The sequence below is a fragment of the Oncorhynchus clarkii genome, chromosome 15 (assembly GCF_045791955.1).
Source record: "Oncorhynchus clarkii lewisi isolate Uvic-CL-2024 chromosome 15, UVic_Ocla_1.0, whole genome shotgun sequence".
Taxonomy (NCBI): domain Eukaryota; kingdom Metazoa; phylum Chordata; class Actinopteri; order Salmoniformes; family Salmonidae; genus Oncorhynchus; species Oncorhynchus clarkii.
Window position 1 is genome coordinate 8,089,350 of NC_092161.1, and position 136,488 is coordinate 8,225,837.

Below are 136,488 nucleotides of genomic sequence, written 5' to 3' on the forward strand. Positions count from 1 at the left end.
CCCACTGGTTGCCCTCTAGTTTACAGAGAGCTGGTAGTCCCATCCTCAACATGACAGCAGGACATATGCCCAGGTCGTGAGAAGAGCAGCAGGCCCAACCCCCACCATTACACCTGCTCCAAGCCCCATCCTGCAACCTAAGAGGAATGTATCAGATGCTCAACATGCTCTGCTGACACCTACTGTGATGGTCCAGGACTAAACCACACAAAAACAACACTAGACACTATGAAACACAAAGCTTTTACTATCTCTTCCTGGAATATACAAGGTCTGAGGTCATCTGCCTTTGGCCTAAAGAGCAGGAACCCAAACTTCATCAAATACATTGGAAATACAGACATTGTCATCCTACAAGAAACATGGTATAAAGGAGAAGGTCTGACTGGTTGGCCTCTATGTTACAGAGAGCTGGTAGTCCAATAAACCAAACTACCAGGTGTGAAACAGGAAAGAGACTCAGGGGGTATGCTAATTTGGTAGGGGGCTGACCTAACCCACTCTATTAAATTAGTCAAAACAGGAACATTTTACATCTGGCTAGTAATTAATGAGGAAATGATCTCAACAGAGAAACATGTCCTCATGTGTGCTACCTATATCCCCCTAATAGAATCCCCGTACTTTAATGAAGACAGCTTCTCCATCCTAGAGGGGGAGATCAATCATTTCCAGGCCTAAGGACATGTAGTAGTCTGTGGTGACCGAAATGCCAGAACTGGACAAGAACATGATCCCCTCAGCTCACAGGGGGACAAACACCTACCTGACGGTGACAGCATTCCCTCCCCCATACGTCCCCCATAGGCACAACTATGACAACATAACCAACAAAAACAGGTCACAACTCCTGCAGCTCTGTCGGACGCTGGGTATGTACATATTCAATGGTAGAGGACTCCTACGGTAGGTAAACCTATAGCTCTGTCGGACGCTGGGTATGTACATAGTCAATGTTTAGGCTTCCAGAGGACTCCTACGGTAGGTAAACCTGTAGCTCTGTTACATCCTGGGTATGTACATAGTCAATGTTTAGGCTTCCAGAGGACTCCTACGGTAGGTAAACCTGCAGCTCTGTCGGACGCTGGGTATGTACATAGTCAATGTTTAGGCTTCCAGAGGACTCCTACGGTAGGTAAACCTGTAGCTCTGTCGGACGCTGGGTATGTACATAGTCAATGTTTAGGCTTCCAGAGGACTCCTACGGTAGGTAAACCTGTAGCTCTGTCGGACGCTGGGTATGTACATAGTCAATGTTTAGGCTTCCAGAGGACTCCTACGGTAGGTAAACCTGCAGCTCTGTCGGACGCTGGGTATGTACATAGTCAATGTTTAGGCTTCGAGGGAACTTGTATGGTATTTTATCCTCATGTCTTCCCTCTCTTCTCTCCTCCTTTCTCTGAGGGGTTTATATATATTAAATAGGGATTCAGGCATTGTGTTAGTGATCCAATTGAGGAGAAACGAAGGGATCGTTGTACAATATCTCCTGTCATCAGATTTGATTAAAAAAAAACAATGGTTGAGCCCAGCCTCTGTTTCTGCCAGTTGACTACACTATAATAAAATATTACCTTTATTTAACTAGGCTAGCCAGTTAAGAACAAATTCTATTTTACAATGACGGCCTAGCCCAGCTAAACCCTAATGACGCTGGGCCAATTGTGCACCTCCCTACAGGGCTGCCGAATCACAGACACTTGTGATACAGCCTGGAATTGAACCAGAGTCTATAGTGACACGTCTAGCACTGAAATGCAGTGCCTTAGCCCGCTGCACCACTCAAGAGCTCACCTATCCAAACGTAAAAGTCTGAGTCTCATTGCTCCAGATTGTGCAATAAGCTGAGTGCACAAATTGGAAACTAGACTGATTACTTCTCAATAGAAAACCTGACATTTCACATTTACTTTCCCAATCCCTCTCTCGCTCTCTCTCTCTCTGCCCCTTTCTCTCCCTATCTCTGTCCCCATCTCTCTCTATCCTTCTCTGTCCCCATCTCTCTCTCTCTATCCTTCTCTGTCCCCATCTCTCTCTCTCTCTCTATCCTTCTCTGTCCCCATCTCTCTCTCTCTATCCTTCTCTGTCCCCATCTCTCTCTCTGTCCCTGTCCCTCTGTCTCTCTTTGTCTGTCTGTCTATGTCTGTCTCTCTCTCTCTCTCTGCCCCTCTGTGTCTCTCTCTGCCCCTCTGTCTCTCTCTCTAGCCCTCTGTGTCTCTCTCTGCCCCTCTGTCTCTCTCTCTGCCCCTCTGTGTGTATGTCTCTGCCCCTCTGTGTCTCTCTCTGCCCCTCTGTGTCTCTCTCTCTGCCCCTCTGTGTCTCTCTCTGCCCCTCTGTGTCTCTCTCTCTGCCCCTCTGTGTCTCTCTCTCTGCCCCTCTGTGTCTCTCTCTCTGCCCCTCTGTGTCTCTCTCTCTGCCCCTCTGTGTCTCTCTCTCTGCAACTCTGTGTCTCTCTCTCTGCCCCTCTGTGTCTCTCCCTCTGCCCCTCTGTGTCTCTCCCTCTGCCCCTCTGTGTCTCTCCCTCTGCCCCTATGTGTCTCTCCCTCTGCCCCTCTGTGTCTCTCTCTCTGCCCCTCTGTGTCCCTCTCTCTGCCCCTCTTTCTCTATCTCTCTCTCTCTCTGCCCCTCTCTCTCTGCCCCTCTGTCTCTCTCTGCCCCCCTCTCTATCTCTCTCTCTCCACCCCTCTGTGTCTCTCTCTGCCCCTCTGTGTCTCTCTCTGCCCCTCTGTGTCTCTCTCTGCCACTCTGTGTCTCTCTCTCTGCCCCTCTGTGTCTCTCTCTGCCCCTCTGTGTCTCTCTCTGCCCCCCTCTGTGTCTCTCTCTGCCCCCATTTGTGTCTCTCTCTGCCCCCCTCTTTGTCTCTCTCTGCCCCCCTATGTGTCTCTCTCTGCCCCTCTCTGTGTCTCTCTCTGCCCCCCTCTGTGTCTCTCTCTGCCCCCATCTGTGTCTCTCTCTGCCCCCCTCTGTGTCTCTCTCTCTCACTCGCTCTCTCACCTCCAACCACAACCCGTGAAACAGCGGGGTCTCATATGACAATCTGACAATATCAGGTCCAAGCAAAAATGCTAAAGTTTTTAAAAGCCTTTGTAGCTGGGTGTTAACAGCACTTTTCATTGCCAACTATAGCTGCAGGGTGGCGATTTGACTACTAATATCACAACAGGGATGGACACGAGTGAACATTTTGCTGAGCCTGAGTCCACATCACAGAACATCAGCCCTCCTACATTGAACACAACAGAGGTAGTATCCCAAACAGCACCCTATTCCCTGTGTAGTAGTACTACACAGGGAATAGGGTGCTGTTTGGGATACTACCTCTGCTGTTGACCAGCGCCCATAGAGAATACCTAGGGAATGGGTTCCATTTAAAACGAAGCAGGACACCCAGTTCTCGTTCCAGTTCTCTGCTGCCTGTGACTGGAACGAATTGCAAAAATCGCTGAAGTTGGAGACTTTTATCTCCCTCACCAACTTCAAACATCTGCTATCCGAGCAGCTAACAAATCGCTGCAGCTGTACATAGTCTATCGGTAAATAGCCCACCCAATTTTACCTACCTCATCCCCATACTGTTAATATTTATTTACTTTTCTGCTCTTTTGCACACCAGTATCTCTACCTGCACATGACCATCTGATCATTTATCACTCCAGTGTTAATCTGCAAAATTATAATTATTCACCTACCTTCTCATGCCTTTTGCACACAATGTACAGTGTATAGACTCTTTTTTTTCTACTGTGTTATTGACTTGTTAATTGTTTACTCCATGTGTAACACTGTGTTGTTGTCTGTTCACACTGCTATGCTTTATCTTGGCCAGGTCGCAGTTGTAAATGAGAACTTGTTCCCAACTGCCTACCTGGTTAAATCAAGGTGTTCTCAACTAGCCTACCTGGTTAAATCAAGGTGTTCTCAACTAGCCTACCTGGTTAAATCAAGGTGTTCTCAACTAGCCTACCTGGTTAAATCAAGGTGTTCTCAACTAGCCTACCTGGTTAAATCAAGGTGTTCTCAACTAGCCTACCTGGTTAAATCAAGGTGTTCTCAACTAGCCTACCTGGTTAAATCAAGGTGTTCTCAACTAGCCTACCTGGTTAAATAAAGGTGTTCTCAACTAGCCTACCTGGTTAAATCAAGGTGTTCTCAACTAGCCTACCTGGTTAAATAAAGGTGTTCTCAACTAGCCTACCTGGTTAAATCAAGGTGTTCTCAACTAGCCTACCTGGTTAAATAAAGGTGTTCTCAACTAGCCTACCTGGTTAAATCAAGGTGTTCTCAACTAGCCTACCTGGTTAAATAAAGGTGTTCTCAACTAGCCTACCTGGTTAAATAAAGGTGTTCTCAACTAGCCTACCTGGTTAAATAAAGGTGTTCTCAACTAGCCTACCTGGTTAAATCAAGGTGTTCTCAACTAGCCTACCTGGTTAAATCAAGGTGTTCTCAACTAGCCTACCTGGTTAAATAAAGGTGTTCTCAACTAGCCTACCTGGTTAAATCAAGGTGTTCTCAACTAGCCTACCTGGTTAAATAAAGGTGTTCTCAACTAGCCTACCTGGTTAAATCAAGGTGTTCTCAACTAGCCTACCTGGTTAAATAAAGGTGTTCTCAACTAGCCTACCTGGTTAAATCAAGGTGTTCTCAACTAGCCTACCTGGTTAAATAAAGGTGTTCTCAACTAGCCTACCTGGTTAAATAAAGGTGTTCTCAACTAGCCTACCTGGTTAAATAAAGGTGTTCTCAACTAGCCTACCTGGTTAAATCAAGGTGTTCTCAACTAGCCTACCTGGTTAAATCAAGGTGTTCTCAACTAGCCTACCTGGTTAAATAAAGGTGTTCTCAACTAGCCTACCTGGTTAAATAAAGGTGTTCTCAACTAGCCTACCTGGTTAAATAAAGGTGTTCTCAACTAGCCTACCTGGTTAAATAAAGGTGTTCTCAACTAGCCTACCTGGTTAAATAAAGGTGTTCTCAACTAGCCTAACTGGTTAAATAAAGGTGAAATAAATAAATAAAATAAAAATATGCTGTTTCAGAAGACCTTTGCTCTAAACAGACAGGATGTGGTTTTAAAGCCATGACAGATATATGCGCCTCAATCAATTTATTTAGCATTCTTAACATGAGTGACAATAACAATTCTAGCCTATGGAAAGAGGACTAGGTTTTACTCCCTCAGCATGAATGCTAGCCTATGGAAAGATGACTAGGTTTTACTCCCTCAGCATGAATGCTAGCCTATGGAAAGATGACTAGGTTTTACTCCCTCAGCATGAATGCTAGCCTATGGAAAGAGGACTAGGTTTTACTCCCTCAGCATGAATGCTAGCCTATGGAAAGATGACTAGGTTTTACTCCCTCAGCATGAATGCTAGCCTATGGAAAGATGACTAGGTTTTACTCCCTCAGCATGAATGCTAGCCTATGGAAAGACGACTAGGTTTTACTCCCTCAGCATAAATGCTAGCCTATGGAAAGATGACTAGGTTTTACTCCCTCAGCATGAATGCTAGCCTATGGAAAGAGGACTAGGTTTTACTCCCTCAGCATGAATGCTAGCCTATGGAAAGAGGACTAGGTTTTACTCCCTCAGCATGAATGCTAGCCTATGGAAAGAGGACTAGGTTTTACTCCCTCAGCATGAATGCTAGCCTATGGAAAGATGACTAGGTTTTACTCCCTCAGCATGAATGCTAGCCTATGGAAAGAGGACTAGGTTTTACTCCCTCAGCATGAATGCTAGCCTATGGAAAGATGACTAGGTTTTACTCCCTCAGCATGAATGCTAGCCTATGGAAAGAGGACTAGGTTTTACTCCCTCAGCATGAATGCTAGCCTATGGAAAGAGGACTAGGTTTTACTCCCTCAGCATGAATGCTAGCCTATGGAAAGAGGACTAGGTTTTACTCCCTCAGCATGAATGCTAGCCTATGGAAAGATGACTAGGTTTTACTCCCTCAGCATGAATGCTAGCCTATGGAAAGAGGACTAGGTTTTACTCCCTCAGCATGAATGCTAGCCTATGGAAAGACGACTAGGTTTTACTCCCTCAGCATGAATGCTAGCCTACGTCACATTAACACTTTTCCACAGGCAAAAAAAACAAACCAAAGCTATAATTTGCAGTTCTATGCAGATGGAATCTCCTCGGAGATTAGGCTTCCCATGGTGCACCACTTTCTCCTCCTATGTTCTTTATTGGAGCTAACGTACACAGTGGACGACAACTATCAGCCAACGTCATGTTCCTCATCTGGTATCTGTGGCGCTGTTCTCACCGTGTGTGTAAAATAAGCCAGGGAATATATCAAGCTCGGCGGTGAATCAACAGGACACAGAGAAAACTGTCATTATGGAACACAATGTTTGTGCACAAACCACATTTCCACCCAATACCCTTCAACATTTTGAATACTGACACTGGTTCAGTTGAAAGAAAGAGGGGATTCACAATGGACACAATAAAATAACAATATGCACACGAATACATACACACACGCTCTCTTTGCTGACAGGCAGGAGAGACAGGAGAGACGAGAAAGGATAAAAAGTCCTTAATTTACTCAAATGCAACAGCTGTCTGTACGTTCAAGGCGGCAGGAACCCTAGTGGTTAGAGATTTGGGTCAGTAACCGCAAGGTTGCTAGATTGAATCCTTGAGCTGACAAGGTAAAATTATTTGATGTTGTTCTGCCCCTGAACAAGGCAGTTGACCCCACTGTTCCTATGCTGTCATTATAAATAAGAATGTGTTCTTAACTGACTTGCCTAGTTAAATAAAATAAAAATGTCTGTACAGCAGGAATTGTCTGACACCCTGCCAAGCAGCTGCCCTGGTGGAAATGTTGGGAAATCCTAAAACCTAATATTGCATCCGTGGCAGAGCTTTCAGGGTCCACATGCTGTCGTTGGGATGCTGGTGTGATGAGGAGCAGGAAAAGGCAGGTCATTCCAGAGCATTGGGATTCAAGCTGTTAAACATCCTGGACAACTGGCCAGGTCCCAGAAGGTAAGACCCACAGTCAAATATTCTCTATTTTTCCTTCTACCTCTCTTGCTCTCTCTCAATCCTTCTCGCTCGCTCTCTCTCTCTCTCTCTCTTTCCCTCTCACTCGATCTCTCTCTGTTTCCCTCTCTTTCGCTCTCTCACTCTCGCTCGCTCTCTCACTCTTTCCATCTCGCTCTCTCTCTCTCTCTCTTACCCTCTCTCTCCCTCTGTCCCTCTCTCTCTCTCTCACTCTTTCCCTCTCACTCTCTCACTCTTTCCCTCTTGCTTTCTCACTCTTTCCCTCTCGCTCTCTCACTCTTTCCACTCGCTCTCTCACTCTTACCCTCTCGCTCTTTCACTCTTTCCCTCTCGCTCTCTCACTGTTTCCCTCTCACTCTCACTCTCTTTCCCTCTCGCTCTCTCACTCTCACTCTCTTTCCCTCTCACTCTCACTCTCTTTCCCTCTCACTCTCACTCTCTTTCTCTCTCACTCTTTCCCTCTCGCTCTCTCACTCTTACCCTCTCGCTCTCTCACTCTTTCCCTCTCGTTCTCTCACTCTTTCCCTCTTGCTTTCTCACTCTTTCCCTCTCGCTCTCTCACTGTTTCCCTCTCACTCTCACTCTCTTTCCCTCTCGCTCTCTCACTCTCACTCTCTTTCCCTCTCACTCTCACTCTCTTTCCCTCTCACTCTCACTCTCTTTCCCTCTCGCTCTCTCACTCTCACTCTCTTTCCCTCTTGCTTTCTCCCTCTCCTTCTCACTCACTCAGCATCATCAACGATCAGCCCACCCTCTTTTCTTGACATCAGTTTAGTAGGCACTGCAAGTAAGTAGCTTGCTTACAATTTGTTTTGATGAGTGATTGCAGACATAAATAGGGCTATGCTCCCCAAATAAAAAACATTTTGAGAACATGCCTCCTAAAAGGTCTGGCCCTGACACCCACTCTGCACCAGCAGGAGCACCGTGTTGGCCCTGACACCCACTCTGCACCAGCAGGTGCAACGTGTTGGCCCTGACACCCACTCTGCATCAGCGGGTGCACCGTGTCGGCCCTGACACCCACTCTGCATCAGCGGGTGCACCGTGTCGGCCCTGACACCCACTCTGCACCAGCAGGTGTACCGTGTTGGCCCTGACACCCACTCTGCACCAGCGGGTGCACCGTGTCGGCCCTGACACCCACTCTGCACCAGCAGGAGCACCGTGTTGGCCCTGACACCCACTCTGCACCAGCGGGTGCACCGTGTCGGCCCTGACACCCACTCTGCACCAGCGGGTGCACCGTGTCGGCCCTGACACCCACTCTGCACCAGCAGGAGCACCGTGTCGGCCCTGACACCCACTCTGCACCAGCAGGTGCACCGTGTTGGCCCTGACACCAACTCTGCACCAGCAGGTGCACCGTGTTGGCCCTGACACCCACTCTGCACCAGCAGATGCACCGTGTTGGCCCTGACACCCACTCTGCACCAGCAGGTGCACCGTGTCGGCCCTGACACCCACTCTGCACCAGCAGGTGCACCGTGTTGGCCCTGACACCCACTCTGCACCAGCAGGAGCACCGTGTTGGCCCTGACACCCACTCTGCACCAGCAAGTGCACCGTGTTGGCCCTGACACCCACTCTGCACCAGCAGGAGCACCGTGTTGGCCCTGACACCCACTCTGCACCAGCGGGTGCACCGTGTCGGCCCTGACACCCACTCTGCACCAGCAGGAGCACCGTGTTGGCCCTGACACCCACTCTGCACCAGCGGGTGCACCGTGTCGGCCCTGACACCCACTCTGCACCAGCGGGTGCACCGTGTCGGCCCTGACACCCACTCTGCACCAGCAGGTGCACCGTGTTGGCCCTGACACCCACTCTGCACCAGCAGGTGCACCGTGTTGGCCCTGACACCCACTCTGCACCAGCAGGTGCACCGTGTTGGCCCTGACACCCACTCTGCACCAGCAGGTGCACCGTGTTGGCCCTGACACCCACTCTGCACCAGCAGGTGCACCGTGTTGCTAATTTTCTCTTTATCCTCTCTATTCACCCTTCTTCAAAGAAAACTGAAACATCACCTGTTTTTTGTTAACTATCAAATCTCTATTCCGTTCCTTCTTTAAAGAGGTACATACTGTAACATGAATCCATGTTCAGACTGTGGAGTGGTTGGTTCTCATTTACTCTCCTTTCCATATGGTTTAGAACACCAAGTTTTGAATGTGAAAAATTTCAGGTGAGATTAATTTAATTTCTGTAGTTTTTCTTAATCATATACCCTTTTCTTTCACATTCATCACACCGTGACCTGTACTTTTAGGAATTGACAGAACTACGGGCTGGCTTACAATGAGCCCTGCTGTGTATTGTGGGTAGTCGTGCAACGGAGCTGATACGGAAGAGGACGTAATCCTGGAGATATTGCTCCATCTGCCGTTCATATAGTCTAGCTACACTTCTATTTGACGTAGTTTCATTACTAAACCAGAAGATGTTGCTCAAAACACAACAGAGCCAGTAGAGCCAAAATGGAGACCCTATGGTTTCAGAGCCAGTAGAACCAAAATGGAGACCCAATGGTTTCAGAGCCAGTAGAGCCAAAATGGAGACCCAATGGTTTCAGAGCCAGTAGAGCCAAAATGGAGACCCAATGGTTTCAGAGCCTGTAGAACCAAAATGGAGACCCAATGGTTTCAGAGCCAGTAGAACCAAAATGGAGACCCAATGGTTTCAGAGCCGGTAGAACCAAAATGGAGACCCAATGGTTTCAGAGCCAGTAGAGCCAAAATGGAGACCCAATGGTTTCAGAGCCAGTAGAACCAAGATGGAGTCCCAATGGTTTCAGAGCCAGTAGAACCAAAATGGAGACCCAATGGTTTCAGAGCCAGTAGAACCAAAATGGAGACCCAATGGTTTCAGAGCCAGTAGAACCAAAATGGAGACCCAATAGTTTCAGAGCCAGTAGAACCAAGATGGAGACCCAATGGTTTCAGAGCCAGTAGAACCAAAATGGAGACCCAATGGTTTCAGAGCCAGTAGAAACAAAATGGAGACCCAATGGTTTCAGAGCCAGTAGAACCAAAATGGAGACCCAATGGTTTCAGAGCCAGTAGAACCAAAATGGAGACCCTATGGTTTCATGGTTTCAACATCCTAGTTAACCTAGTTTAGATGTCAACATCCTACAGTTATTGCAGACAGAGTGAATGGGTCTTCTTGGTTTTTGTTTTTATCAAATCTCAGTATTGAAATGAAGAATGGAAAACCGTGTTTCACAGCGTGTTGTTTGCTGTGGTCCAGCGCCACCAGACCACCTTCATCCTGTCCCAGACTGCATCTATAGAGTCAAAAGCTGTGCGGACGGAGATGGAGAACTCATAGGTGTCCTTGTTGAACTCTTCGTTGTAGTAATCGATCACGAAGCGGACTTCGTTCCCACAGCGGGTCCACGATCCAGTCATGACGGTCCAATGGCAACTCATATCTGAAGACTGATACGAATAGAATAATTCAAAATATCTTTGTACGCTTCTCAAGGCACTGCTTCTATCATATCACGCTGGCCCTTTAATTCAGAATGTACTCTGCACATATAACTTCTTCGCACAAACATTTCAAAGTAGAGGACCACAAAGTTACTGACAGCAATTTTCTGATGCATTCGAGCCCTAGAGGAGAACTGCTTGGCTTTGCCCCTCAAAACGTTTCAGGGACGGACCGCGTGGACATTCCCTAACAAGAAAAGTAAAATGTCAGCCAGAACGAGTCAAAAAAATAATAGTTATTTCCTCCTCATTTCCTCATTCCTCATCAGTCTGTAACACGGTGAAAGCAGTGTTAGATCTGGAGGTCTGATGGGTTATTGAATGTTTGGAAAGGCTTCTAAAAAGTATTCTCCATCAATTATGCCTAACTTTAACATAATTAACTATTTTTTATTTATTTAACTAGGCAAGTCAGTTAAAGAACAAATTCTTATTTACAATGACACCCTAGGAACAGTGGGTTAACTGCATTGTTCAGGGGCAGAATTTACTGATTTTTACCTTGTCTGCTCTGGGATTTGATCTAGCAACCTTTTGGTTACCGGCCCAACGCTCTAACCTCTAGCCGACCCGTCACCCCTAACTATAACTAGCTATGACTATGAATAACTAAATCCAGGAATGTCTATTTTCCTACTCACCCGGCGTGGAGGGCCTCCCACTTCAGATTCTCCTGCCATGCTTGCTTGTTGTTGGTGTTGTGGATCTTGATAATGTTGGACATGTCTTGTTGACCCAGGTCATCTTCCCTTCAGTGCCACCTGGTGGTGGGGAAGTAAATTGTTTTCTTCTGTTTTAAGCCACAGTGCTGCACTGTGTTGGCTCCAGCTTCTTGAAAGCACCGACATACATGCCAACAGACTTCATGCCACCAGTCCAGTGAATGTTTCCAGCAACAACAACCAAAGCCACTCAGGTGACACATAGCAATTTTACATATAAATTTCATAGTCGTGACACGCTTCGTGTAAGAGATATTGAATATTGAAACCTAGAACAAAAACAATTATAACATTTCTACAAAAAGAAAAGTGTTGGATTCTTCCTCTATCCTCCTCTGATTGGTGATATTTCATTTTCCTAGTCATGGCACGCTCTGCGTAAGAGCTATATGAGAGATCACCGTGATGTCACAGACTTAACAGAAAACATTGCAGTCAGAACACATCGTAAGCAGTGTTCACGAAAGAGCTCTCCACCCTTCAATACAGCTTCTTAGTAGGTTTAACCCTTTGTAAATAGCATGACTGTAGTACGATGTAAGCCTATCTAACATCATCAATGTAGCCTTAACCTTTCCTGAGTCTTAACCTTTCCTGAGCCTTAACCTTTCCTGAGCCTTAACCTTTCCTGAGCCTTAACCTTTCCTGAGCCTTAACCTTTCCTGAGTCTTAACCTTTCCTGAGCCTTAACCTTTCCTGAGCCTTAACCTTTCCTGAGCCTTAACCTTTCCTGAGCCTTAACCTTTCCTGAGCATTCCAGAACGTCTGTTCCGAGGAGTAGACCCGGTTCTTATGGGTTCCAGCCCCTGGGAACACTATTCTTGTTCAACACTATTCTTTTGAACACTATTCTTGTTGAACACTGTTCTTGTTGAACACTATTCTTGTTGAACACTATTCTTGTTGAACACTATTCTCGTTGAACACTATTCTTGTTGAACACTGTTCTTGTTGAACACGGTTCTTGTTGAACACTATTCTTGTTGAACACTATTCTTGTTGAACACTGTTATTGTTGAACACTATTCTTGTTGAACACTATTCTTGTTGAACACTGTTCTTTTGAACACTGTTCTTGTTGAACACTGTTCTTGTTGAACACTATTATTGTTGAACACTGTTCTTGTTGAACACTATTCTTGTTGAACACTGTTCTTGTTGAACACTGTTCTTGTTGAACACTATTCTTGTTGAACACTATTCTTGCTGAACACTATTCTTGAACACTATTCTTGTTGAACACTATTCTTGTTGAACACTATTCTTGTTGAACACTGTTCTTGTTGAACACTATTCTTGTTGAACACTATTCTTGAACCCTATTCTTGTTGAACACTATTCTTGAACACTATTCTTGTTGAACACTATTCTTGTTGAACACTATTATTGTTGAACACTGTTCTTGTTGATCACTATTCTTGTAGATCATAAGCACTTTATCCCCTTACTGACCATGTTAGTGGAGTCGATGTCAGTCTGGCCCTGTGCAGCTGCTGTCTTCCTAGGACACTCCACAAACTCATAGGCCCAGGCCTGGCGCACCTGAGGCAGCAGCGTGCATCTCTTGTGCAGGGGCATCAGCAGTAGAGTGGTACATGGGGCACTCGGATGGTGGGGTCAACTACTGAGGCCATGGATTTGAGAAGTCAACGTTACAACACAGATCTAGGTAGGTCACAGTCAGGAAAAAGTCCTGCTTCAACGAGATAAGCTTCACAGAATAGAATGTGTTGTCGTCAGAGCGGAACATTGTTTCCTCAACCTGCCAGCTACATACAACACAGATCAGCCAACATCAATCTCCACACAAAATGCAAATGGTAAAAAAATACATATATTTACATTTTATTGTCACCAGGTAGGTGCAGTGAAATGTGTTGTTTTACAGGGTCAGCCACAGTAGTACAGCACCCCTGGGGTAAATTAGAGTTAACTTACGTGCCTTGCTCAAAGGGAACATCGACAGACTCCACTCCACACCTCTTCGGCTCAAGTATTCGAACCAGCAACCTTCCGGTTGCTTGCCCAATGCTCTAACCGCTAGGCTACATGCTACCCTTTAAATCTTTTTCCACTATAACTAGTAACAATAGTACATGGTAAACAAAGCTCAGGAAAAACAACAACGATAATATATACATACAAATAAATACATGGTTCTGGCTCAGTGGAGGCTGCTGAGGGGAGGACGACTCATAATAAGAGTTGGCACGGAGCCAATGGAATGGCATCAAACACATGTAAACCATGTATTTGATACCAATTAAATTCTGCTCCAGCCATTACAACGAGCCCATCCTCCCCAATGAAGGTGCCACCAACCTCCTGTGCTCCGGTGTTGTGCCAAAAAGCCCCCCCCCCCCGCCAGAATACCCTGCTAGAATGTCCTTCAAGCCAGTCAGAAACGAGTATTCAACAAGACTTAAAATATGTTTAATTAATTGGCGTTATTTGGGCATTTTACCATTACGCTGTCAAACATGAATTTATTGAGAGTGGTCACGAGTGTTTTGATGATACGTCATTACGTCATATGAGGACGGGAACCATCGAGAACATATTCAGTTTTTATGAAGGGCTTCTGTTTCTATGATCCAGAAACCCTCTGCAGTGGTCAGTAGTAAACACAGTGAACAGGTGTCGGGTCGCGCAACGCATACGTAATCTGGATGTGATTGCAACGTTAATTAGGGAAACAGTACCATAGCAGACCTGTAGGTGTCAATGTAACTCTATAGTGCAAATCAAACCAACGTTTATTGGTCTCGTACACAGTGTTGCAGATTTTAGCGCAGGTGCAGCGAAACGATTATATTTCTACCTTCAACAATGCAGCAATATCTAGCAATACAATAACAATATACACATTGTCCAAAAGACATATCAGAATGATCAATATCAGAACGAGCAATAAGAGTCCAGAATTTAAATATGTATATATGTATGTGAATGGTGTGTGTATAGTCAATATTGACAGTGCATGGATAGAAAAGGTGTGGACAGCAGTAGTTATATAGGATGAGCCTTGACTAGAATACAGTATATACATATGAAGTGGACAGCAGTAGTTATATAGGATGAACTAGAATACAGTATATACATATGAAGTGGACAGCAGTAGTTATGTAGGATGAACCATGACTAGAATACAGTATATACATATGAAGTGGACCATAGTAGTTATATAGGATGAACTAGAATACAGTATATCCATATGAAGTACACAACAGTAGTTATATAGGATGAGCCATGACTAGAATACAGTATATAAATATGAAGTGGACAGCAGGATGAACCATGACTAGAATACAGTATATACATATGAAGTGGACAGCAGTAGTTATATAGGATGAACCATGACTAGAATACAGTATATACATATGAAGTGGACAGCAGTAGTTATATAGGATGAACTATGACTATTAAGGTGCCCAGTGTTTAATGGCTCTACAGTATGCACAGAGGGCAGCAGTCTCCGAGGTGCAGGGTAGAGGACTTGGTGATAGCCAGTTATTAATAGTGACTAAGGTTCAGGGCAGAGTACAAAGGCAGAGGCTCACTAGTGATGTCTGTTTAACAGTCTGATGGACTGGAGATAGAAGCTGTTTATCAGTCTCTCGGTCAGAGTCTCTGTTTATTAGTCTCTCGGTCCTTGATCATCTTTGACATAGTTCTCCACAGAGCTACAGCCTTGTGCTAGGTAACTGCCGAAATAAAATAAACATTTGAGGGATACAAAGAATATTGAAAACAGGTGCTTTCACACAAATCAAATCAAATTGTATTAATAATAAATTAATATTAATATTAATAATTAATACATGTTATTGGTCACATACACATGGTTAGCAGATGATATTGTGAGTGTAGCGAAATGCTTGTGTTTCTAGATCCGACGGTGCAGCAATAACTAACAATTTCACAACCTTTTACACACAAATATAAGTAAAGGAATAGAATGAGAATATACAGTGCCTTGCGAAAGTATTCGGCCCCCTTGAACTTTGCGACCTTTTGCCACATTTCAGGCTTCAAAAATAAAGATATAAAACTGTATTTTTTTGTGAAGAATCAACAACAAGTGGGACACAATCATGAAGTGGAACGACATTTATTGGATATTTCAAACTTTTTTAACAAATCAAAAACTGAAAAATTGGGCGTGCAAAATTATTCAGCCCCTTTACTTTCAGTGCAGCAAACTCTCTCCAGAAGTTCAGTGAGGATCTCTGAATGATCCAATGTTGACCTAAATGACTAATGATGATAAATACAATCCACCTGTGTGTAATCAAGTCTCCGTATAAATGCACCTGCACTGTGATAGTCTCAGAGGTCCGTTAAAAGCGCAGAGAGCATCATGAAGAACAAGAAACACACCAGGCAGGTCCGAGATACTGTTGTGAAGAAGTTTAAAGCCGGATTTGGATACAAAAAGATTTCCCAAGCTTTAAACATCCCAAGGAGCACTGTGCAAGCGATAATATTGAAATGGAAGGAGTATCAGACCACTGCAAATCTACCAAGACCTGGCCGTCCCTCTAAACTTTCAGCTCATACAAGGAGAAGACTGATCAGAGATGCAGCCAAGAGGCCCATGATCACTCTGGATGAACTGCAGAGATCTACAGCTGAGGTGGGAGACTCTGTCCATAGGACAACAATCAGTCGTATATTGCACAAATCTGGCCTTTATGGAAGAGTGGCAAGAAGAAAGCCATTTCTTAAAGATATCCATAAAAAGTGTCGTTTAAAGTTTGCCACAAGCCACCTGGGAGACACACCAAACATGTGGAAGAAGGTGCTCTGGTCATATGAAACCAAAATTGAACTTTTTGGCAACAATGCAAAACGTTATGTTTGGCGTAAAAGCAACACAGCTCATCACCCTGAACACACCATCTCCACTGTCAAACATGGTGGTGGCAGCATCATGGTTTGGGCCTGCTTTTCTTCAGCAGGGACAGGGAAGATGGTTAAAATTGATGGGAAGATGGATGGAGCCAAATACAGGACCATTCTGGAAGAAAACCTGATGGAGTCTGCAAAAGACCTGAGACTGGGACGGAGATTTGTCTTCCAACAAGACATTGATCCAAAACATAAAGCAAAATCTACAATGGAATGGTTCAAAAAAAAAAATATCCAGGTGTTAGAATGGCCAAGTCAAAGTCCAGACCTGAATACAACCGAGAATCTGTGTAAAGAACTGAAAACTGCTGTTCACAAATGCTCTCCATCCATCCTCTCTGAGCTCGAGCTGTTTTGCAAGGAGGAATGGGAAAAAATGTCAGTCTCTCGATGTGCAAAACTGATAGAGACATACCCCCAAGCGACTTACAGCTGTAATCGCAGCAAAAAGTGACGCTACAAAGTATTAACTTAAGGGGGCTGAATAATTTTGCACGCCCAATTTTTCAGTTTTTGATTTGTTAAAAAAGTTTGAAATATCCAATAAATGTCGTTCCACTTCATGATTGTGTCCCACTTGTTGTTGATTCTTCACAAAAAAATACAGTTTTATATCTTTATGTTTGAAGCCTGAAATGTGGCAAAAGGTCGCAAAGTTCAAGGGGGCCGAATACTTTCGCAAGGCACTGTATACATATAAATATATGGATGAGCAATGACAGAGCGGCATAGGCAAGATGCAATAGATGGAATAAAATACAGTATATATATACATATGAGATGAGTAATGCAAGATATATAAACATTATTAAAGTGACTAGTGTTCCATTTATTAGTGGCCAATGATTTAAAGTCTGTATGTGGGTGTCACGCCCTGACCATAGTAAGCTGTTTCTTCTCTGTGTTGGTTGGGGCGTGATAGTGACTAGGGTGGGTTATCTAGGTGTTTTGTATGTCCATGTTGGCCTGATATGGTTCCCAATCAGAGACAGCTGTTTATCCATATCTTCCTCGTTATGGGTGAACATTGGACCCCATATCTTCCTCGTTATGGGTGAACATTGGACCCCATATCTTCCTCGTTATGGGTGAACATTGGACCCCATATCTTCCTCGTTATGGGTGAACATTGGACCCATATCTTCCTCGTTATGGGTGAACATTGGACCCATATCCTCCTCATTATGGGACAAAATTGGACCCCATATCCTCCTCGTTATGGGTGAACATTGGACCCCATATCTTCCTCGTTATGGGTGAACATTGGACCCATATCTTCCTCGTTATGGGTGAACATTGGACCCATATCCTCCTCATTATGGGAGAAAATTGGACCCCATATCCTCCTCGTTACATTCTGAACATTTTAATAAAAACAATGAATGTCAAATCATAAAAAGCACCATCACCAGTGCACTTCCTGGTTTCTACCAAATAATACTCATGGGGTTAATCATCATGTACAGGACTCAAATAATAAATACAGCTTGCAATAACATGGCTTTTATTTTAGTCTATCTGCGTGCTGTTAGAGAGGGTTTGTGAGGAGAGGACCGTGATCATGCAATGACCACACTGTCACAACCATAGACTGACTGTATGACCACAAACATAGACTGACCACACTGTCACAACCATAGACTGACTGTAATGACCACAACCATAGACTGACCACACTGTCACAACCATAGACTGGCTGTATGGCCACAACCATAGACTGACCACACTGTCACAACCATAGACTGGCTGTATGGCCACAACCATAGACTGGCCACACTGTCACAACCATAGACTGACTGTTTGACCACAACCATAGACTGACCATACTGTCACAACCATAGACTGACTGTATGATCACAACCATAGACTGACCACACTGTCACAACCATAGACAGACCACACTGTCACAACCATAGACTGACCACACTGTCACAACCATAGACTGACTGTATGACCACAACCATAGTCTGACTGTATGACCACAACCATAGACTGACCACACTGTCACAACCACAGACTGACTGTATGACCACAACCATAGACTGACTGTATGACCACATTACTGAGTGCTGATGTTCTGATATTGACTATTCCAACTCTACCATCGCTTCCTTCCCATAATCCTTCCTTCCCATAATCCTTCCTTTCCATAATCCTTCCTTTCCATAATCCTTCCTTCCCACAATCCTTCCTTCCCATAACCCTTCCTTCCCACAATCCTTCCTTCCTACAATCCTTCCATCCCACAATCCTTCCTTCCCATAATCCTTCCTTCCCATAATCCTTCCTTCCCATAATCCTTCCTTCCCACAATCCTTCCTTCCCATAATCCTTCCTTCCCATAATCCTTCCTTCCCACAATCCTTCCTTCCCACAATCATTCCTTCCCACAATCCTTCCTTCCCACAATCCTTCCTTCCCATAAACCTTCCTTCCCATAATCCTTCCTTCCCATAAACCTTCCTTCCCATAATCCTTCCTTTCCATAAACCTTCCTTCCCATAATCCTTCCTTCCGTAAACCATTTTTCCACCCATCCTTTCAGATCAGTGAACATTGAGGAGAGTTGATAATGAGATTATAAAATAACACGTCAGGGTTTCTACAAACACGTCAGGGTTTCTACAAACACGTCAGGGTTTCTACAAACACGTCAGGGTCTCTACAAACACGTCAGGGTCTCTACAAACACGTCAGGGTTTCTACAAACACGTCAGGGTTTCTACAAACACGTCAGGGTTTCTACAAACACGTCAGGGTTTCTACAGTTTAGTTAAACTGAAATGTACAGAGCTTCAATTAACGTTGCTCTATACTGGCAAACATTTAACTTAGAAACGGTTTATTACAATACCTTCTTATAATCCCCTCCACAAACATTGACATGTTATTTTCCTTTTCACAGTGAACACGGTTTGTTAATCACATTGAGGCGGGCTTATGAAATAGAAAACAAACACAAATTAAAAGTTGTAAGAAAAGATCGCTGTGCAATTTAAAAATGTGTTCAATTTTAAATTGTAAAAAACAAGACTGCAGAACATGACAAGGGACAAATGTGATGACTGGGGTATCCTCTTTAATTTCACAGACGATTAAAAATATGCTTCTTTGTGTTCACCATAGAAAATAAAAGTACAATCAAAAAAAAGTACACATTTAAATCAATAAATCAAAAGTTTTTTTGAAAAGTAAACTTTTCATTTTGAATGAGGACAATGCTAGTATTTGTTATTAAGTATCCTCACATAAAAACATTTGTCAAAACTACTTTGTTTTTTAAAAAGGCATTCAGTCAGTAAAATGCAAAATGTAGTATGACACACCTTTCCATAAGTAATAATCTTAAGTAATTACAAGAAATACATCTTTAATGTGTGTATGTGCACATTAAACTAAACTGCTCAGAGAAAAGGCAGGCATAATATACATGTTACTTGTAATCATGAAAACTTTTCCTCATAAATCTACTAAAAAGATACATCATGAATACCTCTTTTACCAAATAAATTATACCTCTTTTACCAAACAAATTATACCTCTTTTACCAAATAAATTATACCTCTTTTACCAAACAAATTATACCTCTTTTACCAAATAAATTATACCTCTTTTACCAAATAAATTATACCTCTTTTACCAAATAAATTATACCTCTTTTACCAAATAAATTATACCTCTTTTACCAAATAAATTATACCTCTTTTACCAAATAAATTATACATCTCCTTAAATATAATAAAAATACACGGAGTGTACAAAACATTAGGAGCACCTGTTCGTTCCATGACATGCTGACCAGGTGAAAGCTATGATTCCTTATTCGTGTCACTTGTTAAATCCACTATAGATGAAAGGGGAGGAAACCGGTTACAGAAGGATTGTTAAGTCTTGAGACATGGATTGTGTATTTGTGCCATTCAGAGGGTGAATGGGGCAAGACAAAATATTTCAGTGCCTTTCGAACGGGCTACAGTAGTAGGTGCCAGGCACACTGGATTGAGTCACTGGCATCAACATGGGCCAACATCCCTGTGGAACACTTTAGACACATTGTTGACTCCATGCCTCTGACAAAACTGAGGCTGTTCTAAGGGCAAAAGAGGATGAAACAACATATTAGGAAAGGTGTTCCTAATGTTTTGTACACTCAGTGTATGTAGATAAACATTGAAGACTTGCTCCAGTACATAACTGGTAATAAATTATATTTAATGCGGTTCAGAAGAAGTTCCTTACACCAAGATCATGGAACAAGGGGAGTGTTAGTAGCCATTGGTCGAGCTCAGAGGGGACAAACTCATCCAATGACATTGTCTCAGTGGCACCTCATCCAAACAAACTCCAAGTTCCATATTGATCTGATACCCGGTACATACAATTCATTCCAGCATGCACCAGTTGACTGTACATATACATTGGTATTGACAGTATGTGTGGAAAAAGAGAAAAACAACTTGTTACCACGATTATGGTATTTAAACTCTAATAAATTATTAAAAGTTTATTATTATATTTTAAATAAATAAATTATTAAGAGTTTATTATTAAATGATTATTAATGTTGAGGACAAACCCTAACCCTATCATCTGAACAAATAAAATCTGAGAGGAATATCAGAATCCAGCTGACAACTCCCACAATGCATTTCCCCATTGCTTCAACTCACACATTCTCAAAGTTTCCCTTTCGACATCTTTTTGGTCAGACAAGCAAGCAGCGTGACATATCCCATGGCATAATCAGCAAAGTGTACCCATATCAGTCCCATTTTCGATTAAAACAAAAATATCAACATGAATATTTAGAACTAAAATCCTCCTAAATCGAACCCGGCTGGACAAATGTAAGGAATCCATTTATGCTTTTCTACTTCAACTTTCCCCTTTCCCCTACTTCAACTTTCCCCAGAGAGTGACTGGCCCATAGGAGGCCTCACTCCATTTGAACAAGGGGTCTGTGTCTGTCGTTGAGCCAGGGGTCCGCCGGTCTGTATTCTTTGAGCTGGGGGTCTGTCTGTATTCTTTGAGCTGGGGGTCTGTCTGTATTCTTTGAGCCAGGGGTCTGTCTTCTTTGAGCCAGGGGTCTGTCTTCTTTGAGCCAGGGGTCTGTCTTCTTTGAGCCAGGGGTCTGTCTCTGTATCAGAGTGTCTCCCTGAGAGGTTTCTTTCAGTTGAACTCACTCGTCTTGGATATAGGTTTGATTGCACTAGATGTTCATCCAGCCAACTGACAGACAGTCAGTTCGGGTTTAAACAGGAAGATGCTACACCCTGCCCTTCCTCAGCAGACAGATAGCAGATTTTTAATGACACAATTACAACAATAGGTTTTTGCTGCATGGGTTATTTGAGTTGGTTGGGTTTTTTGGGTTGGTTAGGTTGATTGGGTTGGTTGGGCTATTTGGGTTGGTTGGGTTATTTGGGTTGGTTGGGTTAGTTAGGTTGATATGGTTGGTTGGGTTAGTTGGGTTAGTTAGGTTGATTGGGTTGGTTAGGTTGATTGGGTTGATTGGGTTAGTTAGGTTGATTGGGTTGATTGGGTTAGTTAGGTTGATTGGGTTGGTTGGGTTGTTTAGGTTAGGTTGGTTGGGTAAGTTAGGTTGGTTGGGTAAGTTAGGTTGGTTAGGTTTAGTTGGGTAAGTTAGGTTGGTTGGGTAAGTTAGGTTGGTTGGGTTGGTTGGGTAAGTTAGGTTGGTTGGGTTGGTTAGGTTGGTTGGGTAAGTTAGGTTGGTTGGCTAAGTTAGGTTGGTTGGGTAAGTTAGGTTGGTTGGGTTGGTTGGGTAAGTTAGGTTGGTTGGGTTGGTTAGGTTGGTTGGGTAAGTTAGGTTGGTTGGGTAAGTTAGGTTGGTTGGGTAAGTTAGGTTGGTTGGGTTGGTTAAGTTGGTTGGGTAAGTTAGGTTAGTTGGGTAAGTTAGGTTGGTTGGGTAAGTTAGGTTAGTTGGGTTAGGTTGATTGGGTTGGTTGGGTAAGTTAGGTTGGTTGTGTCCCAAAAAACTGTTTTTCAAAAACAGTTATTTTATTTGTACTCACCATTTGAACAATAATTAATTCCTCTGTGTTCAAAAGGGGCTTCAAGTTACTTTGGGGAGCACATGAGCATCACACCTTGAGTCTATGGTCTGGAACAAGCAGGAAACGTTTGACTTGGTGAAGTGTTGGGGAAAAACAGATACGTCATCCCAGGCATGCCGTTTTGTGATAAAATGCACAGAAAGTGTTGCTAACAGTTTCACCAACCACTGCCCCAGTTATTGACCCTTTGTCCACATCCAGCACAATGCTCCAATCTCAAAAGGGAAGCAAAAATGTGCTGCGTCAACTAGCATAAAATTCAGTCCGTGTGAGACTTGGCTTTTGGTGTGTGTTAGTTGACCCTGAAACAGTCAGGTACTAATCCAATTGTGCACTAAAAAAAAAGGGGGGACAGTGGTTCAATGGGTTTCCCCTGGTCATTCCATCAACCATCCCCTTTTTGCTTCTTAGTCAGTCTTTCCATTCTCTCGTGTCTCCACGTTGTGCCGTCGGGCCGAGCACATGACCTTGTAGCAGCCGCGGGCGATCTTGTGCATCCACATGACGTTCATGACATCCAGCGAGACGCTGGAGATGATCCAGGCGGCGCGGCCTTCCGGCGGGACGCGGTAGAAGGCTTCGGTGCCGTACACGGACCACATGCGGCTGTAGTAGAGGGGCATGACGGCGATGCGAACCAGGAAGAAGACCAGGGCCATTGCCATCCCGTTAGCGATGTTGGGCTTGGAGGACTTGGGGTAACCTAACACTTCAAAGAACCAGCTGGAAGACAGTCAGAACAACAACATAAAGAAAGACACAGTCAGAACAACAATGTAAAGGAAGACACAGTCAGAACAACAATGTAAAGAAACAGTCAGAACAACAACATAAAGAAAGACACAGTCAGAACAACAATGTAAAGGAAGACACAGTCAGAACAACAATGTAAAGGAAGACACAGTCAGAACAACAATGTAAAGACACAGTCAGAACAACAATGTAAAGACACAGTCAGAACAACAATGTAAAGGAAGACACAGTCAGAACAACAATGTAAAGGAAGACACAGTCAGAACAACAATGTACAGTACATCTTATACATACCGCTGGTTCACACACGGCGTGGAGAACTCTGCAAGCAGACGGAAGTTAGCAAAATAAGGCAACATCCCTTGTCCCTGAAAGAACAAGGTGAAAAAGAAAAACCCGAGAGAAACAATGAAACAGGAACGAAAGGGAGTCAAAATGCTTTCGTTTTGGTCGAACATCACATCAGTATGGTTCAAGTGAGGCCTTCACACCGTTTGTGCCCAGAAAGATTCATCCATCGTCAATAACAAAAGAACACAAGGCATGTGATCATTTTTTAATTTTTTTTTTTTAGGGGGGGGGGGGCGAGTTAAGATCTCACTTTTACCATACTGAACTTTTCAGCGCATAAACGTACATTTCAGGATCAATATTAAGGTACAAAATGGTAAATATATTTTCCAATGGCAATAAGAAGCGGGAAAAAGTGCCCTCAAACAGCCTTGGTATTACCTACCGTACGTGAGGGTTATAACTCTGCTACGGATATCTTGGTGAAGAGACATTTTGATCTGTCAGTGCTGAACCAAAACTGAGATTAAGGAGACATTTTCAAGACCTAAAATTAAATCATTGAAATCACTCTCTGAATGTAGGTCGGCTCTTCTTCTATTTTTCAGATCAAACAGAAAACGTCTCGTCCCTCTCGGGAGACTCAGCTAACTTCTGAAGGATTTATAGGTTCCATTTTAATCTGTTGTTCTATTTCATCTCCAGTAGACCCTAATAAACCCAGTCATATGATTCAGGGTCTATTTGAGATGAGAACAGCTATGAGAACAGCTACGAGAACAGCTATGAGACCAGCTATGAGACCAGCTATGAGAACAGCTACGAGAACAGCTACGAGAACAGCTACGAGAACAGCTATGAGAACAGCTACGAGAACAGCTACGAGAACAGCTACGAGAACAGCTACGAGAACAGCTACGAGAACAGCTACGAGAACAGCTACGAGAACAGCTACGAGAACAGCTACGAGACCAGCTATGAGAACAGCTACGAGAACAGCTACGAGAACAGCTACGAGACCAGCTATGAGAACAGCTACGAGAACAGCTACGAGAACAGCTACGAGACCAGCTATGAGAACAGCTACGAGAACAGCTATGAGAACAGCTACGAGAACAGCTATGAGAACAGCTATGAGACCAGCTATGAGACCAGCTATGAGAACAGCTATGAGGCTTCAGTACCCGAAAGACCACGTGAAGTTAAAAAGGGTGCCACTCATTGAAAAGTGTGAGTTTTGCCAGTGAAACAGCTCAATTAAAATGCCTTCACACAAACCGTGAATAGGATAGCACCACTGCTAACAACATAGTGTGCGCATACAGCCAGGATTTTACGAGTAGACATTCAGCCACTAGCCAAATGTGCAATGATTAGCCATGATTAGCCATGATTAGCCATGATTAGTCATGATTAGCCATGCTTAGCAATGATTAGCAATGATTAGCCATGATTAGCCATGATTAGCCATGCTTAGCCATGATTAGCCATGCTTCGCCATGCTTCGCCATGATTAGCCATGCTTAGCAATGATTAGCCATGCTTAGCCATGATTAGCCATGCTTAGCCATGATTAGCCATGATTAGCCATGCATACAGTGCATCCGGAAAGTATTCAGCCCCTTTGACTTTTCCCACATTTTGTTAAGTTGCATTCTAAAATGTATTAAATTGTTACATTTTTTTTTCTCCCATCAATCTACACACAATACCCCATAATGACAAAGCCGAAAACAAGGTTTTATAAATGTTTGCAAATGTATACAAAATAAAAAATAGACATACCTTATTTACATAAGTATTCAGACCCTTTGCTATGAGACTCGAAATTGAGCTCAGGTGCATCCTGTTTCCATTGTAAGTCCTTGAGATGTTTCTACAATTTGATTGGAGTCCACCTGTGGTAAATTCAATTGATTGGACATGATTTGGAAAGGCACCCACCTGTATATACTGTATAAGGTCACACAGTTGACAGTGCATGTCAGAAAGTGCATGTCAAAAGCCAAGCCATGGGGTCGAAGGAATTGTTCGTAGAGCTCCGAGACAGGATTGTGTCGAGCCACAGATCTGGGTGAAGTTACCAAAACAATTATGCAGTGTTGAAGGTCCCCAATAACAAAGTGGCCTCCATCATTCTTAAATGGAAGAAGTTTTGATTCACTAAGAGAGTCTTCCTAGAGCTGGCCGCCCGGCCAAACTGAACTTGGTCAGGGAGGCGACCAAGAACCCAATGGTCACTCTGACAGAGCTCCAGAGTTCCTCTGTGGAGATGGGAGAACCTTCCAGAAGGACAACCATCTCTGCAGCACTCCACCAATCAGGCATTTATGGTAGAGTGGCCAGACGGAAGCCACTCCTCAGTAAACGGCACATGACAGGCCACTTGGAGTTTGCCAAAAGGCACCTAAAGGACTCTCAGACCATGAGAAACAAGATTCTCTGCTCTGATGATACCAAGATTTAACATTTTGGCCTGAATGTCAAGTGTCACATTTAGGAGAAACCTGGCACCATCCCTATGGTGAAGCATGATGGTGGCAGCATCATGCTGTGGGAATGTTTTTCAGCGGCAGGTACTTGGAGAATAGTCAGGATCGAGGGAAAGATGAACGGAGCAAAGTACAGAGAGATTATTGATGAAAACCTGCTCCTGAGCGTTCAGGACCTCAGACTGGGGTGAATGTTCAACTTTCAGCAGGACAACAACCCTAAGCACACAGCCAAGACAACGCAGTAGTGGCTTACTGCGGGACAAGTCTCTGAATGTCCTTGACTGGTCCAGCCTGAGCCCGGACTTGAACCCGATCAAACATCTCTGGACAGACCTGAGAATAGCTGTGCAGCGACGCTCCCCATCCAACCTGACAGAGCTTGAGAGGATCTGCAGAGAAGAATGTGAGAAACTCCCCAAATACAGGTGTGCTGTACTGAGTAATGGGTCTGAATACTTTAAATGTGATACTTCAGTTTTTTTAAATTATCAATTTGCAGAAATTTCTAAAAACCTGTTTTTGGTTTGTCATTATGGGGTATTGTGTGTAGATTGATGACGATTTTATTTTTATTTAATCCATTTTAGAATAACGAGGTAATGTAACAGAATGTGATAAATGTCAAGGGGTCTGAATACTTTCCAAATGCACTGTATAAGAGCCATGCGGTTATAGGACGGTACTGTAGCAGACCTCTGGGCCATTAAAACCCTCACATGAGCAGCAGTTAAGGGTCTCTCTCTCTCTCATATGTTATTTATTTCAGGCCTAACACAGGCTACGATTATCCAAAAGGGGAAACTTACCTTTTAACAAAAGTTCATAAATGGCATGTACTCACTCTCAAGATATGGACGTGTCAGGACACAATGCATTTGCTTCAAGTCTATACCAGAGCGGATATGAACTTTCCCCAGCATCTCTATGCTAATACCTCTAGATACTGGTAAGTCCATATTGTTACTGGACAGATAGGTCAGTGTAGCAGACAAGACAGGAAGGATTCAGTCCAGACGAGTCAGCCCGTTTTACATCCTACAAAACCTCATTTGAATTTGGTCTGGTTTTTTTTTTGCTTGAATGTTTTGCTGGTAATTGTGGGCCTAAATTATTTTAAGAAATCATATTAGCAAAGGATAAAGATAGACAGACAGATTAGGGGGGGGGGGGGGGGGGAGAAAGTGTAACTATAGTTACAAGCAACAAAAAGAAGCAACAACAAAGTTGATAGTTTAGCATGAGTTCTTGAACTCAAACAGCAATCAAATATTAGTCTATGAATTCATTTGCTTGTTTAGCAAGCTATTTTACCACAAGTTCTGTAGTATAGCCTCATTGTTTTCCCACTGATCTAGTATGACATAATAACAGAACACAATCTACAGCTGGTTTAACTAACAATATGTCACCGAATTAACTACATGGGGCGGCAGGGTAGCCTAGTGGTTAGAGCGTTGGACTAGTAACCGGAAGGTTGCAAGTTCAAACCCCCGAGCTGACAAGGTACAATCTGCCGTTCTGCCCCTGAACAGGCAGTTAACCCACTGTTCCTAGACCAGTTAACCCACTGTTCCTAGACCAGTTAACCCACTGTTCCTAGACCAGTTAACCCACTGTTCCTAGACCAGTTAACCCACTGTTCCTAGACCAGTTAACCCACTGTTCCTAGACCAGTTAACCCCACTGTTCCTAGACCAGTGTTCCTAGACCAGTTAACCCACTGTTCCTAGACCAGTTAACCCACTGTTCCTAGACCAGTTAACCCCCTGTTCCTAGACCAGTTAACCCCCTGTTCCTAGACCAGTTAACCCACTGTTCCTAGACCAGTTAACCCCACTGTTCCTAGACCAGTGTTCCTAGACCAGTTAACCCACTGTTCCTAGACCAGTTAACCCCCTGTTCCTAGACCAGTTAACCCCCTGTTCCTAGACCAGTTAACCCACTGTTCCTAGACCAGTTAACCCACTGTTCCTAGACCAGTTAACCCACTGTTCCTAGACCAGTTAACCCACTGTTCCTAGACCAGTTAACCCAGGCCGTCATTGAAAATAAGAAAAAAAAACATATATACCAGCTTTGATACAATTCTTATTTTAAATCACACAAAAAAGTAAGTCAATCAATTAGTAAGCTATGAATTACATTGGATGATGGTTAATGAGGGTTTTATGTTGATTAAGTTCTTCATGTTGACTAAGCAGTCACGAATGTCCAGTGACAGTACGGCCTTAACCACCGTGTCCATCTGTCCTTCTGATCGCCTGTCAGTTGTAGCAGCAAGACAATTATAACCACATGGTCAATTATCTTACGAAGTAGGAAGTATTGCGTTCTTCAACAACACCATTCATTTTGCTCCGTTGCTTTACCATAATGGACTTTTCTGTCTCTAGAGAGAAAGGTTTTTTAAAAAGACATTTACATAGGAATGCATTGCACCTCCGATAGGGTAGCTTATGCAATGCATATACTGTACAGTATGGTACTTCAAGTGTATTCGTTTAATCCAGTCGGGTAGGAATACAATTCGCATACAATGCTAAGGGATAATTATTGTAAAAAGGTTTAAGGATTTGGGTTGGCCTGAATCAAGGCCTGATCTTTGCCTTACTGATGAGCCTAGTTGTTAGAGCGTTGGGCCAGTAACCAGCAGGTAGCCTAGTGGTTAGAGCGTTGGGCCAGTAACCAGCAGGTAGCCTAGTGGTTAGAGCGTTGGGCCAGTAACCGAAAGGTTGCTAGATCAAATCCCCGAACTGACAAGGTAAAAATCTGCCGTTCTTCCCCTGAACAAGGAAGTTAACCCACTGTTCCATGGTAGGCCGTCATTAAAAATAAGAATTTGGTCTTAACTGACTTGCCTAGTTAGATAAAAAGGTTAAAAACTTAAAACAGAGATGCTTGAAGTTAAGTAGGCGAGCCCTCACAGAGCTATTATGGGGCATTTCAGTTGTTTTCAAGGGCCTTTTGCCATAACAGACAAGTGAGAAGAAACTGTGGAAATAGTGGGGTGGAGAGTGTGAGAGAAAGGAGACAGAACAGTAGGAAGTAAGTTGCTTTGGCATGCACACACAGTACTGTTAAGACCTGGGAAAGCCAGGAGAAAATGGAGGCATGCACAGTTCAGCTCAGTCCAGCTCTAGATAAGGCTGAGTCAGTGAAAGAAAAGCAGGACATTTTAATGGGAAGGTGATGACGAAGGGAAAGGCAACGAGGGTGTCGGCCACTACCATCACTAAGCATTCCATGCAAAAAAACACCAACACTGTCACCATAGCCATAATCATGAGCTATAGAACCAGGTGACCAGGAAGACTACAGACCAAGGGTGAACAGCAGTGACCTGGATGACTGGGCTCAAAACCTGTTTCAGCATTATAACTAGTGGTTATAGTGGCTTTAACCAGCATACAACCTGTTTCAGCATTCTAACCAGCTGTTATAGTGGTTATAACCAGTATATAACCTGTTACAGCATTATAACTAGTGGTTATAGTGGTTATAACCAGTATACAACCTGTTTCAGCATTCTAACCAGTTGTTATAGTGGTTATAACCAGTTGTTATAGTGGTTATAACCAGTTGTTATAGTGGTTATAACCAGCTTCTGTGTCACTGTCCAGTCAAACGAGACAAGTTGCTTGACAAGACAGTGCTGATGAAGCATGGTCATACCTGATACTCAACGATATCAAACCTATCAAATGTTCCTTCAATCCAAACTAAATCGCTAACGATCATCCTAAACACGAAATAACACGTACCTCTCGTACCGTAACCACAACCCTTGTCATAACAAGAGACAGTCAACAAGCAACTCCCCCCAAAAAATGAACAACACAACATCTAATTTGTGTGAGTGAACACAGAATCCTAAATCCAAGTCTACAGTAGAGTTTGACCTCATACTAATGTAACTGATTTCCTGCTCTTCTTTTCAACAGCTGAGGACTAGCTAACGAGAGGCACTTAGAATAACATGTAAAACAGTAGGTTAACATCACATGTTCTCACTAGCAGAGACCTAGCGGAGCTAACAGTAGGTTAACATCACATGTTCTCATTAGCAGAGACCTAGCGGAGCTAACAGTAGGTTAACATCACATGTTCTCATTAGCAGAGATCTAGTGGAGCTAACAGTAGGTTAACATCACATGTTCTCTCTAGCAGAGTCCTAGCGGAGCTAACAGGAGCAAAGCTGTGTTAGTTAGTTAGCATTACTCACCCTCCCTGCCCTGCGTTCAGCATCACTCACCCTCCCTGCCCTGCGTTCAGCATCACTCACCTTCCCTGCGTTCAGTATCACACTCACCCTCCCTGCCCTGCATTCAGCATCACTCACCTTTCCTGCCCTGCGTTCAGCATCACTCACTCACTCACCCTCCCTGCCCTGTGTTCAGCATCACTCACCCTCCCTGCCCTGTGTTTAGCATCACTCACCTTCCCTGCCCTGCGTTCAGCATCACTCACCTTCGCTGCCAAGCGTTCAGCATCACTCACCTTCCCTGCCCTGCATTCAGTATCACTCACCCTCCCTACCCTGCATTCAGCATCACTCACCTTCCCTGCCCTGCGTTCAGCATCACTCACTCACCCTCCTTGCCCTGCGTTCAGCATCACACTCACCCTCCCTGCCCTGCGTTCAGCATCACACTCACCCTCCCTGCCCTGCGTTCAGCATCACATTCACCCTCCCTGCCCTGCGTTCAGCATCACACTCACCCTCCCTGCCCTGCGTTCAGCATCACACTCACCCTCCCTGCCCTGCATTCAGCATCACACTCACCCTCCCTGCCCTGCGTTCAGCATCACTCACACTCCCTCCCTGCGTTCAGCATCACTCACCCTCCCTGCCCTGCGTTCAGCATCACTCACCCTCCCTGTCTTGCGTTCAGCATCACACAGCGTGACACTCTCCCTCCCTTCATTCAGCATCACTCACCCTCCCTGCCCTGCGTTCAGCATCACTCACCCTCCCTGTCCTGCATTCAGCATCACTCACCCTCCGTGCGTTCAGCATCACTCACCCTCCATGCCCTGCATTCAGCATCACTCACCCTCCCTGCCCTGCGTTCAGCATCACTCACCCTCCCTGTGTTCAGCATCACTCACCCTCCCTGCCCTGCGTTCAGCATCACTCACCCTCCCTCTCTGCGTTCAGCATCACTCACCCTCCCTGCGTTCAGCATCACTTACCCTCCCTGCGTTCAGCATCACTCACCCTCCCTGCGTTCAGCATCACTCACCCTCCCTGCCCTGCGCTCAGCATCACTCATCCTCCCTGCGTTCAGCATCACTCACCCTCCCTGCGTTCAGCATCACTCACCCTCCCTGCCCTGCGTTCAGCTTTACTCACCCTCCCTGCCCTGCGTTCAGCATCACTCACCCTCCCTGCCCTGCGTTCAGCATCACTCACCCTCCCTGCCCTCACCGTCACACAGCTGTTCACCTTTAGCTGTATCTTTCCCATCATGCCTGCATGTTCTGCTATTGGACAATAGGGAACTCACCAGTACATAGTAGTAAGCATACAGTGCAGCCAGGTGATGCACTACAAAGAACTTGTCGCCTATCGCCTTCCAATAGTAAAATATTATCAGCAGATCTGGAACACAAAGGAAAAGAGCAACACGGGAGTTAACTGAGATCATGTTGCAGCAGGTGAACAAAATGCTGGGTTCAGAAATGAAACTAAAACAAAACATTTTTACAGTCAAAAAGGAAATAGCCGATGTTCCCGATGCCGATAACCAACGTCGCCGAAGTGTGGCTAAAGATGGTCGAGGATGGCCTGTAATGAACGAGGAACGGCGAAAGTTTATTCGTCACGTGCGCCGAATACAACAGGTGTAGACCTTACAGTGAAATGCTTACTTACATGCTCTAACCAATGGTGCGGGGAAAAAAAGAGAAAAGAAAGTGTGTGTGTGTGTGTGTGTGTATATGTGTGTGTGTGTGTGTGTAGGTAAGTAAAGAAATAAAACAACAGTAAAAATACATTTGAAAATAAGAGTAGCAAGGCCATATCCAGACACCGTTAGTCAGGCTGAATGAGGTAGTATGTACATGTAGGTATCGTTAAAGTGACTAAGCATGTAGTGAACAAGGAATAGTGAAAGACAGCCTGGTGGAACAGTGAAAGACAGCCTGTAGGAACGGTGAGAGACAGCCTGTAGGAACGGTGAAGGACAGCCTGTAGGAACGGTGAAGGACAGCCTGGTGGAACGGTGAAAGACAGCCTGTGACTGTCTGAATGGTGAAAGACAGCCTGGTGGAATGGTGAAAGACAGCATGTAGGAACGGTGAAAGACAACCTGTAGGAATGGTGAAAGACAGCCTGTAGGAACGGTGAAAGACAGCCTGTCAGAACGGTGAGAGACAGCCTGGTGGAACGGTGAAGGACAGCCTGTAGGAACAGTAAAGGACAGCCTGGTGGAACGGTGAAAGACAGCCTGTGACTGTCTGAATGGTGAAAGACAGCCTGGTGGAATGGTGAAAGACAGCATGTAGGAACGGTGAAAGACAACCTGTAGGAATGGTGAAAGACAGCCTGGTGGAACGGTGAAAGACAGCCTGTAGGAAAGGTGAAAGACAGCCTGTCAGAACGGTGAGAGACAGCCTGGTGGAACGGTGAAGGACAGCCTGTAGGAACGGTGAAGGACAGCCTGGTGGAACGGTGAAAGACAGCCTGTGACTGTCTGAATGGTGAAAGACAGCCTGGTGGAATGGTGAAAGACAGCATGTAGGAACGGTGAAAGACAACCTGTAGGAATGGTGAAAGACAGCCTGTAGGAACGGTGAAAGACAGCCTGTCAGAACGGTGAAAGACAGCCTGTCAGAACGGTGAGAGACAGCCTGGTGGAACGGTGAAAGACAGCCTGTAGGAAAGGTGAAAGACAGCCTGTCAGAACGGTGAGAGACAGCCTGGTGGAACGGTGAAAGACAGCCTGTGACTGTCTGAATGGTGAAAGACAGCCTGGTGGAATGGTGAAAGACAGCATGTAGGAACGGTGAAAGACAACCTGTAGGAATGGTGAAAGACAGCCTGGTGGAACGGTGAAAGACAGCATGTAGGAAAGGTGAAAGACAGCCTGTCAGAACGGTGAGAGACAGCCTGGTGGAACGGTGAAGGACAGCCTGTAGGAACAGTGAAGGACAGCCTGGTGGAACGGTGAAAGACAGCATGTGACTGTCTGAATGGTGAAAGACAGCCTGGTGGAATGGTGAAAGACAGCCTGTAGGAACGGTGAAAGACAGCCTGTCAGAACGGTGAGAGACAGCCTGGTGGAACGGTGAAAGACAGCCTGTAGGAAAGGTGAAAGACAGCCTGTCAGAACGGTGAGAGACAGCCTGGTGGAACGGTGAAGGACAGCCTGTAGGAACGGTGAAGGACAGCCTGGTGGAACGGTGAAAGACAGCCTGTGACTGTCTGAATGGTGAAAGACAGCCTGGTGGAATGGTGAAAGACAGCATGTAGGAACGGTGAAAGACAACCTGTAGGAATGGTGAAAGACAACCTGTAGGAATGGTGAAAGACAGCCTGTAGGAACGGTGAAAGACAGCCTGTCAGAACGGTGAGAGACAGCCTGGTGGAACGGTGAAGGACAGCCTGTAGGAACAGTAAAGGACAGCCTGGTGGAACGGTGAAAGACAGCCTGTGACTGTCTGAATGGTGAAAGACAGCCTGGTGGAATGGTGAAAGACAGCATGTAGGAACGGTGAAAGACAACCTGTAGGAATGGTGAAAGACAGCCTGGTGGAACGGTGAAAGACAGCCTGTAGGAAAGGTGAAAGACAGCCTGTCAGAACGGTGAGAGACAGCCTGGTGGAACGGTGAAGGACAGCCTGTAGGAACGGTGAAGGACAGCCTGGTGGAACGGTGAAAGACAGCCTGTGACTGTCTGAATGGTGAAAGACAGCCTGGTGGAATGGTGAAAGACAGCATGTAGGAACGGTGAAAGACAACCTGTAGGAATGGTGAAAGACAGCCTGTAGGAACGGTGAAAGACAGCCTGTCAGAACGGTGAAAGACAGCCTGTCAGAACGGTGAGAGACAGCCTGGTGGAACGGTGAAAGACAGCCTGTAGGAAAGGTGAAAGACAGCCTGTCAGAACGGTGAGAGACAGCCTGGTGGAACGGTGAAAGACAGCCTGTGACTGTCTGAATGGTGAAAGACAGCCTGGTGGAATGGTGAAAGACAGCATGTAGGAACGGTGAAAGACAACCTGTAGGAATGGTGAAAGACAGCCTGGTGGAACGGTGAAAGACAGCATGTAGGAAAGGTGAAAGACAGCCTGTCAGAACGGTGAGAGACAGCCTGGTGGAACGGTGAAGGACAGCCTGTAGGAACAGTGAAGGACAGCCTGGTGGAACGGTGAAAGACAGCATGTGACTGTCTGAATGGTGAAAGACAGCCTGGTGGAATGGTGAAAGACAGCCTGTAGGAACGGTGAAAGACAGCCTGTCAGAACGGTGAGAGACAGCCTGGTGGAACGGTGAAAGACAGCCTGTAGGAAAGGTGAAAGACAGCCTGTCAGAACGGTGAGAGACAGCCTGGTGGAACGGTGAAGGACAGCCTGTAGGAACGGTGAAGGACAGCCTGGTGGAACGGTGAAAGACAGCCTGTGACTGTCTGAATGGTGAAAGACAGCCTGGTGGAATGGTGAAAGACAGCATGTAGGAACGGTGAAAGACAACCTGTAGGAATGGTGAAAGACAGCCTGTAGGAACGGTGAAAGACAGCCTGTCAGAACGGTGAAAGACAGCCTGTCAGAACGGTGAGAGACAGCCTGGTGGAACGGTGAAAGACAGCCTGTAGGAAAGGTGAAAGACAGCCTGTCAGAACGGTGAGAGACAGCCTGGTGGAACGGTGAAAGACAGCCTGTGACTGTCTGAATGGTGAAAGACAGCCTGGTGGAATGGTGAAAGACAGCATGTAGGAACGGTGAAAGACAACCTGTAGGAATGGTGAAAGACAGCCTGGTGGAACGGTGAAAGACAGCCTGTAGGAAAGGTGAAAGACAGCCTGTCAGAACGGTGAGAGACAGCCTGGTGGAACGGTGAAGGACAGCCTGTAGGAACAGTGAAGGACAGCCTGGTGGAACGGTGAAAGACAGCATGTGACTGTCTGAATGGTGAAAGACAGCCTGGTGGAATGGTGAAAGACAGCCTGTAGGAACGGTGAAAGACAGCCTGTCAGAACGGTGAGAGACAGCCTGGTGGAACGGTGAAAGACAGCCTGTAGGAAAGGTGAAAGACAGCCTGTCAGAACGGTGAGAGACAGCCTGGTGGAACGGTGAAAGACAGCCTGTAGGAAAGGTGAAAGACAGCCTGTCGGAACGGTGAAAGACAGCCTGTCAGAACGGTGAAAGACAGCCTGTAGGAACGGTGAAAGTCAGCCTGTCAGAACGGTGAAAGACAGCCTGTCAGAACGGTGAAAGACAGCCTGTCAGAACGGTGAAAGACAGCCTGTAGGAACGGTGAAAGTCAGCCTGTAGGAACGGTGAAAGACAGCCTGGTGGAACGGTGAAAGACAGCCTGGTGGAACGGTGAAAGACAGCCTGTAGGAACGGTGAAAGACAGCATGTAGGAACGGTGAAAGACAGCATGTAGGAACGGTGAAAGAAAGCCTGTAGGAACGATGAAAGACAGCATGTAGGAACGGTGAAAGATAGCCTGTCAGAACAGTGAAAGACAGCCTGTAGGAACGGTGAAAGACAGCATGTAGGAACGGTGAAAGACAGCATGTAGGAACGGTGAAAGATAGCCTGTCAGAACAGTGAAAGACAGCCTGTAGGAACGGTGAAGGACAGCCTGTAGGAATGGTGAAAGACAGCCTGTAGGAACGGTGAAGGACAGCCTTTAGGAACGGTGAAGGACAGCCTGTAGGAATGGTGAAGGACAGCCTGTAGGAATGGTGAAAGACAGCCTGTAGGAATGGTGAAAGACAGCCTGTAGGAATGGTGAAAGACAGCCTGTAGGAATGGTGAAAGACAGCCTGTAGGAACGGTGAAAGACAGCCTGTAGGAATGGTGAAAGACAGCCTGTAGGAATGGTGAAAGATAGCCTGTAGGAACGGTGAAAGACAGCCTGTAGGAACGGTGAAAGACAGCCTGTAGGAACAGTGAAAGTGTGTATGCGACTAAAGTATGTCCGTGCCGATCTTACCAGATATGAGGTAGCCTGTTGTCATGCCAACATTTATCTTCACAAGTGTGGGATCTCCCCTGTTGGCAGAAAAAGACGGGATAAACGTTCAACACATCACAACACGGTTCTATATAACATACAGTAGCAGTATGTACACAACACCGTGCCTCCATCACACACTACGACAGAGCAACAGGGTCCTCACCAGACGGGGTCTTCATTGACGGCGTCGTCAAACAGCAGGATGTAGAGGCAAAAGAACCCCACAACCAGGGCATGAAGTGTGGACACCGTCCTAAAACACACAGAAACCTTGTCAAATCTGTGATGAAACACACACACACACACACACCTTGTCAAATCTGTGATAAAACACACACACACCTTGTCAAATCTGTGATGAAACATACACACACACCTTGTCAAATCTGTGATGAAACACACACACACCTTGTCAAATCTGTGATGAAACACACACACACCTTGTCAAATCTGTGATGAAACACACACACCTTGTCAAATCTGTGATAAAACACACACACACCTTGTCAAATCTGTGATGAAACACACACACACCTTGTCAAATCTGTGATGAAACACTTTTTAATAAGTGATGCAGATTAAGCGTTTCAGAGTGCAGGAGGGCGCAGGGTGAATTAACTCTCTGGTTTCACGGCCACCGGCAGGCAGATTCAGACCAATTAGAGAAGGAGATGAAACGCTGTTCAGGGGTCAGTCAGTCACTCAGATATCAGAGAATCAGGCAGTCAGACAGACAGCAGAGGGTCAGTCAGTCAGTCAGAGGAGAGTCAGGCAGTCAGTCAGAGGAGAGTCAGACAGTCAGAGGAGAGTCAGACAGTCAAAGGAGAATCAGACAGTCAGACAGACAGCAGAGGGTCAGTCAGTCAGAGGAGAATCAGTCAGTCAGAAGAGACTCAGGCAGTCAGAGGAGAGTCAGTCAGTCAGAGGAGAATCAGGCAGTCAGACAGACAGCAGAGGGTCAGTCAGTCAGAGGAGAATCAGTCAGTCAGTCAGAGGAGAGTCAGACAGTCAGAGGAGAATCAGTCAGTCAGTCAGACAGCAGAGTCAGTAAGTCAGTCAGATATCAGTCAGTCAGTCAGTCAGTCCGATATCAGTCAGTCAGTCAGTCAGATATCAGAGTCAGTCAGTCAGATATCAGTCAGTCGGTCAGACAGATATCAGAGTAAGTCAGTCAGACGGCAGAGTCAGTCAGACAGCACAGTCAGTCAGAGAGCACAGTCAGTCAGTCAGATGGCAGAGAGTCAGTCAGTCAGACAGCACAGTCAGTCAGATGGCAGAGAGTCAGTCAGTCAGATGGCAGAGAGTCAGTCAGTCAGTCAGACAGCACAGTCAGTCAGATGGCAGAGAGTCAGTCAGTCAGATGGCAGAGAGTCTGGCAGTCAGATAGCAGAGAGTCTGGCAGTCAGATGGCAGAGAGTCTGGCAGTCAGATGGCAGAGAGTCAGTCAGTCAGATAGCAGAGAGTCTGGCAGTCAGATGGCAGAGAGTCTGGCAGTCAGATGGCAGAGAGTCAGTCAGTCAGATAGCAGAGAGTCTGGCAGTCAGATGGCAGAGAGTCTGGCAGTCAGATAGCAGGGATTCTGGCAGTCAGATAGCTGGGATTCTGGCAGTCAGATAGCTGGGATTCTATCTTGCAACCTTTCGGTTACTAGACCAACGCTTTAACCACTAGGCTACCAGCCGCCCCAGATAAGGAGCCACATTGAGTAAATTACCTGTGTAATGACCTGTGAAAACATCTGGGTGACTTGAGGCATTGACAAATTAACAACAATAACACATTTATAGCAGACTGTCAAAACTGGCATGTATGTAGTGACACATGAAGGACGATCATATGATATCAGTGTTGCAGCCAGTAGCCAATGTTGTGTACCTTGAGTTCCATTCCACTTTCTGCTGGTCTGCTAGGCGTAGGAAGCCAGAACTGGCGCGGGGGGAGACCCAGGGACTGACCCGGTGGAAGAGCCACTGGAAGGAGAGGAAACTGGTGACCAAGATGACTAGGATCAGCTGGCTGAACAGGTCCATGGCTGCCCAACCCCACTGGAGAGAGAGAGGAAGAGAGGAGAGGAGAGGGGAGAGAGGAAGAGAGGAAGAGAGGAAGAGAGGAGAGGAGAGGAAAGAGGAAGAGAGGAGAGAGGAAGAGAGGAGAGGGGAAGAGAGGAGAGGGGAAGAGAGGAGAGGGGAAGAGAGGAGAGGGGAAGAGAGGAAGAGAGGAGAGGGGAAGAGAGGAAAGAGGAAGAGAGGAGAGAGAAGAGAGGAGAGGAAGAGAGGAGAGAGGAAGAGAGGAGAGAGGAAGAGGGGAGAGAGGAAGTGAGGAAGAGAGCAGAGAGGAAGAGAGGAGAGAGGAAGAGCGAGGAAGAGAGAGAGAGAGCAGAGAAGAGAGAGAAAGAGGAGAGAGGAAGAGATCAAGAGAGGAAGAGAGAAGAGAGGAAGAGCGAGGAAGAGAGAGAGCAGAGAAGAGAGAGAAAGAGGAGAGAGGAAGAGATCAAGAGAGGAAGAGAGGAGAGAGGAAGAGCGAGGAAGAGAGAGAAGAGAGAAGAGAGAGAAAGAGGAGAGAAAGAGAGAGGGAGAACGAGGAAGAGAGAGAGCAGAGAAGAGAGAGAAAGAGGATAGGAAGAGAGGAAGAGAGAGAGAAGAGAGAGAAAGAGGAGAGAAAGAGAGAGGGCAGAGAGGAAGAGAGGAGAGAGGAAGAGCGAGGAAGAGAGAGAGAAGAGAGAAGAGAGAGAAAGAGGAGAGAAAGAGAGAGAGCAGAGAGAAGAGAGGAGAGAGGAAGAGCGAGGAAGAGAGAGAGAAGAGAGAAGAGAGAGAAAGAGGAGAGAAAGAGAGAGAGCAGAGAGAAGAGAGGAGAGAGGAAGAGAGAGAAAGAGGAGAGAAAGAGAGAGAGCAGAGAGAAGAGAGGAGAGAGGAAGAGAGGAGAGAGGAGAGAGGAAGAGAGGAGAGAGGAGAGAGGAAGAGAGAGAAGAGAGAAGAGAGAGAAAGAGGAGAGAAAGAGAGAGAGCAGAGAGAAGAGAGGAGAGAGGAAGAGCGAGGAAGAGAGGAGAGAGGAAGAGCGAGGAAGAGAGAGAAAGAGAGAGAGCAGAGAAAAGAGAGGAGAGAGGAAGAGCGAGGAAGAGAGAGAGAAGAGAGAAGAGAGAGAAAGAGGAGAGAAAGAGAAGAGAGGAGAGGAAGAGTGAGGAAGAGAGAGAGAAGAGAGAAGAGAGAGAAAGAGGAGAGAAAGAGAGAGAGCAGAGAGAAGAGAGGAGAGAGGAAGAGCGAGGAAGAGCGAGAGAAGAGAGAAGAGAGAGAAAGAGGAGAGAAAGAGAGAGAGCAAAGAGAAGAGAGGAGAGAGGAAGAGAGGAGAGAGGAGAGAGGAAGAGAGGAAGAGAGAGGAAGAGAGAGAGAAGAGAGAAGAGAGAGAAAGAGGAGAGAAAGAGAGAGCAGAGAGAAGAGAGGAGAGAGGAAGAGAGAGGAACAGAGAGAGAAGAGAGAAGAGAGAGAAAGAGGAGAGAAAGAGAGAGAGCAGAGAGAAGAGAGGAGATGGGAAGAGCGAGGAAGAGAGAGAGAAGGTAGAAGAGAGAGAAAGAGGAGAGAAAGAGAGAGAGCAGAGAGAAGAGAGGAGAGAGGAAGAGAGAGAGAAGAGAGAAAGACGAGAGAAAGAGGAGAGAAAGAGAGAGAGCAGAGAGAAGAGAGAAGAGAGGAAGAGAGAGGAAGAGAGAGAGAAGAGAGAAGAGAGAGAAAGAGGAGAAAGAGTCTTTAAACATTAAAATACATTTTATAATACGATCACATTTTCACATAAAACACACTGTTACAAACAGACATAATACACTGACATATTGACTAGATAAATACTCCAACTGTCTATAAAGATAGATTGATTCTTCATCTGTCATAGTCCAGCATAACTTTCCTGCATTATATTTAAATGCTTTTAAAGTATCGTTTGAATTTATACATTGAAATGTTTCTGGTTTCATCAGATAAATGATTCCATTTCTTTATTGCTCTGAAACTAAATGTTATTTTGCTTATTTCTCTTTTCTGTTTTCTGTCTGGATAACACATAGATGGTGGACAATCTATTCCTAGTATTTACTGAATGTCTGTCTCTTACCAACTGAATACTGCTGTGAATAGAGTTTGGCTGTTTTAAATGGTGTATATTATGAATTAAAATAAGCATGTTTTTTTCAATTATTTGTTGACTGATGACCAACCAGGAGCATTGTGTGTGACTGCAACAGAAGAACCGTATCTCCACCTTAAAACAATCCTTTCTGCTTTGTTCTGTGCAATGTGCAGCCTCCTAATCTCACTTGCTGTTGCATTTTCCCAGACCACAGAACAGTAGTTCACCTGACTCCCAATTAATGCTTGGGTTATTTGCTTAAGAATCTTTCCCGGTAAATATTTAGCTATCCTTCTGATCATGCATACAGTTGTACATTTTTTTTTTTTACATAGATTATTTATTTGAGACAACCAAGATAAGCAGGTTTCTAGCTGCACTTCTAGAGTTTGGTTTCTGACACTTCCTCAATTTGTACTCCTCCCATGCTGCGTTGATCTGGTCCTGGTGGAACAGACCAACATAACGGTGTGGTTTTCTTGGTGTTTAAAATAAGTTTGTTCCGGCAAACCCACTCCCTGATATTTCCCATATCCTCTTGTAGAGCTTGCTGTACCTGTTGAACCAAATGTCTTGCTGTATAAATTGTAGTATCATCTGCAAATATAGTAGCTTGAGTTCAGATAAGGCATAGGGAATATATTAAGTAAAGAAGTGGCCCAAGGCAGAGAGAGAAAGAGAGAGAGAGAGAGAGAGAGAGAGAGAGAGAGAGAGAGAGAGAGAGAGAGAGAGAGAGAGGGAGGGCAGGGGAGAGAGAGGGCAGAGAGGGAGGGCAGGGGAGAGAGAGGGCAGGTGAGAGAGAGGGAGGGAGGGCAGGTGAGAGAGAGGGAGGGAGGGAGGGAGGGAGGGAGGTGAGAGTTGAATGAAAGGTCAGATAGATTCAACTAAATAGGGGTGTGGAGAAGCTAGGTGCTTTAGTCTGAACTAGGGGAGTGGAGAAGCTAGGTGATTAAGGCTGAACTAGGGGAGTGGAGAAGCTAGGTGCTTTAGGCTGAACTAGGGGAGTGGAGAAGCTAGGTGATTAAGGCTGAACTAGGGAAGTGGAGAAGCTAGGTGATTAAGGCTGAACTAGGGGAGTGGAGAAGCTAGGTGCTTTAGGCTGAACTAGGGGAGTGGAGAAGCTAGGTGATTAAGGCTGAACTAGGGGAGTGGAGAAGCTAGGTGCTTAAGGCTGAACTAGGGGAGTGGGGAAGCTAGGTGCTTTAGTCTGAACTAGGGGAGTGGAGAAGCTAGGTGCTTTAGTCTGAACTAGGGGAGTGGAGAAGCTAGGTGCTTTAGTCTGAACTAGGGGAGTGGAGAAGCTAGGTGCTTAAGGCTGAACTAGGGGAGTGGAGAAGCTAGGTGCTTAAGGCTGAACTAGGGGAGTGGAGAAGCTAGGTGATTAAGGCTGAACTAGGGGAGTGGAGAAGCTAGGTGCTTTAGTCTGAACTAGGGGAGTGGAGAAGCTAGGTGCTTAAGGCTGAACTAGGGAAGTGGAGAAGCTAGGTGATTAAGGCTGAACTAGGGGAGTGGAGAAGCTAGGTGCTTAAGGCTGAACTAGGGGAGTGGAGAAACTAGGTGCTTTAGGCTGAACTAGGGGAGTGGAGAAGCTAGGTGCTTAAGGCTGAACTAGGGGAGTGGAGAAGCTAAGTGCTACAGGCTGAACTAGGGGAGTGGAGAAGCTAGGTGATTAAGGCTGAACTAGGGGAGTGGAGAAGCTAGGTGCTTAAGGCTGAACTAGGGGAGTGGAGAAGCTAGGTGCTTAAGGCTGAACTAGGGGAGTGGAGAAGCTAGGTGCTTTAGGCTGAACTAGGGGAGTGGAGAAGCTGGGTGCTTAAGGCTGAACTAGGGGAGTGGAGAAGCTAGGTGCTTTAGGCTGAACTAGGGGAGTGGAGAAGCTAGGTGATTAAGGCTGAACTAGGGGAGTGGAGAAGCTAGGTGATTAAGGCTGAACTAGGGGAGTGGAGAAGCTAGGTGCTTTAGGCTGAACTAGGGGAGTGGAGAAGCTAGGTGCTTTACGCTGAACTAGGGGAGTGGAGAAGCTAGGTGCTTTAGGCTGAGGAGCCAACAGCGGGTCACAATTCACCTTGTATTTGTTCATTTGTTAAGCACTTTTGAAAAGCATCTATTAATGAAGTTTGATGGATCGCAAGAGGCACACTGACTCAAACAGAGGAAGCACTGTGGATAATAAAGTGTTTGTGGCAATGCTGACATTATTGCCAGGGACAGGGTCCAGGCAAGGAATAAACAAAAGAGTTCACCTAGAACATGGAGCCAAGGTATTACGCCAGAGACACTGGAGTAGATCATTGCTGATCTATACAATGTGTTAGGCTATAAACAGAGGGTAGGCTAAATATTAAAAGACCTGTGTAGATATGGTGGGCCTGTCATAGGCTGGACTTTAGGGTTGTCGGCTATCGTTTGTTCTTCTGTAGTTCTTGTCACTTGGCCACTCCCCGTGCTCTCGGTGATGGTGGCTTCGTCAGGTAGATTTGTCATGATGATGATGATACAACGATATGCAATGTCCTTCGATGGTCTTAAAGTGACAGTACATGATTTCAAGTCCTAGGTACACTGTATGTATTATTGACTGAGTAGAGCGCAAGACACCATCTGTGTATGTATTGTTGTGGTACTGGCTTGAAAAAAGAAGATTGCCAGTTGTTTTTTTTAACCTGTAACTGAAGCAAGTGTATTGTAATACATATTGTATATTTTTCATAGTTTTGCCTGGTCCATTGTATTGCTCATGATCCAACCGGTGGCCTGTCATCACCAGTCTCGTACTGGATGAGATGGTCCCCGTCACCAACTGTCTCGTACTGGTTGAGATGGTCCCCGTCACCAACTGTCTCGTACTGGTTGAGATGGTCCCCGTCACCAACTGTTTCGTACTGGTTGAGATGGTCCCCGTCACCACCTGTCTTGTACTGGTTGAGATGGTCCCCGTCACCACCAGTCTCGTACTGGATGAGATGGTCCCCGTCACCACCTGTCTCGTACTGGTTGAGATGGTCCCCGTCACCAACTGTCTCGTACTGGTTGAGATGGTCCCCGTCACTAACTGTCTCGTACTGGATGAGATGGTCCCCGTCACCACCAGTCTCGTACTGGTTGAGATGGTCCCCGTCACCACCAGTCTCGTACTGGTTGAGATGGTCCCCGTCACCACCAGTCTCGTACTGGTTGAGATGGTCCCCGTCACCACCAGTCTCGTACTGGTTGAGATGGTCCCCGTCACCACCAGTCTCGTACTGGATGAGATGGTCCCCGTCACCACCAGTCTCGTACTGGATGAGATGGTCCCCGTCACCAACTGTCTCGTACTGGTTGAGATGGTCCCCGTCACCAACTGTCTCGTACTGGATGAGATGGTCCCCGTCACTAACTGTCTCGTACTGGATGAGATGGTCCCCGTCACCAACTGTCTCGTACTGGTTGAGATGGTCCCCGTCACCACCAGTCTCGTACTGGTTGAGATGGTCCCCGTCACCACCAGTCTCGTACTGGATGAGATGGTGCCCGTCACCAACTGTCTCGTACTGGTTGAGATGGTCCCCGTCACCACCAGTCTCGTACTGGTTGAGATGGTCCCCGTCACCACCAGTCTCGTACTGGATGAGATGGTGCCCCTCACTAAACAGCAACTGGCGTAGCCTGGTAGTTGAGCTCTTTCAGGTAACTGTAGTTGGCAGGTGTAGCTGTGGCAAACGTTTAATACATCTGACCATATAGGCCCTGTGCATCAAACAAAACACTTGGTTTCCATTGAGCTGGAGACGATGTCAGCAGACTGGAAGGCGAACTGTAGCACACAACAGTGATCCCTGGAGTTCTACAGGAAGTATCCATAGAGATAGGTTCCTTCTGCTGCAGAATCTTCCTTTCGGAGCCGTGCAGCGTACAAGGAGCTCATCTTCACAGATAAAGCCTTTGGCTCCAACAAGAGCCAGCTCAGCAGACTAGAAGGCGAACTGTAGCGCACAACAGTGATCCCTGGAGTTCTACAGGAAGTATCCATAGAGATAGGTTCCTTCTGCTGCAGAATCTTCCTTTCGGAGCCGTGCAGCGTACAAGGAGCTCATCCGTACAGATAAAAGCCTTTGGCTCCAACAAGAGCCAGCTCAGCAGACACCACTTACACACAGTGCAGTCTCTATGCAGAGGAGAACCCGAACGAACAACTGGAGATTATCGTGGTTGCAGCTGCGATTGGACACCCTAGAACATAAATTCCGGATGCTGCTGCGATTGGACACCCTAGAACATCAATTCCTGATGTCCTACTGTACTATGTTGCCACATGAATTCCGTCAGTAACCATTCACGTAGTAAAATGCAGCTGCTAAGCATGTTAGTTCTGCTCTCCAAATATGTTTCTGTCACTTCAGGTAACAACATTTACAGTCATGTATTATTACTGCCTATACCAGTAGATAGGCTACTCGGCTTTTACACTGCGAACCCCCCCCCTGTGCAAGGGACTATTATTGTGTACTGCAGGTTCAGCCCACCAGCTCCCAGCCCCCAGCCTCAGCTGTAAAGCCTTTATCCAGCAGCAGCAGTGTTAGGGCTATGACCCAGGAGACAGCCCGTCTCAGCCACAGCACTGATGTGTGGCAATAAAACAGACAGATCCTGCCACTCAGAGATACACGCATCAGCATAGCTTCCGCAGCGCAGAAAGAACAATGAACGCACGCAATCACAGAAGACATCTGCTGTAGCTTCGGGTGACTCTCCCAGTGAGCTAGATCAATCACTGTGGTTTTACAATAAAAAAAAGAGATCAAATTGTATTTGTCACATGCTTCGTAAACAACAGGTGAAACTAACAGTGAAATGCTGACTTCCCAACAACGCAGAGAAAGAAAATAGAGAAATAATATAAAGGTAATAACATGTAATAATAAATACAAGATGAGCAATGATAACTAGGCTATATACACAGGGTACCAGTACTAATGATAACTAGGCTATATACACAGGGTACCAGTACTGAGTAATGATAACTAGGCTATATACACAGGGTACCAGTACTGAGTAATGATAACTAGGCTATATACACAGAGTACCAGTACTGAGTAATGATAACTAGGCTATATGCACAGGGTACCAGTACTGAGTAATGATAACTAGGCTATATACACAGAGTACCAGTACTGAGTAATGATAACTAGGCTATATACACAGGGTACCAGTACTGAGTAATGATAACTAGGCTTTATACACAGGGTACCAGTACTGATAACTAGGCTTTATACACAGGGTACCAGTACTGAATAACAATAACTAGGCTTTATACACAGAGTACCAGTACTGAGTAATGATAACTAGGCTTTATACACAGGGTACCAGTACTGAATAACAATAACTAGGCTTTATACACAGAGTACCAGTACTGAGTAATGATAACTAGGCTTTATACACAGGGTACCAGTACTGAGTAATGATAACTAGGCTATATACACAGAGTACCAGTACTGAGTAATGATAACTAGGCTATATACACAGGGTACCAGTACTGAGTAATGATAACTAGGCTATATACACAGGGTACCAGTACTGAGTAATGATAACTAGGCTATATACACAGGGTACCAGTACTGACTCATACTGTGGTACTTTATAAATAGTAGCAGAAGCATATGTGATGATGCAACAAAAAAAAGCTAGGGCAAAAGGGGTCTATGCAGAAAGTCAAATAGTTAACCAAAAAGCTACCTGGACTAACTATTTATCAGTCTTATGGCTTGGGGGTTAGAAGCTGTTCAGGGTCCTGTTGGTTCCAGACTTGGTACCGCTTGCCGTGCAGTAGCAGAGAGAACAGTTCATGACTTGGGTGGCTGGAGTCTTTGAAAACATGTTGGGTCATCCTGGGAGAGTTAGTATGTGTGTGTGTGTGTGTGTGTGTGTGTGTGTGTTTATTTGTTGTTGCTTCTCTGTAATACTACAAGCAACCTAATTTATTTGGACACTGTGTTAACGAACCTCCAAACGAGCTTCAATGCCATACAACTATTCTTCCGTGGCCACAAGCTGCTCTTAAATGCAAGTCAAATTAAATGCATGCTCTTCAACCGATCGCTGCCCACACCTGCCCCGAGCCGTCCAGCATCACTACTCTGGACGGTTCTGACTTACAATATGTGGACAACTACAAATACCGAGGTGTCTGGTTAGACTGTAAACTCTCCTTCCAGACTGACATTAAGCATCTCCAATCCATAATCGGCTTCCTATTTCGCAACAAAGCATCCTTCACTCATGCTGCCAAACATACCCTCGTAAAACTGACCATCCTACCGATCCTCGACTTCGGTGATGTCATCTATAAAATAGCCTCCAACACTCTACTCAACAAATTGGATGCAGTCATCCAATTTGCCATCTGTTTTGTCACCAAAGTCCCATATATTACCCACCACTGCAACCTATATGCTCTCGTTGGCTGGCAATCGCTTCAAATTTGTTGCCAAACCCACTGGCTCCAGGTCATCTACAAGTCTCTGCTAGGTAAAGCCCCGCCTTATCTCAGCTCACTGGTCACCATAGCAGCACCCACCCGTAGCAGGCGCTCCAGAAGGTGTATCTCACTGGTCACCCCCAAAGCCAATTCCTCCTTTGGCCACCTTTCCTTCCAGTTCTCTGCTGCCAATGACTGGAACGAACTGCAAAAATCACTGGAGCTGGAAACCCATATCTCCCTCACTAGGTTTAAGCACCAGCTGTCAGAGCAGCTCACAGAGCACTGCACGTGTACATAGCCCATTTGTAAACAGCCCATCCAACTACCTCATCCCCATACTGTATTTATTTATTTATCTTGCTCCTTTGCACTCCAGTATCTCTACTTGCACAGTCATCTTCTGCACATCTACCATTCCTGTGTCTAATTGCTATATTGTAATTACTTCGCCATCATGGCCTATTTTTTGACTTACCTCCCTTATCTTACCTAATTTGTACTCAATGTATATAGATTTTTATTTTTTTATATTATTATTGACTGCATGTTTGTTTATTCCATGCATAACTCTGTGTTGTTGTATGTGCCAAACTGCTGTGCTTTATCTTGGCCAGGTCGCAGTTGTAAATGAGAACCTGTTCTCAACTAGCCTACCTGGCTAAATAAAGGTACAATTTTAAATTTAAATTATGAAGGTAGGTTCCCAATCTGGGCTAGCTAAAGCTACCTCATAGCTAGCCACCAAGCCATTTAATGCCATCAATCAAGTTAGTTAGACAAGCTAGCTGCTCTATCTTAGCTGGCATGGCTGCTGGCAAGTTTGGTAGACTTTAGAAAAGCAAGCACGCAAGCAATTACTAAGTTCACTGAATAAGACTCAGAGATGCAAAGAAGCATATTTCGTTTCCTTGAAAAAAAACCTTCAGGAGGATAGACAGCTTAAGAGGTATAATTAGATATGCATAAAAATAAACTTTTTTTTTTTACATTGAATTAAGCATAACAATTATGGCTCTAGATTGCAATAACACACGTTAATGCATGCAGTACACAGAGCGCACAGCAGCCTAGTGTGGCATTTTCCAACGTTGTGTTGCGGATTGACAATTAATGACTTCCGCCAGAAAGCAAAACGAGTTTGATGCATCATTGCACAACATTAGACGTTCCCCCCCGCGGGAACCCAAACCCATCCAAATGTGGCCATGCATCTGTAAGAAACCAATTCAAAACATTTCGATAATATATTTTACTCCTCATCGCCGGTTCACTAATGTATTTTACTCCTATTTTTTTCTGCCTTATTCAGAAAATACCTCTAATCTGATGTGCCTGAACTGATGCGTCCTTCAGCCTATCAAACGTTTATCCATGTCACAGAGTATGATATTGATCTACATGTCAGATGACAACTATGCACACAGTGTGGGAGATGCAGCTCGCCAACGAGAGGTAGGCCTACCCTATCCCTTCTAATATTCGTAGACTGCATGATCTTCAAATCAAATTTTATTAGTCACATGCACCGAATTTTAATGGTAGGTTTATTTGAACAATGAGAGACAGAATAACGACAACAAAATGCATGTCAAAAAGGTTATAAATTGATTTGCATTTTAATGAGGGAAATAAGTATTTGACCCCCTCTCAATCAGAAAGATTTCTGGCTCCCAGGTGTCTTTTACACAGGTAACGAGCTGAGATTAGGAGCACACTCTTAAAGGGAGTGCCCCTAATCTCAGTTTGTTACCTGTATAAAAGACACCTGTCCACAGAAGCAATCAATCAATCAATCAGATTCCAAACTCTCCACCATGGCCAAGACCAAAGAGCTCTCCAAGGATGTCAGGGACAAGATTGTAGACCTACACAAGGCTGAAATGGGCTACAAGACCATCGCCAAGCAGCTTGGTGAGAAGGTGACAACAGTTAGTGCGATTATTCACAAATGGAAGAAACACAAAAGAACTGTCAATCTCCCTCGGCCTGGGGCTCCATGAAATATCTCACGAGTGGGGGGGAGAACGGTGAGGAATCAGCCCAGAACTACACGGGAGGATCTTGTCAATGATCTCAAGGCAGCTGAGACCATAGTCACCAAGAAAACAATTGGTAATACACTACGCCGTGAAGGACTGAAATCCTGCAGCGCCCGCAAGGTCAGCCTGCTCAAGAAAGCACATATACATGCCCGTCTGAAGTTTGCCAATGAACATCTGAATGATTCAGAGGACAACTGGGTGAAAGTGTTGTGGTCAGATGAGACCAAAATGGAGCTCTGTGGCATCAACTCAACTCGTCGTGTTTGGAGAAGGAATGCTGGCTATGACCCCAAGAACACCATCCCGCTGTCAAACATGGAGGTGGAAACATTATGCTTTGGGGGTGTTTTTCTGCTAAGGGGGCAGGTCAAATTCACCGCATCAAAGGGACGATGGACGGGGCCATGTACCGTCAATTCTTGGGTGAGAACCTCCTTCCCTCAGCCAGGGCATTGAAAATAGGTTGTGGGTGGGTATTCCAGCATGACAACGACCCAAAACACACGGCCAAGGCAACAAAGGAGTGGCTCAAGAAGAAGCACTTTAAGGTCCTGGAGTGGCCTAGCCAGTCTCCAGACCTTAGTCCCATAGAAAATCTGTGGAGGGAGCTGAAGGTTCGAGTTGCCAAACGTCAGCCTCAAAACCTTAATGACGAAGATCTGCAAAGAGGAGTGGGACAAAATCCCTCCTGAGATGTGTGCAAACCTGGTGGCCAACGACAAGAAACGTCTGACCTCTGTGATTGCCAACAAGGGTTTTGCCACCAAGTCATGTTTTGCAGAGGAGTCAAATACTTATTTCCCTCATTAAAATGCAAATCAATTCATAACATTTTTTCACATGTGTTTTTCTGGACTTTTTTTGTTGTTATTCTGTCTCTCACTGTTCAAATAAACCTTCCATTAAAATTATGGACTGATCATTTCTTTGTCAGTGGACAAATGTACAAAATCAGCAGGGGATCAAATACTTTCTTCCCTCACTGTAACAGGAGTAGACCTTACAGTGAAATGCTTACTTATGAGCCCCTAACCAACTATGCAGTAAAAACATATATATACTGTATATCTCCAGTGGGGAGAACAAGTATTTGATACACTGACGATTTTGCAGGTTTTTCTACTTACAAAGCATGTAGAGGTCTGTAATTTTTATCATAGGTACACTTCATCTGTGAGAGATGGAATCTAAAACAAAACTCCAGAAAAAAAGACAGATTGTATGATTTTTAAGTAATTAATTTTCATTTTATTGCGTGACATAAGTAGGGGCGGCAGGGTAGCCTAGTGGTTAGAGCGTTGGACTAGTAACCGGAAGGTTGCAAGTTCAAACCCCCGACAAATCTGTCGTTCTGCCCCTGAACCCACTGTTTCTAGGCCGTCATTGAAAATAAGAATTTGCCTAGTTAAATAAATATAAAAAATGCAAAAAACAATGATCACCTACCAACCAGTAAGATTTCAGGCTCTCACAGACCTGTTATTTTTTCTTTAAGGAGCCCTCCTCACTCCTCACTCATTACCTGTATTAACTGCACCCGTTTGAACTCGTTACCCGTGTAAAAGACAACTGTCCACACTCAATCAAACAGACAACAACCTCTCCACAATGGCCAAGACCAGAGAGCTGTGTAAGGACATCAGGGATAAAATTGTAGACCTGCACAAGGCTGGGATGGGCTACAGGACTATAGGCAAGCAGCTTGGTGAGAAGGCAACAACTGTGGGCGCAATTATTAGAAAATGGAAGAAGTTCAAGATGACGGTCAATCATCCTAGGTCTGGGGCTCCATGCAAGATCCATGCAGCAGTAAAATAACAATAGCGAGACTATATACAGGGGGGTACCGATACTGAGTACTCACCGGTTAGTTGAGGTAATATTTACATGTAGGTAGAGTTAAAGTGACTATGCATAGATGATAACAACAGAGAGTAGCGGTGTAAAAGAGGGGGGGCAATACAAATAGTCTGGGAGGCCATTTGATTAGATGTTCAGCAGTCTTATGGATTGGGGGTAGAAGCTGTTTAAAAGCCTCTTGGACCTAGACTTGGGCCTCCAGTACCGCTTGACGTGCGGTAGCAGAGAGAACAGTCTATGACTAGGGTGGCTGGAGTCTTTGACAATTTTTAGGGTCTTCCTCTGACACCGCCTGGTATAGAGGTCCTGGATGGCAGGAAGTCCGGTCCCAGTGTTGTACTGGGCCATTTGCACTACCCTCTGTAGTGCCTTGCAGTCGGAGGCCAAGCAGTTGCCATACCGGGCAGTGATGCAAGCAGTAAGGATGTTCTTGATGGTGCATCTGTAGAACCTATTGAGGATCTGAGGACCCATGCCAAATCTTTTCAGTCTCCTAAGGGGGAATAGGTCTTGTCGTGCCCTCTTCACGACTGTCTTGGTGCGCTTGGACCATGTTAGTTTGTTGGTGATGTGGACACTAAGGAACTTTGAAGCTCTCAACCTGCTCCACTGCAGCCCTGTCGATGACAATGGAGGCGTGCTCTCTGAACCAACTATATTAATTTGGCGACAGGTTGAAAAGCATTAAACATTTATGGCAATTTAGCAAGCTAGCTTGCTGTTTGGTGTATTACCACTACCAACTGGACTGGAGAGTGGACCTCAGTTCATCTTTCAATCACCCACGTGGGTATATACTCCTAAAAACCAATGAGGAGATGGAAGAGGCGGGACTTGCAGCGCATCAAGCATCACAAACAGAAGCAAGTTCTGTTTAACATGATGAGCACACTGCTCATGTCACTTAAAATAGAACTTGGTTCTATTTGTGAAGCTCAATGCACTGCAAGTCCCGCCTCTCAAATCACCTCATTGGTTTTTAGGAGCATATACCCACGTGGGTGATTGATAGATGAACTGAGGTCCACACTCCATTCGGTTGTAGTAATACAGCTGACCCCATATCAAGTCCAAAGAAGAAAAAGAAGCCTGGAGGAAGGAGGAGAGATGACGAGAAACAAATCTGGTTTACCGTTTTAACTGTGGATTCATTGTCTGAGTAGAGGACCTTGTGCATTTCAGGTAAAATAACAACCCAATGTTTATATACCAGGACAAATTAGACAGCAACAGCAAGCTAGCTAAAATGCCATAAATGTTTAATGCATTTCGACCTGTCCAAAAAAAATGTATATAATTGGTTCAGAGTTTGTTTTGATATTTCAACATGCATGTCCTGATCATGTCTGGTGTGGGTGGGGGGGGACAAAGTCAGTGCAGGCACATGTGCGGTCTGGTCAGCATGTTAGCCTCTGGCTACACAGAAGCTCATTAATGCGCCGCAAGCAGTGTGGGCGCAATGACTGAATAACATGTATGTGTAAAAAAAAGAAATGCAATGCAAGCGTGATTTTGTCCACCCACGCCAGACGCGATCAGACCAGATTAAAATATCAAAACTAACTCTTAACCAACTATATTCATTTGGTGACAAGTCAAAGAGCATTAAACATACGGCAAAACACAGCTGATTAATCAAATTGCGTTCTAAACTGAAGATCATGATTAGGTGATTATTGGAGTCAGGTGTGTCAGCTGTTGCAAAACAGTGACACCAATCAGACCCTGGAGGACTGGAATCAATCTGGGTTTAGGGTTTTGCTTGCGTGCATCACCCAACCTGGCATTACAGGAAGGATACCGGGAGGCTGAGGACAACATCAGGGCCAGCAAACCAACTGCATAATCTGGCATCCCCGTCATCAAATCACATAGCTCCAGTGGGTTGTTAGAAGCACCAGTCGCTGTCATAAACGGGCACACTCCGTTGTGAAGGAACTCTCCGAGCTGGTTTAATCAACATCAATGTCTTTGTTTTGTTAATTTACCTAATTGTTATGTCTACTTAAATGTTTTCTCTTTATGGCTCCCGACTGGCATAGAAGTCTAAGGCACTGCATCTCCGTGTTAGAGGCGTCACTGCAGACACCCTGGTTCGACTCCATGCTGTATCACAACCGGCCGTGATTGAGAGTCCCACAGGACGGCACACAATTGGTCCAGCTTCGGTGTAGGCAGTCATTGTAAATAAGAATTTGTTCTTAACTGACTTGCCTAGTTAAATAAAGGTTAAATGAAGAAAACAAAATATTGTAGGCCTATACTGCAATTCAGTTTGTAGCCAACAAATGAAACAATAAATCCTGCGCATGTGTGTATATACATATATACAGTATATGTGATGTAGCGTAACATTAAAACGATGCAGTTATATCGTGGTAGATGCGTTTACAATCAAAGATAATTCAGTCAATGTATCATTTATCATTTTCATTCGGATATTTTCAACCAATTTAACTAACAACATTCACGAACCAGCTCACGTTGCATTGCACGAACGGCATTTCCTTCACTGTAATTGTAACACAGCGTATGGTTCAAAATCATAAACGAACAGCCTAAGACACACACATGAACAGTCAGATTTACCTTTCTTCAGGCTTCCATGCAGATCTCTGTTCCGAACTCAACTGGTTTGTGATGGTGCGAAGGCATGGCAAATTCTGTCCGATGTTATGTTTAGTACTTTTAATATAGCTCTCTCGGAGCCTACAAGTCCGATTTTACCGTGCAAAGGGGAACCGTAGTTCTAAACTGCATTGCACAGAATGATAAATCCACCCCAAATAACGCGCAAATTGACAACCGTGTGGGATGCAGCGAAACTGACGCTCGCTTATGGAAGTGATGGGGAGGTTACAGTAGGGCAGGGCACTTCGATCATTTGGGGATCGAACTACAGCTACATTCTTAAAGAGATAGGCCTATTCACATACACCCCCTCCCTCCCAACACACACACGCGTTCATGAAATGTATGTGAATTTGCTAATATCAATTTAACTCCCTGATCAACAGTGACAATGTTTGGTGTTGCTGAAAAGACCATGGTTAGAACAGTGGTCCTGTGACTCAGATGGTGTTGGGGGGGGGGGGGTATGGCCTACCAGGTGGTTTAGACTAGGGTGGCAATTCCAGTCCTCGGGGGCCTGATTGGTGACACAGTTTTGGGCTGACCCACGCTCAAGCAATAAATAGCCTAATATTGCTTGAGATTTGGGGTTGCATGGCTCCCCAAGCCAGTCCACCAGGCCTATTAAAATTAAAATATGCTTCTGGGAAGATTTATCCCCCACAGCCGTCCTTCCTGTATGTTCTGGTTCAATGTAGTAGAAACTGTTATTATTGAGATTATTATATTGACAGGTATATGACAGTATGGCCGTCAAATACAATGATTTAAGCCACATGACGGGATGTTGCATTTTGTGGTCTGGATGCTGACTTGTTTTGTTGAATAAACTCAACAAAACCAAAAAAACGTACTTTATTAGTGGTTAAAGCTTAATTAAAATCAATCTCAGCAGTTTGGTTTCCCCCGTTGACATCCATTTTATTGTTGCTTAGACCGTTTCCAGGAAACTGTACATACGTAACGCTTTCGCGCTCCGCTCCAACTGGTCCAAACGAGTGTCCGTAGTAGCAATCATGGCAGTGTTGTTAGGACTATTCACAGGACTTTGTTTTACAGTGATTTGTGTTATAGTGCGGCTTCTGATTGTGATTCGTTCTGGATCCAAATGTAAACCTGGAGAGAAAGGTCCCGTCTGCGTGCTTATCGTTGCTGGATCAGGTATCAACATTTTAAAAGTAACGTTAGTTAGCTAACTGGCTAAGCTAGCAGCAGGTACTGAAGCGTCCGAGACAGTCCTTTGCTTTTTGGGGCATTTATGAATATTTTATCAATTACTAGGCTTTACTCTTTACTTTACACTTAATTGGCATTTCTTGCTGCCTTTATGCTAGTTATTAAACTACAGAGTAATAACAAATAATCGCGTTGTAATAATCTAGCTATTATTAGGGCTGACGTCACCAATAACAAACATGACGTGGCGGGTAAAATGAGGAAGAGATCAGCTCCTTTAAAGCTAAATGTATTTTTTATAGTCTGTAACATTATAATGCGCAGTCAGTGTGTTTTTTTTGTTTGTTGTCAAAACATCACGTTTTGACTTTCTTTAGAAACACTATTTTGCTTGTCTGCGAGTAATTGTAAATTGCACCATTATACGGATGATACTGTTTTGTTCTCTAAATTAGTGCCCTCTCTGTGAAACTCGCCATTTGTGAACTGCAGCATGCTTTCGATTCCATACGAAACTTGCTTGTTGACATTAAAACTACGTTTGTTATCCACGTCTCATAGTATGGACCCCACTGACTTGCATAATGTAGCCTATAGGCTAGCTCGAGTGGAGCACAAATTGATTGATGCATATAGATAAAAATAGATAGATAGGTAAACTAACTAAAACACGGATTAACCTTGGTTTCTTATTTAGAATAGTCCTGTTTGACTTTTGACAACAGGAAGAAGATTGTACAGGCGACACTCCTGCCAGTCCTAGATTATGGTGATATAATATGTCTCCTCTGTTTTGGGCCAAACTGCTTTTAGTTCTAGTGCTGCTCATTCCTTCAGGATATATTACAGCTGGACATCCTGGTTAATTAGGTCCCTTTAAGACTTTAATACCGGTTCATTGTGAAATGTACTTGTAAAATCTAAGAATTATACTTTGTTTTAAACTGTTTGGATTGTTGTAACACAGAGCACCATTGGGAAAGGAGACCCTGGGGATAATATTAGTGCTCGCTTCTATTGACCATGTAGCCTATGTTACATCTATGCATTCATTGTGTTTTTTTTTCTTCAGGGGGACACACCACTGAGATCCTGCGACTGATGGAGAGTCTCTCTCAGTCCTACAGCCCAAGACACTATATAATCGCAGACACAGACAAGATGAGTGAAGACAAAATACGCACCTTTGAAAACTCAAAGAAAGACACTGGTTCAAAAGGCCAGGTAAGCCTTACAGCCTCTTGCACATTTAAGTAGCATAGTTCTTGAGTAGCCGATTTCAGACACAGTCATCAACTGCCCTTCAAAATAAGGAAAACATGGACAAATGAAGGTCTCAAGATCCCTGTTTCTTACTGCATTGTTACCGTTTGTTGAAATATGAATTCCTCTCTGTAATAGAATGTCTTACATAACATTTTTGAGTTTTAATTATCTTTATAAGTCCACTTCTATTCAAATGAACATCGTATGTTGCTAAAATTCTCATTGAGATGAGATTCTGATCTGTAGTGTAAATCGAGTTCTCAGTGCAAGTCCTGTCCTCACCCCTAGATGGCGTCAACTCCCTTTTCTTTCTTTCTTTGGTGTAACAAAACTTCCCATCACTAGGCTACTTGCCTTTGGGATAGATTTCTCTCTGTATATAGTCAGTATTGCTTGTGGTACCTGTCCCTGCTGTAACTTGTATATTTTAGCCTACTTTGTCCTATCGATGTACCTGTGAGATTTAAGCTAGCCGTCTCCATTTTATCACTTCCTTCTCTTCCGTCAGTTTACCATCCAGAGGATCCCGCGAAGCCGTGAGGTGCGGCAATCCTGGAGTTCCTCTGTGATCTCCACTCTGAACGCCCTGCTCTACGCCGTTCCTCTGGTGTTCAGGCTCAGGCCAGACATGGTAGGCTGAATCATAATATATCATCTAGCCTTGTTAGGCCAGACATGGTAGGTTGAATCATAATATATCATCTAGCCTTGTTAGGCCAGACATGGTAGGTTGAATCATAATATATCATCTAGCCTTGTTAGGCCAGACATGGTAGCTTGAATCATAATATATAATCTAGCCTTGTTAGGCCAGACATGTTAGGCTGAATCATAATATATCATCTAGCCTTGTTAGGCCAGACATGGTAGGCTGAATCATAATATATCATCTAGCCTTGTTAGGCCAGGCATGGTAGGCTGAATCATAATATATCATCTAGCCTTGTTAGTTCAGGTATGGTAGGCTGAATCATAATATATCATCTAGCCTTGTTAGGCCAGACATGGTAGGCTGAATCATAATATATCATCTAGCCTTGTTAGGCCAGACATGGTAGGTTGAATCATAATATATCATCTAGCCTTGTTAGGCCAGACATGGTAGGTTGAATCATAATATATAATCTAACCTTGTTAGGCCAGACATGGTAGGTTGAATCATAATATATCATCTAGCCTTGGTAGGTTGAATCATAATATATAATATAGCCTTGTTAGGCCAGACATGGTAGGTTGAATCATAATATATAATATAGCCTTGTTAGGCCAGACATGGTAGGTTGAATCATAATATATCATCTAGCCTTGTTAGGCCAGACATGGTAGGTTGAATCATAATTTATCATCTAGCCTTGTTAGGCCAGACATGGTAGGTTGAATCATAATATATCATCTAGCTTTGTTAGGCCAGACATGGTACTGTTGTCTGTGTACTATACACTGCTTTATCCCATTTAGTCTCTGACAGTGCTTGCTTACAAGCCCTTAACCAACAATGCAGTTCAAGAAATAGTTAAGAAAATATTTACCAAATAAACTAAAGTAACACAAAATAACGAGTTTATATACAGGAGGTACCGGTACCTAGTCAATGTGCCGGGGTACAGGTTAGTAATGAGGTTATATACAGGAGGTACCGGTACCGAGTCAATGTGCTGGGGTACAGGTTAGTAATGAGGTTATATACAGGAGGTACCAGTACCGAGTCAATGTGCCGGGGGTACAGGTTAGTAATGAGGTTATATACAGGAGGTACCGGTACCGAGTCAATGTGCCGGGGGTACAGGTTAGTAATGAGGTTATATACAGGAGGTACCGGTACCGAGTCAATGTGCCGGGGGTACAGGTTAGTAATGAGGTTATATACAGGAGGTACCGGTACCGAGTCAATGTGCCGGGGTACAGGTTAGTAATGAGGTTATATACAGGAGGTACCGGTACCGAGTCAATGTGCTGGGGTACAGGTTAGTAATGAGGTTATATACAGGAGGGACTGGTACCGAGTCAATGTGCCGGGGGTACAGGTTAGTAATGAGGTTATATACAGGAGGTACCGGTACCGAGTCAATGTGCTGGGGTACAGGTTAGTAATGAGGTTATATACAGGAGGTACCGGTACCGAGTCAATGTGCCGGGGGTACAGGTTAGTAATGAGGTTATATACAGGAGGTACCGGTACCGAGTCAATGTGCCGGGGGTACAGGTTAGTAATGAGGTTATATACAGGAGGTACCGGTACCGAGTCAATGTGCTGGGGTACAGGTTAGTAATGAGGTTATATACAGGAGGGACCGGTACCGAGTCAATGTGCCGGGGGTACAGGTTAGTAATGAGGTTATATACAGGAGGTACCGGTACCGAGTCAATGTGCCGGGGGTACAGGTTAGTAATGAGGTTATATACAGGAGGTACCGGTACCGAGTCAATGTGCCGGGGGTACAGGTTAGTAATGAGGTTATATACAGGAGGGACCGGTACCGAGTCAATGTGCCGGGGGTACAGGTTAGTAATGAGGTTATATACAGGAGGTACCGGTACCGAGTCAATGTGCTGGGGTTCAGGTTAGTAATGAGGTTATATACAGGAGGTACCAGTGCTGAGTCAATGTGCCGGGGTACAGGTTAGTCGAGGTAATTTTGAGGGCTTGTGAGTGTCATGCTATATGAACATGTGCTCATCTCTCTGTGTCTCTCTCTCTGTGTTGTTTCAGGTGCTGTGTAACGGCCCTGGGACCTGCGTCCCTCTGTGCGCGGCAGGACTTCTCCTGGGCCTCCTGGGATTGAAGAGAGTCCTGCTCGTCTACGTTGAGAGCATCTGCAGAGTGGAGAGCCTATCCCTGTCCGGGAAGATCCTCTATCACATCTCGGACTACTTCTTTGTGCAGTGGTCCACCTTGAAAGACAAATACCCCAAATCAATTTACCTCGGAAGGATAGTCTGACTCTGAATAGACTATCTGGGGGGGGGGGTTTACTGATACTATTTCATCATGTTACAAACGGGAACACTTTGCTCTGATAGATCATGTTTAATAGTTTGCCTGCTTGATGGACTGTGATGTACATTTTTCTACAAACTACAATGTGAATACTTTGGAACATCGAGCCCTATACATAATCTATAGATAATCTATAGATAATCTATACATAATCTATAGATAATCTATACATAATCTATACAAACTACAATGTGAATACTTTGGAACATCGAGCCCTATACATAATCTATAGATAACCTATACATAATCTATACATAAACTGTAGATAATCTATACATAATCTATACATAAACTGTAGATAATCTATACATAATAACTATGTAAAGCTCTTTTGGACCACTTCAATGTGTTATGAAATGGTGCTTTTATTACATGGTGCTGTGTACAGTGTAAAGAAATACTAAATGGTATTATTCATACATGATATGTAGCTACAGTAGATCTGACTTGAGTGAGGTGTTGGTGTCACTACCATTGTGAATAAATTACATTACCTAAGCTTTCTGGTTTTGGATTCAACCCGATAAAGATAATCAGAGAGAACACCAAAAAACAATATGCTGAAGACACAACGCTGAAACCAGCTGTTGTCCTGTCTAGTGGTATGACAGGATGGTGTAGTGCTGTCTAGTGGTATGGCAGGATGGTGTAGTGCTGTCTAGTGGTATGACAGGATGGTGTAGTGCTGTCTAGTGGTATGACAGGATGGTGTAGTGCTGTCTAGTGGTATTTCAGGATGGTGTAGTGCTGTCTAGTGGTATGGCAGGATGGTGTAGTGCTGTCTAGTGGTATGACAGGATGCTGTTGTGCTGTCTAGTGGTATGTCAGGATGGTGTAGTGCTGTCTAGTGGTATTGCAGGATGGTGTAGTGCTGTCTAGTGGTATGGCAGGGTGGTGTAGTGCTGTCTAGTGGTATGACAGGATGGTGTAGTGCTGTCTAGTGGTATGACGGGATGGTGTAGTGCTGTCTAGTGGTATGGCAGGATGGTGTAGTGCTGTCTAGTGGTATGGCATGATGGTGTATTGCTGTCTAGTGGTATGGCAGGATGGTGTAGTGCTGTCTAGTGGTATGGCAGGATGGTGTAGTGCTGTCTAGTCGTATGGCAGGATGGTGTAGTGCTGTCTAGTGGTATGGCAGGATGGTGTAGTGCTGTCTAGTGGTATGGCAGGATGGTGTAGTGCTGTCTAGTGGTATGTCAGGATGGTGTAGTGCTGTCTAGTGGTATTGCAGGATGGTGTAGTGCTGTCTAGTGGTATGACAGGATGGTGTAGTGCTGTCTAGTGGTATGGCAGGATGGTGTAGTGCTGTCTAGTGGTATGACAGGATGGTGTAGTGCTGTCTAGTGGTATTGCAGGATGGTGTAGTGCTGTCTAGTGGTATGGCAGGATGGTGTAGTGCTGTCTAGTGGTATGGCAGGATGGTGTAGTGCTGTCTAGTGGTATGGCAGGATGGTGTAGTGCTGTCTAGTGGTATGGCAGGATGGTGTAGTGCTGTCTAGTGGTATGGCAGGATGGTGTAGTGCTGTCTAGTGGTATGACAGGATGGTGTAGTGCTGTCTAGTGGTATGACAGGATTGTGTAGTGCTGTCTAGTGGTATGACAGGATGGTTGAAACCAGATGATGTAGAGTTGTCTAGAGATTTGTTTCCATATATAGTGTATGTGAACACCCCTTAAAATGACTGGATTTGGTTATTTCAACCACACCCGTTGCTGACGGGTGTATAAAATCCAGCACACCGCCGTGCAATCTCCATAGACAAACACTGGCAGTAGAATGGTCTTACTGAAGAGCTCAGTGGACTTTCAATGTGGCACCGTCATAGGATGCCACATTTACAACAAGTCTGTTACTCAAATTTCTGCCCTGCTACAGTGGCCCCGGTCAACTGTAAGTGCTGTTATTGTGAACTGGAAAGTCTAGGAGCAAGAACTACTCCACTGGTTAGTGTTGGCCACACAAGCTTACAGAATGGTAGTGCTGAAGCGCGTAGTAAGTTACAAATGTACTGTCCTCGGTAGCAACACTCACTACCAAATTCCAAACTGCCTCTGGAAGCAATGTTGGCACAAGGGACTGTTCATCGGGAGCTTCATGGAATGGTTTTCCATGGCTGAGTAGCCAAGTGTCGGCTGGAGTGGTGTAAATCACCCTGCCAAGTGTCGGCTGGAGTGGTGTAAATCACCCTGCCAAGTGTCGGCTGGAGTGGTGTAAATCACCCTGCCAAGTGTCGGCTGGAGTGGTGTAAATCACCCTGCCAAGTGTCGGCTGGAGTGGTGTAAATCACCCTGCCAAGTGTCGGCTGGAGTGGTGTAAATCACCCTGCCAAGTGTCGGCTGGAGTGGTGTAAATCACCCTGCCAAGTGTCGGCTGGAGTGGTGTAAATCACCCTGCCAAGTGTCGGCTGGAGTGGTGTAAATCACCCTGCCAAGTGTCGGCTGGAGTGGTGTAAATCACCATGCCAAGTGTCGGCTGGAGTGGTGTAAATCACCATGCCAAGTGTCGGCTGGAGTGGTGTAAATCACCCTGCCAAGTGTCGGCTGGAGTGGTGTAAATCACCCTGCCAAGTGTCGGCTGGAGTGGTGTAAATCACCCTGCCAAGTGTCGGCTGGAGTGGTGTAAATCACCCTGCCAAGTGTCGGCTGGAGTGGTGTAAATCACCCTGCCAAGTGTCGGCTGGAGTGGTGTAAATCACCCTGCCAAGTGTCGGCTGGAGTGGTGTAAATCACCCTGCCAAGTGTCGGCTGGAGTGGTGTAAATCACCCTGCCAAGTGTCGGCTGGAGTGGTGTAAATCACCCTGCCAAGTGTCGGCTGGAGTGGTGTAAATCACCCTGCCAAGTGTCGGCTGGAGTGGTGTAAATCACCATGCCAAGTGTCGGCTGGAGTGGTGTAAATCACCCTGCCAAGTGTCGGCTGGAGTGGTGTAAATCACCCTGCCAAGTGTCGGCTGGAGTGGTGTAAATCACCCTGCCAAGTGTCGGCTGGAGTGGTGTAAATCACCCTGCCAAGTGTCGGCTGGAGTGGTGTAAATCACCCTGCCAAGTGTCGGCTGGAGTGGTGTAAATCACCCTGCCAAGTGTCGGCTGGAGTGGTGTAAATCACCCTGCCAAGTGTCGGCTGGAGTGGTGTAAATCACCTTGCCAAGTATCGTTGCTGGATCAGGTATCAACATTTTAAAAGTAACGTTAGTTAGCTAACTGGCTAAGCTAGCAGCAGGTACTGAAGCGTCCGAGACAGTCCTTTGCTTTTTGGGGCATTTATGAATATTTTATCAATTACTAGGCTTTACTCTTTACTTTACACTTAATTGGCATTTCTTGCTGCCTTTATGCTAGTTATTAAACTACAGAGTAATAACAAATAATCGCGTTGTAATAATCTAGCTATTATTAGGGCTGACGTCACCAATAACAAACATGACGTGGCGGGTAAAATGAGGAAGAGATCAGCTCCTTTAAAGCTAAATGTATTTTTTATAGTCTGTAACATTATAATGCGCAGTCAGTGTGTTTTTTTTGTTTGTTGTCAAAACATCACGTTTTGACTTTCTTTAGAAACACTATTTTGCTTGTCTGCGAGTAATTGTAAATTGCACCATTATACGGATGATACTGTTTTGTTCTCTAAATTAGTGCCCTCTCTGTGAAACTCGCCATTTGTGAACTGCAGCATGCTTTCGATTCCATACGAAACTTGCTTGTTGACATTAAAACTACGTTTGTTATCCACGTCTCATAGTATGGACCCCACTGACTTGCATAATGTAGCCTATAGGCTAGCTCGAGTGGAGCACAAATTGATTGATGCATATAGATAAAAATAGATAGATAGGTAAACTAACTAAAACACGGATTAACCTTGGTTTCTTATTTAGAATAGTCCTGTTTGACTTTTGACAACAGGAAGAAGATTGTACAGGCGACACTCCTGCCAGTCCTAGATTATGGTGATATAATATGTCTCCTCTGTTTTGGGCCAAACTGCTTTTAGTTCTAGTGCTGCTCATTCCTTCAGGATATATTACAGCTGGACATCCTGGTTAATTAGGTCCCTTTAAGACTTTAATACCGGTTCATTGTGAAATGTACTTGTAAAATCTAAGAATTATACTTTGTTTTAAACTGTTTGGATTGTTGTAACACAGAGCACCATTGGGAAAGGAGACCCTGGGGATAATATTAGTGCTCGCTTCTATTGACCATGTAGCCTATGTTACATCTATGCATTCATTGTGTTTTTTTTTCTTCAGGGGGACACACCACTGAGATCCTGCGACTGATGGAGAGTCTCTCTCAGTCCTACAGCCCAAGACACTATATAATCGCAGACACAGACAAGATGAGTGAAGACAAAATACGCACCTTTGAAAACTCAAAGAAAGACACTGGTTCAAAAGGCCAGGTAAGCCTTACAGCCTCTTGCACATTTAAGTAGCATAGTTCTTGAGTAGCCGATTTCAGACACAGTCATCAACTGCCCTTCAAAATAAGGAAAACATGGACAAATGAAGGTCTCAAGATCCCTGTTTCTTACTGCATTGTTACCGTTTGTTGAAATATGAATTCCTCTCTGTAATAGAATGTCTTACATAACATTTTTGAGTTTTAATTATCTTTATAAGTCCACTTCTATTCAAATGAACATCGTATGTTGCTAAAATTCTCATTGAGATGAGATTCTGATCTGTAGTGTAAATCGAGTTCTCAGTGCAAGTCCTGTCCTCACCCCTAGATGGCGTCAACTCCCTTTTCTTTCTTTCTTTGGTGTAACAAAACTTCCCATCACTAGGCTACTTGCCTTTGGGATAGATTTCTCTCTGTATATAGTCAGTATTGCTTGTGGTACCTGTCCCTGCTGTAACTTGTATATTTTAGCCTACTTTGTCCTATCGATGTACCTGTGAGATTTAAGCTAGCCGTCTCCATTTTATCACTTCCTGGAGTTCCTCTGTGATCTCCACTCTGAACGCCCTGCTCTACGCCGTTCCTCTGGTGTTCAGGCTCAGGCCAGACATGGTAGGCTGAATCATAATATATCATCTAGCCTTGTTAGGCCAGACATGGTAGGTTGAATCATAATATATCATCTAGCCTTGTTAGGCCAGACATGGTAGGTTGAATCATAATATATCATCTAGCCTTGTTAGGCCAGACATGGTAGCTTGAATCATAATATATAATCTAGCCTTGTTAGGCCAGACATGTTAGGCTGAATCATAATATATCATCTAGCCTTGTTAGGCCAGACATGGTAGGCTGAATCATAATATATCATCTAGCCTTGTTAGGCCAGGCATGGTAGGCTGAATCATAATATATCATCTAGCCTTGTTAGTTCAGGTATGGTAGGCTGAATCATAATATATCATCTAGCCTTGTTAGGCCAGACATGGTAGGCTGAATCATAATATATCATCTAGCCTTGTTAGGCCAGACATGGTAGGTTGAATCATAATATATCATCTAGCCTTGTTAGGCCAGACATGGTAGGTTGAATCATAATATATAATCTAACCTTGTTAGGCCAGACATGGTAGGTTGAATCATAATATATCATCTAGCCTTGGTAGGTTGAATCATAATATATAATATAGCCTTGTTAGGCCAGACATGGTAGGTTGAATCATAATATATAATATAGCCTTGTTAGGCCAGACATGGTAGGTTGAATCATAATATATCATCTAGCCTTGTTAGGCCAGACATGGTAGGTTGAATCATAATTTATCATCTAGCCTTGTTAGGCCAGACATGGTAGGTTGAATCATAATATATCATCTAGCTTTGTTAGGCCAGACATGGTACTGTTGTCTGTGTACTATACACTGCTTTATCCCATTTAGTCTCTGACAGTGCTTGCTTACAAGCCCTTAACCAACAATGCAGTTCAAGAAATAGTTAAGAAAATATTTACCAAATAAACTAAAGTAACACAAAATAACGAGTTTATATACAGGAGGTACCGGTACCTAGTCAATGTGCCGGGGTACAGGTTAGTAATGAGGTTATATACAGGAGGTACCGGTACCGAGTCAATGTGCTGGGGTACAGGTTAGTAATGAGGTTATATACAGGAGGTACCAGTACCGAGTCAATGTGCCGGGGGTACAGGTTAGTAATGAGGTTATATACAGGAGGTACCGGTACCGAGTCAATGTGCCGGGGGTACAGGTTAGTAATGAGGTTATATACAGGAGGTACCGGTACCGAGTCAATGTGCCGGGGGTACAGGTTAGTAATGAGGTTATATACAGGAGGTACCGGTACCGAGTCAATGTGCCGGGGTACAGGTTAGTAATGAGGTTATATACAGGAGGTACCGGTACCGAGTCAATGTGCTGGGGTACAGGTTAGTAATGAGGTTATATACAGGAGGGACTGGTACCGAGTCAATGTGCCGGGGGTACAGGTTAGTAATGAGGTTATATACAGGAGGTACCGGTACCGAGTCAATGTGCTGGGGTACAGGTTAGTAATGAGGTTATATACAGGAGGTACCGGTACCGAGTCAATGTGCCGGGGGTACAGGTTAGTAATGAGGTTATATACAGGAGGTACCGGTACCGAGTCAATGTGCCGGGGGTACAGGTTAGTAATGAGGTTATATACAGGAGGTACCGGTACCGAGTCAATGTGCTGGGGTACAGGTTAGTAATGAGGTTATATACAGGAGGGACCGGTACCGAGTCAATGTGCCGGGGGTACAGGTTAGTAATGAGGTTATATACAGGAGGTACCGGTACCGAGTCAATGTGCCGGGGGTACAGGTTAGTAATGAGGTTATATACAGGAGGTACCGGTACCGAGTCAATGTGCCGGGGGTACAGGTTAGTAATGAGGTTATATACAGGAGGGACCGGTACCGAGTCAATGTGCCGGGGGTACAGGTTAGTAATGAGGTTATATACAGGAGGTACCGGTACCGAGTCAATGTGCTGGGGTTCAGGTTAGTAATGAGGTTATATACAGGAGGTACCAGTGCTGAGTCAATGTGCCGGGGTACAGGTTAGTCGAGGTAATTTTGAGGGCTTGTGAGTGTCATGCTATATGAACATGTGCTCATCTCTCTGTGTCTCTCTCTCTGTGTTGTTTCAGGTGCTGTGTAACGGCCCTGGGACCTGCGTCCCTCTGTGCGCGGCAGGACTTCTCCTGGGCCTCCTGGGATTGAAGAGAGTCCTGCTCGTCTACGTTGAGAGCATCTGCAGAGTGGAGAGCCTATCCCTGTCCGGGAAGATCCTCTATCACATCTCGGACTACTTCTTTGTGCAGTGGTCCACCTTGAAAGACAAATACCCCAAATCAATTTACCTCGGAAGGATAGTCTGACTCTGAATAGACTATCTGGGGGGGGGGGTTTACTGATACTATTTCATCATGTTACAAACGGGAACACTTTGCTCTGATAGATCATGTTTAATAGTTTGCCTGCTTGATGGACTGTGATGTACATTTTTCTACAAACTACAATGTGAATACTTTGGAACATCGAGCCCTATACATAATCTATAGATAATCTATAGATAATCTATACATAATCTATAGATAATCTATACATAATCTATACAAACTACAATGTGAATACTTTGGAACATCGAGCCCTATACATAATCTATAGATAACCTATACATAATCTATACATAAACTGTAGATAATCTATACATAATCTATACATAAACTGTAGATAATCTATACATAATAACTATGTAAAGCTCTTTTGGACCACTTCAATGTGTTATGAAATGGTGCTTTTATTACATGGTGCTGTGTACAGTGTAAAGAAATACTAAATGGTATTATTCATACATGATATGTAGCTACAGTAGATCTGACTTGAGTGAGGTGTTGGTGTCACTACCATTGTGAATAAATTACATTACCTAAGCTTTCTGGTTTTGGATTCAACCCGATAAAGATAATCAGAGAGAACACCAAAAAACAATATGCTGAAGACACAACGCTGAAACCAGCTGTTGTCCTGTCTAGTGGTATGACAGGATGGTGTAGTGCTGTCTAGTGGTATGGCAGGATGGTGTAGTGCTGTCTAGTGGTATGACAGGATGGTGTAGTGCTGTCTAGTGGTATGACAGGATGGTGTAGTGCTGTCTAGTGGTATTTCAGGATGGTGTAGTGCTGTCTAGTGGTATGGCAGGATGGTGTAGTGCTGTCTAGTGGTATGACAGGATGCTGTTGTGCTGTCTAGTGGTATGTCAGGATGGTGTAGTGCTGTCTAGTGGTATTGCAGGATGGTGTAGTGCTGTCTAGTGGTATGGCAGGGTGGTGTAGTGCTGTCTAGTGGTATGACAGGATGGTGTAGTGCTGTCTAGTGGTATGACGGGATGGTGTAGTGCTGTCTAGTGGTATGGCAGGATGGTGTAGTGCTGTCTAGTGGTATGGCATGATGGTGTATTGCTGTCTAGTGGTATGGCAGGATGGTGTAGTGCTGTCTAGTGGTATGGCAGGATGGTGTAGTGCTGTCTAGTCGTATGGCAGGATGGTGTAGTGCTGTCTAGTGGTATGGCAGGATGGTGTAGTGCTGTCTAGTGGTATGGCAGGATGGTGTAGTGCTGTCTAGTGGTATGTCAGGATGGTGTAGTGCTGTCTAGTGGTATTGCAGGATGGTGTAGTGCTGTCTAGTGGTATGACAGGATGGTGTAGTGCTGTCTAGTGGTATGGCAGGATGGTGTAGTGCTGTCTAGTGGTATGACAGGATGGTGTAGTGCTGTCTAGTGGTATTGCAGGATGGTGTAGTGCTGTCTAGTGGTATGGCAGGATGGTGTAGTGCTGTCTAGTGGTATGGCAGGATGGTGTAGTGCTGTCTAGTGGTATGGCAGGATGGTGTAGTGCTGTCTAGTGGTATGGCAGGATGGTGTAGTGCTGTCTAGTGGTATGGCAGGATGGTGTAGTGCTGTCTAGTGGTATGACAGGATGGTGTAGTGCTGTCTAGTGGTATGACAGGATTGTGTAGTGCTGTCTAGTGGTATGACAGGATGGTTGAAACCAGATGATGTAGAGTTGTCTAGAGATTTGTTTCCATATATAGTGTATGTGAACACCCCTTAAAATGACTGGATTTGGTTATTTCAACCACACCCGTTGCTGACGGGTGTATAAAATCCAGCACACCGCCGTGCAATCTCCATAGACAAACACTGGCAGTAGAATGGTCTTACTGAAGAGCTCAGTGGACTTTCAATGTGGCACCGTCATAGGATGCCACATTTACAACAAGTCTGTTACTCAAATTTCTGCCCTGCTACAGTGGCCCCGGTCAACTGTAAGTGCTGTTATTGTGAACTGGAAAGTCTAGGAGCAAGAACTACTCCACTGGTTAGTGTTGGCCACACAAGCTTACAGAATGGTAGTGCTGAAGCGCGTAGTAAGTTACAAATGTACTGTCCTCGGTAGCAACACTCACTACCAAATTCCAAACTGCCTCTGGAAGCAATGTTGGCACAAGGGACTGTTCATCGGGAGCTTCATGGAATGGTTTTCCATGGCTGAGTAGCCAAGTGTCGGCTGGAGTGGTGTAAATCACCCTGCCAAGTGTCGGCTGGAGTGGTGTAAATCACCCTGCCAAGTGTCGGCTGGAGTGGTGTAAATCACCCTGCCAAGTGTCGGCTGGAGTGGTGTAAATCACCCTGCCAAGTGTCGGCTGGAGTGGTGTAAATCACCCTGCCAAGTGTCGGCTGGAGTGGTGTAAATCACCCTGCCAAGTGTCGGCTGGAGTGGTGTAAATCACCCTGCCAAGTGTCGGCTGGAGTGGTGTAAATCACCCTGCCAAGTGTCGGCTGGAGTGGTGTAAATCACCCTGCCAAGTGTCGGCTGGAGTGGTGTAAATCACCATGCCAAGTGTCGGCTGGAGTGGTGTAAATCACCATGCCAAGTGTCGGCTGGAGTGGTGTAAATCACCCTGCCAAGTGTCGGCTGGAGTGGTGTAAATCACCCTGCCAAGTGTCGGCTGGAGTGGTGTAAATCACCCTGCCAAGTGTCGGCTGGAGTGGTGTAAATCACCCTGCCAAGTGTCGGCTGGAGTGGTGTAAATCACCCTGCCAAGTGTCGGCTGGAGTGGTGTAAATCACCCTGCCAAGTGTCGGCTGGAGTGGTGTAAATCACCCTGCCAAGTGTCGGCTGGAGTGGTGTAAATCACCCTGCCAAGTGTCGGCTGGAGTGGTGTAAATCACCCTGCCAAGTGTCGGCTGGAGTGGTGTAAATCACCCTGCCAAGTGTCGGCTGGAGTGGTGTAAATCACCATGCCAAGTGTCGGCTGGAGTGGTGTAAATCACCCTGCCAAGTGTCGGCTGGAGTGGTGTAAATCACCCTGCCAAGTGTCGGCTGGAGTGGTGTAAATCACCCTGCCAAGTGTCGGCTGGAGTGGTGTAAATCACCCTGCCAAGTGTCGGCTGGAGTGGTGTAAATCACCCTGCCAAGTGTCGGCTGGAGTGGTGTAAATCACCCTGCCAAGTGTCGGCTGGAGTGGTGTAAATCACCCTGCCAAGTGTCGGCTGGAGTGGTGTAAATCACCTTGCCAAGTGTCGGCTGGAGTGGTGTAAATCACCATGCCAAGTGTCGGCTGGAGTGGTGTAAATCACCATGCCAAGTGTTGGCTGGAGTGGTGTAAATCACCCTGCCAAGTGTCGGCTGGAGTTGTGTAAATCACCATGCCAAGTGTCGGCTGGAGTGGTGTAAATCACCCTGCCAAGTGTCGGCTGGAGTGGTGTAAATCACCCTGCCAAGTGTCGGCTGGAGTGGTGTAAATCACCCTGCCAAGTGTCGGCTGGAGTGGTGTAAATCACCATGCCAAGTGTCGGCTGGAGTGGTGTAAATCACCATGCCAAGTGTCGGCTGGAGTGGTGTAAATCACCATGCCAAGTGTCGGCTGGATTGGTGTAAATCACCATGCCAAGTGTTGGCTGGAGTGGTGTAAATCACCTTGCCAAGTGTCGGCTGGAGTGGTGTAAATCACCATGCCAAGTGTTGGCTGGAGTGGTGTAAATCACCCTGCCAAGTGTCGGCTGGAGTGGTGTAAAGCTTGCCACCATTGGACTCTGGAAACGCGTTCTCTGGTGTGATGAATCACGCTTCACCATCTGACAGTCCAACGGACTAATTTGGGTTTGGCGGATGCCAGGAGAACACTACCTGCCCGAATGCACAGTGCGAACTGTAAAGTTTGGTGGAGGAGGAATAATGGTCTGGGGCTGTTTTTCATGGTTCGGGATAGGTCCCTTAGTTACAGTTAATGATACAGCATACAATGACATTCTAGACGATTCTGTGCTTCCAACTTTGTGGCAACAGTGACAATGCTCTAAGCGAGGTCCATACAGAAATGGTTTGTAGAGATTGGTGTGGAAGAACTTGACTTGGCCTGCACAGAGCCCTGACCTCAACCCCATCGAACACCTTTGGAATTAATTCAAACACCGACTTCTAGCCAGGCCTAATCGCCCGACCTCACTAATGCCCTTGTGGTTGAATGGAAACCACAAAAAAAAATCCCTGCAAAAATGTTCCAAAATCTAGTGGAAAGCCTTCCCAGAAGAGTGGAGGCTATTATAGCAGCAAAGGGGGGGACCAACTCCATATTAATGACCATGATTTTGGAATGAGATGTTTGACGAGCAGGTGTCCACATACTTTTGGTCATGTAGTGTATGTAACTGACTCGCCACACACAGACCATATGAGGCATTTTGAAGTTCATCTCTATGAGGATGACACAAGAACCCCCCCCCCCCCCAGCTGACAAGGTAAGAATCTGTCGTTCTGCCCCTGAACGAGGCAGTTAACCCACTGTTCTCAGGCCGTCATTGTAAATTTGAACTGGTTCATAACTGACTTGCCCAGTTATTAAATCGAGCAGTATAGCTGACCATTTAGGAAGCTTGACTATAACTTAACAGACTTTATGAGAATTGATAATCCATATATATTAAATTAGACTGTACCAAGATGAAGCAGAAGTGTGACTCTGCCCAGCTCCTATATGACTACTCTGCTCCTGTGTGACTCTGCTCTGCATGACCCTGTGTAACAGTATAGCCTCTCCTAGCCCCTACCTGGGCTCAAACCAGGGACCCTCTGCACACATAGACAACTGACACCCATCGCGCCACAAAAGCCGCGACTCTTGCAGAGCAAGGGGAACAACGACTTCGAAGTCTCAGAGCCAGTGATGTCACCGATATTAGCGCGCAACACCGCTAACTAGCTAGCCATTTCACATCGGTTACATCAGCTCCTATATGACTCTGCCCAGCTCCTATATGACTCTGCCCAGTTCCTATATGACTCTGCTCTGCTCCTATATGACTCAGCTCCTTTATGACTCTGCTTCTATATGACTCTTCCCAGCTCCTATATGACTCTGCTCCTTTATGACTCTGCTTCTATATGACTCTTCCCAGCTCCTATTTGACTCTGCTCCTTTATGACTCTGCTTCTATATGACTCTTCCCAGCTCCTATTTGACTCTGCTCCTTTATGACTCTGCTTCTATATGACTCTGCTCTGCTCCTATATGACTCTGCTCCTTTATGACTCTGCTTCTATATGACTCTTCCCAGCTCCTATTTGACTCTCCTCCTATATGACTCTTCCCTGCTCCTATACCAGGTGGAGTGTTGAAGATTATGAAACGTCAGTTCTAAAATATTACCTGTAAACCTGACACTGACAAACTGCATACTTTCAAACAAGGTCCCTTTATACACAGCGCAAAGGTTGAATGACAGTGGAAGATCGCAATCTCAACAAAGACAACGTGTGTGTGTGTGCGCGTGCGTGTGTGTGTGCGCGTGTGCGTGCGTGTGTGTGTGCGCCATGCCCTTGAGTGTCCTTTTCCACCTTGGATGGAGGCAAAGGGACCAATACTGCTTATTATGGACTCAGGGCTTCCAGTGTATAGCAGCCTGGCTGTGACTATTACACCAATAACATGCAAGGCAACCACCCGAGATGTAATTGATCTTTTCAGTGATGTATTAGACCTCCAGAGCAGCTTACAGAAGCACGTATGTTTGAGTGCCTTGCTCAAAAGCACATCCACAGATTTCTTTTCACTTAGTCAGCTCAAGGATTCAAACCAGTGACCTTCTGGTTCCCAGCTCTATGCCCTTAACCTGGGGCGGCAGGGTAGCCTAGTGGTTAGAGCGTTGGACTAGTGACTGGAAGGTTGCACTGTTCCTAGGCCATCATTGAAAATAAGAATTTGTTCTTAACTGACTTGCCTAGTTAAATAAAGGTAAAAATTATTTAAAAAATTTAAAACCGCTAGCCTACTTGCCACCCTGTGCAATCTATAAGAGGAACCTAGATCAGGTTGATCAATATAGGCTTATTATCAATAAAATATAGATCAGGTTGATCAATATAGGCTTATTATAGGGAATGTACATGTGTAATTTTAGTACCCTACAGATCAAACACATGTATTTTACCTTTATTTAACTAGGCAAGTCAGTTAAGAACAAATTCGTATTTACAATGACGGCCTAGGAACATAAATGCATGTATAACTTACATATACTGTACATGTATAACATATAGGCTATTGTGCTTCGATTGCTGTCCTTTTTTTCATTCTGAATAACTGAAATGTGTAGCCACAACAATGTCAAACCAAATGCTCAGTAATAACAGATAACATGTAGTATTGTTCTTGTTGAAATGAGGAGCATAAATCACTTCTATATAAATGCGCAGTAGTAGCAACCTCCAACAATGATCAGAGGGCATGTATATTCAGCTCATTTGATTGGCTCTGAAGTGTTCCGTCAATAGTCTTGCGACATTTTTTCAACAAATAAAAAGTTGGTATTGAAGTGGAGACGTTTCGGTGTCCGACGGGACACTGCGGTACTCACACGCCACCACATCTGCACGGATTTGAACTCCTCTTTTGGACTGATTGAACGGGACCCAGAAGTACGCTGTTCATTGAGTGTTACAAAGTAACCGAACGGAATCGTTTCAGCTACATTGTAGCAAGGAATACTGACTTTTAAATCTCGAACAAAGATGACTTCATTCAATAAGGGACCAGCCTACGGATTATCCGCAGAGGTGAAAAGCAAAGTGAGTAAGGAACCCGACCAGTAGTTAAATAATTAGTTTTGGGGTATTAATAACCACATGGTTTATTATCGACGTTTTTGAACTAACCAGCTGAACCAACCCGGTCTGCTGCTGCGTGCTACAGCCAGGTCAGGATACAGGTAACGGTTCAACTCAACTCAACTATATGAAAGCGCCGTCGTACATCGTGGAATTGAGTTTATTCGGCTGGATAGGTCTACTGGCAGATTTGAAAATATGAGTATTTGTTCCGAGACGAGGTTTATTCGAGTCTGATGCACAATTGTGGTTGATAGGCTACATAGAAACTTAAACTAAAAGTAGAAAATAGTTTGCCAGGAGTTTCTCTCACATCAATTAAGATAGGCAGGCCTAAATGTACGAAATATTTCAATAAAACCAATCACTGGAAGTGGCATGAATGGAAGCCAAGTCAATTCATTGTTCGTAGCAGGGAGACATTAAGGAGTCAGTAACGTAGGGGGGCGATGGAGAGGCTATGCCCCCACATTTCAATTGGGCAACCAATGGGGAGAGATTATGACTTTCAATCAAATGTATTTATGAAGGCCTTCTTAGATCAGCTGATGTCTCAAAGTGCTGTACAGAAACCCAGCCTAAAACCCCAAACAGCAAGCAATGCAGGTGTAGAAGCACGGTGGCTTGGAAAAACTCCCTAGAAAGCCCAGAACCTAGGAAGAAACCTAGAGAGGAACCAGGCTATGAGGGGTGGCCTGTCCTCTCCTGGCTGTGCCGGGTGGAGATTATAACAGAACATGGCCAAGATGTTCAAACGTTCATAGATGACCAGCAGGGTCAGATAATAATAATCACAGTGGTTGTAGAGGGTGCAACAGGTCAGCAGCTCAGGAGTAAATGTCAGTTGGCTTTTCATAGCCGATCATTTAGAGTATCTCTACCACTCCTGCTGTCTCTAGAGAGTTGAAAACAGCAGGTCTGGGACAGGTAGCACGTCCGGTGAACAGGTCAGGGTTCCATAGCCGCAGGCAGAACAGTTGAAACTGGAGCAGCAGCACGGCCAGGTGGACTGGGGACAGCAAGGAGTCATCAGGCCAGGTAGTCCTGAGGCATGGTCCTAGGGCTCAGGTCCTCCGAGAGAGAGAAAGAGAGAATTAGAGAGAGTATACTTAAATTCACGCAGGACACCGGATAAGACAGGAGAAATACTCCAGACATAACTTTCCATTGTAACACTGTATATTATTATACCTTTAAATCAGTGAGGAACACAGACTGAGACCAAGGTCTCTTTTACAGCTGGGCCCTGACCAAGGTCTCTTTTACAGCTGGGCCCTGACCAAGGTCTCTTTTACAGCTGGGCCCTGACCAAGGTCTCTTTTACAGCTGGGCCCTGACCAAGGTCTCTTTTACAGCTGGGCCCTGACCAAGGTCTCTTTTACAGCTGGGCCCTGACCAAGGTCTCTTTTACAGCTGGGCCCTGACCAAGGTCTCTTTTACAGCTGGGCCCTGACCAAGGTCTCTTTTACAGCTAGGCCCTGACCAAGGTCTCTTTTACAGCTGGGCCCTGACCATGGTCTCTTTTACAGCTGGGCCCTGACCAAGGTCTCTTTTACAGTTGGGCCCTGACCAAGGTCTCTTTTACAGTTGGGCCCTGACCAAGGTCTCTTTTACAGTTGGGCCCTGACCAAGGTCTCTTTTACAGCTGGGCCCTGACCAAGGTCTCTTTTACAGCTGGGCCCTGACCAAGGTCTCTTTTACAGTTGGGCCCTGACCAAGGTCTCTTTTACAGCTGGGCCCTGACCAAGGTCTCTTTTACAGCTGGGCCCTGACCAAGGTCTCTTTTACAGCTGGGCCCTGACCAAGGTCTCTTTTACAGCTGGGCCCTGACCAAGGTCTCTTTTACAGCTGGGCCCAGCATACACATGTTAACACTTACAGTTTAGGTACAATAATTAAGAAACTAAACAAGACAAACTTAAACGATCACAGATAACACACAAAAATAATTTTAATTAACAAATAATAATAAATACAGCATAATTAATTTAAATACCACAGATTTAATTTACACATAAGTTGTTCTACTAACAACACAAGAACTTGCATTACCCGAAACAATTAACTGTACAGCTGTCAGTCAGATGTTGGAATAGGTTCATTCATGTCGATTTAACAAAAATGTATCATTGTTTAAAGCCACACTCCTGAATGTGTTTCAATGACAGCCCATAGAAGTGAGAGAAATGTAACCACGTTCAAGTTGTGTAGATGGAGTTATGGATGCAGGCACACATTTTACAACAACAACAAAAACTAAATATTGAGGTTATTAACCAACCTTACATTCTGTCTTACATTCAAGGCTAGACAGTTAAGGTAAACCTAGTTATACTCAATGGGTATGTAATTAGTTGAAATGACTTATTGAATAGTTGGAAATAATGTGGATTGTATAAATTGGCTGTCTGGATACTGTCAAGCTGTGCTCAGGAGAAAAGATCAGCGTACTAGGAAATCATTAGAGGAATTCATAGGCTCATAGAACACTCGTCTCCTAGGCTACCAAGAGTTGTCTCTCTCTCTGTAGGAAATGACTGAATCATGACGTCATCGGTCAGCCTACCCATCGAAAACAGGCAGTCAAGGCCGTGGGAGATAGGCCCATGTTTAACGTGTTAGTCGGCTATGTGAAACTGTCTCATGTTTACAGTTTATGTCTGCCCACTCTCTGTTTGCTTTGATAGCACTGGTGCCAACAGCAAGCAAACCAAGCGTTCTCTCCAGATAAAAGATCAGCAGACTGTCACGATCTACTTCCTGTTGGCCAATGATGAGAATATCAGGTTAAAAGAGAGAAGACCCGGGAGGCCCTTGTTGAAGTAGCTTTTAAGTGACATATTTCGATGTCGACTTTTGACACACTGAGTCAGTAGTTTGTCAAACGTCAGCAGATGTCAATGTCTCAAGCTCTGACTGAATACAGAACAGAAGCTGGAGGAACCAGCATGCTATTAATGAATCTGTTGTAACAATAACCTCTCTCTCTCTCTCTCTCTCTCGCTCTTTCTCTCTCTCTCTCTCTCTCTCTCTCTCTCACCATTCTGTTGGACCATGAGTTTTGTCCTTTTGAGAAGTCTCTCTACTGGAAGATGGGATATTATGAGAACAGATTGACTGAGCTGTGGTTCCAGACAGGGTTAAAAATCCTGTGTCTCAAACCATCTCTCTCTCTCTGTTTGTCCTGCCTTAATGAGACCAGACCATCTCATTCCTCAAAGGCCCAGTGCAGACAAATATGTCCTGTGTGTTTAATATTCATTTACACACCGAGGTTGGAATAATACTGTGAAAATGATGATAATGACCTTTTAGTGTAAGAGCTATTTGAAAAGACTGTCTGAAATCTCTGCCTCTTTTGTCCTGCCTGGTGACGTCACCAGCCGGTAAATGAGTTATTAGGCCAATAAGAAAGAGTGTTCCAAACCTCTGCCAATAACAGCTCGTTTTCAGTTTCCCCCTCCCCCCTCAGACCAGTCCTAGCAAAGTTATTGCTTGAAAAATGACTCTTTGCTAAGAAAAAAAAAGTTTGTTTTCAATTAAAATGGCCAAAAATAATCACAGTAAGGTATTTTATTTTTACCCAGAAATGATTTGATATTGAGATAAAAAGATTTTAAAAAAAACGTCTGTATTGGCCCTTTTATTAACTACTTAGTGGCCCCTGTTTATGTTTGCGGCGGTATGACAAGCTTTTGGGTGAGGTAATCTTCTAAACCTCGACTGAAATCAGATGAGCGAGAGTAGTTCAACCAACCCCGGGCTGGCCCAGCCGGGAAAACATTTTAAATGGAAATATCGTGTGCTTTCCGGTATATTCCAGGGTGGCTGCCAACACCGGCTTTAGTTGAGAGCTGCTTGTGTTAATATACAGTGGGCGCAGCGGTCTAAGGCACTGCATCTCAGTACATAGAGGCATTACTATAGTCTCTGGTTCAAATCCAGGCTGTGTCACATCTGGACGTGATTGGGAGTTGGCCCAGCGTAGATGGGGTTAGGCTGTCATTGTAAATAAGAATTTGTTCTTAACTGACTTGCCTAGTTAAACATGGACACACTTGAATTAAGAAGAAACAGCATAGAAAAAAAAACTGCATTTTTGTAACTGTCGTTGTGTTCAAAGTTACTTTCCCCCTGCTCCTTTTCTTGATCTAGTCCTTCAAATCATCATGTCAATCATTAGTAATCACACAACCCTGAAGTGCTGTCCAGCGGGTCACCACCACTCTCCGGGGATTGAAGTGTGGACCAAATGTCTGACTGGTGTTTCCTTGATCTTACTTCTCAAGTGTTTTAAAAATAGAACAGGAATTCCCTCTGGAGCCTTGGAACACATGAACACGCTGTTACATATTTTCTACAGCAGTTGGAGGGAACTTCAAGATGAATTATTTATCCAGTTCTCGAGGTCACTGCTCTTGTTAAGGGTAAAGCTTTCCCCTAATCTGGTGCTTTCAACGTGAAAGAGAGAGTTGTCATTGAGGCCAGAAGGAGTTTGGTCACCAGTGGACACCAACCAGTCTTCGAGGCATTCCGAGTCGATCACCAAACATTTCTGTAGAAAAGCCAACTCTAATTGCATGCGCTATCTTTTGTTTTGTTTTTGTGCTGAGCTGTTTGGCGGTAGGTGTACTAGATACAGAAACCCTGTTCACTGGGTAGGCAAAGTGTTCCTGTTTTGAACTTTTTTAATTTAGCCTGAAAAGACAAATTCCGCCTACCCAGTGAACCAAGAGGTCTGTGGATAAATCCTGTGTGGCTACTACACCGGCCAATCAGATGGCTCCAGTCACTGTGCCTATAGCTTGCTTCCAAGAGCCTGGTCACTGCCAAGTTTGATACTAGCCTACGTGAGATTTTATAACTTTTATCAAACCCCGATCAGAGAGAGAGGGACTGGGAAAGAATACAGCAAAGAGCTGCTGTTTTTCAAGTTCAAGTTTTTATTCACCGGTTTCATTCAACTCTATTAGAAAATTAGAAAATGTGCTTCTCCCTCCTTCCACTCGCAATGCAGCTGCAATGAATGAGTAGCCAAGTCTATCGATGCCCTGCGTTTTATTATTATTAGCAGCTCGTCGTATCTATTTTAATATTGAGGAGTTTCTCACGTTCTCTGTTCGTAGGAACAACCATGAATTTGTGCATGAGGCAGATGTGTTTGTGATTCGATTTGAGTGTCCCCTCTCTAGTCCGTCTATCCGGAGGGGAGAACAGGGACCGTGAGAGGCAGATGTGGTGTCCCCTCTCTAGTCAGTCTCACCGGAGGGGAGAGCAGGGACTGTGAGAGGCAGACCCTGTGCTGCCCCCTCCCTCCATTGAGACCAATGCCGTATTCAAAACAATTGGAAACTCGGAAATCTCAGACGTCTGACTTCAGTGCGTTCAATACAACTGGGAACTCTGAAGAAAAAAACGAAATTCGACTGGGAAAAATAATTTTTCAATGGTCATCCAACTCGGAATTCAAAGTCGTAAACTCTGGCATCTTTCTTGAGCTCTGACTTTGACCTGACGATCACTGACGTCGTGATTTGACCTCGTTTCCCCCCCCCCCTGAGTTCACCGTTCTCTTGAAGCCATCATGCCCATCAGATGCAGGTACCATCCAGTAAAATGAAAAAGCAAATGATTGAAATTTATGCTCCACTGTGCCTCGCAACTGCTACACCAACTGATCTATTCTGTTATCAAAGCTTGAGTTTTGAAATACAATCTGGTCTGAGAAGAACAATATTGGAAGGCCAGGCATGTAGCCAATATACTGTGGTAATGTATTAGACCTACTGCGCAAACCTTATTCCTCCAGAACTGTTTTTATCCCACAATAATCTAAACTCTGTCTAGCTATATGGGATTGTTTTAAGAAGGTCATACCAAGGATCACTTAGTGCCCAGTCCATTACTTGGGACCAAGCTTCCTGCCATCCAGGACCCATATACTAGGCAGTGTCAGAGGAAGGCCCAAAAAAATAGTCAAAGACTCCAGTCACCCAAGTCATAGACTGTTCTCTCTGCTACCGCACGGCAAGCGGTACCTGAGCACCAAGTCCAGGACCAAAAGGCTCCTTAACAGCTTCTACCCCCAAGCCATAAGACTGCTGAACAATTAATCAAATGGCCACACGAACTATGTACAACTATGTACACCACCTTTGTTTTTACACTGCTGCTACTCGTTGGTTATTATCTAACCACTAGGAGGTAGGTAACCTAGTGGTTAGCGCGTTGGACTTATAACCGAAAGGTTGCAAGATCGAATCCCCACAGGTCGAGCCCTATCTGAGCATGTGCTCTGCACAGGTCGAGCCCTATCTGAGCATGTGCTCTGCACAGGTTGAGAGAGGTCGAGAGAGAGCTGGGCTGGGGTGTTCCCATTCTATTTCCCTCCATGCATTTGGTTCAGGCTGGATCTCCCTTTCACAGTGAGATTCTGATTCCTTGTGTTGTCATATTAAGCCCAGTGATGGTGTTTTGGGGTGAATGGGAAGTGAGCCCTTTTCCTGAACCATTGTTCAGCTTTTTTTTAAATTTAAGATTCCTGTCCAGCAAGATAAATAGTGGGGTTTTCACCAAACTTGACTTGTTCAACTTGGATGAGTCTTTGGGGAAGGATGCTGTTATCTTGTGCACGTATGTGTTTGTGATAACGCTATTGTCCGTTACAACAAGTTAAAGACTTGATGGAAAATGATTGACTCTGGTGGGCTTTTTTGTTAGGGCAGGGAACATAACAGTATTGCAATATATATGTTTTTTTAAATGGGAAAAACAAATGTAAACACAAAGCAGACCAAACACGTTGGTCCTTTAAAAACCTGCTGTGCTTATAGCTTGTGAAAAAAGTATGTTGACTCAGGATGATAAATGTTGTTTCTTTTCCAACAGGCTGTTTTCCTAAAGAAGTTAAATCCTCTTCCTGTTTTTGTTTCCTTTTAGTTTTTATTGAACCTTTTAACTTTTTTTAATTGAACTTTTACTACGATACTGGTATCGTCCCAGCTCTACTTTTTGGTATGAAAAACTTGGTTATGCAGTAGATTTGGCCTTGTGTGCCTAAATGTGAGGTTATTTTACGATATGTCCGTGCTTGGTTTCATTTCAGCTACATTGCTTTAGGAAAGTATTCAGACCCCTTGACGTTTTCCACATTTTGTTACGTTACAGCATTTTTCTAAAAATGGATTAAAAAAAAATATCCTTATCTACACACAATACCGCATAATGATAAAGTAAAACAGGTTTTTAGAAATGTTTGCTAATTTATAATCATTTAAAAAATGGAAATATTACATTTACATAAGTATTCAGACCCTTTACTCAGTACTTTGTTGAAGCACCTTTGGCAGCCTCGAGTCTTCTTGGGTATGGGTCTACAAGCTTGACACACCTGTATTTGGGGAGTTTCTCCCAATCTTCTCTGCAGATCCTCTCAAGCTCTGTTTGGTTGGATGGGGAGCGTTGCTGCACAGATATTTTCAGGTCTCTCCAGAGATGTTTGATTGGGTTCAAGTCCAGGCTCTGGGCATACAGAGACATGTCCTGAAGCCACCCCTGCGTTGTCTTAGCTGTGTGCTTAAGGTCATTGTCCTGTTGGAAGGCAAACCTTTTCTCTGGAGCAGGTTTTCATCAAGGATCACTCTGTACTTTGTTCCTTTCATCTTTGCCTCGATCCTGACTATTCTCCCAGTCCCTGCCAATGAAAGACATCCCCACAGCATGATGCTGCCACCACCTTGCTTCACCATAGTGATGGTGCCAGGTTTCTTCCAAAGGTGACGCTTGGCATTCAGGCCAAAAGAGTTCAGTCTTGGTTCCATCAGGCCAGAGAATCTTGTTTCTCATTGTCTGATAGTCTTTAAGTGCCTTTTGGGAAACTCCAAATGGGCTGTCATGTGCCTTTTCCTGAGGAGTGGCTTCCGTCTGGCCACTCTACCATAAAGGCCTGATCGGTGGAGTGCTGCAGAGATGGTTGTCCTTCTGGAAGGTTCTCCAATCTCCACAGAGGAACTCTAGCGCTCTGTCAGAGGGACAATCGGGTTCTTGGTCACCTCCCTGACCAAGGCCCTTCTCCCCCGATTGTTCAGTTTGGCCGGGCGGCCAGCTCTAGGATGAGTCTTGGTGGTTCCAAACTTCTATTTAAGAATGATGGAGGACATTTTTTGGGGGTACCCTTCCCCAGATCTGTGGCTCGACACAATCCTGTCTCTCCATCTATTTTGTGAAATGCCTCCTGCAGCAAAGCACCACCACAACATGATGCTGCCACCCCTTGCTTCACTGTTGGGATGGTGCAAGCCTCCCCCTTTTTCCTCCAAACATAACGATGGTCTTTATGGCCAAAACAGTTCTATTTTTGTTTCATCAGACCAGAGGACATTTATCCAGAAAGTACGATCTTTGTCACCATGTGCAGTTGCAAACTGTAGTCTGGCTTTTTCATGGCGGTTTTGGAGCAGTGACTTCTTCTTTGCTGAGCAGCCTTTCTGGTTATGTCGATATAGGACTTGTTTTACTGTGGATATAGATACTTCTGTACCTGTTTCCTCCAGCATCTTCACAAGGTCCTTTGCTGTTGTTCTGGGATTGATTTGCACTTTTCGCATCAAAGTACGTTCATCTCTAGGAGACAGAATGTGTCTCCTTCCTGAGGGGTATTACGGCTGCGTGGTCCCATGTTGTTTATACTTGCGTACTATTGTTTGTACAGATGAACGTGGTACCTTCAGGCGTTTGGAAATTGCTCCCAAGGATGAACCAGATTTGTGGAGGTCTGCAATCTTTTTTCTGAGGTCTTGGCTGATGTCTTTTGATTTTCCCATGATGTCAAGCAAAGAGGCACTGAGTTTGAAGGTAGGCCTTGAAATACATCCACAGGTACACCTCCAATTGACTCAAATGATGTCAATTAGCCTATCAGAAGTTTCTGAAGCCATGACATCATTTTCTGGAATTTTCCAAGCTGTTTAAAGACACAGTCAACTTAGTGTATGTAAACTTCTGACCCCCTGGAATTGTGATACAGTGAATTATAAGTGAAATAAACTGTCTGTAAACAATTGTTGGAAAAATGACTTGTGTCCTGCACAAAGTAGATGTCCTAACCGACTTGCCAAAACTATAGTTAGTTAACAAGACATTTGTGGAGTGGTTAAAAAACAACTTCAATTGTGTATAAACATTTCTAGTTCACTTCACATTTCTACCACATCCAATCTATTCACATTATGCTGAATGTTTTCAGAGCTAACGGATAGTGGTTAAATATGAATGAAAACCAGCTGGACAGTACTTGGTCATGTGTGCGATTTGAACAAATGGTTAATCAAGTGGGGGTCATTCTGGTCAACGAATGTTCTGGTTTCATTCTATCGGTGAAGCTCCCGGTTAGAGATGACCTCAATTATATAAGATATTGTATAAATGGGAACGGTCACTTAATTGTAAGAAACTTTATGAATTGACTAGAACGTGTTAATTCAAAAGAGAGTAACAACTGGATACTGATTTAAACAGCAATTGCCTCGACAGTGGTGTATCTATCCTACATTGAATTGATCGTGTTGCACTTCTTAGGCATTCTGTACCTCAAAATCTTCTCCTTCCAGATGTTTCTGCAGCGTCATCGGGAAATGCTTGGGCTACAGAGTTGGGGGTGGTGAGGAGGGGTTCCTGGCAGCATTCCTAGAGAAGGACTGCTGTGCTGAGAGAGAGAGAGAGAGAGAGAGAGAGAGAGAGAGAGAGAGAGAGAGAGAGAGAGAGAGAGAGAGAGAGAGAGAGAGAGAGAGAGAGAGAGAGAGAGAGAGAGAGAGAGAGAGAGAGAGAGAGAGAGAGAGAGAGAGAGAGAGAGAGAGAGAGAGAGAGAGAGAGAGAGAGAGAGAGAGAGAGAGAGAGAGAGAGAGAGAGAGAGAGAGAGAGAGAGAGAGAGAGAGAGAGAAAACACAACATCTCTCCTCTAATCTTCCCTGATTTCTCTCTGAGGAGGCTCAGTGTATATTCTGGTGATGGTAGGATGTCTAGCTGCAATCAGTCAGTGGCACAAAAAGCCAGAGCACCACTTCTGTCCTCTTACGAGATGGAGGGGGCATTTGAAGATTTGCCCTTTTGTCTGTTATTAAGTTGAGAGCAGGGCCTCATTTTCTGACATCATATTTCAGAGGGAAATGGACAGACACACACACACACACACACACACACACTCACCAATTGCTTCAGAGAGGGCTCGTTTTTCTGTTGACTGCTTTGACATCCCAGCTGACAGGCTTTCGTGTGTGTGTGGTGGGGGGGGGGGGGGGGGGGGCTTTTAGTGTCACAGAGTGGTCCTGAAAAGCTGTCGTTTACCTCACTGTTTTTATTAGCAGCCGGTCAGTAGAACGCTTAGTTTGCATTGCTGGCCTGTAAAGTGAGGGGGAAAAGTATTTGATCCCCTGCTGATTCTGTAAGGTTTGTCCACTGACAAAGAATTGATCAGTCTATAATTTTAATGGTAGGTTTATTTGAGCAGTGAGAGACAGAATAACAACAACAAAAAATCCAGAAAAACGCATGTCAAAAATGTTATAAATTGATTTGAATTTTAATGAGGGAAATAAGTATTTGACCCCCTCTCAATCAGAAAGATTTCTGGCTCCCAGGTGTCTTTTATACAGGTAACGAATAAACCTACCATTAAAATTATAGACTGATCATTTCTTTGTCAGTGGGCAAACGTACAAAATTAGCAGGGGATCAAATACTTTTCCCCCTCACTTTACAGGCCAGCAATGCAAACTAAGCGTTCTACTGACCGGCTGCTAATAAAAACAACTTTTGAAGCCCAGTATTGGCATTCGGTGCTAACGAGGTAACTCCATGCACAGGGAATAAACTGCGTTCAGCAGTAAATCTGCACAGGTAATAAACTGTGTTTAGCAGTAATCTATGCACAGGGAATAAACAACATTTAGCAGTATATCTGCACAGGGAATAAACAACATTTAGCATTATATCTGCACAGGGAATAAACAACATTTAGCAGTATATCTGCACAGGGAATAAACAACATTTAGCAGTATATCTGCACATGGAATAAACAACATTTAGCATTATATCTGCACAGGGAATAAACAACATTTAGCAGCATATCTGCACAGGGAATAAACAACATTTAGCAGTATATCTGCACAGGGAATAAACAACATTTAGCAGTATATCTGCACAGGGAATAAACTGTGTTTAGCAGTAAATCTGCACAGGGAATAAACTGTGTTTAGCAGTATATCTGCACAGGGAATAAACTGTGTTTAGCAGTATATCTGCACAGGGAATAAACTGTGTTTAGCAGTAAATCTGCACAGGGAATAAACTGTGTTTAGCAGTATATCTGCACAGGGAATAAACAACATTTAGCAGTATATCTGCACATGGAATAAACAACATTTAGCAGTATATCTGCACAGGGAATAAACAACATTTAGCAGTATATCTGCACAGGGAATAAACAACATTTAGCATTATATCTGCACATGGAATAAACAACATTTAGCAGTATATCTGCACAGGGAATAAACAACATTTAGCAGTATATCTGCACAGGGAATAAACTGTGTTTAGCAGTATATCTGCACAGGGAATAAACAACATTTAGCAGCATATCTGCACAGGGAATAAACAACATTTAGCAGTATATCTGCACAGGGAATAAACTGTGTTTAGCAGTATATCTGCACAGGGAATAAACAACATTTAGCAGTATATCTGCACAGGGAATAAACAACATTTAGCAGCATATCTGCACAGGGAATAAACTGCGTTTAGCAGCATATCTGCACAGGGAATAAACTGTGTTTAGCAGTATATCTGCACAGGGAATAAACTGTGTTTAGCAGCATATCTGCACAGGGAATAAACTGTGTTTAGCAGTATATCTGCACAGGGAATAAACAACATTTAGCAGTATATCTGCACAGGGAATAAACAACATTTAGCAGTATATCTGCACAGGGAATAAACTGTGTTTAGCAGTATATCTGCACAGGGAATAAACTGTGTTTAAGCTGTTCATTGTGGAGGAACAATGTGTAAAAAAAGAGTGGAGGTCAGATGTCTCTTTCCTCTGTGACTCGATCATAAAGAGGAGTCTGTCTGACTGACTCAGTGTGGATGACTAGTGTCTGTGATGTGCTCGTTGAAAGGCCATGTTTATAGGACATAGGCCAATGTTGAAGTGCTGTTTACAGTGGACTGTGAGCTAATGGGTGACTGCAGCTGCTCATCCGACAGTACCATATAAAGAACGGTTAAATTTACGCCTTTGTTTGACATTGTACAAAAGTCCTGGAAAATCTCCATGACATTATTCAATCCAATTGTGGGTCATTTACTGAACAGTACTTACTCATTGACACTGAAGTACTGTACATTACAGCACAGAAACACTAGTGGCAGAACAAATATTTATTTTCTCGCCCATGTAGGCCTACCATTTTTAGCAGATCCTGTACATCTGTTTACACAAATGAGATTGTGTGTCGGTGTATATGCTACGGTGTGTGTTTGGCTGCTTGTCATTTAAGGATGGAGCATGGTAAACGCTCCAGGGAGCCAGTGGGGATGTGTTCAAGCCCTTAACTTATCGTCTTCAGTGTGTGTACACAAGTGTGTGAGAAAGAGCGGAAGCAGCTGGAGAAGAAGAAGAGCATGCAGCTGTAATTGGCTTCGCATTCACTTCCTCTGATGGCTTCTATCCATGATGTCAATAGTATTCACTTCCTCTGATGGCTACTATCCATGATGTCAATAGCATCACTTCCTCTGATGGCTACTATCCACGATGTCAATAGCATCACTTCCTCTGATGGCTACTATCCATGATGTCAATAGCATCACTTCCTCTGATGGCTACTATCCACGATGTCAATAGCATCACTTCCTCTGATGGCTACTATCCATGATGTCAATAGCATCACTTCCTCTGATGGCTACTGTCCATGATGTCAATAGCATCACTTCCTCTGATGGCTACTATCCACGATGTCAATAGCATCACTTCCTCTGATGGCTACTATCCATGACCATGATGTCAATAGCATCACTTCCTCTGATGGCTACTATCCATGATGTCAATAGCATCACTTCCTCTGATGGCTACTATCCACGATGTCAATAGCATCACTTCCTCTGATGGCTACTATCATGATGTCAATAGCATCACTTCCTCTGATGGCTACTATCCACGATGTCAATAGCATCACTTCCTCTGATGGCTACTATCCACGATGTCAACAGCATCACTTCCTCTGATGGCTACTATCCATGATGTCAATAGCATCACTTCCTCTGATGGCTACTATCCATGATGTCAATAGCATCACTTCCTCTGATGGCTACTATCCATGATGTCAATAGCATCACTTCCTCTGATGGCTACTATCCACGATGTCAATAGCATCACTTCCTCTGATGGCTACTGTCCATGATGTCAATAGCATCACTTCCTCTGATGGCTTCTATCCATGACCATGATGTCAATAGCATCACTTCCTCTGATGGCTACTATCCATGATGTCAATAGCATCACTTCCTCTGATGGCTTCTATCCATGATGTCAATAGCATCACTTCCTCTGATGGCTACTATCCACGATGTCAATAGCATCACTTCCTCTGATGGCTTCTATCCATGATGTCAATAGCATCACTTCCTCTGATGGCTACTATCCATGATGTCAATAGCATCACTTCCTCTGATGGCTTCTATCCATGATGTCAATAGCATCACTTCCTCTGATGGCTACTATCCATGATGTCAATAGCATCACTTCCTCTGATGGCTACTATCCATGATGTCAATAGCATCACTTCCTCTGATGGCTACTATCCATGATGTCAATAGCATCACTTCCTCTGATGGCTTCTATCCATGATGTCAATAGCATTCACTTCCTCTGATGGCTACTATCCATGATGTCAATAGAATCACTTCCTCTGATGGCTACTATCCATGATGTCAATAGCATCACTTCCTCTGATGGCTACTATCCATGATGTCAATAGCATCACTTCCTCTGATGGCTACTATCCATGATGTCAATAGCATCACTTCCTCTGATGGCTTCTATCCATGATGTCAATAGCATCACTTCCTCTGATGGCTACTATCCATGATGTCAATAGCATCACTTCCTCTGATGGCTTCTATCCATGATGTCAATAGCATCACTTCCTCTGATGGCTACTATCCATGATGTCAATAGCATCACTTCCTCTGATGGCTACTATCCATGATGTAAATAGCATCACTTCCTCTGATGGCTACTATCCATGATGTCAATAGCATTACTTCCTCTGATGGCTACTATCCATGATGTCAATAGCATCACTTCCTCTGATGGCTTCTATCCATGACCATGATGTCAATTGCATCACTTCCTCTGATGGCTACTATCCATGATGTCAATAGCATCACTTCCTCTGATGGCTACTATCCATGATGTCAATAGCATCACTTCCTCTGATGGCTACTATCCATGATGTCAATAGCATCACTTCCTCTGATGGCTTCTATCCATGAAGTCAATAGCATCACTTCCTCTGATGGCTTCTATCCATGATGTCAATAGCATCACTTCCTCTGATGGCTTCTATCCATGAAGTCAATAGCATCACTTCCTCTGATGGCTTCTATTCATGATGTCAATAGCATTACTTCCTCTGATGGCTACTATCCATGATGTCAATAGCATTACTTCCTCTGATGGCTTCTATCCATGATGTCAATAGCATCACTTCCTCTGATGGCTACTATCCATGATGTCAATAGCATCACTTCCTCTGATGGCTACTATCCATGATGTCAATAGCATCACTTCCTCTGATGGCTACTATCCATGATGTCAATAGCATCACTTCCTCTGATGGCTACTATCCATGATGTCAATAGCATCACTTCCTCTGATGGCTACTATCCATGATGTCAATAGCATCACTTCCTCTGATGGGTACTATCCATGACCATGATGTCAATAGCATCACTTATTATACAAATGTTCCATCCCGCGTAACACCATATTTCCCACCAAAACCAGAAGTGTCATTCAAAAGCATATAAATATGATGATTTGATTAGAGTTTTTATCAGCATGAAGATTCAAACCTGGTGCTACCTGAGCCTAATGAGACATATATTAAATACATTTAATGAGCCCTACGTTAACATTTAATGAGCCCCACGTTAACAACATTTAACGAGCCCTACGTTAACAACATTTAACGAGCCCTATGTTAACAACGTTTTAAAGAGCCCTACGTTAACAACATTTAATGAGCCCTAAATTAACAACATTTAACGAGCCCTACGTTAACAACATTTAACAAGCCCTATGTTAACAACATTTAACGAGCCCTATGTTAACAACGTTTTAAAGAGCCCTCTGTCAACAACATTTAATGAGCCCTACATTATCAACATTTAATGGGCACAACGTTAACAAAATGTTATGGGCCCAAGCCCAAATGATTGTCCGTTGACCAATACATATGTGATATAAAAGCCCATTGATGTAGCTAGCTATAAGCTCTCTTGGGTAAATAAATGAAACTAGCTCCAGCAGGCTAATCTTTTGGACTGTAATACTGTACCATATTATACTGTATTATAAAGACTGGAATTAGGCACCTCGTTCAAACCATGATGAAGCAGAGGAGAACATGTGTTTCTGGTGCAGCTCATGCGGCCTACAAAGTTACACGTACAGGCTAGTTAGATTGATTGACATTTTTAAATATAATTGGGCCTATTTGCATAATTAGTTTGCTGACGCATATATACCTTTCATAATATTTCCCCTAATGTTATTAGCCTGCCTCCTCTTTCTCTCTCTAATGTTGCTTAATTTCGTCCTCGCTTTCAACAGTTAAATGAAATACATTCCGTTGTCCTATTCATCATTCTAATGACATCCTTGAATAATATAGGACTAGAATTAGATGCAGAAGGCTTCCACTTGTCTTCATGAAGATCGAATGGTTATCGTTCTCAATCAATAACTGCTATAAGGTGTACCACATTCACTCTTCTTTCAATCTACCCCTGAGTTCAATAGGCTGCTGTAATTAACATTCAGCAAACAAGAGCTTGCGTCCCTCTTCTAATAGTCTACTGATATAACAAATGCTAATAGAATAATGTCCAGCAAGCTATTCTAGTCTAGTTTTTCCTGCATGGGACTACAAGAGCTAAGGAGCATTTTGTTTTAAAGGAGAGAGGCCAGTGGAGCACAGGTCTGTCCGTGTTGCACAAGAGGCAGAGGCTGTAACTTAGATGAGTAATATCCATAACCCATCATTCATTAGATAAATATAAGGCTAATAATGTACTTTAATGTATTACCTAAAAGAGGCAGGCTAGGGCATTTATATACTCTATAGGGCTTTATATCAATCTAGAACAGGATTTTAGATGCAATTTGAATGGTTGATGGAGAAAGAGAAACTGTGAGAGAGTCCCCTGATTTAAAGCAAAGATATTCGAGTGACAGGCTGTTTTAAAACTCTGCAGCTGCAATTTAAAAATAATAATCTTTCCAATTAAAAAACAAGGTGCCCCCTTGAAAGCCAGATGGGAGATGGGTAAATTAGACGTGCATTCGGTCTTTATGTTACTGTAGCGTAGGCCATGCTGCAGAAGATGTAGGCCTACCTGGCTGTAGAGAAAGCCAGATGGAGATGGGTAAATTAGACGTGCATTCGGTCTTTATGTTACTGTAGCGTAGGCCATGCTGCAGAAGATGTAGGCCTACCTGGCTGTAGAGAAAGTCAGATGGGAGATGGGTATATTACTGGAGCGTAGGCCATGCTGCAGAAGATGTAGGCCTACCTGGCTGTAGAGAAAGTCAGATGGGAGATGGGTATATTACTGGAGCGTAGGCCATGCTGCAGAAGATGTAGGCCTACCTGGCTGTAGAGAAAGCCAGATGGATGATGGGTAAATTAGACGTGCGGTCTTTATATTACTGTAGCGTAGGCCATGCTGCACATGTAGGCCTACCTGGCTGTAGAGAAAGCCAGATGGAGATGGGTATATTACTGTAGCGTAGGCCATGCTGCAGAAGATGTAGGCCTACCTGGCTGTAGAGAAAGCCAGATGGAGATGGGTATATTACTGTAGCGTAGGCCATGCTGCAGAAGATGTAGGCCTACCTGGCTGTAGAGAAAGTCAGATGGGAGATGGGTATATTACTGGAGCGTAGGCCATGCTGCAGAAGATGTAGGCCTACCTGGCTGTAGAGAAAGACAGATGGATGATGGGTAAATTAGACGTGCATTCAGTCTTTATATTACTGTAGCGTAGGCCATGCTGCACATGTAGGCCTACCTGGCTGTAGAGAAAGCCAGATGGAGATGGGTATATTACTGTAGCGTAGGCCATGCTGCAGAAGATGTAGGCCTACCTGGCTGTAGAGAAAGTCAGATGGAGATGGGTATATTACTGTAGCGTAGTTCATGCTGCAGAAGATGTAGGCCTACCTGGCTGTAGAGAAAGCCAGATTTAGACATTTCATATAATAATTTAGCGGTTTATCTCAGTTATTTATCCCGTGAAAAGGGAGTGGTTTAGGGTGGTAAATCTCGGTAACCAGGTTTCCTCCAATCAACCCTAATCACGTCCTCTCAGAGCTGTGTGCTGATGTCTGACGCTGGGAGAACACACTGTCCTTACAGCATCAGGCCACACAATGAAACGACCAGTGTCGTATCGTATCCTGATACCGGCAATAGCTTAGGACTAATACACTCCAGGAAAAGAGAGATCAGACCAGTCAATAAATGCCTTGATTTTTCAGTCAACAGCTTCTCTTTTGTTCTCAGTATAAATAATGTGCTTGCATAATGGGTTATTTAACTGTCTGAATTATCTCCCCTATGAATTGCATTTGAAGTAGAATCATAAATTATGTTTATCTATTTTATTTTTCTCACACTGACTTTATTGAAGCCAAGATGTAAATCTGAAAGCATTTAACGGTGTGATTCACCACAACCCCGAGGACCTTGTTTGTTCTTAGAACCTCGTTGTGTCCAATCCACATCACATGAATCAGTCTGCTAAATGTCTGGTTGGCAAAACAACATGTCAACGTTTGAGCTTTAAACCTCCAGTCTACCCCTCCACCAGATGACTTACCTCACAGCTCAATACTCACACTGCTGAAGGCTGAATATAACAGTGTAACGATGTGCGCTGTGAGTCGGGGAGCAAGTTCAGGGAGTGTTTTAATAAATAAATGGAACATAATCCAAAACAAGAAACAGCACACAGACATGAAACAGAAACAACGACGCCTGGGGAAGGAACCAGGGAAGTGATGGAGTCCAGGTGAGTCTGATGACGCGCAAGTGTGCGTAACAATGGTGACAGGTGTGCGCCATAACGAGCAAGCCTGGCCGGAGAGGGAGCACATGTGACAAACAGATGGCACCCTATTCCTTTTATAGTGCACTACTTTTAACCAGAGGCCTATGGTCCATTTAGTGCACTACTTTTTTTTAAACGTTTTTTTTTTTTACCCTTTTTTCTCCCCAATTTCGTGGTATGAAATTGTTTAGTAGCTACTATCTTGTCTCATCGCTACAACTCCCGTACAGGCTCGGGAGAGACGAAGGTTGAAAGTCATGCGTCCTCCGATACACAACCCAACCAAGCCGCACTGCTTCTTAACACAGCGTGCATCCATCCCGGAAGCCAGCCGCACCAATGTGTCGGAGGAAACACTGTGCACCTGGCAACCTTGGTTAGCGTGCACTGTGCCCGGCCCGCCACAGGAGTCGCTGGTGCGCGATGAGACAAGGACATCCCTACCGGCCAAGCCCTCCCTAACCCGGACGACGCTAGGCCAATTTTGCGTCGCCCCACGGACCTCCCGGTCGCGGCCGGTTACGACAGAGCCTGGGCACGAACCCAGAGTATAGGCCTCTTGTTAAAAGTAGTGCACTAAATGGACCATAGGCCTCTGGTTAAAAGTAGTGCACTAAATGGACCATAGGCCTCTGGTTAAAAGTAGTGCACTAAATGGCCCATAGGCCTCTGGTTAAAAGAAGTGCACTAAATGGGGAATAGAGTGCCATTTGGGACAAATCCGTAATCTCTGCCCCTGACAGCACCGTAACAGCCTGGCTAGCTGACATCTGAAGTGTACAGATTCTTCTCCAAGGGGAAAAACGGTGTTCTAATATAAAGTAGATTATGGAAACACACCATGCAAACCTGTCGCGTGATATTTCCCTCCCGTAGCTGATTCGGTGAGTGTTTGCATGTCCTGCGTTCGTTTGTTGTTGTGATCTGACACGTGTGTGAATAGAGAGAAACTGGTGATTATGTAACACGTGGACCTCTCTGCTGAGTTTATTGCTGTGAAATGTGATTTTTTGTCTGAGTTCCTTAGTTCAAAGCAGCTTGAGACATTTTCACATCTCTTAACCCTGTCAAATTATGAAATACAACTATCGGAAGGATATATTTAATAATACAGTTGATGACAGTTTTTAAAGGGAAAGGTGTTGTTACTAAGATACTCGTCTCATGTGACCGACCTGAACATAGTATCTGGCCAGGACATGAGGGATATGGCTTTAAGTTCCAAGATTACAAAGATAGTAACTTTTACTAAGACACTAACTGTTCTCAGATCGCAGGGAAATATGACATGCAAAAGGAGGAGGAGCTTCGGTTCTGGATCGAGGAAGTGACGGGGATGGCCATAGGAGAGACCTTCCAGAAGGGTCTGAAGGACGGAATCATCCTGGGAGAGTAAGTGTGTGTGTGTGTGTGTGTGTGTGTGTGTGTGTGTGTGTGTGTGTGTGTGTGTGTGTGTGTGTGTGTGTGTGTGTGTGTGTGTGTGTGTGTGTGTGTGTGTGTGTGTGTATGTGTGTTTCTGAGCTGATACTGACAGAGGTTTGACGTGTGTGTGTGTGTTGTGTGTGTGTGTGTGTGTGTGTTGTGATCTGTAGCTGATGTTTGCTGGGTGGAAACACTGACATTGATTTTACATGAGTAATCAATCACACTCCTGTCACTGTCCACAGATTGATTAGCGTCTGGTCTATTTCCCATTCCAGTGGAAAACATATTTGATACACATGTCCATACAGACATATTGTCCTCCCCAAGATTCACTTGTTAAAACTACTATCACTTTGTCGTAAGATGTCATTTTTACATTGAACATGTGTGCTTTAATGAACATGAGCACTTTAATAATGAACATGAGCACTTTAATAATGAACATTAGTACTTTAATAATGAACATGAGTACTTTAATAATGAACATGAGTACTTTAATGAACATGAGTGCTTTAATAATGAACATGAGTGCTTTAATGAACATGAGTGCTTTAATAATGAACATTACTTTAATGAACATGAGTGCTTTAATGAACATTAGTACTTTAATGAACATTAGTACTTTAATGAATGACTCCTTCACTCCTTTCCCCCAGATTGATAAACAAACTGCAGCCCGGCTCGATAAAGAAAATTAACCACTCACAACTGAACTGGCACAAGGTAGGCTAATGCTCTGAACTGGCACGAGGTAGGCTAATGCTCTGAACTGGCACGAGGTAGGCTAATGCTCTGAACTGGCAGAAGGTAGGCTAATGCTCTGAACTGGCACGAGGTAGGCTCATGCTCTGAACTGGCAGAAGGTAGGCTAATGTTCTGAACTGGCAGAAGGTAGGCTCATGTTCTGAACTGGCAGGCTCATGTCTTCGTCAAACGTTACCTCAGTGTATGGTGTTGTTCACACCCTTCCATAATAATATGAACACTTTTCCCAAGAAAGCACAGAAGCCATAGAGTGGCTGTTCACGTCATTAAACACCATTTAAGACCTGTTACAATGTCCTGCCTGGAGAATAAGTGGATTCATTCATTAAGCCTTCCCCTCTCTCTCTCTCTCTCTCTGTCTGTCTCTTTCTCTCTCTCTGTCTCTCTCTCTGTCTCTCTCTCTTTCTCTTTCTCTCTCTCTGTCTCTCTCTCTTTCTCTCTCTGTCTGTCTCTCTCTTTCTCTCTCTCTCTGTCTGTCTCTCTCTTTCTCTCTCTGTCTGTCTCTCTTTCTCTCAACACCTTTAATGAGTTATTACTTTCGGATGTTTTTCCCTAAGCCCCTTCCCATCCCTGCTATGCCCCTCCCCACCCCCACTGTGTTCTGGGGCCTGTTCAGGAGGATGTAACATCGCAGAACATTCAGATATGGTTTAGTGTAGAAGGGATTGTCTTGTCAGATAGAATAGGGAATAGTACCAGCTCTGTTACCCATGTTGTTGTGTTCCCCCAGCTTGAGAACCTTGGCAACTTCATCAAAGCCATCCTGGCCTATGGCATGAAGCCGAATGACATCTTTGAGGCCAACGACCTGTTTGAGAACGGCAACATGACCCAAGTCCAGAGCACATTGCTCTCCCTGGCCAGCATGGTGAGGGGAGGGGGGGACTTTCCTACATGTTTTCTGTGATAATACTTTTAAGTTTTTCAAAACATACAAGAAGACATGTTATGGTAATTAGTGTATACTGGGACAGCTACAGTAAACTGTTACCAATACATTCCAATGGGGTTCCTTCTCTGCTGACAGCTACAGTAAAGTGTTACCAATACATTCTGATGGGGTTCCTTCTCTGCTGACAGCTACAGTAAACTGTTACCAAGACATTCTGATGGGGTTCCTTCTCTGCTGACAGCTACAGTAAACTGTTACCAATACATTCTGATGGGGTTCCTTCTCTGCTGACAGCTACAGTAAACTGTTACCAATACATTCTGATGGGGTTCCTTCTCTCCTGACAGCAACAGTAAACTGTTACCAAGACATTCTGATGGGGTTCCTTCTCTGCTGACAGCTACAGTAAACTGTTACCAATACATTCTGATGGGGTTCCTTCTCTGCTGACAGCTACAGTAAACTGTTACCAATACATTATGATGGGGTTCCTTCTCTGCTGACAGCTACAGTAAACTGTTACCAAGACATTCTGATGGGGTTCCTTCTCTGCTGACAGCTACAGTAAACTGTTACCAATACATTCTGATGGGGTTCCTTCTCTGCTGACAGCTACAGTAAACTGTTACCAATACATTCTGATGGGGTTCCTTCTCTGCTGACAGCTACAGTAAAGTGTTACCAATACATTCTGATGGGGTTCCTTCTCTGCTGACAGCTACTGTAAACTGTTACCAATACATTCTGATGGGGTTCCTTCTCTGCTGACAGCTACAGTAAACTGTTACCAATACATTCTGATGGGGTTCCTTCTCTGCTGACAGCTACAGTAAAGTGTTACCAATACATTCTGATGGGGTTCCTTCTCTGCTGACAGCTACAGTAAACTGTTACCAAGACATTCTGATGGGGTTCCTTCTCTGCTGACAGCTACAGTAAACTGTTACCAATACATTCTGATGGGGTTCCTTCTCTGCTGACAGCTACAGTAAACTGTTACCAATACATTCTGATGGGGTTCCTTCTCTGCTGACAGCTACAGTAAACTGTTACCAATACATTCTGATGGGGTTCCTTCTTTGCTGACAGCTACAGTAAACTGTTACCAATACTTTCTGATGGGGTTCCTTCTCTGCTGACAGCTACAGTAAACTGTTACCAATACATTCTGATGGGGTTCCTTCTCTGCTGACAGCTACAGTAAACTGTTACCAATACATTCTGATGGGGTTCCTTCTCTGCTGACAGCTACAGTAAACTGTTACCAATACATTCTGATGGGGTTCCTTCTCTGCTGACAGCTACAGTAAACTGTTACCAATACATTCTGATGGGGTTCCTTCTCTGCTGACAGCTACAGGAAACTGTTACCAATACATTCTGATGGGGTTCCTTCTCTCCTGACAGCAACAGTAAACTGTTACCAATACATTCTGATGGGGTTCCTTCTCTGCTGACAGCTACAGTAAACTGTTACCAATACATTCTGATGGGGTTCCTTCTCTGCTGACAGCTACAGTAAACTGTTACCAATACATTCTGATGGGGTTCCTTCTCTGCTGACAGCTACAGTAAACTGTTACCAAGACATTCTGATGGGGTTCCTTCTCTGCTGACAGCTACAGTAAAGTGTTACCAATACATTCTGATGGGGTTCCTTCTCTGCTGACAGCTACAGTAAACTGTTACCAAGACATTCTGATGGGGTTCCTTCTCTGCTGACAGCTACAGTAAACTGTTACCAATACATTCTGATGGGGTTCCTTCTCTGCTGATAGCTACAGTAAACTGTTACCAATACATTCTGATGGGGTTCCTTCTCTGCTGACAGCAACAGTAAACTGTTACCAATACATTCTGATGGGGTTCCTTTTCTGCTGACAGCTACAGTAAACTGTTACCAATACATTCTGATGGGGTTCCTTCTCTGCTGACAGCTACTGTAAAGGGTTACCAATACTTTCTGATGGGGTTCCTTCTCTGCTGACAGCTACAGTAAACTGTTACCAATACATTCTGATGGGGTTCCTTCTCTGCTGACAGCTACAGTAAACTGTTACCAATACATTCTGATGGGGTTCCTTCTCTGCTGACAGCTACAGTAAACTGTTACCAATACATTCTGATGGGGTTCCTTCTCTGCTGACAGCTACAGTAAACTGTTACCAATACATTCTGATGGGGTTCCTTCTCTGCTGACAGCTACAGTAAAGTGTTACCAATACATTCTGATGGGGTTCCTTCTCTGCTGACAGCTACAGTAAACTGTTACCAAGACATTCTGATGGGGTTCCTTCTCTGCTGACAGCTACAGTAAACTGTTACCAATACATTCTGATGGGGTTCCTTCTCTGCTGACAGCTACAGTAAACTGTTACCAATACATTCTGATGGGGTTCCTTCTCTGCTGACAGCAACAGTAAACTGTTACCAATACATTCTGATGGGGTTCCTTCTCTGCTGACAGCTACAGTAAACTGTTACCAATACATTCTGATGGGGTTCCTTCTCTGCTGACAGCTACAGTAAAGTGTTACCAAGACATTCTGATGGGGTTCCTTTTCTGCTGACAGCTACAGTAAACTGTTACCAATACATTCTGATGGGGTTCCTTCTCTGCTGACAGCTACTGTAAAGGGTTACCAATACTTTCTGATGGGGTTCCTTCTCTGCTGACAGCTACAGTAAACTGTTACCAATACATTCTTATGGGGTTCCTTCTCTGCTGACAGCTACAGTAAACTGTTACCAATACATTCTGATGGGGTTCCTTCTCTGCTGACAGCTACAGTAAACTGTTACCAATACATTCTGATGGGGTTCCTTCTCTGCTGACAGCTACAGTAAACTGTTACCAATACATTCTGATGGGGTTCCTTCTCTGCTGACAGCTACAGTAAACTGTTACCAATACATTCTGATGGGGTTCCTTCTCTGCTGACAGCTACAGTAAACTGTTACCAATACATTCTGATGGGGTTCCTTCTCTGCTGACAGCTACAGTAAACTGTTACCAAGACATTCTGATGGGGTTCCTTCTCTGCTGACAGCTACAATAAACTGTTACCAATACATTCTGATGGGGTTCCTTCTCTGCTGACAGCTACAGTAAACTGTTACCAATACATTCTGATGGGGTTCCTTCTCTGCTGACAGCAACAGTAAACTGTTACCAATACATTCTGATGGGGTTCCTTCTCTGCTGACAGCAACAGTAAACTGTTACCAATACATTCTGATGGGGTTCCTTCTCTGCTGACAGCTACAGTAAACTGTTACCAATACATTCTGATGGGGTTCCTTCTCTGCTGACAGCTACAGTAAAGTGTTACCAAGACATTCTGATGGGGTTCCTTTTCTGCTGACAGCTACAGTAAACTGTTACCAATACATTCTGATGGGGTTCCTTCTCTGCTGACAGCTACTGTAAAGGGTTACCAATACTTTCTGATGGGGTTCCTTCTCTGCTGACAGCTACAGTAAACTGTTACCAATACTTTCTGATGGGGTTCCTTCTCTGCTGACAGCTACAGTAAACTGTTACCAATACATTCTGATGGGGTTCCTTCTCTGCTGACAGCTACAGTAAACTGTTACCAATACATTCTGATGGGGTTCCTTCTCTAATGACAGCTACAGTAAACTGTTACCAATACATTCTGATGGGGTTCCTTCTCTGCTGACAGCTACAGTAAACTGTTACCAATACATTCTGATGGGGTTCCTTCTCTGCTGACAGCTACAGTAAACTGTTACCAATACATTCTGATGGGGTTCCTTCTCTGCTGACAGCTAGAGTAAACTGTTACCAATACATTCTGATGGGGTTCCTTCTCTGCTGACAGCTACAGTAAACTGTTACCAATACATTCTGATGGGGTTCCTTCTCTGCTGACAGCTACAGTAAACTGTTACCAATACATTCTGATGGGGTTCCTTCTCTGCTGACAGCTACAGTAAACTGTTACCAATACATTCTGATGGGGTTCCTTCTCTGCTGACAGCTACAGTAAACTGTTACCAAGACATTCTGATGGGGTTCCTTCTCTGCTGACAGCTACAGTAAACTGTTACCAAGACATTCTGATGGGGTTCCTTCTCTGCTGACAGCTACAGTAAACTGTTACCAATACATTCTGATGGGGTTCCTTCTCTGCTGACAGCTACAGTAAACTGTTACCAATACATTCTGATGGGGTTCCTTCTCTGCTGACAGCTACAGTAAACTGTTACCAATACATTCTGATGGGGTTCCTTCTCTGCTGACAGCTACAGTAAAATGTTACCAAGACATTCTGATGGGGTTCCTTCTCTGCTGACAGCTACAGTAAACTGTTACCAAGACATTCTGATGGGGTTCCTTCTCTCCTGACAGCAACAGTAAACTGTTACCAATACATTCTGATGGGGTTCCTTCTCTGCTGACAGCTACAGTAAAGTGTTACCAATACATTCTGATGGGGTTCCTTCTCTCCAAGAGACTTGTAGCATCAATATATTTCCACATTCTTATCTCATTCCACAGGCAAAGACCAAAGGCATTCACACATCGTGTGACATTGGTGTAAAATACGCAGACAAACAGAAACGCCATTTTGATGACAAGAAGATCAAGGCTGGACAGTGTGTCATCGGACTGCAGGTAGGACATGCTGGGGATGATGTGTGATAGGTTGTTCTGTTACTGGATGTGACGATACAATACAATGTGTCAGTTTTGTTCATTGTTGTACCTTTCAGTATTTTGCCAGTGGAAATAATCCCGATAATAGAATGTTTGTATGTAGCTTATTTTACTGATTCTTCAAATGTAATACATGCACAATCGCTCTGTAATGGAGGTCAGATACCTGTAATGGAGGTCAGATACCTGTAATGGAGGTCAGACACCTGTAATGGAGGTCAGACACCTGTAATGGAGGTCAGATACCTGTAATGGAGGTCAGACACCTGTAATGGAGGTCAGACACCTGTAATGGAGGTCAGACACCTGTAGTGGAGGTCAGATACCTGTAATGGAGGTCAGACACCTGTAATGGAGGTCAGACACCTGTAATGGAGGTCAGACACCTGTAGTGGAGGTCAGATACCTGTAATGGAGGTCAGACACCTGTAATGGAGGTCAGACACCTGTAATGGAGGTCAGACACCTGTAATGGAGGTCAGACACCTGTAGTGGAGGTCAGATACCTGTAGTGGAGGTCAGATACCTGTAGTGGAGGTCAGATACCTGTAATGGAGGTCAGACACCTGTAATGGAGGTCAGAGGTCAGACACCTGTAATGGAGGTCAGACACCTGTAATGGAGGTCAGATACCTGTAATGGAGGTCAGACACCTGTAATGGAGGTCAGAGGTCAGACACCTGTAATGGAGGTCAGAGGTCAGACACCTGTAATGGAGGTCAGACACCTGTAATGGAGGTCAGACACCTGTAATGGAGGTCAGACACCTGTAATGGAGGTCAGAGGTCAGATACCTGTAATGGAGGTCAGACACCTGTAATGGAGGTCAGACACCTGTAATGGAGGTCAGACACAGACACCTGTAATGGAGGTCAGACACCTGTAATGGAGGTCAGAGGTCAGATACCTCTAATTGAGGTCAGACACCCGTAATAGGCCTATTCAGCTAATGGTTCTATGTTCCTGCGTGTTTAGATGGGGACCAACAAGTGTGCAAGCCAGGCTGGTATGACAGCGTACGGGACCAGGAGACATCTTTACGACCCAAAGACCCAGACAGACAAGCCTTACGACCAGACCACCATCAGTCTGCAGATGGGCACCAACAAAGGAGCCAGCCAGGTAAAGCCAATTATGTATTTTAACACTACCCGTATGTCTACGGGTGGAACCCACACAGTTGCTTTTACAGTGGTCCACTTCCCCTTTTGAAACCATGATGGGAACCTATGTAATGGAAGGAACTACCCAGCAAGTGCCAATCTCAAATGAGTTGGGGGAATGTAACAGGGATTTGGGGGAATGTAACAGGGAGTTGGGGGAATGTAACAGGGAGTTGGGGGAATGTAACAGAGAGCCGGGGGAATGTAACCGGGAGTTGGGGGAATGTAACCGGGAGTTGGGGGAATGTAACCGGGAGTTGGGGGAATGTAACCGGGAGTTGGGGGAATGTAACCGGGAGTTGGGGGAATGTAACCGGGAGTTGGGGGAATGTAACAGAGAGTTGGGGGAATGTAACAGAGAGTTGGGGGAATTTAACAGGGAGTTGGGGGGAATGTAACAGATAGCCGGGGGAATGTAACAGAGAGTTAGGGGAGTCTAGATATACTTTGCACATCACCATAATCACATTGTTGATATACATAATACTCATTGTTGTCTTGAAGAAGACCATCCAGGTCAATATTCCTGCCTTATAACTGTTTTCTTGGAAATCTCCTAAATGTGTCCCTGTCCTCGCGTCTTCTCCACTCCTCTCCTAGGCCGGTATGTCCTGCCCGGGAACACGTCGTGACATCTTCGACAATAAGCAGGTGCAGCAAGTGGACAACTCCACCATATCCTTGCAGATGGGCACCAACAAGGCAGCGTCCCAGAAGGGCATGAGCGCATATGGCCTAGGACGCCAGGTGTACGACCCCAAGTACTGCGGCTCGCCCACCGAGCCTGTCATTCATGCCGACAGGAGCCTGGGCACCAACTGCTCAGAGATCAGCGACAGTGACTATCAGGCTGAGGAGTTCCTCCACGAGGGAGAGGGGGAGGAGTACCCAGTGGCTTATCATGAAGAGGACGACTACAGCGACGTGGCCCACTACAACGAGGTCGAGCAGGGCATCGACTATTAGGGCTGTCCCCTCAGGGCCATCCGGCACTAGCCTGGTCCCAGATCTGTCTGTGCTGCCAGGCTAATCCGGCTCCACCATAACAGCCGCTAGACGGAACAGTTAAACCGTGTATTTTAGCCACGACAGACAGATCCAGTCTTTTTCCTCGGTAGCCTTCTTTTTATTGTTGTTTTTAAATTGAAGCATAAGAGAGGAAATGTTGCCTTGAGTTCATTACTTCTTCACCTCCTCCCAACTCCTCTTCCATTATGAGCAGCAGTGGTTTCAGTCAGTTAAAGCATGTAATGTCCTGAGATCCAGTGTTTAGGATGTGTGATATTAGGATTGAGAACATTCCTTCTAAATCGACTGTTACATTATGAGGTATGGAACATTGTGGACGTAAATGTTGTATCATCTGCAGCCATTTCATGTTTTTTTATCCCCAGACTTGCTTTACTCATTGACTCATCCCTTTAAAGGAATTCACACAATCAAAATTAAAATGTTCACCAGCTGCTTTTATCCTTTTTAAATGTTTACCCATCTCCTAGCTAACCTAAAAGGACCACTATTACTTTCTTTATTTTATTGATACAAATCAAAGTGAGTGGAAAATGTTGAGGAGTCAGGACATTTTAATCTATTTCATTTTAGCAGGTTTCAATCTCAACCAAATGGACCATTTTAGCTTTTTCCTGAAATCCTGAAGTGAGTGCGTTCTAATGGCTTTTTCATGAGACCAGATGACCAAACCAGAATGTTCTGCTTGTATTGCATACAGTATGGCTAATCTTAATCACACCATGTTTTTTAACCAGGAAAATAGCCTTGAGGTTAGAAACCTCTTTTTTTTTTCCGATCGTGACCTGGCAAGAAATCAGCAGGAAGTAGTCAGTGTGTACAGGAAGTAGTCAGTGTGTACAGGAAGTAGTCAGTGTGTACACACAACACAACACAATACATTAAACACTATTAGAATGGTCAATTTACATTCCCTTTTCTATCAGAGCGTTAAACTCAGGCAGCAGGACCATCTCTTCCTGTTTCAAAGTATTTTGTCGTTTGTTCAAAATCCAAGAAGTGTTGTAGGAGAAGGATTGTTTCCCCCATTTCTGTCCTTTCCCTGGGAACTGACTGAGAGTGGAGACGGTAGGATGGTGATGGTGCTAGTCAGGAGAAAATACATGTAAGGAGCATTACAACCACTGCCTTGTACACAAATATGTACCAATGCCTTCCGGTAGGAAGTGAGGGCCACTTCACCATGTTATATAGTTGACAGGGATGGGTGAGTGGTCTTGCATTAGTTATGGATTATGAATCCAACACAGATTTTTTTTTAAATGGCCCTCGCACAAGATCGTTCCTAACTGACATAGAAAAACAAGATTTGTTCCTGAAAAATAAAAATCTAATTTCAGCTTCAGTTTCTTTGTCAAAATGTTCAATGTGCTGTTTGAAATGCAGCTGCTCATCTAAATACATGCCTAGGTACTTATAAGAAGAGATACCCTTCTGATCAATTGGCCATTTAAAGTTCAAATCTGCAAATGACTCCATTTGTCTGCTTTGAGGTTAGACAAAACAACGAGTCTTTCTGGCATTAAGCACAGTTTCAGGTGGAAGAGTTGTTTCAGAACAGCATCCAAAGCCAGTTGCAAATCCTGGAAAGCATTCTCAATTTTAGAGGCACAATTGTGTTATACAGTTAACGTGTTCACCAACATAATTAATATACGGTGTGAAAAGGACCGGCCCTAACATCGACCCTTGAGGGACACCTTTCCTGAGCTGTCGAAACTCTGACATCATGCCCTCATGAGCCACACACTGGGTTCTGTCAGAGAGGTGGTTTTGGAACCAACTCTCCAGCACCAAAACCAGCAGGGCTCATGTTCATATTACCTGCTTCATTCCTACTCTATTTATCACCATTATAAACCAGGGCTGTGTTTGAAAAGGCAACCTATTCTCTATAATATAGTGCCTTACTTTTGAGGGGGTTTTGGAAAGCAGCTCTCTGTCTGAATTGATGTCCCACAGTTTTCTGTAGACCACTATGTAACCACAGTCAGTCTCAGAAGCAGAACAAGTCAGCAAAAGAAAGTCACAGGCTTTGTCTGAAAAGGCATCCTGTTCACTGTGCACTAGGGCCCATAGTGCACTAGTCAACAGTAGTGAACTAGGGCCCATAGTGCACAAGTCAACAGTAGTGAACTAGGGCCCATAGTGCACTAGTCAACAGTAGTGAACTAGGGCCCATAGTGCACTAGTCAACAGTAGTGCACTAGGGCCCATAGTGCACTAGTCAACAGTAGTGAACTAGTCAACAGTAGTGCACTAGGGCCATAGTGCACTAGTCAACAGTAGTGCACTAGTCAACAGTAGTGCACTAGGGCCCATAGTGTACTAGTCAACAGTAGTGCACTAGTCAACAGTAGTGCACTAGTCAACAGTAGTGCACTAGGGCCCATCGTGCACTAGGGCCCATCGTGCACTAGTCAACAGTAGTGCACTAGTCAACAGTAGTGCACTAGTCAACAGTAGTGCACTAGTCAACAGAAGTGCACTAGGGCCCATAGTGCACTAGTCAACAGTAGTGCACTAGGGCCCATAGTGCACTAGTCAACAGTAGTGCACTAGTCAACAGGAGTGCACTAGTCAACAGTAGTGCACTAGTCAACAGTAGTGCACTAGTCAACAGTAGTGCACTAGTCAACAGTAGTGCACTGAAGGGAATGGAAGATACCATAAGGGAAAACACAGCGCCACTAACTGAAAAGAACATTTCCTCGTGTCCTTTCATACATCATGTACTGACCGTTTAGTTGTTTACGTCTCTGTTTGCTTGTATATGTTTGTGTCGCCAGAAGAAAGAAACCCCTGCATTAATGCTGTCTCAGGAATTATTTTTCAATCGTGACAGTAACGTAGAACTTGATTAACAGTTCCGATGGCTTGGTCGGCGATACAAGCCGATAAACAACCATGACAGAGGACTAGCAGATCAGAGGACTAGCGGGATCAGAGAACTAGCGGATCAGAGGACTAGCGGGATCAGAGGACTAGCGGATCAGAGGACTAGCGGGATCAGAGGACTAGCGGGATCAGAGGACTAGCGGGATCAAAGGACTAGCAGATCAGAGGACTAGCGGGATCAGAGGACTAGCGGATCAGAGGACTAGCGGGATCAGAGGACTAGCGGATCAGAGGACTAGCGGGATCAGAGGACTAGCGGATCAGAGGACTAGCGGGATCAGAGGACTAGCGGGATCAGAGGACTAGCGGGATCAAAGGACTAGCGGATCAGAGGACTAGCGGGATCAGAGGACTAGCGGATCAGAGGACTAGCGGGATCAGAGGACTAGCGGGATCAGAGGACTAGCGGGATCAAAGGACTAGCAGATCAGAGGACTAGCGGGATCAGAGGACTAGCGGATCAGAGGACTAGCGGGATCAGAGGACTAGCGGGATTAGAGGACTAGCGGATCAGAGGACTAGCGGATCAGAGGACTAGCGGGATCAGAGGACTAGCGGGATCAGAGGACTAGCGGATCAGAGGACTAGCGGATCAGAGGACTAGCGGGATCAGAGGACTAGCGGATCAGAGGACTAGCGGATCAGAGGGCTAGCGGGATCAGAGGACTAGCGGGATCAGAGGACTAGTGGATCCTCCAGCATCCATAGAAATATTAGACGTCAAACAGCATTGAATTCAATTAGGTTAAGCTTGCTGCTCTCTCTTCTTATGCAAAAGAAAGGCTGATCTGAAAGCGAAGTGATGAGTGAACTAGCATTCCTCTTGAGTTCTGGGAAAGGGACGGTTCCGTGAATCAGTTCTGAGGGTGGCTGTCTGTGTGTCCGTTCTGAGGGTGACTGTCTGTGTGTCCGTTCTGAGGGTGGCTGTCTGTGTGTCCGTTCTCAGGGTGACTGTCTGTGTGTCCGTTCTCAGAGTGGCTGTCTGTGTGTCCGTTCTCAGGGTGGCTGTCTGTGTGTCCGTTCTCAGGGTGGCTGTCTGTGTGTCCGTTCTGAGGGTGACTGTCTGTGTGTCCGTTCTGAGGGTGACTGTCTGTGTGTCCGTTCTGAGGGTGACTGTCTGTGTGTCCGTTCTGAAGGTGACTGTCTGTGTGTCTGTTCTGAGGGTGAATGCCTGTGTGTCCGTTCTGAGGGTGACTGTCTGTGTGTCCGTTCTGAGGGTGGCTGTCTGTGTGTCCGTTCTGAGGGTGGCTGTGTGTTGGACGGGGCTGCATAGCGTTAGTGTTGGACATTGGTTGTCTCCTTTTTTCATCCCTAGTCAGTTGGCTGCTTGGGAATAATCTGCGCTTTGTGTGAGAGCTGTGGAATCCGAGATGAAACCGCAAGACTCAAGAGAATTTAGTCCAAAAAAGGTGGTTACCGCAGTAACACGGTAGGAAGGCCTTGAAGGCAAGGCAGAACTCCAACCAACCAGTCCTGCAACTGTCTAGATACCCCCCGACCCCTCTCTCTCACACACACACACACACACTCACTCACTCACTCACTCACTCACTCACTCACTCACTCACTCACACACACACACACAATCACTCACTCAATCACAATCACACACACACACACACACACACACAAAAGCTCACACACCTCAACAGATCCTTCTCAGACAGCCTGTGTACTGAAGGTTTTTAAAACAATGTGGAGTAACCTTGTTTATTAATGGAACTGTTAGTGTTTCAGAGGCTTCCATTCGGTTATGATTAATGTCCATATTTGTGTTGTCTTTTGCTCAGTCACAGTAACCTGAGAAGGTTTACCAATGAGTTGAATAGGGAACAGAGAAGGTACACACGCAGTTTAAAACCACAGACCCTCCATTTGAATCCTACTTAAAAGTAGTTAATCAGGATTCAAACAGAGGAGTTGTAGTTTTAAACTGCTTTTATCTTCATCTCACGTTACAAACTGTGCATATTTCTTTAAAATAATGACCATAATGTTAAAAGAAAACAATAACTCATTCATGTATCTATTTCTAGTGTTTTCATATTACTGGAGTGGTTCTGCAGTGTAATGTTGGGGCAGCAGGTAACGTTGGGGCAGCAGGTAACGTTGGGGCAGCGGGCTAACTGTTGGGGCAGCAGGTAACGTTGGGGCAGCAGGTAACGTTGGGGTAGCAGGTAACGTTGGGGTAGCAGGTAGCGTTGAGGCAGCAGGTAACGTTGGGGTAGCAGGTAACGTTGGGGCAGCAGGTAACGTTGGGGCAGCAGGTAACGTTGGGGCAGCAGGTAACGTTGGGGCAGCAGGTAACGTTGGGGCAGCAGGTAACGTTGGGGTAGCAGGTAACGTTGGGGCAGCAGGTTACGTTGGGGCAGCAGGTAACGTTGGGGCAGCAGGTAACGTTGGGGCAGCAGGTAACGTTGGGGTAGCAGGTAACGTTGGGGCAGCAGGTAACGTTGGGGCAGCAGGTAACGTTGGGGTAGCAGGTAACGTTGGGGCAGCAGGTAACGTTGGGGTAGCAGGTAACGTTGGGGCAGCAGGTAACGTTGGGGTAGCAGGTAACGTTGGGGCAGCAGGTAACGTTGGGGTAGCAGGTAACGTTGGGGCAGCAGGTAACGTTGGGGCAGCAGGTAACGTTGGGGTAGCAGGTAACGTTGGGGCAGCAGGTAACGTTGGGGTAGCAGGTAACGTTGGGGCAGCAGGTAACGTTGGGGCAGCAGGTAACGTTGGGGTAGCAGGTAACGTTGGGGCAGCAGGTAACGTTGGGGTAGCAGGTAACGTTGGGGCAGCAGGTAACGTTGGGGCAGCAGGTAACGTTGGGGCAGCAGGTAACGTTGGGGTAGCAGGTAACGTTGGGGCAGCAGGTAACGTTGGGGTAGCAGGTATTGTTGGGGTAGCAGGTAACGTTGGGGCAGCAGGTAACGTTGGGGCAGCAGGTAACGTTGGGGTAGCAGGTAACGTTGGGGCAGCAGGTAACGTTGGGGCAGCAGGTAACGTTGGGGCAGCAGGTAACGTTGGGGTAGCAGGTAACGTTGGGGCAGCAGGTAACGTTGGGGCAGCAGGTAACGTTGGGGCAGCAGGTAACGTTGGGGTAGCAGGTAACGTTGGGGCAGCAGGTAACGTTGGGGCAGCAGGTAACGTTGGGGTAGCAGGTAACGTTGGGGCAGCAGGTAACGTTGGGGTAGCAGGTAACGTTGGGGCAGCAGGTAACGTTGGGGCAGCAGGTAATGATGGGGCAGCGGGTAGCCTAGTGGTTAGAGTGTTGGGCCAGTGACCGAAAGGTTGCCAGATCAAATCCCCAAACTGACATGGTAAAAATCTGTTGTTCTGCCCCTGAACAAGGCAGAGGTGCTTTGAGTCATGGCACAAGGAGCAGCTAGCTGGTGGCCTACTGTTCCCTGGTAGGCTGTCATTGTAAATATGAATTTGTTCTTAACTGACTTGCCTAGTTAAATAAAGGTTAAATACAATAATACAAATGAAATGTGATAGAGCCAGTCTGGGATCTAATGACACCTGATGGATGGCTGGTTTCCTCCAATGACAATAGAAAGGGAGAATGAGCCTTTCCCAGCTAGCCTCCCTCTGAGGTCTGGACTTTATTAGCAGAGAGCTCCAGCTAGCTGCTCCTCGTGGTGTGACTCAAAGCACCTCTCCTGGGATTTGGGAATGGGGGAGATGAGGAATGGGGGTGGGTGAAGGAGAATATATTTCAGGCTCGTGGGAGAGACACATGGTGTGTGTGTGTGTGTGTGTGTGTGTGTGTGTGTGTGTGTGTGTGTGTGTGTGTGTGTGTGTGTGTGTGTGTGTGTGTGTGTGTGTGTGTGTGTGTGTGTGTGTGTGTGTGTGTGTGTGTGTGTGTGTGTGTGTGTGTGTGTGTGTGTGTGTGTGTGTGTGTGTGTGTGTGTGTGTGTGTGTGTGTGTGTGTGTGTGTGTGTGTGTGTGTGTGTGTGTGTGTGTGTGTGTGGGACCATTTCCTGCAGCTGACGGGCTGCTACTCATCATGAGATCTGCTGGGGAGGCCAATGCCCTGATCCCAGACCAGATCAATCCCCTGCTGAGGAGGCCAAGGCCCTGATCCCAGACCAGATCCATCCCCTGCTGAGGAGGCCAATGCCCTGATCCCAGACCAGATCCATCCCCTGCTGAGGAGGCCAAGGCCCTGATCCCAGACCAGATCCATCCCCTGCTGGGGAGGCCAATGCCCTGATCCCAGACCAGATCCATCCCCTGCTGAGGAGGCCAAGGCCCTGATCCCAGACCAGATCCATCCCCTGCTGGGGAGGCCAATGCCCTGATCCCAGACCAGATCCATCCCCTGCTGAGGAGGCCAAGGCCCTGATCCCAGGCCAGATCCATCCCCTGCTGAGGAGGCCAATGCCCTGATCCCAGACCAGATCCATCCCCTACTGAGGAGGCCAATGCCCTGATCCCAGACCAGATCCAGTGGAAGGCTGTTAACAATACACTTGCACATGTTGCACATAATTATTCAACTGTCATTTGCACCCCAACCAGTACTAAAAGGCTGCAGGATATTAGGGTCATAGGTCACATCCAAGATACAGTACATCCTGCTACAGATGCAATGTCCAGCGTCTGGCTTGAAGGACCAAAGCATGTCATCACCTTCTACATAGGATGCTGTACTAAAGTTCTAGCACAGAAGGAGTATAGCGTCTGTTATGCCTCTCACTAGCCTAGCGTGCTAACCATTAGCCCTGTGTGTGAAACCATGTGTATGTGACCAATACCATTTGATTTGATTTGATTTGAAACCCAAGTTGTCTCTTCATTTAGGAAGAGAGGTCTGTGGCTGGTGCTGATATAAGCCAGCTGGGAGGTCTATGAGAGTCATTCAGTCATACAGCCATTATCTGTAAATGACTTGTTTCTCAGTCCAGTAGTTAGAGCTCATTTCCTTGCATGTTGACATTGTGTGAGACAAGGCAAATGTTCACCACTGGGGGAACCGAGAAGGAATATGATTTCTGTATGACCCAACCACCACTGGTTTCTGTACAGCCCAACCACTACGGGTTTCTGTACAGCCCAACCACCACTGGTTTCTGTACAGCCCAACCACCACTGGTTTCTGTACAGCCCAACCACCACTGGTTTCTGTACAGCCCAACCACCACTGGTTTCTGTACAGCCCAACCACCACGGGTTTCTGTACAGCCCAACCACCACTGGTTTCTGTACAGCCCAACCACCACTGGTTTCTGTACAGCCCAACCACCACTGGTTTCTGTGTGGCCCAACCACCACTGGTTTCTGTACAGCCCAACCACCACTGGTTTCTGTACAGCCCAACCCCCACTGGTTTCTGTACAGCCCAACCACCACTGGTTTCTGTACAGCCCAACCACCACTGGTTTCTGTGTGGCCCAACCACCACTGGTTTCTGTGTGGCCCAACCATCACGACCCAACCACCACTGGTTTCTGTATGGCCCAACCACCACTGGTTTCTGTACGGCCCAACCACCACTGGTTTCTGTACGGCCCAACCACCACTGGTTTCTGTACAGCCCAACCACCACTGGTTTCTGTACAGACCAACCACCACTGGTTTCTGTACAGCCCAACCACCACTGGTTTCTGTACGGCCCAACCACCACACTATGAGTTACTAACAACAACATGGCCGAAGAGTGAAGTCAGTATTTCACCCAGTCAGATGGTGAATACCTCAGATTTAATCTGGGGGTAATAAAGTGAGAAGTAAGACTTCCTCTGTTTTACTGCCAATTAGTAAGAGGCTCAGAGGTAACTCCTGACATACAGTACCAGTCAAAAGTTTGGACACACCTACTCATTCAAGGGTTTGTCTTTATTTCTTACATTGTAGAATAATAGTGAAGACATCAAAACTATGAAATAACACATATGGAATCATGTAGTAACCAAAACAGTGTTAAACAAATCAAACTATATTTTATATTTGAGATTCTTCAAAGTTTGCCTTGATGACAGCTTTGAACACTCTTGGCGTTCTCTCAAACAGCTTCACCTGGAATACTTTTCCAACCGTCTTGAAGGAGTGCCCACATCTGCTGAGCACTAGTTGTGTACCGACGCCGAAGACGAGAAGCGGGTATGGGGAGTTGACATTTAATTAGGAACAGACAAAGAGCAGGACAGAAACATCGTCAGCTCACGGATACACAACGACAAACGACCATTACTCCAGCAGCGGAGAACAGAGATGGGGAACTGACAAATATAGGGGAGGTAATACACAGGGGATTGAGTCCAGATGAGTCTGATAATCGTTGATGCGCGTGATGGGGGGAAGGCAGGTGTGCGTAATGACGGTGGCAGGAGCCATGCTGGGGAAGAGCGGGAGCAGGCGTGACATGTTGTTCCTTCACTCTACAGTCCAACTCATCCCAAACCATCTCATTTGGGTTGAGGTCGGGTGATTGTGGAGGCCAGGTCATCTGATGCAGCACTCCATCACTCTCCTTCTTGGTCAAATAGCCCTTAAACAGCCTGGAGGTGTGTTGGGTCATTGTCCTGTTTGAAAAACAAATGATAGTCCCATCTAAGCACAAACCAGATGGGACGGTGTATCGCTGCAGAATTATGTGGTAGCCATGCTGGTTAAGTGAGCCTTGAAATCTAAATAAGTCACAGACAGTGTCACCAGCAAAGCACCCCCACACAGTCACACCTCTACCTCCATGCTTCACAGTGGGAACCACACATCTTCCGTTCACCTACTCTGCGTCTCACAAAGACACGGCGGTTGAAACCAAAATCGCAAATTTGGACTCATCAAACAGATTTCTACCGGTCTAATGTCCATTGTTCGTGTTTCTTGGCCCAAGCAAGTCTCTTCTTATTATTGGTGTCCTTTAGTAGTGGTTTCTTTGCAGCAGTTCGACCATGAAGGCCTGATTCACACAGTCTCCTCTGAACTGTTGATGTTGAGATGTGTCTCGTACTTGAACTGTGATGCATTTATTAGGGCTGCAATTTCTGAGGCTGGTAACTAATGAACTTATCCTCCGCAGCAGAGGTAACTCTAGGTCTTCCTTTCCTGTGGGGGTCCTCATGAGAGCCAGTTTCATCATAGCGCTTGATGGTTTTTGCGACTGCACTTGAAGAAACTTTCAAAGTTCTTGAAGTACATTTCTTGAAGTAATGATGGACTGTCGTTTCTCTTTGCTTAATTGAGCTGTTCTTGCCATAATATGGACTTGGTATTTTACCAAATAGGGATATCTTCTGTATACCACCCCTACCTTGTCACAACACAACTGATTGGCTCACACGCATTAAGAAAGAAAGAAATTCCACAAATTAACTTTTAACAAGGCACACCTGTTAATTGAAATGCATTCCAGATGACCACCTCATAAAGCTGGTTGAGAGAATGCTGACTGTTTTTGAAGAATCTGAAATATAAAGTATATTTTGATTTGTTTAACACTGTTTTGGTTACTACATGATTCCATATATGTTATTTCAAAGTTGTGATGTCTTCACTATTATTCTACATTGTAAAAAAAAAAGACAAACCCTTGAATGAGTAGGTGTGTCCAAACCTTTGACTGGTACTGTATATAAAACTCAACAGTTGTCACGGGAAAGTAGGTGCGTGAGGAAGAATCAGGCGCAGAGAGCTAATAGTTCCACAGGAAGAAGTGCACTTTAATATCGCACCGAAAACAATGCCCACAACACAGGGCGCGGAAAATGTGGACCAACCCAAACACACAGGGTACCAGGTCCGGAGCACGAACACCAAACATCATACACACGGTAACATATGTGTAACCATGCACAAAACAAGGCCGGGTAGCCTAGCTATAAATAAGGAAGCCCATCAAGCAAACACAAAAAACAGAGGTGCAACTAATAAGACAAAACAAACAGAAAACGAAAAAGGGATCGGTGGCGGCTAGTAGGCCGGTGACTACGCCCGAACAGGCAGGGGAGCCAACTTCGGTGGAAGTCGTGACAACAGTAGGTCTAGCCTGTAAAGAGTACCAGACCATTTCAGTCATGATCCTATCTAACCACACAAACCGGTCTAAGGTGTTTTTCACACCTGGTCCCTTTCAGACAGTTCTTGTGAACTCAATGCGGGTCCGCTCGAGTTTGGAAAAACCTGCAGTAAAGTAACACCGTTTCACCATATCCCCTCACATTGGTAATGAGGTGTAGGTTTTCAGAACAAAAATGTAAGCTGTTTTTGGATATTGACCAGCAATCATCAAGGATTATTCCAACATATTTGTTGAGTTTTTAGTTCAGATCATTTTCTATATGAATTAAATGAATGAATTAATAATCATATTTTTTATTTTATTTTTTATTGTGTCAAATCGCCGATTGGCATCCCCTCCCTTCTGGGGTTAATGACACGTAAACAAACATAACAATAATTCACTGTGATAATTAAATCATAATTCTTCTTCCAGTGTTCTCTGCATTGTACATCGCATAAGGAGTGAAAAACTCATGTAAAAATCACTCCTCCACCCATTTTTTTTCATATTGCATCAACAGTTGTTTTTTAATCATATCTATGTCTCCCTTACTTTGGTTTTGGTACAGATGTTCACAGTCAGACTGTTGAAAAATGTATTTCAGTTGCCCAGGCTCCCCCTATGGACAGATCCCATTGAAAAACGTTACTAGCTATTCTGGTAGTTGTCATATCCAACAGTCTATTCCATAGTCTCACCATACAGGCCTTCCATCTCCCCTCACAGGTTTCCCAACCCGTCCAACAGTCTATTCCATAGTCTCACCATACAGGCCTTCCATCTCCCCTCACAGAGTTCCCAGCCCATCCAACAGTCTATTCCATAGTCTCACCATACAGGCCTTCCATCTCCCCTCACAGGGTTCCCAGCCCGTCCAACAGTCTATTCCATAGTCTCACCATACAGGCCTTCCATCTCCCCTCACAGGGTTCCCAACCCGTCCAACAGTCTATTCCATAGTCTCACCATACAGGCCTTCCATCTCCCCTCACAGGGTTCCCAGCCCGTCCAACAGTCTATTCCATAGTCTCACCATACAGGCCTTCCATCTCCCCTCACAGGGTTCCCAGCCCATCCATCCATCTCCCCTGGTGGACACCTTAAAAAGTAACCTAATGCTCTGTTATGGACATGTTCGTTTTAAAATACCTCTTAGCACCCTACACTCACACCTCTTAGCACCCTACACTCACACCTCTTAGCACCCTACACTCACACCTCTTAGCACCCCACACTCACACCTCTTAGCACCCTACACTCACACCTCTTAGCACCCTACACTCACACCTCTTAGCACCTTACACTCACACCTCTTAGCACCCCACACTCACACCTCTTAGCACCCTACACTCACACCTCTTAGCACCATACACTCACACCTCTTAGCACCCTACACTCACACCTCTTAGCACCCTACACTCACACCTCTTAGCACCCTACACTCACACCTCTTAGCACCCTACACTCACACCTCTTAGCACCCTACACTCACACCTCTTAGCACCCCACACTCCTGCTGAATAGTCCAGAACAGGACACACCCATGTCTGATACAGTTTAGAATACGTAGCATAACCAATATCTTAGTGTTTGTTTTTCCTATAACTCCCCCAAGAGCTCTACTTCCTGAGTCGGCCAGGTCAGATGTTCCGTGTAGCAAAGGTCATATGTTCATCAATAAAAATACACAAATGTTTATAATTGCTTGCAAACTCAAGAATGTCTTCACCAAAACAAAACTGAAAAACATTTATCTTAGTACCTGGTTTTCTAAAATACATGATCTGTGTTTTAGTCTGGTTGATCATGAGTCTCCATCTTTAACACCAAGACATTATCTGTGTTTTAGTCTGGTTGAAGATGAGTCTCCATCTTTACCACCAAGTCATTATCTGTGTTTTAGTCTGGTTGAACATGAGTCTCCATCTTGTACACCAAGATATTATCTGTGTTTTAGTCTGGTTGAACACGAGTCTCCATCTTTTACACCAATACATTATCTGTGTTTTAGTCTGGTTGAACATGAGTCTCCATCTTTTACACCAAGACATTATCTGTGTTTTAGTCTGGTTGATCATGAGTCTCCATGTTTTACACCAAGACATTATCTGTGTTTTAGTCTGGTTGAACATGAGTCTCTTTTACACCAAGACATTATCTGTGTTTTAGTCTGGTTGAACACGAGTCTCCATGTTTTACACCAAGACATTATCTGTGTTTTAGTCTGGTTGAACATGAGTCTCCATCTTTTACACCAAGACATTATCTGTGTTTTAGTCTGGTTGATCATGAGTCTCCATGTTTTACACCAAGACATTATCTGTGTTTTAGTCTGGTTGAACATGAGTCTCTTTTACACCAAGACATTATCTGTGTTTTAGTCTGGTTGAACACGAGTCTCCATGTTTTACACCAAGACATTATCTGTGTTTTAGTCTGGTTGAACACGAGTCTCCATGTTTTACACCAATCCATTATCTGTGTTTTAGTCTGGTTGGTCATGAGTCTCCATGTTTTACACCAAGTCATTATCTGTGTTTTAGTCTGGTTGAACACGAGTCTCCATGTTTTACACCAATACATTATCTGTGTTTTAGTCTGGTTGATCATGAGTCTCCATGTTTTACACCAAGTCATTATCTGTGTTTTAGTCTGGTTGATCATGAGTCTCCATGTTTTACACCAAGTCATTATCTGTGTTTTAGTCTGGCTGATCATGAGTCTCCATGTTTTACACCAAGACATTATCTGTGTTTTAGTCTGGTTGATCATGAGTCTCCATGTTTTACACCAAGACATTATCTGTGTTTTAGTCTGGTTGATCATGAGTCTCCATGTTTTACACCAAGACATTATCTGTGTTTTAGTCTGGTTGATCATGAGTCTCCATGTTTTACACCAAGACATTATCTGTGTTTTAGTCTGGCTGATCATGAGTCTCCATGTTTTACACCAAGACATTATCTGTGTTTTAGTCTGGTTGATCATGAGTCTCCATGTTTTACACCAACTGACTGCACATAATAACATGTTCTGCAGATCTTGTTCAGTTTCTGACATATAAATAACATCATATGTAATAAATAAGCCATAAGAGCTTCAGAAGATGTTTATTCGATTGTTTGAATATTGTAAGAAGACCAAAACATATTTGGTGAGAATCACAACATTTGGTACAAAAGCAATTCTAGCTCTTAAAGGGGCAGTAGCCTACATTAGGTGTCACGTTCTGACCTTAGTTCCTTTGTTTTGTCTTTGTTTTAGTATGGTCAGGGCGTGAGTTGGAGCGGGCAGTCTATGTTTGTTTTTCTATGTTGGTTTTTGAGTTTGGCCTGGAATGGTTCTCAATCAGAGGCAGGTGTCGTTAGTTGTCTCTGTGTGTTTGGTGGGTGTTTATTTTCTGTTTTGTGTGTCACGCTGCACCTTGGTCCTCACCTTCTTCCACCGACGACGGACGTTACATTAGGTGTAACCTTTTTTAATTTACAGCATTGTGTAATCTGCGGTTATTCTTCTGCTATTTATTCTATTAGTAATAATATTTACATGTTAATAGTATCGAATGATTACAATTATAATGTCTCATCGTTTAAGTAAAATTAAACTATTAGCTTCCAAAATGTAAGTAAACTCAGCAAAGAAAATTAAACGTCCCTTTTTCAGGACCCCGTCTTTCAAAGATAATTCATAAAAATCCAAATAACTTCACAGATCTTCATTGTAAAGGGTTTAAACACTGTTTCCCATGTTTGTTCAATGAACCATAAACAATTAATGAACATGCACCTGTGGAACGGTCATTAAGACACTAACAACTTACAGACGGTAGGCAATTAAGGTCACATTAAGGTTATGACGACTTAGGACACTAAACAGGCATTTCTACTGACTCTGAAAAACACCAAAAGAAAGATGCCCAAGGTCCCTGCTCATCTGCGTGAACGTGCCTTAGGCATGCTGCGAGGAGGAATGAGGACAGCTCAATAAATTGCAATGTCCATACTGTGAGACGCCTAAGACAGCGCTACAGGGAGACAGGACAGACAGCTGATCGTCCTCGCAGTGGCAGACCACCTGTAACAACACCTGCACAGGATCGGTACATCTGAACATCACACCTGCGGGACAGGTACAGGATGGCAACAACAACTGCCTGAGTTACACCAGGAACGCACAATCCCTCCATCAGTGCTCAGACTGTCCGCAATAGGCTGAGAGAGGCTGGACTGAGGGCTCGTAGGCCTGTTGTAAGGCAGGTCCTCACCAGACATCACTGGCAACAACGTCGCCTATTGGCACAAACCCACCGTCGCTGGACCAATATTGTAGCAAGGACCAGCCAATGAGAGCATACATGTCATGGTGGTTGGTAGTATATGGGGTCTTTGGTGACAAAATGGATGGCACTGTGATAGACTGCATCCAATTTGCTGAGTAGATTGTTGGATGCTACGGGAATCTGGAAGGAGAGTTTACAGTCTAGCCAGACACCTAGGTATTTATAGTTGTCCACAAAGAAAGAGAACTCAGTTATTTGCCTCCCCCCAGAGTTCCCTTTAAAGAGGACTATATGTGAAACCACTTTACATTTGGAGAGGTTTGGAGAGGTTTGGAGAGATTTGGAGAGATTTGGAGAGGTTTGGAGAGGTTTGGAGAGGGTTTGGAGAGGTTTGGAGAGATTTGGAGAGATTTGGAGAGGTTTGGAGAGGTTTGGAGAGATTTGGAGAGGGTTTGGAGAGGTTTGGAGAGGGTTTGGAGAGGTTTGGAGAGGTTTGGTGAGGTTTGGAGAGGTTTGGTGAGGTTTGGAGAGGTTTGGAGAGGTTTGGAGAGGTTTGGTACACTGAAGAAACATATAAATGGAACATGTGAAGTGTTGGTCCCATGTTTCATGAGTTGAAATAAAAGATCACAGAAATGTTCCATACGTACGTATGGAAAAAGCTTATTTCTCTCAAATGTTGTGCACAAATTAGTTTACATCCCAGGTGTGGCATATTGAGAATTTTTATTTTAAAAAAATTGGAAAAACTTTGGAAATAGAAATAGCTTCTACTCCTCAGTTTATTGAAAAGTCATTGAAAATAAAATCTGTTTTTTCAAATGTTTAATTGTTATTTAAGTTAACTTCCTGCCTTCAATTAGAATTTACCCCAGCCCTTGTGCACACTGAAAAAGCCAAGTCAGAGTTGGCTTCCCTCCAGTGCTCAAACCATCCATTTGGACCAGGCCATCACAGGCCTGGTTGAGTCTGGGTAAAAAAGCAACCTATCCCATCCTTCAGCAGCGTCACCATGCAGTCAGCCCTCCCTCCCTGCAAGCCCCTGGCCTGTGTTGTCCTTCGACACATTTCCATAGAGTGCGCTCTGTCCTGTTCCCTGAATAACAGCTCCTTTCAATGGTTTTGTTGGATGGGAATTTTGGCCCCAGCAGCCCCAGCTGCCCCAACCCCACCAGCTGATGAGGAAGGTACTGTAGGTCCTCAGGCCTGTTGCCTTTCTAAAAACCAGATGACACCCAAAACGATGCGGTGCTGGGAATGACTCAAATGATTGGTTATGTGATTCCCTACTGATAAACAAGACATTCGTCTAACCGCAGAGCAGAAGCGATGAGGTCGCCTGCTAACCTTTGACCTCAGAGGTATCACTGTAGCGTGGGGCAGACAAAAGCAACAGTGGCTGAAGAGCATGCTGGTATTTTAAAACGTAGCCGGAGACAGCATTCCTGGCTCTAATCTAATAGAGAAACTCAGCAAACAGCCGCTCTGTAGGTTGTGGAGGTTACTACCACCAAGGCTAGGGCACCAAGATAAGGACATGACTCCGACACCCAATCAGAGTTGGATGAGGATTAGACAATGGAAAAACGTGTGATTCACCGGGACCAGGGAGTCAGAATCACTACCATGGGAGAGCTAGAGAGATGGGATACATTTTTTGATTGATGATTAATTTAAGACATGATATCAATTATCTGTGCACAAAACAAATGTTTTACATTAAACAAATTAAATGCATTGGACGATTAAATTCATAATTTGCACTCATAACAAACAATTTTCACCTTGTAACGCTACACAAACAATACACTTATCCTTCCCCTCCAGGCTTTAAAAATAAATTGCAATGTCTAAGAACTCTGTGCTCATCCTATAGCCAGAACACTTCAGGGTGAGCACCAACAAAAACATTTTCTCTGTCTCTCTCTCTCTCTCTCTCTCTCGCTCTCTCAATTCAATTAAATTGACATGCAAGTTCATTATTACTTACATTGTCAAAGTATACATATAGAAAAATAAAAATATATATTTATATATATATATATATATATATATATATATACATAAAATATAAGTAAATGGTGAGACCAACAGCAATAATAATAGTAGTAGTGGACATGGGATTACCATCAACAACAACTACAACAGCAATATTAATCAGAACAACAATACATTAAAGCAATGGTAGTAGACCAGTGTCAACATGACTGAGAAGACACATGACATGGCATGAAAGACAAAACAAAACAAGTTGGGAAATATTATCGACATTACATTGTACTTTTCACTGGCTTTTCTCTCTCTCTCTCTCTCTCTCTCTCTCTCTCTCTCTCTCTCTCTCCCCCTCTCTCTCTACAATGTCCTATTATGACAAACTCAAGTCTCTAAGGCTAACAGGACAGTGTCTGTGTACCCTGTAGTAGTGGGACCATCTAGTGGAGAAGACATGTTTAGTGTAAGGACTTGGTGTGTCTGGACAAGCAGACCTCTTGTGGTGGCTGGGAGTACTACTGTTCACCAAAAGTTGAACATAACATCTGGGTCATCTTGAATGGCATCATACATTATGTTTGAACAGTACAATGCAGTACTCAATCCAATGAAAACACAAGGGCAGTGTAACCCTATCTATCTCACTCACTCTTCCTCGGTGTTCACATCCCTAAGGACATATCATGGTCCAAACACACCAAGACAGCCGTGAAGAGGGCACGACAACATCTCTTCCCCCTCTCAGGAGACTGAAAATATTTGGCATGAGGCCTCAGATTCTCAACAAGTTCTCCAGCTGCACCATAGAGAGGCTCCTGACTGCCTGCAACTTTTATGTCTCATCACGTACACTGCTGCTTCTGTTTATTATCTATCCTGACGTCTAGTCACTTTATCCCTACCTATATGTACATATCCACCTCAATGACCTCGTACCCCTGCACATCGACTCGGTACTGGTACCCCGTGTGTATAGCCATGTTATTACCTTGTACCCCTGCACATTGACTCAGTACTGGTACCCTGTATTCTGGTATGGAGGGGGTTTATATTCTGGTATGGAGGGGGCATTATATTCTGGTAGGGAGGGGGCGTTATATTCTGGTATGGAGGGGGCTTTATATTCTGGTATGGAGGGGGCATTATATTCTGGTATGGAGGGGGTTTATATTCTGGTATGGAGGGGGCATTATATTCTGGTAGGGAGGGGGCGTTATATTCTGGTATGGAGGGGGTTTATATTCTGGTATGGAGGGGGCATTATATTCTGGTAGGGAGGGGGCGTTATATTCTGGTATGGAGGGGGCTTTATATTCTGGTAGGGAGGGGGCATTATATTCTGGTAGGGAGGGGGCATTATATTCTGGTAGGGAGGGGGCATTATATTCTGGTATGGAGGGGGCATTATTTTCTGGTATGGAGGGGGCATTATATTCTGGTATGGAGGGGGCATTATTTTCTGGTATGGAGGGGGCATTATATTCTGGTATGGAGGGGGCATTATTTTCTGGTATGGAGGGGGCATTATATTCTGGTAGGGAGGGGGCATTATATTCTGGTATGGAGGGGGCATTATTTTCTGGTATGGAGGGGGCATTATATTCTGGTATGGAGGGGGCATTATATTCTGGTATGGAGGGGGCATTATTTTCTGGTATGGAGGGGGCATTATTTTCTGGTATGGAGGGGGCATTATATTCTGGTATGGAGGGGGCATTATTTTCTGGTATGGAGGGGGCATTATATTCTGGTATGGAGGGGGCATTATTTTCTGGTATGGAGGGGGCATTATATTCTGGTATGGAGGGGGCATTATATTCTGGTATGGAGGGGGCATTATATTCTGGTATGGAGGGGGCATTATTTTCTGGTATGGAGGGGGCATTATATTCTGGTATGGAGGGGGCATTATTTTCTGGTATGGAGGGGGCATTATATTCTGGTAGGGAGGGGGCATTATATTCTGGTATGGAGGGGGCATTATATTCTGGTATGGAGGGGGCATTATATTCTGGTATGGAGGGGGCATTATATTCTGGTATGGAGGGAGCATTATTTTCTGGTATGGAGGGGGCATTATTTTCTGGTATGGAGGGGGCATTATTTTCTGGTATGGAGGGGGCATTATATTCTGGTATGGAGGGGGCATTATTTTCTGGTATGGAGGGGGCATTATTTTCTGGTATGGAGGGGGCATTATATTCTGGTATGGAGGGGGCATTATATTCTGGTATGGAGGGGGAATTATATTCTGGTATGGAGGGGGCATTATTTTCTGGTATGGAGGGGGCATTATATTCTGGTATGGAGGGGGCATTATTTTCTGGTATGGAGGGGGCATTATTTTCTGGTATGGAGGGGGCATTATATTCTGGTATGGAGGGGGCATTATTTTCTGGTATGGAGGGGGCATTATATTCTGGTATGGAGGGGGCATTATATTCTGGTATGGAGGGGGCATTATATTCTGGTATGGAGGGGGCATTATTTTCTGGTATGGAGGGGGCATTATTTTCTGGTATGGAGGGGGCATTATATTCTGGTATGGAGGGGGCATTATTTTCTGGTATGGAGGGGGCATTATATTCTGGTATGGAGGGGGCATTATTTTCTGGTATGGAGGGGGCATTATATTCTGGTATGGAGGGGGCATTATATTCTGGTATGGAGGGGGCATTATATTCTGGTATGGAGGGGGCATTATATTCTGGTATGGAGGGGGCATTATTTTCTGGTATGGAGGGGGCATTATTTTCTGGTATGGAGGGGGCATTATATTCTGGTATGGAGGGGGCATTATATTCTGGTATGGAGGGGGCATTATATTCTGGTATGGAGGGGGCATTATTTTCTGGTATGGAGGGGGCATTATTTAACACAGTTCTACTTGATAATCCATAGTTTCTGCCAAATATCTGACAGCCAGCAGATTGTGTAAACACATACGTTTCAGTTATCACACTAAGGATCACATTGATTTACTGTTTGATCTCTGGCGACCGTGAGAAAATCTACAAACTGCTGTGACAGAACTGACTCATCTCAAATGGATTCTTCATCATAGTGTCCCTCCCATTAATCAGACATGTTTGGACAGAGATGTGTTTAATAGGTGTTTATTTTATTGTGCTCGATTTCATCATGGGTTTTAGACTGGCTCTGTGGTTTATATCATGGGTTTTAGACTGGCTCTGTGGTTTATATCATGGGTTTTAGACTGGCTCTGTGGTTTATATCATGGGTTTTAGACTGGCTCTGTGGTTTATATCATGGGTTTTAGACTGGCTCTGTGCTTTATATCATGGGTTTTAGACTGGCTCTGTGCTTTATATCATGGCTCTGTGGTTTATATCATGGGTTTTAGACTGGCTCTGTGGTGTATATCATGGGTAAAGACTGGCTCTGTGGTGTATATCATGGGTTTTAGACTGGCTGTGGTGTATATCATGGGTAAAGACTCCAGTTAACTGGGTCCTCATCAAGATATGTGAAGTTCTTGTCCTGGCAGTCCAGCAGCGTTCATGGAACAAGAAGATCCAAGCTGTTCCCAACCCGGCCACAAGAGGGCAGATGACTGGTGTTTCAATGTAGGAGACAAGTGTGGAAATTGAGAAAGAAAACAATTGAATGTCCTCGGTTGACTTCAGTTTGTTATATCCTCTGATCTCATCATCGAAGTTTCACTTGTCAGCTTTCGGGATTGTCTTATTCTGGCTTATTCCTTGGTGCATTACCTTCAATTGAAATGTTTATTTTTTTAACCTTTATTTAACTAGGCAAGTCAGGCAAGTCAGTTAAGAACAAATTCTTATTTTCAGTGACGGCCTATGAAGAATGGGTTAACTGCCTGTTCAGGGGCAGAACAGATTTTTACCTTGTCAGCTCAGGGATTCGAGCTTGCAACCTCTCGGTTACTGGCCCAACGCTCTAACAACTAGGCTACCTGCCTCCCCAAAGCTACTGTCCAGTGTTTCCAGATTTCTATGAAATATTACCTATAATTAATTACCATTTCACTTTTATTGTACATTAAAAAGCATTAAAAATATTAATGAGAGTAGACAGCTGATTGGCCAGATCATCCTCCTCTAGACCCGGGTCTCCCAAGGTGTTTCTGGTCACCTGATCAACTTTTATTATCAGCGGCGTGACAACTGCTCATCATAATCTGCCCCTACATTCTTAATAACCCTTTCCTGGTCAACAAGCACATCTGTGTGCTCGTCCTCCTCACCAGGTTCTTGACCTGACTGCTGTTCGGCGTCGTAAACCGACTTCGGTGGGAAAATGTTTACCTACGATGGCCACTGGCACGCTGGAGAAGTGTGCTCTTCACGGATTAATCCCAGTTTCAACTGTACCGGGCGGATAGCAGACAGTGTCTGAATGAACTCAGTCCCTCTCCTGTCTACAGTGTCTAAATGAACTCAGTCCCTCTCCTTTCTCCAGTGTCTGAATGAACTCAGTCCCTCTCCTGTCTACAGTGTCTGAATGAACTCAGTCCCTCTCCTGTCTACAGTGTCTAAATGAACTCAGTCCCTCTCCTGTCTACAGTGTCTAAATGAACTCAGTCCCTCTCCTGTCTACAGTGTCTAAATTAACTCAGTCCCTCTCCTGTCTACAGTGTCTAAATGAACTCAGTCCCTCTCCTTTCTACAGTGTCTGAATTAACGTGAATGAACTCAGTCCCTCTCCTGTCTACAGTGTCTGAATGAACTCAGTCCCTCTCCTTTCTACAGTGTCTGAATGAACTCAGTCCCTCTCCTTTCTACAGTGTCTGAATGAACTCAGTCCCTCTCCTTTCTACAGTGTGTTGTGAATGAACTCAGTCCCTCTCCTGTCTACAGTGTCTGAATGAACTCAGTCCCTCTGCTTTCTACAGTGTCTGAATGAACTCAGTCCCTCTGCTTTCTACAGGTTTTCAAATGTGACTATGTGACTGGTGATTGTTACCAAAACCAACTTTGAATTTTAAACAATAACCCTGTGTTCGGGGCAGTTGTATCAAGTTGCTTAAAACACCATTCAACTGCATGTTAATGACAGTAACGTGTTCCTGTTGAGAGTGAACATTTACAATAGCCTGCTCCCCGTTCTGTTAGTGCTGTTTTGTCAACTCCCGTGGTCGTTGTATAGGAGCTGGGCAAGACAGCACAAACAGATCTGAGACCAGGCTAGAAGCACCAGGTTGGCTACTTCCTGGGAAGGTGGTGACCACAGGAACAAAGCCCCGTATTCTTCTACAGTCTTGGCGAAGCAGACACGTCCATGTGGCATGCCAGGTACCCAATCTCATTGGGACAAACTCAAACCTTGTCCCAGATCTGTTTGTGTTGTAAAGACAAATCCTATGACTACGACCGTAAGAACTTGCCTAACAGATCTGGGACCAGATTAAAATAAAATAAACAATTGGAATCATAAATGTGGTGAAATATTGGAATTTACGTACCAGGAGGTTAATCATCTGTTAGATTATTACATCTGTTACTGACTGAGTGACAGTTTGAGTGATATTATAGGTTGGAGTATCTGTCATGACCTTACCTTTAAAAGAAATGTCCCTGTCACAATGCAGGCGGACTTAACACACTTGAACATTTACTAAATATTGACATAATAAAATCCACCTGTCCCAGCGGGAAACAAGCCTGTCCGTTCTGCATTCAGTGACACCTGCCTGACACACCCAGGATGGGGCCCTGGCAGCATGGGGCCCTGGCAGCATGGAGCCCTGGCAGGATGGGGCACTGGCAGCATGGGGCACTGGCAGGATGGGGCCCTGGCAGAATGGGGCCCTGGCAGCATGGGGCCCTGGCAGGATGGGGCCCTGGCAGCATGGAGCCCTGGCAGGATGGGGCCCTGGCAGGATGGGGCCCTGGCAGCATGGAGCCCTGGCAGGATGGGGCCCTGGCAGGATGGAGCCCTGGCAGGATGGGGCCCTGGCAGGATGGGGCAATGGCAGAATGGGGCCCTGGCAGAATGGAGCCCTGGCAGCATGGAGCCCTGGCAGCATGGAGCCCTGGCAGCATGGAGCCCTGGCAGGATGGGGCCCTGGCAACATGGGACCCTGGCAGGATTGGGACCCTGACAGAATGGAGCCCTGGAAGAATGGGGCCCTGGCAGCATGGGGCCCTGGCAGGATGGGGCCCTGGCAGCATGGGGCCCTGGCAGGATGGGGCCCTGACAGAATGGGTCATGGGGCCCTGGCAGAATGGGCCCTGACAGAATGGGTCCCTGGCAGAATGGGGACCCTGACAGAATGGAGCCCTGGAAGAATGGGGCCCTGGCAGCATGGGGCCCTGGCAGCATGGGGCCCTGGCAGAATGGAGCCCTGGAAGAATGGGGCCCTGGCAGCATGGGGCCCTGGCAGGATGGGGCCCTGGCAGCATGGGGCCCTGGCAGCATGGAGCCCTGGCAGCATGGGGCCCTGGCAGCATGGGGCCCTGGCAGGATGGGGCCCTGGCAGAATGGGGCCCTGGCAGAATGGGGCCCTGGCAGAAATGGGGCCCTGGCAGAATGGGGCCCTGGCACCATGGAGTCCTGGCAGAATGGGGCCCTGGCAGGATGGTGCCTTGGCAGCATGGTGCCCTGGCAGGATGGGGCCCTGGCAGCATGGAGCCCTGGCAGGATGGGGCCCTGGCAGCATGGAGCCCTGGCAGGATGGGGCCCTGACAGAATGGGTCATGGGGCCCTGGCTGAATGGGCCCTGACAGAATGGAGCCCTGGCAGAATGGGGCCCTGGCAGCATGGGGCACTGGCAGCATGGAGCCCTGGCAGGATGGGGCCCTGGCAGGATGGAGCCCTGGCAGCATGGAGCCCTGGCAGCATGGAGCCCTGGCAGGATGGGGCCCTGGCAGCATGGGGCCCTGGCAGGATGGGGACCTGACAGAATGGGTCATGGGGCCCTGGCAGAATGGGACCTGACAGAATGGGGCCCTGGCAGAATGGGGACCCTGACAGAATGGAGCCCTGGTAGAATGGGGCCCTGGCAGCATGGGGCCCTGGCAGCATGGGGCCCTGGCAGCATGGGGCCCTGGCAGCATGGAACCCTGGCAGCATGGGGCCCTGGCAGGATGGGGCTCTGGCACCATGGAGCCCTGGCAGAATGGGGCCCTGGCAGGATGGTGCCTTGGCAGCATGGGGCCTTGGCAGGATGGGGCCCTGGCAGCATGGAGCCCTGGCAGGATGGGGCCCTGTCAGCATGGGGCCCTGGCAGGATGGGGCCCTGACAGAATGGGGCCCTGGCAGGATGGGGCCCTGGTAGCATGGGGCCCTGGCAGCATGGAGCCCTGGCAGCATGGGGCCCTGGCAGCATGGGGCCCTGGCAGCATGGGGCCCTGGCAGCATGGAGCCCTGGCAGCATGGAGCCCTGGCAGGATGGGGCCCTGGCAGGATGGAGCCCTGGCAGCATGGAGCCCTGGCAGCATGGAGCCCTGGCAGCATGGAGCCCTGGCAGGATGGGGCCCTGGCAGCATGGGGCCCTGGCAGGATGGGGACCTGACAGAATGGGTCATGGGGCCCTGGCAGAATGGGACCCGACAGAATGGGGCCCTGGCAGAATGGGGACCCTGACAGAATGGAGCCCTGGTAGAATGGGGCCCTGGCAGCATGGGGCCCTGGCAGCATGGGGCCCTGGCAGCATGGGGCCCTGGCAGCATGGAGCCCTGGCAGCATGGGGCCCTGGCAGGATGGGGCTCTGGCACCATGGAGCCCTGGCAGAATGGGGCCCTGGCAGGATGGTGCCTTGGCAGCATGGGGCCCTGGCAGAATGGAGCCCTGGTAGAATGGGGCCCTGGCAGCATGGGGCCCTGGCAGCATGGGGCCCTGGCAGCATGGGGCCCTGGCAGCATGGAGCCCTGGCAGCATGGGGCCCTGGCAGGATGGGACCCTGGCAGGATGGGGCCCTGGCAGGATGGGGCCCTGGCAGGGGGCATTGTTTCCTGGGTGTTTCATCGAGGTAAGGAGGGGGCTCACCTTCACCTCCCTCAGAGATTCACATATGCATAAAAGGAAGTCACACTGCAGTGACGATGAAAAGAAAAGGAGGGGTGTCTCCCCACGGCGTGTCCCACTCAGAGAATCAGAGAATCAATGTAGAGATAAGAAGGTTTAACTTACAGTTGAAGTCGGAAATTTACATACACCTTAGCCAAATACATTTAAACTCAGTTTGTAACAATTCCTGACATTTAATCCTAGTAAAAATTCCCTGTCTTATGTCAGTTAGTATCACCACTTTATTTTAACAATGTGAAATGTCAGAATAATAGTAGAGAGAATGATTTATTTCAGCTTTTATTTATTTTATCACATTCCCAGTGGGTCAGAAGTTTACATACACTCAATTAGTATTTGGTAGCATTGCCTTTAAATTGGGTCAAACTTTTTGGGTGGCCTTCCACAAGCTTCCCACAATAAATTGGGTGAATGTTGGCCCATTCCTCCTGACAGAACTGGTGTAACTGAGTCAGGTTTATAGGCCTCCTTGCTCTCACACGCTTTTTCAGTTCTGCCCTCACATTTTCTATGGGGTTGAGCTCAGGGCTTTGCGATGGGGACTCCAATACCTTGACTGTTGCCCTTAAGCAATTTAGCCACAACTTTGGAAGTATGCTTGGGGTCATTTTCCATTTGGAAGATCCATTTGCGACCAAGCTTTAACTTCCTGACTGAGATGTTGCTTCAAGATGTCCTAACTGACTTGCCAAAACTCTAGATTGTTAACAAGAAATTTGTTGAGTGGTTGAAAAACAAGTTTTAATGACTCCAACCTAAGTGTATGGAAACTTCCGACCTAAACTGTATATGGTTTCAGTCACAACACAGAGGGTACACAGCAGTCACAACACAGAGGGTACACAGCATTCACAACACAGAGGATATACAGAAGTCACAACACAGAGGGTACACAGCAGTCACAACACAGAGGATATACAGAAGTCACAACACAGAGGGTGTACAGCATTCACAACACAAAGGATATACAGAAGTCACAACACAGAGGGTACACAGCAGTCACAACACAGAGGATATACAGAAGTCACAACACAGAGGGTACACAGCAGTCAACACAGAGGGTACACAGCAGTCACAACACAGAGCGTACACAGCAGTCACAACACAGAGGGTACACAGCAGTCACAACACAGAGGATACACAGTAGTCACAACACAGAGGATACACAGTAGTCACAACACAGAGGATACACAGCAGTCACAACACAGAGGGTACACAGCAGTCACAACACAGAGGATAAACAGCATTCACAACACAGAGGGTATACAGAAGTCACAACACAGAGTGTCTTGACTGAACTATTTGAGCATAATGTGTGTGTACCAACAAAACCAATTGAGCAAATCCCATAACATTTTCATGTGGAAATAGCTTTTGGTTTCTACTATATAGCCTACAGTAGCCTATACAGTATGTGGTGTCGAAAACGTCTTGAGGCTAGGGGGCAGTATTCGGAAGGTCGGATGACTGACGTGTCCGAAGTAAACTGCCTGCTACTCAGGCCCAGAAGCTAGGATATGCATATAATTGGTAGTATTGGATGGTAAACACAGTTCCTAGGGTTTCCACACGAAGTCAACAGTCTTTAGAAAGGGTTTCAGGCTTGTTTTTTGAGAAATGAGCTGGAATTTGTAGTTTTTCAAAGTGGCTCTCATTTGGATTGTAGTCTTGTGGCATGCGTGGATGAGGGCGAGCACTTCGTTATTTATCTCCGGAATTGAACATACTATTCTCCGTCTTAAATTTTATAGTTTATTTACATATTAGGGTATCTGAGGATTGATTAGAAACGTTGTTTGACTTGTTTGGACGAAGTTTACCGGTAACTTTTGGGATTCCATTGTCTACCTGTAGAACAAGTGGAACAGGTGGATTACTGAATCAAGTGTGCCAACTAAACTTAGTTTTTTGGGATATAAAGAAGGACTTTATCGAACAAAACTACCATTTTTGTAAAGGGAGGCCAGATGCTCGCTGGCTTTCCTTGCCTTCAATGCTACGGGCGGCAACAATGTCATCCTCGTCTGGACCAGACAGCATCAGATAGATGTGCTACACATAGAGAGACAGACAGAGGGCGCTGTTTCTCTCACTCGGATGCTTTCTCCTGTGAGATACATTGCAAATTGAACGAGAATCATGAAACACAGAAATATGAAAGATAAATTATGTTTAATATATATTTTTTCTCTGTACATTTTTTTTGGTAAGCCTGACTTCCCTTGGCATTCATGAATGCACGCCACTGGATACAAGAAACCACTTTCCAAAATAAAAGTCATTATTATTACCATACAGTGAATTAGACAATGTAGACGACCCCTCTGCCTATTGGCTTATTTGCATATTCAACCCTGTCTCATGGGCTACCCCCTCCAATAGAATTCACCCTGGCTCTACCTACAACAAATAATAGATTCAATCTTGCCAAATTTTGATTTGTTGCATTGGAAAGGGGCTGATATAATGTTAATTCGATCACAGAGAAAACATTGATCTATATAGTGCCAACTGTTGGGGCAAAATCAGTGAGTTCAATCTCTTGCATGGCAGTCCTGGTGGAGGTGTGTGGCCACACATTTTTTAACAATTTCAACTAGGCAAGTCAGTTAAGAACAAATTATTATTTTCAGTGAGAGCCTAGGAATAGTGGGTTAACTGCTTTGTTCAAGGACAGAACTACATATTTTTACCTTGACTGCTTGGGGATTCAATCTTGCAACCTTTCGGTTACTAATCCAATGCTCTAACCACTAGTCTACTGCCGCCCCATGCCCCATGCTCTCAGCTTAGAGGGAACACTGGTAGAGAGGCCAAGTATCATACGTATATTTACAGTGTCCAATCCCGGTAGTCAAGGTTGGAGACGTATCTGTTTTGGGGAATTGCTTTATACTCTAACTAACTGCCTTAGTTAGCACAAAGTACAGCTATTTAGTATTTTGTATTTTTTTAAATTGTACCTTTATTTATACAGGTTTTTTATCATTGAGATAACATCTCTTTTCCAATAGAGACCTGGTCCAATAGCAGCAGGAGGAACAACGTTCCAGACAAAACAACTTACGTACACTAACACAACATTAAACAAAACTATAAACACACATACAGGCCAACAAAAACATTTCACGAAAGTCTTGACTAAAAACAGCTGTCCCAAAGACAATTACACTCTTCTATGATATAAACATCGATCAAGTGTTTAAACTCCACCAACGAAACTAGATCATCACATTTTAAAATGTTCAGGAGAGAATTCCAGGACCACGGAGCTAAGTAACTAAAACTATTTCTACCATGACCTGTTCAAATTTTTGGTACTGTTAGAAGCAAATCAGAATGGGACCATAATTGATGTTTATTTACTGACCTGACTAAAAAAGAATGGCCTTATAGATCAGTGTATAACAGTGTTTAAGCCTACAATATGGCCTTATAAATCAGTGTTTACCAGTGTTTAAGCCTACAATATGGCCTTATAAATCAGTGTATACCAGTGTTTAAGCCTACAATATGGCCTTATAAATCAGTGTATACCAGTGTTTAAGCCTACAATATGGCCTTATAAATCAGTGTTTACCAGTGTTTAAGCCTACAATATGGCCTTATAAATCAGTGTATACCAGTGTTTAAGCCTACAATATGGCCTTATAAATCAGTGTATACCAGTGTTTAAGCCTACAATATGGCCTTATAAATCAGTGAATACCAGTGTTTAAGCCTACAATATGGCCTTATAAATCAGTGTATACCAGTGTTTAAGCCTACAATATGGCCTAATAAATCAGTGTATACCAGTGTTTCAGCCTACACAAGGTCAATGACGACCAGCCAACAGCGCTGTAGAGATCACAATGATGTGTTAGACGTTTCTGATTTGTAATGAACCTGAGGGCTGCATGATACACTGAATCAAGTGCTCTCAGGGTAGTGGCTGAGGCCTGCATATATATAACATCACTAAAATCTAAAACTGACAGTAATGTACACCAGTAATGTACCAGCTCCTTCCTGGCCTCCAGAGAAAAACAAGCATTATGCCTTTAATAAAAACGTATTCTCAGCTTGAGCTTCCTTATCAAGTTCTCTACATGCACAGTGAAGCTCAGCTTATCATCAACCCACACACCCAAATATTTGTACAATTTAACTTGCTCTATAGTATGTCCAGCCAATGTAGCAATGACAGGATTTGTAACATGCCTGACATTTGAAAATACCATGCATTTAGTTTAACCTGAATTTAGAAATCATACAGATTCTGTTGTATGATGTAAAATGCTCTTTGAGCATTTTCAAAAGCTAAAGATAAACTACAACCACTTGAATAAAGAACAGTATCATCTGCATAAAAATGAACATCCGCTGTTTCAATAAGATCCCCAATGTTGTTCATATGCAAAATGAACCACAGTGGGCCCAAAATAGAACCTTGCGGAACACCTGAGCACACCACTATAGACTCAGATTTACAACCATCCACCATTACACATTGTGTACGATTTGATAGGTAATTTATAAACCAATCCAGAGCATGACCAGTAATTCCACAACATTTTAACCTTTGCACTAACACAGCATGGTCAAAATACTTTGATAAATCAATAAAGACAGACACACAATGTAACTTCTTATCAAGAGCACAGTGGATGTCATTTAAAACCTTCAATGTTGCTGAAACAGTGCTGTGGCCTGACCTAAAACATGACTGCATTCCATTTAAGATGTTGTTTTTGTGGTGGTAGACCTTTAGCTGCCTACTAACTAAGGACCCCAGTACCTTTGACAGTACAGACCATTTTGATATGGGTCGATAGTTGTCAAGTAGCGAAGGATCTCCACCTTTCAGGAGAGGCAGTACTAAAGCAGATTTCCATAACTTGGGGATTTCCTGAACATCAAGCGTGAGGTTAAAAAAACATGTTAAGGGAGGAGCAAGGATGTCTGCAGTTAGGTGTAGGAGGAGGGGGTCTAGTTCATCAGGACCAGGGGGTTTTTCTGCATCAATTTCTTTCAGGGCTTTACACACTTCTGAAACAGAGAAGGATGAAAATGAGAACCTGGTGAACCTGCACTATAACAACAGCCACCTAATTAAAACAGCTTTCAGAGTTCCCAGAACGCTTGTGTAAAAGCCCAGTTGAAGATCCTTGCTTTAATTAAATCAATCTTCCAAAACTCTCTTGGCCAGAGTGGCTGTGGAATGCAGAGCAGAGCAGAGCAGGGCTAAAGCCAAGTAACACTACAGCCTGATCAATCTTCATCCCCGTCCAGACCAGACCCTTGCTCAGCTGATGAAGTCAGCGCGTGCATCCAACATGGTACACTACTCCCTACTCACTGCACTATATCACATCAGACCATAGGGATCTGGTCAATAGTAGTGCACTACATAGGGAATAGTGTGACATTCGGGACATACACAGGATCTTGTGTACATCACGTCTTCCTGTTGCACAAAACACACACAGGAAGTTCACTCACCGGAACTTTGAATTTGATTAAAATGTAAAGATAAAAGTGAAGTGTAATTTAGTTGTAGCGCCTAAGTTGAATCAAATTAAGAACAAACTAATGATGATAATCACTGAACTACTACAAGGTGCAGGTCTGCGGTCTAAGTCTAGTGATAGCCTGGTTCATGTATCGCTATTGGCTGATACATTCTTTACGCGTCTATACAAAGTCCATGGAGTCACTCACTATGAGCCTCCTTACGTGTCTTTCAGTAAACTATTTAGATATAATGTGAGCGAAAACTGTGAGAAAGTCAAGACTACATTCTTAGAATGGTAATGGTTCCTAAAGGGTTCTTGTTCGGCTGTCCCCATAGGAGAACCCTTTTTGGTTTCAGGTAGAACCCTTTTTGGTTCCAGGTAGAACTCTTTTGGGTTCCTTGTAGAACCCTCCGTGGAAAGGGAACCACAAGGATTCTACCAGGAACCAAAAAGGGTTCTTCAAATGGTCCTCCTATGGCGACAGCCGAATAACCATTTTAGGTTCTAGATAGAACCTTTTTTTCGAACAGTGTATAATCTAAGTTTCTGGAGAATGTTTCCTCTTCAGGTTTTCTTTCAAACCTCCAAAGGAGCTTTAGAATGAAATCTCTCAGAGGCAGATCTAAATAGATGATATTTTCTGCTTATCTGACCTATCCTCTGGTCTCTCCTTCTCTCATATCTCCTTCTCTGGTCTCTCCTTCTCTGATCTCTCTTTCTCTGATCTCTCATTCTCTGATCTCTCCTTCTCTGGTTTCTCCTTCTCTGATCTCTCTTAATGTTGCACATATTGTTATAAAGTTAAACCAATGGTCACCAGCTGTAGACACAGTAGCATTACTCTGGTATGAGAGCTACATACTCTAGAATTACAGGAAGTGTAAAATGGGACTCTTTCAGGGAAGGGGCTGCTTGTTGCTGTAACTAGCCACTGACATTGTTTCCCAATCTGTTTGCAATTACCATAAGGGTTAACAGAAGATTTACTAAATATGGTCGGTCACTGGCCCCCTGGGAATAACTGACCTTGGCTAAAGAAAATGAAGGATGGTTACTCCCGACCAAGGTTCTTGGCAAAGAAATGTTGCTATGCAGTATAGGTCCTATAGGAAATATCATCAGTAATGTAATCTATTTGAATCAATCAAAGATTTGATCAATTCACCTGCTGTCGAGTGTACTGTTGTCTTGTGGTAGAAGAGCATGTGGTCGATGAGTCCATGAGATGTAAAACATTCTATGAGCCACAGACACGTTCAGAATGATTTACAGCAGGATCAGTATGTGTCTGTTGTCTTGTTGTCACAACACAAGGAGAGGATCAGGACAATGAGACATCCCTCAAGGAGTGTGTTTCTTTCACGCAACATCGTTGTTCACAAACACACCCACAGTCTAACCTTGTGGGGACACACAATTCAGTCTCATTCAAAATCCTATTTTCCCTAAACCTAACCCTAACCCTAACCCTTAACGTAAGTCTAACCTAAACCCCCTAGAAATAGCATTTGACCTCTTGGGGACTAACAAAATGTCCCCAGTTAGTCAAACTTTCGTTCATTTGCGATTCTTTTGGGGACTTCTGGTCCCCACAAAAATAGTTAAACACGTCCACACACACACACACACGCACACGTACACACGCACGCACGCACGCACACACACACACACACACACACACACACACACACACACACACACACACACACACACACACACACGCACACGCACACGCACACACACACAGACGCAGTGGTTTGGGAAACTCCTGGTCCCGATCAGACTGGATAGTGTGTCAGATTTCAGACGAGCAGTCAGCGTAAGCTGGGGTGTGGATGTCTGTGTGAATTCCCAATTGGTGAACATGATAGTTGCGACAATAGTGTGTATGTTTTACCACACCCAGCTTACTCTTGTGACATTATTCATCAGTCATGCTTTTTAATCATAACATGAATTTGGCTCTGGAACAATGTTATCAAAGTTGAGATCGGTAAGATAGCGGCGTTTGCTTGATTTGGCAGGATGTACAGTTACCATGTGTCTTGTTGCTGTAACAGCATAGTGTGTACATATCAGTCAAGACCTGTAACTTTAGATATTAGTCATTGGGCCATTTCAACTATGTTCCAGGAGTCTAGTGGGCTACATCGAGATGTCCGATATCATCTTCTAGACACGTTGTACAGCCACAGGATTGTAGGGGGGGAAAGAACTATGTCTGTATATAAACACAATTATAAACTGGGTGGTTAGAGCCCTGAATGTTGATTGGCTGAAAGCCGTGTTATATCAGACCTTATAACACGGGTATGACAAATATTTATTTTTACTGCTCTAATTATCTTGGTAACCAGTTTCTAATAGCAATAAGGCACCTCAGGAGTTTGTGATATATGGCCAATATACCATGGCTAAGGGCTGTGTCCGGGCACTCTGCGTTGCGTCGTGCGTAACAACAGCCCTTAGCCGTGATATATTGGCCATACAGTGCATTCGGAAAGAATTCAGATCCCTTGACTTTTTCCACATTTTGTTACGTTACAGCCTTATTCTAAAATGGATGAATTATTTGTTGTTTTTTCTCATTAGTCTACACACAATACCCCATAATAATGAAGAATGGCGCCGAAGGAGAAGGCTGCCGTTTAACGGGCTCCTAACCAATTGTGCTATTGTGTGTGTGTGTGTGTGTTTTTTTTGTTTGCGTTATTTGTAACTTATTTCGTACATAATGTTGCTGCTACCGTCTCTTATGACCGAAAAGAGCTTCTGGACATCAGAACAGAGATTACTCACCTCGAACTGGATGAAGGTTTTTAATTTAATGAGTTGGACGCAATGGATTTACTTCAGACATCGGACAAGGCCCAAATCCCCGTCATTCGCACGAAGAAGAGACATGAAGAAGAGACATGAAGAAGAAACACGAAGAAGAGACACGAAGAAGAGACAAGAAGAAGAGACACGAAGAAGAGACACGAAGAAGAGACATAGGGAACGTACACTACCAGTCAACAGTTTGGACACACCTACTCATTCAAGGGCTTTTCTTTATTTCTTTATTTATTATTTTCTACATTGTAGAATAATAGTGAAGATATTAAAACAATGAAATAACACATATGGAATCATGTAGTAACCAAAAAAAAAAGGGTTAAACAAATCAAAATATATTTTAGATTTGAGATTCTTCAAAGTAGTAGGGTGCCTTGTAAGGATCCGACGGTGAGTGGGTAACCTGCCTCTACCATCCGTCCTATTAGCCAACGTGGATCCGACGTTGAGTGGGTAACCTGCCTCTACCATCCGTCCTATTAGCCAACGTGTATCCGATGGGGAGTGGTTAATCTGCCTCTACCATCCGTCCTATTAGCCAACGTGGATCCGATGGGGAGTGGTTAATCTGCCTCTACCATCCGTCCTATTAGCCAACGTGGATCTGACGGAGAGTGGTTAATCTGCCTCTACCATCCGTCCTATTAACCAACGTGGATCCGACGGGGAGTGGTTAATCTGCCTCTACCATCCGTCCTATTAGCCAACGTGGATCCGACAGCGAGTGGGTAACCTGCCTCTACCATCTGTCCTATTAGCCAACGTGGATCCGACAGCGAGTGGGTAACCTGCCTCTACCATCCGTCCTATTAACCAATGTGCAATCATTGGATAATAAACTGGATGAGGTCCGATCATCCTACCAACGGGGCATTAAAAACTGTAATATCTTATGTTTCACCAAGTCGTGGCTGAACGACGACATGGAAAACATACAGATGGTGGGTTTTTAGTCCATCGGGAAGATAGAACAGCTGTCTCCGGTAAGACAAGTGGAGGAGGTCTGTGTCTATTTGTAAATAACAGCTGGTGCACAAAATCTAATATTAAAGGAAGTCCCGAGTTTAGGACTCTGGGTCTGAACACCTCGCTCTGCATCTGGATCCTGGACTTCCTGACGTGCCGACCGCAGGTGGTGAGGGTAGGCAACATCACCTCCTCTGAACTGACCCTGCATATAGTATGGTATTTAACTGACCCTGTATATAGTATGGTATTTAACTGACCCTGTATATAGTATGGTAGTAACTGACCCTGTATATAGTATGGTATTAACTGACCCTGTATATAGTATGGTATTAACTGACCCTGTATATAGTATGGTATTAACTGACCCTGTATATAGTATGGTATTGACTGACCATGTATATAGTATGGTATTAACTGACCCTGTGTATAGTGTGGTATTAACTGACCCTGTATATAGTATGGTATTAACTGACCCTGTAAATAGTATGGTATTAACTGACCCTGTATATAGTGTGGTATTAACTGACCCTGTATATAGTATGGTATTAACTGACCCTGTATATAGTGTGGTATTAACTGACCCTGTATATAGTATGGTATTAACTGACCCTGTATATAGTATGGTATTAACTGACCCTGTATATAGTGTGGTATTAACTGACCCTGTATATAGTATGGTATTAACTGACCCTGTATATAGTATGTTATTAACTGACCCTGTATATAGTGTGGTATTGACTGACCATGTATATAGTATGGTATTAACTGACCCTGTGTATAGTGTGGTATTAACTGACCCTGTATATAGTATGGTATTAACTGACCCTGTAAATAGTATGGTATTAACTGACCCTGTATATAGTGTGGTATTAACTGACCCTGTATATAGTATGGTATTAACTGACCCTGTATATAGTGTGGTATTAACTGACCCTGTATATAGTATGGTATTAACTGACCCTGTATATAGTATGGTATTAACTGACCCTGTATATAGTGTGGTATTAACTGACCCTGTATATAGT

The 136,488-nt window shown here is 44.8% G+C and overlaps 4 protein-coding genes across 4 annotated transcripts; 3 read left to right on the forward strand and 1 right to left on the reverse strand.

Annotated features, from left to right (window-relative positions):
• Positions 1 to 21,533: 21,533 nt before the first annotated feature.
• On the reverse strand, positions 21,534 to 53,192 carry LOC139366663 (TLC domain-containing protein 4-B-like). The gene is made up of 7 exons (XM_071104342.1): positions 53,023 to 53,192; positions 37,837 to 38,006; positions 36,125 to 36,214; positions 35,938 to 35,996; positions 31,281 to 31,375; positions 23,282 to 23,355; positions 21,534 to 22,957 (listed from the first exon to the last, which is right to left on the reverse strand). Exons 2-7 carry the CDS (start codon positions 37,989 to 37,991, stop codon positions 22,642 to 22,644), a joined length of 789 nt encoding a protein of 262 aa, XP_070960443.1. The 5' UTR covers positions 37,992 to 38,006; positions 53,023 to 53,192; the 3' UTR covers positions 21,534 to 22,641.
• Positions 53,193 to 54,064: 872 nt separating this feature from the next.
• LOC139366664 (UDP-N-acetylglucosamine transferase subunit ALG14-like) lies at positions 54,065 to 59,002 on the forward strand. The gene is made up of 4 exons (XM_071104344.1): positions 54,065 to 54,225; positions 55,313 to 55,464; positions 56,015 to 56,137; positions 58,217 to 59,002. The coding sequence occupies exons 1-4, from the start codon at positions 54,081 to 54,083 to the stop codon at positions 58,445 to 58,447; spliced, it is 651 nt and encodes a 216-aa protein (XP_070960445.1). The 5' UTR covers positions 54,065 to 54,080; the 3' UTR covers positions 58,448 to 59,002.
• Positions 59,003 to 63,397: 4,395 nt separating this feature from the next.
• Positions 63,398 to 66,093, forward strand: LOC139366640 (UDP-N-acetylglucosamine transferase subunit ALG14-like). Its single transcript, XM_071104317.1, has 3 exons — positions 63,398 to 63,405; positions 63,449 to 63,521; positions 65,601 to 66,093. Exons 1-3 carry the CDS (start codon positions 63,398 to 63,400, stop codon positions 65,829 to 65,831), a joined length of 312 nt encoding a protein of 103 aa, XP_070960418.1. The 3' UTR covers positions 65,832 to 66,093.
• Positions 66,094 to 72,119: 6,026 nt separating this feature from the next.
• LOC139366886 (calponin-3-like) lies at positions 72,120 to 102,310 on the forward strand. The gene is made up of 7 exons (XM_071104624.1): positions 72,120 to 72,581; positions 92,284 to 92,405; positions 93,095 to 93,161; positions 93,934 to 94,071; positions 98,621 to 98,737; positions 99,755 to 99,901; positions 100,543 to 102,310. The coding sequence occupies exons 1-7, from the start codon at positions 72,525 to 72,527 to the stop codon at positions 100,906 to 100,908; spliced, it is 1,014 nt and encodes a 337-aa protein (XP_070960725.1). The 5' UTR covers positions 72,120 to 72,524; the 3' UTR covers positions 100,909 to 102,310.
• The last annotated feature ends 34,178 nt before the right edge of the window (positions 102,311 to 136,488 follow it).

Excerpts from the sequence above, each read along its gene's own strand:
- LOC139366640 (XM_071104317.1), top strand. Across the intron at positions 63,522-65,600 it reads TCAGGCTCAGGCCAGACATG|GTGCTGTGTAACGGCCCTGG; the intron begins GTAGGCTGAATC and ends GTGTTGTTTCAG.
- LOC139366664 (XM_071104344.1), top strand. The coding sequence starts at position 54,081 with ATGGCAGTGTTGTTAGGACTATTCACAGGACTTTGTTTTACAGTGATT. Across the intron at positions 54,226-55,312 it reads GCTTATCGTTGCTGGATCAG|GGGGACACACCACTGAGATC; the intron begins GTATCAACATTT and ends TTTTTTCTTCAG. Across the intron at positions 55,465-56,014 it reads ACACTGGTTCAAAAGGCCAG|TTTACCATCCAGAGGATCCC; the intron begins GTAAGCCTTACA and ends CTCTTCCGTCAG.
- LOC139366886 (XM_071104624.1), top strand. The coding sequence starts at position 72,525 with ATGACTTCATTCAATAAGGGACCAGCCTACGGATTATCCGCAGAGGTG. Across the intron at positions 94,072-98,620 it reads TGCTCTCCCTGGCCAGCATG|GCAAAGACCAAAGGCATTCA; the intron begins GTGAGGGGAGGG and ends CTCATTCCACAG. Across the intron at positions 99,902-100,542 it reads CCAACAAAGGAGCCAGCCAG|GCCGGTATGTCCTGCCCGGG; the intron begins GTAAAGCCAATT and ends CTCCTCTCCTAG.
- LOC139366663 (XM_071104342.1), bottom strand. The coding sequence starts at position 37,991 with ATGGACCTGTTCAGCCAGCTGATCCTAGTCATCTTGGTCACCAGTTTC. Across the intron at positions 36,215-37,836 it reads AAAGTGGAATGGAACTCAAG|GACGGTGTCCACACTTCATG; the intron begins GTACACAACATT and ends TGTGTGTTTTAG. Across the intron at positions 31,376-35,937 it reads AACAGGCTACCTCATATCTG|ATCTGCTGATAATATTTTAC; the intron begins GTAAGATCGGCA and ends TTTGTGTTCCAG.